Source organism: Temnothorax longispinosus, chromosome 10 (genome assembly GCF_030848805.1).
Source record: "Temnothorax longispinosus isolate EJ_2023e chromosome 10, Tlon_JGU_v1, whole genome shotgun sequence".
In the NCBI taxonomy this organism is placed as follows: domain Eukaryota; kingdom Metazoa; phylum Arthropoda; class Insecta; order Hymenoptera; family Formicidae; genus Temnothorax; species Temnothorax longispinosus.
Genome location: NC_092367.1, coordinates 5,824,170 through 5,968,348, shown reverse-complemented (window position 1 = coordinate 5,968,348; position 144,179 = coordinate 5,824,170). Strand labels below are relative to the sequence as shown.

Below are 144,179 nucleotides of genomic sequence, written 5' to 3'. Positions count from 1 at the left end.
GCGAATGATGAAATTATAGACGTGAAGTCGTATTTTGTATTAACGTTTATATTGACGCTCTTCCTCTGTGTATAATTTAGAATCTTTTAATGATTAATTTTATCGTTGATCATACGTCACAAGTTTCTTTAAGAAATTGTTTTAGAATATAAATAATCCTCTCTATTAGTGTTAAAAATTAACACTAACACAAATATAATTGAATAGAACGCTAAATGCGGATAGCCAAGCCGATGAGAACGGCACGTAAAAGCCGAACATCGTAAAAGCATCCGTCGAGGCGGTAAAAGCACGCGGGCCGATCGTTAGGAAAGCGACTGCCTGCAGACACCGGGTTCGAAAGTGAGCCCTCGATCACGTTTCGTTCGACGCCAGTTCGCACGTAGACGCGCGCGCGGTCTGAGCTTTGTTTTCGTCCTCTTTTTTCCCCTTCGATCTTAGCACGACGGACGACGCGGTCCGAATCCACGACAACGCGGCACGTGTTTCCACCGGGCGAATCCTTAGACGAAGTCGTGCCCGATACGAGGCGAATTCCCGACGTTATTGAAAGACGTCCCCTGGATTTTTCGTGTGAAAAATCTCGTCGCTCGCGCGAGATGCATTTGTCGTTTAACGTTTCATGACGGTAGTTGGTTTAGCTGGGTGCGAGCTGCAGCGGCCGGGTTGGCTTCCCGCGGGAGGAAGTTCCGTATATCGCGACGATATAAACGAGAAAATTTTCCCGGCAAACTAGAATCTCGTACAAGCGTGTTGAGTGATAGAAAATCTTTAAACTAGAAGCAAATCTTTCTCTAGAAAAGGAGAAAAAGAAAGAAAGGGAAAATGGGGATAATCTTTTGGGCGCGACATAAATCTAGCTTTAAATATCTTGTGAACATCTGTATCTTTGCCATGTAAGATTAGTCATGTCTCATTAAAATGTGTGATATTTATAAAATGGCTTTGCGCTTTTCGTTAGATAAGCAGCTTATCAAAGTAGCGACTTTTCAATAAAGAGAACGCGATTTCTTCAATATATACATATGTATATATATATATATATATATATATATATATATATATGCATATATATACATGTAAATATATTTTAAATAAAATTATCTAATTGCTGTTTACATTGCTTTCGAGGCAAAGTCGCAACGCCATGTACAAGGGATAACTAGAGCAAGACTCTAAGATACATAATTATGCCTAAGATACGTAATTATAAATGAGAGATATGATCTTATTTATACTTAATTCTACTTAATTTTCATATCGAAATAGCGACTTTGCTTTCGTACCGCTTTCTTGGTGTCTGTAACTCAATTAGGCTTATTTTCTTTCTCTTTCTCTTTTTCTGTCTCGTATGAAACTCATTGATTTCCTATGGTCCGGCCTTGCGAAACACCGCGGTTAACGTTGAGCGAATCGTTAATCGCGATCGCGACTAGGAAAAGCCAATTTGAGTCGAGGGCAAAGGAGACCATACTTTCTCCGTCGCCGCGCCGCTGATAAAACGTGTCGCAAAAAGGAAACCGCTTGAATGATCCTTCGGAAAATTGTATCACGACCGATAACGATGGGACAAGCGAATATCCCGTTCGGCGCGAGGTTCGGCGTGTCTCTCATTCGGAGAAATCAGGCGTTTCGCCACGCGTTAGAGACAGCGTTCGCCTAAGATCATTTTCTAAATTACATTGTGTTGATTAGCGACAAGCGCGAGACTGCATCGCGCGAATCGTTGCACCAGCCGATTACAGTTTACATGTGTCGCCCAGTGGGTCCACCGGTGTATTCCCACGTTCCCCGTCCTAATTCCGGCGCGCCTGAATTCCAAAGGTAAACAGACTAAACCGTTGGCTGTTGAAAGGATTTACATTTCTTTTAGAAAGGCGACACCACGGTTACAGACCCCGCGTACACTTACGTGAAACGCGCCCAGACAAATTTTCGCCGAGAGCGTCGCGCGTTTCTTGCCTTTTTCTCCCTCGGGTCTTCTCGGTTTCGACGCGCGGAGAGGTGCACGAGGAAACTTCCGCTCTTTCGTAGATATAAGTAACCGAAAATAATATCTATCGAATTGAGGTCCGTCACAGTACTGTTTCCACGTTTAATTTCCGGTGCAGAGGGTTGTGCATCAGGCAGAAGGCGCGACGAACCATTCGATTCGTTCCATGAGCAACGCGACTACGGTAGGACAGATGGAAAATAAAAAAGAAGGACGCATCGAACGAGTAGAAAATTCGCGATTGGTTAACCTACTTCGCCAGAGCAAATCCAGCTGTTCTAGAAATCTTTCTTGTGATTTTACGACAATCGCGGTTGAACTTCCGCGGCAATATTACGCGCTTCCGACTGCGCGGATTTCGAGTTTAGACAGCTTCCAACGGAGCGGTTGAGAAAGTTAAGAATTACATTTCTGCGGAATTTCAGGCAACTACGAAAAGATGAAACGTGCGCACTTAGAATCTTAAAATATGACAGCAATATATTATTAGCTGATTGCTTATAAATATAGTTGGTGTTGATTGTAACGCTCAGCGTGCTGAAATATTCCTATTTTGGAACATTCGATTTTCCAACCTGTCGAAAATTGAGATCTCGAATCGTAAACTTTTGCGAATTTTCGCTTCGCGATTGCTGTTTCCAACCAGGAGATGCGCGATCACGTATCTGCCGGTGCAAGAGGATTATGCACCTGTGGGGGTTGCGGCGGCAGGCGACCCGAGTCGTAGGACCGGCGAACGGCGCGTCTACCGCGTCGCGACGCGGCAGAGAAGGGAGCGCGCGCGAGAGAGAGAGAGAGAAAGAGGAAGAGAGAGCGCGCGTGAAAGATACGTGGGGGCGAGAGAGAAGTCGCGATTGGTTAAACCACTCTCGGAAAAGCCCGCCTGGCTGCTCGACCGGCCGGCACTTCGCTCAGTTCTCCACTGTGCTCCGTGTGAAGCGGAGCTTTCGAGATATCTCCTCGCTCTCCCTCTCGCTCGCCGCGATCCGCGCGGGATCGACCCTTCGATCGGGATCCCGTGCGAGTGCCAGTCACGTCTCCGCCAGGAAATCGTGAAAGGACAAGGCAGCGGTATCCTGATCTAGCCAGTTTTGAAAAGAGGAAAAGGGGTAGACGAAAGGGTTGAAGGAAAATACGACAATGTGCGAGAGGAAGCTGCTGCGAGTGCTCTAGGACGAGAGGACCTGAACTAACCGAGTGATACCGGACACCTTCGAGAAGGACCCCTCCGGGAAAGAGTGCGATTCAGCATAATCACGGTGAATACCTCTATTATTGCATCATTATCAAGTTTTTGAACGATTTAAAAAATTGTTGGGATCAAATTTTTCTAATTTTTTATTTCGTACGATTTTTGAGTTGTCCCTGCGGACAACTCTGGAAATAGGAAAATCAAATAACTTTAGCGTCATGTCGTTATATTGATGCATCATGATTGCCGATATTGACAATCAGATTTTTGTGTATCTTCGCACTACAAGAACATTAGCAAATATTGTAATTTTTTAGTGAGTATCTTTCTGTGAAAGTATTGCACAAAAACGATCAGAAAATGTGTTCTGACACACATTCTCCATTACTTTTATTTTACTATTTTATTTACGTGATTGAGATAATTCTTTGCGAAAATATTTCTTTTCACGAAAGACGACTTGCACAATAGGCGGCTAGATACGTTATCTGTTCTTGGAAATTCTCTTGAAAATTAGAGAACAAAGCTAAAGTAGATTGTATTACAAGTACAAAGTGGTCAAAGGAAGCAACGAAGCGCAGTCGGCGCTCGTAAACTCGCGTGATGCGCTCTGTGTGCTGTTAAGGGTTGATAGGGGAAAATTAAGGAAACCTCTGTGCACACTATTCTGTAGCTTTGTCAAGACTACGCGCCCCTAATTTAAGCGCACAGCCGTGTTTCCCTGAGCTTCAAGCTTAACGTTAAAGGCACTTGACGTTTATTCTCGGCGGATCTTTCAGTGAAATTTTAGTTGAAAATATAATCGGGGAGAGGATTACATGGTTAACCATCTATAATAATAGGATTATTCGGGTCACTCGCATCTTAGCACGACATACTTATCTCTAGACGTTGTACCAAACTAACAATTTTGTTGTGTATTTCTTGACTGTTAATTGCGAGAAGCTCCTTACGTACAATCGATAATTATTTTGTAAAAACTAAAAACTCTAATTACACTAAATTGGCCAAAAAATTTGTTGCAAAAAGGACATTCGTGTATTAAATGTAGGACACTTTATACTCTAAACAACGTTAATAGGCGCGCCTATAATCGCAAATTTAACAAAGCGATATTCATCTTAATATCACTACGCTCGACTAACTCGATTAGGTTTTTCTGTTTAAATTTAAAGATCTCTTAATCCCATTTGGCATATAGGTCACGTCATTTTCGCGAACTTTATATATTTTGCTCGGAGAAATGCGTCGTCCTCTGGGCGATGCGACGTTACTTCGTCTCCTACTCTACGGGATTGTTCGATCCATTTCTTAATCCGGATTTTACGCTATTCATAGACCGCTAGCTGGCAGATCGATTCGTATCCGTTCTCGGATAAGGAGAAACTTTGACAGTATGCTTTCCGACGGATGTTTGGTGTCGATCTTATTAAGCGGAGACGAGTATTGCCACACGCGGTCATCAAAGCTCGACAAACGAACCGTTGTATGTGTACATACGTACGGTTGTATGTGCGGCAAACCGTTGCGCTACCACCGCTCTTAATGAGCCTGAAGATCGTTCAATTCGTTGCACGCGTGACTCGATGGCTTTTCCGTGACTTCGTCGATTTCCGAGCGAAAATCCTGGACGTAGCGTCGTCTCGTCGGGAAAGCGCTCGGAAAATTGGGCTGAATCAATATTATCACGCCAGTTTTATATCCATTCTATCATTTTCTATTATTTTGCTCCGTGTATAAAAAAATATTTTACCAATGTTACAAAATTTTGTGCAGAATTTTTTCAGATGTTAAATATAAATTAATTGCCAAAGGGCAGTTAAATCGAATCTAGTTAAATTGTAATAAACAGTTTTGGCTCGCCCGCAATATTAAAAGTTGCAAGCTTGAAAATCAATATCCGCGCGTATTTCTACCGAAAGTAGTAAAGCGTGCAAAATAAAAATTCTAATATGGAGGATACGTTCTGCGCTAACATATTCGATGGTAAATGCCCGATCGATAGAGCGATTTGCCGTGTTGTATCGTTCTCGCCAGGAGTTTTATGTATGACGTTCAGCCAGTAAGACAGTAGGACTGCGGTATGAGCGCAGGAATGTAAAACGATGTAACTAGTTATGGAATTCTAGTCATCCTGCATTCAGACCCGAAACACCACCCACGTTGCATTTCTAGATTTGCGGTTCCACTCGCCCGTGCATCCTTAATCGGTTCGGTTTGCGGGTCTATTGATTCCTGGCGTTAACCGGATCCCGAATTCAGAACGCGAAATCGCCGCTTGATTGGCATTAATCATGGCTGCGAATGTATTCGCGCCGACTATAGTTCCCGTCGCTCGTTCGTACGTGGATACGGTCCACAATTATGCCCGGTGCGATTTGTTCTTGATATAGAATTCTCGTCGGTATAACACAAAACTTGACGAAAGTCTAGTCTTACTTAACGTTAATTAAAGTTTGCGGTAGAAAGTTCAAATTATTCAGAACATGAAAGATTAGATCACACAAACTGCGGAGGTAAAACGATATTAAATATGAACGTTGAGATGTTCGCTGAGCTCGATAAAAATTTACAAAGTACGAGAGATCGAAACTCTCAGCTAAATAAATTGAATCAAAGAGAGAAGGAAGAGTGAAGATTACATCAGGTATATAAAGAAGAAATGGAGATTTTTTAATTACATTTTAAGACAATTGACAGTGAGAACACATAAGCCACTCTGAGAGCAAGTGCAGGTATTGGAAAAAGTAATAATTGAAGTAACATTTTAAATTTCTAAAGTATATATAGAGTTTGGCTAAATAAGAACTATCGCGAAACACGTACGGTGTGTAGAAATTACTTGAGGAACCCTGCATTAAGAGATACTGTTCCACCGCTAGTTTACACTCAGTTTAAGACCGCCTCTGCGTATCTACGTTGCGGTAACGTTGGAAACTTTGTGCGCTCAAGTTCTTGGTCCGTAAGTGCCACCCAATCTCGGCGACGCGCCTCGGATCCACAGCGCTTGTGTGCAAAGCAGCTTTTGCGCTTGTTTCCTCTGTACGTACCTATACCTGTGCACCGCCGAGAACGACCGCGCTGCTAAACTGCTCGCACGTCGCTAAACTCAGATCGGATCATACGTGCGACACAACGGAGCGCGGTGTAGAAACCGCCTAGCGAACTAGGTCGATCACCTTTTTTTTCTATCACTGCCGCAGCTGCGACGCCGCCCTTGTATCCGCTTTAATCTGCTGGCTCCTCGTGCGCACGAAATTGCATCTGTTTCATCGGCATTCAGGAAGAGTGCCAAAGTTCGGTCTCGCTCCAATCGCCTTGCGGGAAACCGATTCTCCCGCTCCTGCCGAGGAATCCGTCCGCGCTCGCTGCTATGCGGAGGATATGCAGTCGATCACATAGAATATCAAAAGGCCCGCGAACTCTCTCCGTGGCGAGAATTTTCATAGTTTTATGACGCGGCCGGCCGACATTTATACGGATATCATCTCTAAGACACGTTAACAATCCACATTCGCGTTTTTTTAACGTTGTTCCTCGTAAAACTGCCAGGTACAGTTCACCATGAGAGAACGAAATTGAAAATGGCGAAATAAAACGATTAAAATGAATTAAATTACGCATGTAGATTTTCATGAGTTGTATAAATATAATCAGCATTATACACACAATTTTTCTGTTGTGGAAAATTGACTCGAGTTCCTCATTGGATTTAAAATTTCGTACTATCAGAACAATTCAATAGGGAGAATATATTATACATTTTGGAGATATTTCAGGAGATTTGCCAGCGCAATAATTTATGGATAGGAACGGTAGAGCCAGACATACATCCGATTTTTACCGGAATTATAATACCAGATTCGCTTAATTGTAAACGAGATTAATTAAATATCCGCGCAGTTTCGCTAGAGGCGATGAAATACAAATTACGTATGAAACTACACATATAATTTGCCCGCTTCATTAAACTTCTACCCGTTATTTAAATGGGAAAGCGGGGCAGCAACGGTACAGTCCGATAATGGCATTGTAATGTCGCTGTCGTCAAATATTCCATATAAGCATTTCCGAAAATTTCATACGAACGTGATATCGCCGCGCTTACTCGGCTGCAGAATTATTTTAACTTTCGTCACTTTCCTCAAAAAGGAGGATTGTCTCGCACGGTGCATATTGCGCGTTTTATTAGTCGACTGTCTGGCGAATTTGAAATGTATTCAACGCTTCAGTGAAGCCAGCTTGTGAATTTTAATTAAAAACCATGCGGCATGATAAGATGATATAATGTAGCTCGCGTACCACCCTACCACCGTAAAAATAAGAGAGATGCGGTATTATTATTGACAATGCCACATTCCTACAGTCACGAACTTAATTACGTTTGATAAACTACGTGCACAGTCCTCGTCTTTACGTTCGTTATTATTACACTACCGAGAAAATAGAGCTGGGAAAACATCTGGAGCGCAAGAAAATTTACTCTTCGTGTTTTTAGCTGCCATCGCCATTTATATTCGTGCATATCGCCGTGTAAACGTAATTTTTTTAGGTAACTTTATACTCGTCATATTCTATGTACGGCAGTTATTTCTATCTGTTACTCTTATTTGTGGTTATGTAATTTAAAGTCGATTTCTTGAAAAAATGGGGGCCCCCACATTACGTAATTAATATATTTTAGTATAATTATACATTATCACAGGTATCGAAGTCCCGATTATATATTATGACAATTCCAAACTGTATCTTCCTCACGTTATCGCTATCAAGAACTGTCAAAGTGTATCTGAACTCATTGCTACGTAAGTACGCGTAATGTATCCCTACCAACACACGTTCGTACACATGCGCGTTATTACGTGTACGTATGTATACGTCAAAGGCTGTTCTGGGTTTAATGTACGGTGTCCCATAAGGTGCATATATCTCCCTTTACAACCAGGAAACGGGCACGGTCCCTTTACACCCGGCGGTATTCATAAATCCAACAAGGAGACTAAGGAGAAGGAGAAATGAGGAGGTGGAGGAGGTGAATGCTTGGCCCCTCGTTGCCCTCGTGTCTCTTTACGCGCGCCGCCGCGCCGCGCCGCGCCACACCGACTCGTCATCCGCGCATTTATTATCGTTCTCCGGCCGGCGATAACTCGCGGGCGTGGTGATCCTCGATATGAATTCCCTGTCGTCACCCGCCGTGACGAGCGAGCGGTGAATCCCGCGGAGGTGATACGAGCGAGATTGCGGCGCGTAAAACGCGTCGCGCCTCGCGGCGTTATCGGAGATCTTCCGGCGCCAATATGAGCCTCGATATGAAAGTACCGGAATACGCGGGCAACCTCGCCGTCGGGGAGAAGCTCGCGAGTCGCGGGATTACGCGATATCGGATTGTCAAGGGTTTTCTCATTTCGGAACCCGCGCGAGCGAACGATTGCTGTCATCGCCCCTTTCGGACGCATCTTTCGCTGGTTTGCGTTGATTGCATCGCCGCGCACCTTCACGCTCTCGTTCCTCCGCACGCTCGCGTATCGCGTGCCATTCGCTTGTTTGCTCTGTAAATTACTACCTACTGTATTTGCATCCTTAATGGACTTAATCATTTAATGCACTTAATCAGTTATAAGCATTTTTTTAATACTTAAAAAGAGTTATAGGACGTAATTCGTTTGTTGGCAGATTTGTGATACCCACAAGATGATATTATTATTTAACAAGCTGTAAAATAATAATTTCTTTCTTCTTATTTATTTTTGTGATAATTAATTGATAAATATCGTGCTTAACATACTACGTTTCATCAGCGGATGCTCGACGATAGTTAATATTCCGCTCTTGATCTTAATTCCGCCATTAGGGTATTACCACTCAATATGGAGCTCGCTTTTGACGTTTAAGCTCCTTAGACGTGAATGTAAAGCCGATCTGTTACTCTTATCGGATAATTTTTGCATTTTGAACACGAACTTATTATTATACTCGCTATCATTTGCAACTATTTTATTTCGCAATTTTATCTTATGGAAATATAATCCTCTGCTGACAGTATTTTAATAAACGACGATTACATCCGCTCTGAATGAGTTAATAGATCGACGGTATTATATAATTTTTCCAACAATCGCCGCCGAGCTTCTTCTACAATTTATTACTCTTCAATGGATATTACTTTCGTTGTTAGCAAAATGAGCTTTCCAGACTCGTATTTGAAGATGATCAATGAATAAAGAAACGATCTTACCTTTATTATTCAGACAAGTCAGGAGATCCAGGTCCGCGGGTATTCTCGGTTTACTCAAAGACGTAACTTTGATCGATCGAGTTGGCAAACCGAAGCGGAGAAATTTATAGGGGACGGAGCCAATTATTTCGCCGTATTTACATTCGTAGGCGGACATGAATGCGAAATTCAATCGCGATTGATTGGCACCCGGTAAAATACCGCAAGTACAGTATTTTGTCATGGTCGAAATACGGTTATATATACGAATGAAATGTCTTTCGTGAATGGCGGTCAATTTATTTTCCTATTATTTTGCGGTTACTGCGGAAACTCGCGATTTTACCGCCGTTATTACTTAGAGACGATTTCGTCTTGGCGAGGAATTCCAAACGCGATGAAACTCTTCACCCGTACTAAAGCTCTTCGAGACTTTACGGATGGTGCGCGGGACTTGAGAGCGAAGCTCAATTTTTCATTTAACCGAGCGGCGCCGCACATCCTCCTTTTCCTTCGGTTTTTCTCCCCGCAAACGTGGTTGTCGGTTGCGCGAACATAATTTCGCGAGAGCTCCCGCGAATTGTTCACCCACCGAGTTTTCCGAGTTCCCTCTTTAACGAGCCTGGGCTTTTCATGGGCACGTTCGCCGCGAGCGAAGCCGCTGCCGAAAGACAATGGCGCGCCGAGAATAGTCTGCTCGTTGAAGAATATGAACGTTGTTACTTGTTCGGGCCACAAACGGAAACTACTTGATCCTGCAATTCTTTATCCTGAAAGACGCATATTTGCGCGCAAGTTCTCGTACGGTATATTTCATCGCCTTATAAGATACCGACAAATGAATGCGTTCCATATAAGAGGTATCCAGGTAATGCTTCTATATCAAACCTGAGAGAAAGCATTTTAAGATTTTTCCCCGAGGGAAATATTACGATACATAAAGTTGATGCATTTTGTGTCACGCGAGTAATCTATAATTTAGAAAGATAAACTATACTTTTCAAAGAAAATATATAATTTTAAACGAAGAATAAGATAGAGTCAATTTTGTCATTAATATTAGAGACATATCGGCCATTCGGCTCATCTCGATTACCTCAGCTTCTGTAATAACGCGAAATAGCCACTAGATGGGAAATTATAACCAAGTTAGACGGGCGCGCTAAAAATTTTATCCGCTACGGCTACGAGTTGGAGTGACCTATTTCACAGCGACACGAAATGTTGGATCGGGGTAAAAAGTGTCTTACTACGGGGAGATAACCGCAGGGCGCGCGCGGGACAAAACAAGTTTAACTCTCGGCTACTATGGTTGAATTCGAGTGACGTAAGTGCGCTACACGACGCTAGCGCAATAAAACTGCCATTATATTTTATTACCCGCGAGTCGGTACGCAACTCTACTACAACTCTCTTTTCCATTTTTTAGTGTCACAACGGATAGGGAACGGCTGGCTAGCCGGCGTTGCAAACAGCACAGCCACCGTTGCAAATTTTTCTACGTATTTTACAATCTCTAGGTACCAGGAGTACATTTGACTATGCCACGTGATGGAAGGATTAAGCAGTACGGCAAACTGCGAAGAATTTATACAGAGGGCAAATATTTTTTCGAAGAAGTAACGTAAACCGTCAGCATAGTTAATTTTCTGAATCTGTGAAACGCGCTTTGAAGAGTAGCAGTTTTGAGTGGAAATTACATAAGATATTTTAAATTATTAAAAAAGTGGACGATAAATGTTTTAAAAGTCTGTTTTTATTACAAAAATATACTGTAAAATAAAATCCTTATATAACAAACATTTCCGTACTCTAACAAATTCGGCAGAAATTCTGCGAATTGTGTTCTAACTGTTTTTAAGATATTATTAGAATCCTTCACATAATATCGATTTGGAAATTCGTGTAGTACGTCTCATTGTTGAGAGAATACGTTATCCTGGTCTCGTTCGCTATTTGCCAATCCAATTAGTGTGCCCAGCAGGCATATATAGTTCTAGTCGTTACCAGGGATGATATCGATCCCACCAAAGATCTTTCGAGAATAGCTGTATAACAGGTCAAGAGGCTATCAGGAATGCAGATCGATTTTCAGGATGAAATGAGCCGGGCGTACCGACAAAAATGAGACGGCGCGTTGTGTCTGTCTTATTATTTATGAAAGGATACTCGTAGTCCGAATAATATTCGGAACAAACTTCCGAATATCCGGAGAGAAATTTTTCGATGTTTTAGCCTGAACATATTTTATTTAATGACGTCAATTGAAACATCGATGAATGATAGATCAATGAATTTTTTATAACTATTGGTTTTGCCTTCGAATACTTGGATCCTACTTTTTCTTAAAAATTGCATTATATTGAGTAGGTATAGTTCGAACAGGATATTTACCATAACGAAATTTGATTAGGTTTCCAGACGTTGTTGATATAACGAAATTTCAATACTACAAACTCAATTTGCAGTTTCGATCGAGTTGTTGAGATTGGATTTATATTCTACACTCTTATACGTTGCGGCTCAGCTTCGGCTTTAAATGAATGAATTCTCGCATGAGAATAATAAATTACACATTTACATTCACGTACGTCGTACATTGTGCATTTCTTGCTAGTAGTTTCGTTTTCTTTATTTACAATTTACATTATTTATTCCATACTGATACCTAATTTCAATTAACTTGATAGGGCCATCGTAATTAGATAGAGGAAGTTACTTTACTGCAATTTTGATGCACAGAGGCAAAACAACTCTTAGGTGGTTAGACGGCGACGCGACGTTCGCGACAATTAAGTTTTCTCAAACCTAATATCTTAATTTTCGGTTAACGCGCTTCCTCAATTTTCACGACGGGACAGCATGGGACACCTGCGGTAACGTGGCTGCTTCATTACGGACTATCGATCCTACACTCGTTAAGGTGACATTAGATTACCGTTAAGTACTCGGGCACTTAATTATTTTGCGAACTTCCCATCAAATTACGAGCAAAAACGAGCCCTGCAATATTTGCTATTACTTATCCACAAACAACATCCTTGAGCTAAGTATAGCAAAATTGGATGTAATGTGACTTACGAATGCGATGGATACAAACAAACAAAGAAACTGAGACATTAATTAATTTTAATTAAAAAATTATATTACACGTGCCAATTTAAATCATAATTTAAATCATATTAGAAATTATTTATAATTTAAATCATATTAGAAATTTTGCTATTTATAAATCTGGAATAACAATTTGAATAACAATAAATTAATAAATTTCGTAAATCGTTGTTTGAAATTATATAATTGATTAAGTTTAATTAATCAAGAAAATGTCATAAATCTTTATAAGAAATAGAATATAACATGTTCCACGTTTCATGATATATTTTTTATTTTAATACGGTTATGGTCTTCTATTATACAGAACATTTTATTTTTAATGTCAGTTTCTTCTTCAAGCATTGGAATAATAATATATAATATGATAGGGTTTATATTATCGATCAATTTTACAAATTCACACGTTTATATGGCGTGTTTTAAGTTCAGGCATTCAGCATATACGGTGATTATCTGGTCAAAAGTAAGTAGGTAATAGATCCTAACGGTTTGGATCTCGCGGGCGGTCCGTAAAAGTATGTAGGGGCCTTGTATATTGCGGTTTAACATCAATAAGTGCGCTCGAAGAAGACGTTTGTTGTCACGATACCATATAATACGAGCTGCTGCAGCACTTTCTCCCGACAGAGTACATTCGAAATTCTTCTCGTATTTCTAGATAAAACCAAATCGTTTTCACATAGCTATGAAATGAAGCGTTAAGTATACAGTCATACTGTGTATAGTCAACTTGAATTAACGCGTCTACCGAGCAACATATTAAAAATATGGAATTACACAATTGATTGATTTATACAAAAATCATTATTTTTCCTCTTCTAATATTAATAAATTTTTAATTTTCTATATCACTTGAATGAAAAAAATTACATATTACTTAAACGTGTTGCGAACTGAGAAAAAACAATTATTTACATGATAAAACATTCTGTAGGATTTTTTTTTTTGTTAAAACTGGGTTTTTTAAACATTCTAGGAGTTGTATACAGGAAGTCGCAATATTTTTTGCAACGATTTAATTTACTTCTCTTGATTATTAAAATTATAATGATTGATTTATTAACGTCACATGATTTTATTCGTCTTGGAAACTTTGTAGAAAGTAAGAATAATAAATTAATTTATGTCAATAATTTTTTATTAATTAAAGATGATTTTTATTCTTTAAGATATATTTTATATGTATTTATGCAAAATTAATATTTGTGAAGCGCAGAAAGAAAAAGGAGTAAAATATGTAGATGTGTTACTTCATTTTCTTTTCTTTCTTTTTTTGAAATATTCTTTTGACAGAAATTGAGGTCTGCGTTTTGGTCTCTCTATGTTATTCAAAGGTTAAGAAGAGGAAGTAATATTCAGAGAATTTTTAAATATGCACTTAACATATGTAAATAAAAAGTGGGCAAGAAATACTTTATATTTATATAGCATATATTTTCGGCAACTAATTCATGTAATAAGAAGCGGTTAGTATTTCCGAATCCACAATTTTAATCATCATTTTTATGTGCTTATTTGCACGAGCGATAGGTATTTGATGTCGCGCGTAAATATTCGTAACGTTATGCAATTGGGGCATTCATATACATGCTGGCACGCAAAATGAACTGTATTAATGCTCCTGTTCACGGATGATCGCGCATATAACGATGCGATCTGCCCAGGTCGAAACAATAAGCCCGATTGTGTGCCGGAGTAGCACGCGAAATTAACGAAGACAGGTGTTACGCACATTCGAAATTTAAATTCCATATTGGGACGCGAACAAACGTTGCCGACAATAATTCACATTGACGCGCGCATCGCGATTTGTAACGCTCTCTGTCCTATTGAATTAATACATCAAAGATAGAAGTTGACAAAGAGGCTTATAGCTTATAGCGGAATAATTTTAATTTTATACGCGTATATAGATAATCGATTTGCGATACGAGACTAACAATTTCTCATTACACAAAATGAAATAATTATTAACGATGCACTCTTTTATGGTCTCAACTTTCGACTGATTGGAGCCGTTGATATCAAGACATCAAATACGATAATATTTGTTATACAGACTTTTAAACTTTCTGACGCGAGAAATACATGAAAGTTAGAAATTCCTGAACTAATACATATCAAATTTATTGCATGAGATTCTGATAATAGTGAGATATCTTTCATTCGCGCGCGCGCGCGGTTGCAAGAAGGTAGCGTGATATCACGATATAATTTTACGATATCTAATAAAAATAGAAATACATATAGATATTCTTTTAAAAGAATGGAGATTTACGCCACTTTATATATGTTACTATTACATGTTAACTTGACATTTATCGCAATTTTATGTGCCCACTATTTTCTCTCGAGCGGTGTAACGACGCGATGAAATAAATTAGGGATAAATGTCTGTAACATCTATAAATTTTATTCTCGCTAATTAGAGAGAAATATACTACGTAATATATTAATTATTATCAACGGTAATTAATAACGATTCCATACATCGCCGCTTTCGCAACATGCGAAGCAAAAGTCAATAATTAAAATGCAATTTACCATTTATATATCATTATGCAGATTACATTTTTAATTTACATTTTCATACGATTCTCGTATAACTTTCGATGTACTGCTGCACATTTTTGGAGCACCATTAATTCCACCTTTATAGAAATACCAGCGTTTTTGTTTGATAACGAAATTCCACCTGAAAAGTATGATGCGGCCTCGGATGCGGCGTATTGCAATTAGAGCTGCGCCCGCCGAGGAGAAATAACTTAATTAGTGATTCGCGGTGACGCAATCCCTTGAATTTGCCGGCGGAATAAAATGGGATCGGCGGCGGAATTGGCGCGTGGAATTTATTTCAAATGCGTCGCGTCGATGCCACTCACGAGAGCCCATATAACTTTCGTCATTCCTTCAATCAGACGTCGGACCACCTAGAAAAGAAACGGAGAAATTCTCGTCGCTGGAAGGAGCGAGAACATGTAAATCTTGACCCCTATTCGGAACATTATTCCGACAGAGACACAGGAAATCCTCGCAAACTGCATGATCCGGTATTTGGTGATGTTGAATAATCGAGATATTTTTTCTTTCATTGGCTTATTAACGGTTTGTTACGCTACGACGATAAAATATATGAATTGTAGGAGTCTTTATAACAAATAACCCACGTGATATCTTCTAATTTCTGCACATAAACGTTTTTACGTGTAGCAATTTACGTTATGGCGCGTCTTAAATACGATTAGCAGAAAGCGTTTTATTATTGGCCGGCGACGCGCGGAACAATTTCCTTCTCTCTCGTTTTCCGATTTGCCGCATCGCACACTTTCGCGATTCATTTCACAGAGTGTCGTTGAAAGGCGATGAGAACGTATCGGCTTCTTCTTTTTTTAAATCTCGTTAGGCTCTCGCCGATGAAATTGCGTTAAAATCTCATACTCATAAATAGCGCTTACACCGCCGGCCTCCCGCGTAACGTTTTTCTCTCCGCGCGTTTTCCGCATCCGTATTTTCGAGGATTATATTTGCTTCCACACGTGCCGTTCGCACGGATCCATTTAAAATCGGTCAATGCACTAGAATATTTAACAAACGATTGAGTCACGATGATGTTTCACCAATATAACAAAAATGTATCCATTTGTAGCTTCGTGTTTGTGTATCTTAAATTCCCATTTTTGGCGCTTGCAATTTTTCAAATTTTTCATTTTCTGTGTTTTGAATTTATATATGTTTGTTGTTTATATATTTTGATGATATAAAATACTTTCATTAAACATCTCTATTATCGTTACCGTGAGTACGAATTAATATTTTTAAATAATCCCTTGCACTATATTATTTTTATTATTCTATACGTGAGTTTTTTGCTACAATAATAAAGCGAAACGATAGATAATTTTACTTCGAAATGTTTGAAATCTAATAAATTTGATTGCATGTGTTGAAATATCACTACAGTTCAGCGAAAGTCTAGTTAAATCGAATTATTCGTCTACAAATTGGATAGGAGGGTATGTTTCGCTAAAACAATTATTGTGTTATATAAATTAGTATCCATTTAGAGATTCGCTGGTTTATAATTGGTTAATTTCAAACGCATGTTGTTTGAATACTATTGTACTTGCTATGCTTTATACTTTTATTTATATAATATTTTTATCTGCGAAATGCAGTTATAAAGGTACATCCACGTTTTATACTTAAAAATCTTTAATATCGGAATTTATATGCCTACCGAAAATCTGTTGATTTAAAAGAAACTATTTTATAGAATAATATAAGAAAAATATATATATATATATTCCAAGTTTTTTTATCTTGAAGAGGATGTGCGACCATTATGTATTCTTTTGATTTTGCATTGTGCTTTTCTTTTTTCACACCGTCCAATCACGATGACGTTGACTTCGGCGCCGGCGAGCCAAAGAATTGATCTCAAAACCGATCGTGAGCCTCATCTCGACGTCCCGGTGATGCGCGGTCTCAGCTCGTCGAGGACCGACAACTTTTTCTCGCTTTTGCGGACTTTTGTTGCTCGCGCCGCGTCGGCCTCTGCGTGAAAGATTCGTGGGACTGTAGATCGGTACGGTTTCGCATGAGCGCGCGTATCCCGTAAGCCGGGGCCCCGGCACGATGAAAATTTCATTGCACGCGAGGAGAGGAGAGGCGAGGTGGGCCCGGGCCCAGCGGCCTGCATACGTGATACGCCTTCGTAGTTAATATAGGCCGGTTGCAGTTCGCGACGATGCGTGGCTCTCTCGTGACGGATTTTTAAGTCCGCTCGCTGGGGGACCATTTTGACGCGTATGGAAAGAAAGGATTTGTAAAATAAGTTTAAAAACGCGGATAAATTTAGGATTAATTATAGTTAGAGATCGAAAGCAGGATAAGAGTTAAATAAATTTAATTTTTTGTCAAGTTCCGATTTCTTCTAAATTACAATAACAAGTATATATACATATGAAATTTATATATGAAATCAGTGTGAATAGAATATTTTATGAATATTTTTATGTCACATTATATTATCTAACTCGTTAAATTTTTCATGTAATTTAATCGAATAACCATATTGCGCATTCACGGCGAGGTAGATATAAATGAAGCGTAACATTAACATTTTTAATCTGATAAAATTACACGCTCTTCTGCTGCTCCTGTGGTGGTTAATACCTCTCTCTAAATCTTCCCATCATTAAAACCGAGAAACGAATGGTTTAAAATATGCTGCAAAACTATAAACGCTGGAAAATGATTCATTTGAATGATGTCAGCGGAAATTCCTCGAATGTTAATCGCGAACGAGGGAAAACTCTTTGAAAAGAAGCTTAACCAACAGATGCATGAATCCGGAGTGCGTTTTTGCATTTTATAACGCGAGAAAAATTAGTGGCGAATAAGCGGTTTTAATTGTTCCGCTCGATTAATTAACGGCGCGATCGTCCGGCGGCGTTTCATTCCGCGGGGAAACGTATCGCGAAAAATTAGCGATAAAAGGTTGGGAGGGCTGGGAGGTCCGACGTTACTTTACACGGTAAGCGGGTCACACGGTCGGGCGTTAAGCGCGGCTGGTGGAATGTGGCGAGGGAATTAAAGGCCAATCCTGTTATATCCTCCCGCAAGTAAATGGCCACTTTTCGCCCGTAAGTAGTCTCACGATTATCCGCGGAGTCATTAAATTTGCAGCGAGCCGGGAGGGCCGAGGTGGCGCGGAGTGGAGCTACTCCGCTGTGGATTCAATATTAGAGCCGCGCTACGAAATAAAAGTAAACGATGGAAGAGAGAGTGTGGACAGGGAATGAGGTAAAAAATACTGTGCTGATCGTATTAACCGCGAAGGTAGAACAATCGCGGCAAAAAAGGGGAGAATACGTTATATATGTATAGATGATCTGGATTAGGTTTGCTTTTAGTTTTGTAGCTGTTCGCCATTTGCGATAAAAGTCATTAAATATATGTCACGACGAAAATGGATTTTGACCAAGGATATTTTATGAATAATTTTCCTGTATCGAATGCATGTTACATGAAAGAAATTTGTGCAGTACACGTTTAACGAGAGAGCTTAACGATGTGCTCAACAAATAATGTATCATTGCGAGATAGCGTTAAATGCTCTCTGTCAAAAATGCACAAATATTTGCATGCGACAAAAAAATAGTAAAACAATTATGACAGATGGCCGATATTGCTATCTTCGAGTGCATGACGTTGCTTTTGTAACATATTATATGCGGTACACGGCGATATAGAAATGTTTTACCGATGCAATGATATATAAAAAGCCCTGTCAGTTTTTCGTGTGTCGGGTCGTACGAGTTTTGTGCGATTATCGGAATGTGACATAAAATATCGCTGATATTTCAGATGTCAGAGTACGATAATCTCATGAGGCGCGCAAATTGAGGTGCCCCCGCGGGTTTTATTAATATGCGAGATAATCTCAAAATTGCATCTCGCGTCGAATCCGTGCAATCGCGCGCTCTCAATCTGGTTTCCTCGAATCCCCCACGGGAGAGGCTCTCGGTATCAAATCGCTAGTCGGAATTATTCGTCAACGCCGCCGGAACAGAACAGGCCGAGACTCGATACACGGAGAAAAACCACTTTCGTTTCATTCACGACCGGAAATTCGTGGCGTGCCTCGCCAGCCGCGATCGACTCGCATTAATTCTCATCGACGTAGATTTGGCCGTCGTGTACGCAGTCGGGCCTCGGAAGCACGCGAGCGCTCGCACACAGACCCGGCGACGAGTTCCGTGTGCGTGACACGCACCTTCGTCGACGCTGTGTGGTCCACGTGAAAGAGAGAGAGATAAAGTGAAACCGTGGGGCCACGCTGTCTCGGGGCCCGCCTCGATCTCGGAGTCGTTTACACGCGAACTTATCCACCCAGTTCCAAATTTGGTCCCGGCACGTTCGCCAAGGGGAATAGGACTCATAAATTCTAACCGTAACTTGTTATCGCAATCTGCTTCAACTTCTCGATCGCAAATCACTCAGCCAATGAATCTGGAACCGCGCGCAAATTACACGAGAGATTTATTCCATTTTCTCAGCGTTTGTTCGCAAGGCTGATAAGTGAAGTAACGTGATTTCCAGCTATATCCGATTATGAAATGAAACTTAACTGCACAAAATTATTCACAGATAGAACGCAATACGATGTGAAATATGATATGAAATACCGTAAAATCTATGCCGCGCGATAACAGTGATAAAGATGAAGCCCCGTCGAAGCTCTCTCATCTCGAGCGGTGAGAGCAGATAGCATCGCTGCCGTGCGCACACATGGTTCTCATGGTTCTCATAGTTTCTACCAACTCGCCTCCTCTTCGGCACATTATTTTCCAACCCCGCGAGGGAGCTATTATGTAAAACGCCTCGCATATACGGGCACCATAAAGCCGAGTGGCCTTAATTCAGAAACGTCGTGCATAATTAAAGCTCTTCCCACTGGTTTCGCCCGGTGCATTAAGCCGACCTGTGGCGGCGCGGCTCCCCCGCGGCTTGACTTTCCTTCCCGAACCGAATCGATCGTAAATCATTCTTCCTCCGCGGGGATTTTCGTCGGAAACCATCACTTACGTCCGCGTCCGTTCGACTTTCGGAGAATCGAACGGAAACGCGCCGCGCCGGGGCCCGTCGAGAAAAACCACGGTGCACTCGCACTTCTCTCTTCTTCTCTTCTTCCCTCCTTTCTTTATCGCGAGTATTTATCGACATAATTAACGTGCGCTTATCGCGAAAATGGCCGTAAGATGCTGGTTTTCAACGAGTTTCGAGACGATGCCGAATTTCATTTACGCGAGGTGCAAAATTTACACTTATGGTACATCGAGAATTACGAGATCAGTTTAAGAGACATGAATTTTCGCGTTTAAAAATACCAATTATCGAGCTCGCCTTAGAATATGATAAATTTGTCCCATCACACACTTTCCCGCTGTTATATATATTTGATTCGTGATATTCGCCTTGAATTCATTTCCGCTACATTTTCTCTTTGTACCTTTCTGTTCTCACACCAAATTACATTCGTGCTTTCAAATCGTATCTCCTAGCTGGCAAATTCTCGTTAACAAACGCAAGAACCGGTCTTCTGGAATACCGCACTCTGGAATTGTACATGATTAATGCAATTCGCGCATTCAATAAATTTGACAATTTCTTAAACGAATTAATATATGATTTCGTGATAATGGAATGTTTATCTGAAGTAATCTTGATGAAAATGTATTGAGAGAAAGAATTGAGGGTGGTGGCAAGAATATCGAAAATAAAAGGATGTTTGTTCTCTGCTAATTCAGGCAAGACACCGTCAGACAGCAATCAAATATTTTACGAAAGTAATTAAGAAATTAATTAATATCGACTTCTTGAGTATATTATATTTCTATGTTCGTAGAATTTCCAGAAACGCTTTGAAAGACATCTTTATATTAAATTATGTCTTAGAGAAAAACTTCTTTTGTTAACTTTTCAAGAACCATTACCCGTCCAATAATTTCTTTTCCTCTCTTTTCCTCGTCTATCAAGCACGAGCACTCACTTAAGGATAATTTTTTTCCTGTAAGATGGGAGAAGCGATCGCCACTTAGTACAGTTGGTGATTTTGTCTTTTCTTTCCTCTTAGAACATCCGTAAAAAGTGCATTAGAAAGGAATGGATGGCTTCAATTGAGCACAAAGTGGAGTACGTCTCGGATGTCGAGGGTTGAGACAGATCTGTGGCTTTTCGACCAACATCTTTCTGCAGGTATCGCTGACTCAATCTCGGGAGACGTCGTATCGTTCTTCTCTTTGCGCTCCTTATGACGTACGGTCACTCGCGCTCGAAAGAAACACGTTACGTCGTGGCCCTGCGGAAACATAAAGATGTACGTCCGCATTCGTTTCGCACGCGGCGTAGCGAGGCGAGAGGTGTGCGTAACCCCTTAAGGGAATTAGTCACGGTCGCGTTCGGCCGAGTCCGGTAAGGCGAGAAACTACCTGAACAGATCTCGTGAACGGCTGGCCGTCACACTTGAGCGCGCGCGGGCTCGTTGAAGAGCCGATAATTGCTTCCTCGCACCTGAAATTAGTAGTGGTCGCCAGCGCCTTCGTTCACACACGCGCTTAACCCTTGTCCACAACGTGCTCCGAAGTCCCGAGGGGTTGGCCTTGCCCTCGGTGTACCCTCCCCGGACTTACCGAATTTCTGTTCTCTATCGCAACTTCTCGTAATGACTGCTTCTCTCGACCAGCTGGGTCCCCGCCGAATATTCGATTTCTCTCAGGAAATTCGATTCGATTAATTGCACGACAACTCACGCACGGCCTCGTGGGACAAGTAAGAGCGTCATAACGTTAATGTCGGTAAATTAATGGCGAACGGTACGTGATAACGATTGTATGAATATCTATATGTGCCGCCCAGAAATAGTTTATAGGTTCAATTAATCCTTCATTTTCTTTCATCTCTTATTTTTAGAGAGAAAGTCAGATAAAATGATTACCATTAATCAGCATCTATAGAAGCACAGTATTATAGATTAAAATATTAAAATAAAATACAAATTATTATTACTGTTATACTGTAACAAATTATTGTTCGAGAAGAGTTATTAATTAACAATGCGTGCTTTTTTTAAGAAAAAAAAACTGATAGAAAAATAATTAATTATACGATTGAGAAAAAATGTTTTGTATGGTCGCGTCCGCCGTAATACTTTTTCTAACGATGTAAACGATAATTATACATTGTACACGCGCTTCTGTGAGAAAGGAGAGTCATGTAAGGCAGAAAGAAAGAGAGAAAGAATTCTCCTTCTATGATTGCGCATCGTCTCGGAACTTTTACCTGCGTCGACGACATAATATGCGGTTTACGTGTGCTGATTCCCATAACGATCTATGTCGGAACACGCATGATTCATTGGGCATTCATTTAATAACGTGCCAAGCGGCAGTTGCAATTAGTACATCGCGGAAGATTGAACATTTAGTGAACATTAATCGGCGCGAAAGTGTTCACGATGCTTTTTTACATCTGGCAATATAATCTCTCGTATTATTCGTACACAAGTATTTTTTTTATAATTTACTATAGGATATATTTTTAGATTTTATGTAACTACAATTTACTCTTAATATTATTTAGCGCACATCTATTTTTGTAACATATTTTTTTAGTATGTAGCACTTAATACATGTCGTCAATTACCTCATTTAATCCGCGTTTTCTTTTCGAATGGATTTGTTAATTACCGGGACATTATCTTACTTTATTCACCCGTTTTTAATTCACTAGGTGGTGGTAAGCTCAGTTCTCCGACGAGAAAGTACCAGAGCGCCGTCGAGATTCTTTCAAATGGAAAATAGCGTATATAAGGTTTAACGGTATTTGCATATTGGAGCATCGTCAGTAATGCCTAATTGACGCCCTCAGCGATGCGTTAATTTCTCGAGGACGGTCCTTTTAATCGATCTCGGTGCCACAAAGTCCCCGACGCGATCCTTCGCGTCCACTTTTCCCCGCTTCTTTTCTTCTCGGCCGTTTTCTTTCCTCTTTCGGGCGTTCTATTCACGCATAAATTAACCCCGAGCGAGCCGACGACTCGTAAAGCCGCTGAGAGGAACCGTATTTGGCGGATGAAGTGAAAAATGAGATGTCCGCAGACTGAATTTTCGCCCTGGCGTTCGTAACTTCGCAGGATACGAGACATTATGGAATTTCGGAGCTGCAACTATTCCATCCGTATTTGGAATTCATTGCCGGACTTTCTATCGGAACTTAATAAGTTCAAAGCGGAATAGCGACATTTAAAAAAAAAAAAAAAAAAAACAGCGTTTCAAACGGAGCAAAGCAAAGTTGAACTGTGAGGAACGAAAACTGTTAGAGTCTACTTAATTTCGCCAATAATCACGCACAAAATAGGAAATGTCTGATTGTCGACGAATTTAGTCGAGCCGATTTAATTAAACAATTGTCAGTTCTTTTAATTTTGCGGTCGGAGAATTGTGTCAGATAAAATGTTTCCAGGTAGACAAGTAAATTAAATTCCGTTTAATAGATAGATGTATCAAAGCGCGCGCGCGATCAAAGCCGAACATCGTTTTTCGATAATTATGCTATCCGCGCCATGTTTCATGGTAGTTTTATTTTCTAGTATATCTATACGCGCGTCTTATCGCAGAGGCCGCGGAATGACTTGATCAATTAGCATTAATTGCACGGTGGAAACCTGTATCTCGCACGTCCTTTGACTTTCTCGTCTCGGACTCTCGTCTACGACGGACAGGAAAACGTGAACATCCATGCGCGTTAATTATTAATTAATGATCGTTAGAGCCCGCGAGCGTATCATCCAGATGTGCGAACGCGCTCGTGCCTCGAGTAGATGTTTATTGCATACTCACATAAATACACGCGTGTAATTAGCTATGCGTCTATTTGATTATATGAATATTTATAAAATATGTTGCAACATATTTATAACATATATGTAGGTTTACAATATAAAAAATAAACAGGATTGTAGATGTATTAGTCTTAACTTGATCAATCCACTTGATCCATCGTTTAATTTATTTATTGGGAATCATGGATGAACGAATCACTTAGCTATACAGGATAGAAAAATTTTCAAGTTTATTTGAATAAGAAATAGAATTCCGTGACTAGGCACGCGTAAGATGGTTACAGAGATTAGTATTTTCTATAATATTTTATACTATCGCAAGACATAACTAATTGCTGTATGTGTATTAGATTTGTGTTCCCTCCGACCTTTCGTAAAAATTTCTACACCGAATTGTTTCCTTCTCTAAGCATATATATATATATATATATATATATATATATATATATATATATATATCTTCCTTCGTGATCTATCTAGTGATCTCAATATGTTTAGATTGGTGAAATTATCATAAAACCGCTATTATCAAGATTCTTATCTGTCTTAAAATTCTAATTTCGCATCTAAGTCACGAAATCTCTTCACGTTTTGTCGGCATGATCGGGAAAGTCTAATATTATTGAGGCTATCGTGATCCTGATTCGATCTTCAAGGTCGGATGTCGCCGATTCTAAAGGCGGCTTCGCACAAAGCGGTCTGCTTTGCCCATTCGCCCGACTGTTTCGCCTCTCTCTTTACCTTCTTCCCTCTCTTTCTCTCTCTCTTCATCACGCTCTTTCTTTCTGGGAATCTCGTTCAAGAGAGGAGATCGGCGCCCGGAGCAGCGTCTACCGTTAGCACGTGTGTCTCGTTATGCCGCGATTCCACGTGCAAATACGACGAAAGCAACTTTCAGCGAGCTTCCGTCCTGCAAAGGAGCACGCAGCCCTTTGTCGTGGTCCAGTTTCTTGCGTCATGTGCAGTGACGTTTAGCCCTAATCAGAGCAGGACTCTCTGGAACCCTGTCGAAATTTTAATATTGCGTAGCTTTTACTTAGATCGTTATCCTTAGATTTCACGTAAATTCAGTGAATTATATGTATTCTGACATCTTTCGAAATAAATTATGCGAAGTATCTCATCGATCTTTGAAATGAAATTTATATTTAGTGGTTTCCATCGTACAAGACCCTCCCCTCCCCATATGTTCTAATTATGCAATACAATTTTTGACGTTTTTTTTTGGGAGAATCATATTAGGCAATACCACTTGAGAGAACATGTGTACAGCTTCAATGATCGGCGGAAATGATTCGTTGATGAGCCTCGAGAGCGAGTCGATTCATTCGCGCCTGACGCGGGTGAAAGTATCATTGTCGATCGCGCCGATGCGAATTCACCGATAACGTTCGCACGCTCGAGAATTTTAGCCATTCCGAGTGCATCAAACTTTGGCGGTTTAACGAGTCGATTAACGAACGTAGACACGATCGAAAACTTTTTTGCCTTTTCATTTTTTTGCCTTGATGTAACTCAAGCAAAAAATCCATTTACATTCTTTCGAACCGCTTCTTAAATAGATGTGGACAAATATTACGTGCATAAAATTCTTGACTGACTATCGAACGTATAAATTCAGTTGGATTTGCAAATTTTTTATGCGTACTAAAATACATGTTTAAAATAAATTCGGAGAATGCTTCAAATTTATTTTAAATTATTTTTTAAATTTGAGACGACGCTACGTATTATTTTAAGAGGACGACATATTTTTAAAAACATCTTATAATTATTCGATGATTTTTCTTTTTTTTGTCAGAATGATATGGACATTAACTGATTAAAATCCGGCGTCTCTCTCGCTTGGACTTCAAGTTATTATTGCTTCTGAACACGATTTTTTGAATTTCTGATTTTACAGTAGGTGAATTTATTTATTTACTGAATTATTTTTGGAATTATTATGAAGATTAGCTTCATACTAATAAACGTTACAATTAATGATACACATGGCACAGCGCTGTCTCGCGATCAGTCTCGCGAAGACTATACAGGACGCTATATTTCATAGGATATCCTACTTTCTCCAATATGAGTGCATTACTCCTTGATTATGACAGGTCTTCGATGTCTCCGAGCTATAGATAGCCGCTTATTAAATCATTAGTATGCGAACCTTCGAACGGATGTCATGTTGCTATAACGCGCGTCAGGCCACTGTCTTGTTCGTCTGAAGCTTACGTGAAGAATATCTAAACTGTCGCTTTATATATGCGAAGTTGGGTGTCGTGTTCGAGTAATACCGTGTACTTCCTTTCTATCGTGAAGCCCGAGAAATTTAGATGAACGATCTTCTATCCATCTTTCTCTTCTTCCGCCAATTGAAGTAGCAAGTCCCCTCTGTGTGTACGCGAATGTATAATTTTCGCGGTTAGTGACAGTGACCCAGCCGCCACGGCCACTCGCGTCTGGCCCCGCTCTTCAAAGACTTTCTCGACGTGGTCGTTAACAGGTACGATCGAATTCTCGTCGATCGATGAACGCTGAAGCGTCTAGCCCCTGGGAGTTGTCCTCGATCTTGCTCAAACATACGGTTGCTCGTACGAGCCATTATTTTTTAGCATGCGTAAAGATGATACGTAATTCATTCCATATTTATTCTCTACTCGATGTATAACTCTAATTTAAACAAAAAGAAAATTAAAGATTCGAGTAAAAGTCCGAACTTTGACGTTATGTAGTCCGCAGAGATTATTTCGGAAACTTTGTACATACCTATAAATATGTATATACTGCAGCTGCAGTATTATGTAAAAATCGAGACTGAATTTCCGAGACTGTCAAGTAATCGCGTCTCCTTAATCAGATTTCGTTCGGTGTAACTTTGTTATCAGTCGAAGTTCTCTCCCTCTCAGGGGACGTTCACCGATTCGGGAAACGCGGAGATTCGGCGAGGATTCTGCACCTACGCATTCGCGTTTTCGTGGTCGTGGGAATGTAATTTTGACGATTCTGCCGGTCGATTGGGGCAGGTCATGACCCGTCGGAAATTATCCCCGGCAACCTCTCGCGAGTGGCGGAACGGGAGCCTTTGGGGAGAGCAGTTAACAACGGTCTTTACGACTCACTTTACACGACATCGAGTTCGCTCCTCCACGGCGTCGTTGTAAAGGACACATTGGTCCTCGCTCCATATATTACTCGTCGCGAATGGCTCGGGCGAAGTGTGCCGGTTTGTCGGAAAATGTAGTCACGTCGTGTTGTTACTACGACACCTCTGCCTGTTTTACGTTTCGTCAAAGTACCGTAAGCTGTACCCGCCATAGTTACTCGCATATTCATGGCACTCGTACGTATCGATGGGATCATACAAATTATTTAATCCATGTAGTATGTTCACGTCTGTGTCGTTCGATGAATTTTTCTTCAGAGGCCTTCCTATGCGTTGAATAAATATTCGGTATTTTGAAACAATGTTAGATGCTGATACAGATCCGTTACGTGTCAAACGTTTTATATAATACATTTTCGTACACATAATCACTGACAGCACATTGGCAATGGGACAAGAGAAGTTATGAAAAGGATATAAGAACTTGGCAGCATTGATAGTGCTTTTTGGCACACGGCCTCAGTAGACGATTTACGGAGATGTGCAAAATGCTTGAAAGGATGTATATGCATATGACGTAAATACGTCAGATATTTATTTGAATCTTTTCTACATTCACATAAGGATTTATATCATGCAAGGATTACATTACAAATATGGTGAGTATTAATGTATCAAAGATTCTCATATATCTATATCATTATCGAGAACAATAATCAACGTACTTGGCTGACTTTAATATTAATTTCGGTCGTTACACTTTGGATGTAACATTAAACAGCAAATGAGTTACTCGCGATTACCGTAGAAACTAATATTTCATCCCCTTATTATCATGCAGCATGCTTGACCGTAGGACAATATCGCGAGTTTTATTCCGCATCGTGGAGCAGATATTATTTCGCGTGCGCGTATTTACACGGTTGTAATTAATGTCGAGCCCATCATTCTGGCCATTGATCGCGTCGACCAACTGCACTCTGGATACCCAATTAGACGAATTAATCACATTTCTGCAATCGCATAGCCATGTTGCAGCTTTTAAACAATGGGGAACATGCTACCTACCGTTCACGAACACAAACGCATGTACCGATCGTGTTTATTTCGTTCCGTGGAGATGAAGCAAAAAACTCCCCGATGAATAACGCGCGCTTTTTAATGCCAACCAAGTACGTAAGATTTATTTGTCTTTCGAAATAAAAGTGTCACGATTCTCTCCGCGGCACAAAAACGTCTCATCCCTCCATAAATCGAATTTTGCGTTCTGTTCGTCAAATCGGTAGTGTCGAAATCAATTTAACAGATGTAGTACAACAATAGACTCTGCAATACGTTTTTACACAGATAATTTGTCAGAAATAGAAAAATCGATTTAAAAAAAATACAATATAAATATCACGAAATGATAAAGATCGTAGAACTTTGATAGTATATTTTTTTTATCACGATAGTCCATATCAATATAGAACAAAACGCAAACGATAATCGATACTTGGACCTCTGTGTCTGATTCAAAGTGACCGTTGAACAGGACAGAAAGCCGCGTGATGTGATTATCCAGCGGTTAATTCAATTCGCTTCTCGTTGTTTCAGATGATGCCGAAGAGATTGACCGAGCTATCCAGGTGGCTGTTGCTGGCGGGGCTTTTGTGCTGCGCATCCTGCCAGAGCGTACCGTCCTCCTTCGAGAATAAAACTGGTAGGTTTCGACCGTGTATTTTGTTTTTCTGTTCTAAACATGCGACGTAACCAGTATGTGCCCTGCAGAATATTTTCCGTCGAACAAATGAGGGCTCGAGGAAACAGCGAGTACGGTCCGTGTTTACTATTGTAGGATCTCTCTCGTCGCACTGTCATTATTTTTGTACGGTCTTGTGAAAAGTTCATTCGTGCGGAATTCGACCCTCGCGCCTCGGTAAAAGATTCACCACTTTGTTTAAATCAAATGTTGATGTAAGAAAAAACATATGGTATTACACTACGACATAGCGTTTCTATAAAATATTGAAGCTCTAAATATACGACGATAAATATAAAATAATTTTTATTATGAAGCGTGCGTAATAAGCAGCATAGTCATCAAAGGGATGGTACCAGTTCATTATAACTTGAGATAAACTATCTTTAATCATTAAAGAAAATAAATAAGATCTACGAGGCAGCCACGATGTTAAAACAGTGACATATATTTAAAAATTTAAAAGCATGATATAATACACGATATTGCATACGAGTCTTTATTAATTCCTTATTTATAATTGCACTTGATTATCGTTGCATCTTCCTTTCCAATTCGGATTCGCTATTCTGTTGCACGACAAATCTTATCCGTTGGATCATGTTTGAACTGCAAAAAGTGCTCTGCGGATACTTCGATCGTCGTATTGCGGGCACGGAAGCTGCGGGAAAAAGGACCCGAGCTGGCACGTCGAAGAACGCGACTTCACGTCGCGACGTCGCGACGCTGCCGTCGCGTCCAACGTCCCGCTGGGAATCCGATTTCGTACTTTTTGAACTGGAAATTGGATTTTGCAATTTCCAGAGCGGTGACCAGCGAGTAGTAATTCGGCAAAACCCGTTAATTGAAGATACATGCATTATCGTGTCCGGTTCAGTTGACCACTTTACGCTCTATTTAAAAAGAATAATACAGATTTGGACAGACTTGTTAGAAAATACTTATTCGCGGAAAATCTTTTGCTAAAAGTGGCGTAAACACTTTTATTTTCGAGTTCTTTACATCTGCGCGACAGTGACCTGTTCCATCTTTATCCAGCCCTGACGCATTGCGGTAAAATGAAGAAATAAAGAAACAAAGGGAAGAAATACACAAATCGATGAGTACGAGACGGAAATGTCACAGTTTGATGGCAAAAATTTTATTTAACTCATTTATTTATAAACTTGATTAGTGAATTTATTTAATATAAACAGAGACAAAGAAAATTCTAATGATTAATGAAATAAAGCATATCAATTCGGCACATCCGTCCACTTTCGCTCGAACAAGCTGCCAAACATTACTATTAATCTCAGTATAAATCTTGATCAAAATTAGCTGCACGTCATGCGTACGCGTCATTGCACACGCGTGTGCGTCTCCACGCACGTATCAGTGGGGCGGGTCAGTGGGTCATTCTACTCGGTGCTAAAAGACACGCACGCACACACGCGCACGGCTGAATGTGTCTTCGATTAATTTGTGTAACGCGTCACATATGATTTCCGATCGACAATTGTCATCAATTTTTTGTCGACAGTTTTTGTCTGGCGTTTAATGTGATGGTAAAAGATGTTTATAGTAAAAGGAGTGAGTAATATAATTAATGATTAAATTTCCACACATGACTATTAACGCAACAAATCCATATTTTTTACGCTGAAAGTCTATATGAATAATTTACATATTTTGAAATAAAAATTATTTAAGTAAACCAATCCAAATGTCATTATATTGTAATTTAATCGACATTATTTTTATTCATTTATTTAGTTAATCCTGAAAGAGAGTCTATTCATGATTCTAAACCTTCGTAAGATTTTTCTGAAAACGTGAACTTTTAGACTTATATCCTTCTCAAAGTTACAGGTATATTAATCATTTTAGCACATTTTAATTTATGAAGTTCCTTATTTGCATAATAGTGCCGGGATAATTGAATTGCCAGGGCTCGCAGAAAACGCGACGTCCAATTGCGATCGCTGAAAGTTTTCGTGCGAGACCCCCCGCGTGAATTGTAATTTTTAATTCGCTCCACGTCGGGGTAACGCGTCGGGAAACGGCGTCCTAGGCGGATTTCTCGCCTCGGCGTCCCTCGTCGAGCGTTGTTCTACTTTCAAACAACAACGTCTGACACAAAAGTACGAGAAAATAAGCGCGACGCGCGCGCTTTTATCGCGCGCGCGCTCACAATAGCCAACTCTGCATTTAACGTCCCTCTTAACCTTTGCACTTCTCCGTCGAATGCGGCTGCGAGTAACTTGTCGACCCAACATCCTCTTTCGCACATCGCGGGACTCGCTGATCCGCGAGAAAAATCCGCGAAGAACATGATTAATTCCGTGACTGCGCTTTTTCGCAGTCCAAACATATACAGCGCCCATCACATTGTTCGTAAAATCGATATTCGCTCATTTCTCTAAGCGATATTTTGCTTGAAATACAGAAATATTTTTTGAATTGTCGAAAAATTATATAAAATATGAAAGCACGATGAACGAGCGGGATTGATAACGAAGTAGAAAATTGCGCGATATGCACGAATGTTATGTTGATTGCCAGTTCAAAAATTTAAACGATTAATAGCTGTATGCTGCTCAATGAGAAAAAACTGTACAATTTATCATGTTCAACTTTTATAAGAGGAGAGAATGATATTCGAATCCCTGCTCTCATCAATATAAATTTAGCGAAATTATCGGCTTCCAATTTTCCAGGGGATATTTCCGTCAGTTTTGCTAAAAGTTCCAATAATATCTACTACAACTGAAAGTGCATCACCTGAAGGTATTGCGACGGGGACATAAATTTGCGCGAAATAGGAGAAGTGTAATATATGCTCAAATATGCGTGCGGGGCATATTGGCGAGACGGGGAAATTAAAAGGGAGAAGATACGACTGCACATTTTATACGCTCGATTTCATTCGGCATTGTACCATTTCCCAGCGACAAAAGCGGCACGGGAATGCGGGAATATGTGTCGCATAAGCGTAATGCGTACAAACGAGCGGGAAAATAATCCCACGCGCGCGCATACAGGCAAAAATATAATAACGCTTTCGGTGGCTTTATGCATTTGCATCGCAGCTATGTTATGCTTCTCACGCTTTGTTCGGGTTACGGAGAGATTTTACCGCTCCTTTTTTTTGCATTGTACTTGAACGTTGCGAGATTACATACAGTTATGTACAAACATAGAAATTTGTTAACAATAAAATATATAAATTGTATACCTGCTCTTTGAATCTTAGTTAACTTCAAAAGTGAGATAAGTTTTTAATTATCACGCAGATATATCGCTTAACATTTTGAGCATTTTTAAATAATGCATTGTACATTACAATATAATATAAAGGTTAATAGTATTAACATGAGCGTTACACACGAGATGAGATTTCAAGTTTTGTTCTCGATTTATCGATTACATCGCCATGTACTTGGGTCGCTTTGTTATCCGCGTTACATCGCCGTTTTACATCTCACACCGGAATCTCCCGAACTGGAGTGATCATTTGCATAATAGGAAGAAACAGCAGCTTCATAACAATCGCCACATTTTATCTCGTCGGTTCGCTCGCCCGGCTCGCATTCACGTCTGTCTCAATTGAAGCTGAGAGATATAGCCCGCGCGTTTCTTCAGTTCCCGCGCACGTCACTTCATTTTCAAACAATGACGCGTGGAGCTCGGCATAAAACTGAACGAGAGAATAAACGCGTCGCTTTTAGCATCTGCATCCACATCGCTGAACTTTTCTTTTTGCGTCCGCTGCGCGCTCTCGCCACCTGCATTCTTCAGTAGTTTCATAAAAGCGAGCTTTTTGATCAAAGTTACACCGAATGCACTCGCCTGTGCCGTCTCTTTTTTGGCTAAAAATTTTAGGACACGCGACAATGTATGCTTTCGCGGTGATTAAAGGAACTTGGAAACTCCTTGATAAAAAATGTCGGCCCGAACACCACTCGATACAGAAACAGAAATGTGAGCCATGGCACTGTAGCGGGAATACGGGCGCAAGACAAATGTCCATTTCTATGATTCACAGCGTCCCCGACGATGCGTGCGTTTCCGGCGAGCAAAGGTTCGCGAACCACGACAATAAATCCAGAAAGAAAACTCGCCACGGGTCCATTACCGCGCCGCGACTCGCAAGTCTCTTAACCTTAATGAATCTTCGCTCGGTTGTCAACCGGTAGTGCATTTCTCTTAAAATAGTCCCTTACAGCGCTACGCTTGGACGCCGGTGAATCCCGAGGCGGGTGTCTTTCGCTTTTCAACAAGACGTCAGGCGCGTAAGGCTCAAAGCGGAAGATTGTTGAAGGATAGTTACACATGTGAGCGCTTTCGTATGAATTTTAAATATAAAACTGGATCCAGACCAAGCAAACAAACGCGAATAAACCACACGATTTGCCTCAATGAGTATGAACGGCGTCACGAATACCAGTGGCGCCTTTCGCATTTATTGAAGCAAGTGTTCGTTCTCGTTTGCTTGATCTGGATTCGGATTAATGAAATGCCCACACTTCATCTTCAAGGTAACTTGAGCATTTAAATATTTTACGATATTTAAATATTTTTAAATGTTGCTAATGTTACAAACGTAGATCTTATACTTAAAAATACATTGATATGAATTAATTACGCGACCGCGACGTCGAAGCAATATTCGTGAAAAATAGTCGCGGAATTCTGATACTTTAAGAAAATTATTTAATATAGAAGATTGATTTGACATTTATATATGCATTCATTCATACATATATGTACCGGTGATGGATTTCGAATGAAATTTGCGAAGGGCGAAGATTTAAATCCCGGATCCGGATGCGCCCGATTCGAACGCTCACTTCTCTGTGCAGGGACTCGAACGAAATCTCCTAGCATATAATATTCCCCGAGAAATTACTTAGGCGTCACCTGTCCCCTCGTTTGAAATATGCTCGCGCAAAACTGCAGAGGTCGCGGATCCGACCGTGCATTATGCAGACAGGTAACACGGGAGGAAGAGACGGCGCGGCGGCGAGCGCACGAGCCAGAAGAGCTCTGACCATCCCGTATCCCGTGTCGTGAGCGTATATTCGCGGAGCATGACACGTGTATTTATGCGACATGACTGGGGAATACTGGCGCCTGCCGGCTGCCGTGCAGCCGCGGGACATTCCGACACAGCGCCAGCGTCTCGCATTTTCGTCCTGACGACGTAATGCTCGTTCGTACGTCGTAATGAGGCACCGCAAGGAAAATGACGGGCAACGACGTTCCTCGAACATCCGTGCACTGCATACGACTCTAACGAATGTTATTGAGAGAAAGATCGTTACTTTTATACTTAATATCTTTTTTTCTTTAGTTTATTGCTAAATTTTGTTTAGACGACCGACATTAAGCGAAATAAAAATATATTTTTTAAATCTTTTTATTTCATCACTTTTTCCTATAAAAACTTGTGATTTCTGTATTTTGTAAATTTGTGGACAAATTGTTGTTTTATTTTAATCTAACTCTCATCTCCGTACTTGAATCGCACGGGGTATTAGCGTTATTAGCGTTAGTTCCTGAAAGACATGCTTGAAAAATTTTATTCCCGTTTGAAATGTTGTCACGGGTGAACATCCGTCTCGATTACGACGGCGAGATTTCTCTCGGCTCTCGGAGCTCTCCGGCACTCGAGATGTCAGCGGTACTTCCGTCAGCGCGGCGCGCGTATATGGCGCATTATGCATCGCCGCGCGCATAGCTGACTGCACCTGCGGCCTGCGCGAGCGGCTTTAATGCCCGACGTCTACCGCATTTACGGCGCCGACCGTAGAGATAGAAACGTCGATTGCCTCGATAATGCCGGAGAAAACGTGTACTCTCGACTAGCCATTATCGGGACGTTTTCTCGCGAGATATTGGGCGTACATGCGAGCACACGGTGAGCGCGTGTGAGCGGCGACATCCGCGCGTATGTTGTCTTCCTCGGTGTCCACGTGTACGGGGTCTCGCGTGAAACCTTACCGTCCGTCGTACGTACCTACGCGAGCAACATTCGACAGCGTTCGTGGCCAATTACGGTAACGTTACACGTCGAAGTCCTGACTGGGAATTAAATGAAAACCTTGTCATTATTCTTTTTACAACTCGGCCCACTTGCTAATGTTAACCGCTGTACGTTCGTACGTGCTATTGAGATGATCGCATGTTTCTCGAGCCGTTGGAAAACTTTATAAAATTAATCGCTGGCAGGATTCCCGGGGAACTTTCCGCGAAGGTGCCTGCCTTCCGGCCTTCCAGGGAATTATCCATCCTAATTGCCGTGCCTATTCTCATAAATCGCGAAGGGATTGTTACCGCTTGACGAACGGTCGCTGAGGATAGCAATCATCGCTCGACGATAACTGATCGTTATGGGTATACTATATACCGCGGTCGGCCGATATCTGCCTCGCTTAAACGCGAGTGTCCGTCAACACTCGGGCATGCGAAGCGAAGGCGCCCCATACGTCACCCTTCGACGTTGAAAAGATGCGCTCCTCCTCCTCTCGGCGAGACTTCGTTAAGGTACTCTCTTTCTTTACTCCGCGAAGACGGGCCTTCATCGTTTTCGCGGGGATGGGTTCGTGTGCCCGCTGGAAGACCTCAAATACGACGCGACGTGAATTGCAACTTCGTAACAGGATCCTCCGTGACGTACAGGAAAGCGGATGTATACGGGGGGATGGACTACTTAATGTTATCATCCTGGGTGGCTTACGCGTTCGTTCGCATCGCGCTCGGAAACAAAAGTGGCATTGTCTGTCAGGTGGAAGATTTTTGCCGTATCGGATGGAACGTTTACACGAGAGCACTTAATTCTCTTTCTTTGCGTGGATATATGGAAAAGAGAAATACGTAAAAGTATTTCTGCAATGTCATTTCCTCTCTCAACTATAATAATAGTCAAGTCTAACACCTGTGATTTTATCTATTTGTAATAATCGCTGAAGAGTTACTTTACTTAAAACATCTTACAATATTTTTTTGCGTGACATACATTATCATTCTAATGTTCGACAATTTAATGCCGAACGTTTCCAAGGAACAGGTAATTTGAGATAACAGATTAAAGTCGTCGTCTGTAAATTTTATTGTAGATTCCCTCGGAGTATTGCCGCGTGATGAGGGGCTATACCTGAGATATCGAATGGTCCGCGCCATGTATACGACGTCGTCTAGCTTGACGATGATGTTAAACGAAAGTGCGGGCGCGTAGAGACGACGCTCGCCGTTGTGCGCCGATATCACGTATTCGAGAAACGTATAAATTTATACGACACAACTATCCGCGCGCGCGGATATATTGTATCTCATCGAGCCGGCCGTGGTCGTCCTCTCACTCGCATGTGCACCTAGTGTCCCATAAATTTATGCAGCCTAGAGGATCGTGACGTTAGCAGTGCCGGTAGGATAAATCAATCGGGCGAGAGCGCCGTGCGAGAGAACGCGCGCGCTCGAGAGAGGGTTATAATAAAATTAAGAACAATTAATCACGACGACGGGGCTCATTACTCAAGGTATCAAATTCTCGTTTATACGCGCCGATTCAAGTATAATTGGCTACTCTCTCTTTATCGCCGGTCTCCTCTCTTATGCCTTTCGCGCGTCACAGTGAGACGAAGGTTTCCGCCATTGATCCGCGATGTGTTCCGTCGGCTTTAATCGGTCACGATGACCCTCGAAATTTCTGTTCGCAGGCGGCCAGAATGACAGCCGGCCGCGGATATTCTCCCCTAGGATGGACTATGACGAATGGACACCGTTGGGACGCGGCGACCCTCTGAAGAATAATCCGACTTTCGACTACGTGCCACCGGTTCTCGACAGGGTACAGTACTGGTTGGACTCGCAGCAGCACACAACGGAGCCGTCGTCGAAGCGCGATATCCTTGTGCTGGGTGTGACCGCGAAGAAGACCAGCCCGAAGATACCTGAGCAGTTTCTCAAATTTGTGGACGGTCCTAAATTCACGCGGACTGGTAATCAGGATTCGATCTTGTATAGGAACGACTTCACCGGCAGCAACGGCGCTGAACCGCCCAAGATCGTGCGCACCACTAGTTTCCGAAACGGCTTGATCGACTACAGAAATCAAAATAGACTACAGTCGTTGCCGGCCAATTACTATCCGAATTCGTATTACAGTCAAAAGATAAAGCCGTACACTATGATGATGCCACCACCAATGATTCAGAAAGCCGAGACGTCTACCAGTTTCAACGTCGGCGTGTCCAAGGACAAGATAATCGGTTACCCGGATACATCATCATCGTTTAGCACGCAGACGGAGGAAGGCCCCGTCCTCCAAGATACTCAGTATTACGGAACGCCCTCCAAAGATTATGGACGCTACTCCCCCGCGTCTTCGTTAAGACCGTACTCTACTTCGAAGGCGCCATTGAGTAAGATCGAGACCATCAAGAGCATCTACGTACCGTCCGCGTCGCAGAGCACAAAGTCGAGATACGAAGCGACTACCGCGCCGTCCGTCTCCTTCGAGAAGTCAAATCTAATATATCAATCGACGCAAACTCTGTCTGGTGGATGGCTCGGCAACAATGGACCTTCTTCATCCTCCACGATATATCCTCTCGATGTCAATCAAGTCACGTGGCAGACCTCGGATTACTCCAGAGATCACTACGAGGTCGATCATCACGCCGCGGCCTCGTCCAATCACGAGGTCGTCGTTGGCCAGAACGCGAACATTATTGTGGACGCCAATAAAAACAAAAATGAGGAAATTGTCGTAGGTCAGAAGGAGATCAGCACCGAAGCGACGTCTTCGACGACGGAGAGCGTCGCACAAACTTCCACCGCCTCCACCACGACTACGGATTCAACCGAGCAGGAAGAAGAAACCGTGACCGATGCGCAATCCTCGCAAAAGATGCACATCGTTGTCGCCAATTCGCCTTCCAGCATCATGGATCTGCAGACACACAAAGCAAAGAAGGGTCCGGTCGCCGTAGTAATGCCGACGAATTATATTGAGAAGAATTTCTCTGCAAGTTCTTCAGATCCACTTACGACGACGCACAACAATGCTTGGGAGAATCCCACCACGTCCGAAATGACAAAGACGACTCACCAAGCGTCGAAGTCTCAGTCGCAGCCGGTAAGAAACGCGATAACGAGCTCGCCAATTTTGTCGGAGGACCATCCGTCCGCTTCCTCTGCGCCGAACAAGATGATAGCGCCCTCACAGTTTGCCCATCAGCCTTCACATCCACCATCCGCTCCGATAATGCCCCCCAGACACATAGATAGCTCTTCGCACATGTTTGTGCCTCCACAGGCGGCCTCTCAATCCATGATGCGTCCTCAGGCCAGACCGAACACCATGATACACTTTATTGGCAGCATGCGTCCCGGTTTTCGGCCATCCTCGCCGGTATCGATGTCTCATGTGCCGCCGCCCATGGCGCACATGCACGCGCCTTCCATAAACAATATGATGATACCATTGCCAAACGTGGAACAAGCTCATCAACGACTATCTCAACCGTTCCCCGTGACGTTCGCCAGTCCACCATCGCCGTCGACTTTCAGCACGCAGATTCCCGGATCAGACGAGCAACCGATCGATCATCGGCCGTCTCGATTACCCGCGACAACCGTGACCACCTCGCCGTTATTCACATCGACGATCTCTACTATGGAGTACACGCCTACCATGGACTATCACGAGAACACAAAGCCCGATCAGTCGCCTCTGGTGAAGATTCTCAATGCGGAAACTCCAAAAATGAAGCCAATGCTTGCGCCGTCGTCGACGGTTCCACCACGAACCACGACCGTCCCGAGTCTAACCACCGATCCGATTTTTTCCCATTACAAGCAACCAGCCAAGCCACTCCGCGGCCCGATGTACCTCATCATTCAGGGTCACTCGAAGGTAAAGACTTATAAACCCACGGTGAACAAATATGGGATGCCCGTGGAGAACAACGAGATCGTGGAGAGCGCGACCGAACGGCAACTGTCCAAGTTGGAACAGCTGATTCAGAAAAATACAAAGAATGGCGCCGTTGATCTAGCCGCCGAGAAAAGAAAGCTGGAAGAGAAGGCGCGCGCCGAAAAGCACGTATCTTCGAGCCAAGAGAGTCTCATAAGCCTGATCGAGAGTGGCTTGAGCGGCTTCACAGTGTCACCATCAACGGAAGCGGAGGACGAGCATCGCGTGTCCAACTCGGTTACGAGCATCGAGATCAATTAAAGATCCGTTGTTTGCGACAGTTCTCCAGGAGGAACAAACTCGACAGGCGGATGCTGGAAGCTGGGGACATCCGCACATGGGAGTCCTCGTTGCGCGTTGGCAAAAAGGCAACCGCCATTCTCAGTAGGAATGAAATTTTCTTAGGAACGAGGTCGATTTATTCGTTGCTTACACGCGGTTCATACCGTAAGTCGTTGGGTGAAAATCGATGGCCGAATGTCGTCGGACGCGCATGAGATGGGAACTCGAGAGGTTTCATATGGCAGACCCTCGCAGCATAGGAGCTACCTGGGAGATATGTATAACTACAACACGCTGACAAATGAGATGTCGAAAATTTACGTTATTCATTTTATTTGTCGTTCCGTGATATTGAGTGCCTCTATATATTCTTTAATACCAGACAGTCTGAACGAATTTATGTATTTATAGATGTGCAGATAACGATTGAGTTATGGTACCCGGAGACGAAGTCTACGGTAAGCGGATATACGAATGTATGTTTATCATATTGATTATTTATTCAAATCATCGAAATAATTCGATGTTTGGTCACGCCCATCAGATGTAATTATTATTGTTATATATATATAATTGTTATATTTTAATGCATACGTCATGATCATGCATAATTTAATTCTCAGATTTAATTAATTTAATTAATTATTTATTTTGTTTTATATATAGGTTATTCTATTTTATTTTATTACACGCGCGTTGTGAAGGTGCACAAAATCTTGTGTTACAACTGTAATTCGGTTTGCATTGAAACTATAATCGTGCAACAATCGAAATCTGAAGCAATTAGCGACGCAATTAATGATATCTTCTTTTTCACTTTCGCATCAATGACTCATCGTGTGCGCTGTACAGGATAGCGAATACGTGAGGATGTTCCACGTGCCGAGATTTTTCGAATAATTTGCATATGATTTTTGTCTGGAGAAAAGATCATCCTCGGATCTCTCGCAAAATCACGCTACGCGGGTCGCAATTTCGTAGGCCACCTCATAGTTTCTCGTCGTTATATGGAAAAATTGATCGTCGTTCGTTTTTATTGCGTTTGCTCGAGATCGATTGTCATTCGCAGTGATAACAAACTCTCGCTGTTATCACTAGATAACAGAGGCTCAACCAGTTCTCTTCATGTCCTGCCACGCTTTCGTCCACGATAAGAAAAGCGCGCCAATTTCATATGTGCCAGTATACATAATTACATTACATATATATATATATATATATATATATATATATATGTAAAAGCGTAATTACATATATATATACATACATACACACGTGTTACACGCGTTACACGCGGAATAAGCGATCGTTCAACGATTCCGATCGCGCATTCGACCCGCTTGCGTCCTCAACGACAGTTATCGCGATCGCGAATGCAGCGAGTGTACGAATTGGAATTCGCGTTTCACTCGCTGTTTTATAGCGTCACTCGATTCGCGTGCGCGCTTTCTTCCGCAATCTAAATATTGGACGAACTCGTTTTACGATTATCACGGTGCGATATCATTGCGGAACTGTGATCTGCCTACATAGCTATCAATGAGGACGTAAGACTGCATCTCAGATCGACTCTGGACCGGTCTGCGCGATTTAATTGCGCCGCAAACGTGAAGCTTATGATCGTGTGCTATATGCGTACAATAATATTATTTACCGTACAACGTAGTTGAACAAAAGAAATACAGGATGTCTCAGAAGCAGCGGATCTCTTGGACTAGATTGACATTTCTTTCATTGTAATTTTATATTCTTTTATTGTAAATTCCCAAAATTTAATAACATTAAAATAATGGCTCAAAGTTAATTATGTAAAATCTTTCATTGATCATCAATGTCTCGATATTGGAGCAGATACTTTATCTGTCTCTCGCGAGAGAAAGCCGCAGCTTCCAAGACATCTTGTACGCGTATGACGTCGATGTAATTTATAGATTCGTGGATGTTAAGAATAGGTTTCTCTTTAGTATATCATATTTATTGCGCTAGATACAGAAATCGAAGGTGGAAAGTCGTAATCGGTCGCTCCAACATATTTAATCCGTGTCGCAAACGCATTTTATTTTAGGTCGATGCTTTAATATCAAAACTTTTCGTCCTCAATTTCGTTTATTCACTACGATCTACTTATTTATCGCACAAACGTCCGACAGAATTTACCCATTTGTCGTAGACAACTGCGGATCGCCGGCAGCAAAATTTCTCGATTCTCGTCGTTCTCACATAGATATCATCGTCCTTTCCTGCACCGTTAAAATCTCTATTCATCTCCCCCCTCCTCCCCCAGATAAATTCCCCGTCGAACAATGAATTACGCGAAGCACAAAAACAGTCGGACTCTTGGCTGTATAAACGAGAATGGCGACGACTTCTCTTCGTTTTCCCGTGTCTACGGGCTCGAAAAGGATTCCAACGGCCTTTGATTCGAGGTTTCTGCAATGCTCCGTAAAACACCCTACACCTTTAGGCGCTACGACGAAACTTACATTAACACTAGTCTTACACTCTACCAGTTACCAAACATATCGCGTATGTACTAACAGCTCACAGATTAGGTATATCACGACCCTCTTGCTCGTAGCGATCGTATAATTAGGCGTAGTCGAAGTTACGCGCACTCACACGCAATATATATATACTCACGCACATACACATGATATATAGGTATATGCATATATATACATATTACACGTATACGGTGTATTTATTTATATAAAAATAAATTATATATGTATATTTTCGCGGCGATGTGAGCGCGCCCGCGCGACATCGCGATCACCCTTACGCATTCAGCGTTACGTTCGCACGCGGGCACGGCGTGCATTAAGTTTACGTACGATAAATTGTACCTGACGGTCACGCACGCGTTCTGTTGATTCTTCTGTTTTATTAATAAAGCATCTTATTATCGATCCAAGGATTCCTTCGTATCCGCCGTATCCCACATACCGTCGCTGTTCTACTAAGCACGGAGGAAACTGGACTGCAACTTGAAGGAAAGGGAATCGATCGCGGCATTCAATTATATCCAATAGTGCGATCGTCTCAAAACTGTTGCAGTTGTCTCCTCCGGTTTAATGTATGTATGTGTGTGCGTTTGTGTATACACGCCGCCGCGTTGCACGCAGCAGTCATAAATTACATTGGGATTTCAACGTATAACGGGATACGGATCTGTCAAAAAGATTCGGCATAGACCAACACGCGACGCATCCAAAACCGACTGTGACGACGGATGAAGTTGTATCGATAACGATCTTACGGTACAACGAGGGGTCATAAATTTCGGTATGGTCAGACGAGTGCATCGAGACTGCTCATTAAAAGTGCTATTAAAATTGGTCGTTAAAATCGTAACAAATCAATTCTTTGCAATATTCTCGTGCAGATGAGACGTCAGAAAGTGCATCGCATCGCAAATTTTGTTTTGATTTATTCCGTACAAAAACGTCGAGACTAAGAGAATGCAATTGTTAATAATTATAATTTTAAAAATAATAATTTTTTTATGAGCAAAGAAGAAAGGTAGAGAGAGAGAACAAAAGATATAATACTTGTTGTGTTTAATTTAATAACTTCGTGAGTGCTCACGAAATATCACGGAAAACGTGATATTTAGATCGACATGTAAATATAATTGGCGATTGAATGGTATCAGCAATTAATGGAATGTTTTTTACGTGATAAAGCACGCGCGATGCAACCCATATAAACTCGCGTCGCTCGTTTATCTCGATTATCCTTAATTGAAGCGGTCAAACTGGTACACGAGAATGACAAATTTTCCGAGCGCGGATTGATTGCGTTTGTAGTTTCGCGTGGTATTTGTGATTCCGTAAATTTTGCTATTATTAGCTCCCACTGGGTCTGATTTATGAGATCGGCTGCTCACTCAATAGCGTCACTTAACGCAAATTTGATACGAAAGCGCGAATACTCCCTTTAATACGAAATATTTTTCTGGAGTATGGCTGGAAATTGGCTGAATAAATTTTGCAATTTATTTATTAAACATGATTTAACTTGATTGTAAACTATAACATTCTGTCACACTGAACTGCACACGTTACAGTATAGAGTAAATATTATCTTTTTATTTTATTCACCAGAGTATACCATTATAATACAATATGTACTTTAATATCATATTCAGGAGAAATTAATTGGAATCGAGAATTTTAATATAAAAATATCGAAGTCAGAATGTAATTTCCGGGCTATAAGCTATAAGCAATTAAAATTAGCTAATACATATGTATATATTGAGCGAATCATAGTTTAGAGAGATTGTATTTTCGTTGCAAAATCGCGTGCAATTATAATTAATTGTTTTTACGAGTATGCATTGCGTGTGTGCATGTAAGTGTACAACGAAGAGCTTGAAAGGAAGCGGGCTTGGAAGGCATCGAAGCAACCATAAGGTAATTTATAATTCACTTTTTATTATGTAGATACAGACATTACGTAATTCTTTTGCCAAATATTTATTATAAGTTTTTTTATGAATTCACAATTTTGAAAATGACAATTATACACGGAAAGAAAATAATGTATCAAAAGCATCAGTGTTATTAAGATAAAATTTATTAATGTAACATCAATATTAATAAGCAAAAAACATCAGATAATTGTTTTAATAATTTAAATATTTGGTCCAATAATATCCAATTGAATTAACTATTTATGCTTGTGGCAGCCCGTGACGTCGACGTTTAATTGAAGCAACTTCATTTTTTCCGTGTAATTAATGAAGATTAATGAATATTGCAATCGCGGTCAATAGATTGTTAATGCAATCCTAAAACTATTGTACATTTTATTGTTTGCTGTTGTTTAATTACGTATTCGTGAAACGAAGAGGTTACAAAGAAAATCAGAACTGTCGTTGAGGCCGATGACGAATGGGCCTTTACCTGGGTAAATGAGACCTTGGGGACGAGTAAGTCGGGGTGCATCGAAAGCACAAATTTAAAGTTAATTTATAGCGTAATTTAGTTTCAATGTCAGTAGTATAAATCTCTCGCGGAAGACAAGGGCCCTGGGCCCGAAGACCGCGCGACATGTTTGCTGAAAAAAGTCGGCGAGATAAAGCAAGGCGAGGGTCGATAAATTCACTTTTTTATTGTCAAAGTTTCGAAACGAGGAAATTCAGATTGATTGAAATCGCTCTTTTATCGATAATGAAGTTCTCATCTCTTATTGTGATTTTCTGTCGATTTTTTATCTTCTAAATTACGATTACTGCACGCAATATTGTTAGTTTATATCTATTTTTTCTTATGATCAACTATAATTATATTAATTATGATATGATTGAGATTGTTTTATATTTATCTAGAAGGAAAAATATGAACTGATTTAAATTTTATATACTGCACTTTAACGAACGAAAAAAACTGTTATATAATATCACTTCCACCGTGATTTATTGGAGAAAATCTATACATATATACGATAACAATTGATATGTTATAATCCCAAGAGAAAACGAAATATAATATAAACTATCGCGTATAAACTATCTGAAATACGAGTTCCGAGAAAAATGATACTGATATTTCATTTTTTAATAAAAATCTGTCCTTTGCATCTTATATTAAGCAGATTATACCAAATAATTATTTTGCCTGTTTGTTCTATTATTATAAACTATATCCATACTAAGCTTCTCTGCAAGCAACTATAATACCTACCTGTACTCTGCCTCTAGTATATCCCTACTTAAACTATAATATGTACGGAGTATCTCAGGAGAGAAGAAGGGTCAATAGTTCGTGACCGATGTGATAACCGATAGGAGAGATTTATCATCTCTCGAAATATCGACTCTTCCTCCATAACCTCCTCGTCTTATACAGTTTGCAATGAAAAATAGAGTATTATAGTATTAAATATTAAACCACAAAATGACTGTTTCAAGAATTCAGCAACAGGCTTACGCGTGTCGCTAATGAGTAATCGATAAAATTAATCATAGAAATAAGCGGTTTAGAATTTCCGCGGAATTGTCGTTGGAACATCTTGGTATCTTCTTTCTAAAGTAACGCCGCGCCGGGGATTCGAGCAGATATAGCTTTGCTCCGAGATTAATTGATGAAGCTTCGAAAGAGGGTGTTTCCTGTCAGACTGAAAAATTGCGTGATTAACGAGAAAAATGTTCCTGCAACAAAGTTCTCCGCCGAAAGGGACAGGGGACTGCAGCCCTGGTATCTCGCCTTCTCTGTCACCGTCCCCTCTTCCGATCTTCGCGCATTAATATTTTTAAGTTATTCTCGGACAAGCGGACGAGCGTTAATATATAGTAGCCACTTCCAAAGCTGTAGAATATCGCTCATTTTGACTGCTATCTGTCGTCTCTCGTCGATTTTCTTCAATAAAAAAATTTTATAGAAATAAGAAATTTTATATTCTTAATTATTTATTCATATTTATTACATGTAATACATATCTTCAGAGAGAATTAAACAAAACGGACGTTGCCTTTCTCCTGACTTTTGCGCATTATGGTTGTCCATCAACGTGTTAAATCTTTGCAACGCGTATCGTTCCCGTCGGAAATGACGTTTCATGACATCCGACTGAAAGTGCCGGCGAAACAGCAAAATTGTGCGGCAAAGAAAGAGAGAAGGGACGGGAGGAGGGAGATGGAAGAAAAGTCCATGGAGGACAGGACCGCTATCTCGTTTCTCTCCTGGTTTACCTCCTCCTTCTCCTCTTCTTTCTCTTCTCGCAATCTCTCACGGGCTTTTTCCGACGAGCTCACGCCTCGGGATCTGGTTCCCTTGCGCAAAAGCCCGCCATTATGGCGAATCGTCGCGGAGAAGAGCGAGAATTAAGGACTCTTTCGAGATCATCGGGCAATGCTACTTTTTTACCCTCTTCACGTTTTTCGTATTTCGCTTAAAACGCGACTTCGAGTTTAGATGTATAGTTATCGAACTTGATCCGCTCTATGTTTGAATCTCTATAAAGTATGACCGTGTAAACGGGGATGCTTTCTTGACGAACAGTATAAAGACAAAAATTCACTTTATAACAGTCTTTAATCTCTCTAATCTTCAATGTCTACTCTTCAACATTCATATGTGCAATGCAATCTCGAGAAAACACGCATTCCAGACTTGTGTTACAGCGAATGCTACTTTATAGTAATGTACATATATAAATTATATTTACAATTTTTATAGAAATGTGAAAGCGCGAGTGAGACACACTCGTAGCAATAATAATCGGCAAGGAAAGTGTATGCTGCGACGCGGTTAACCGGTAAAAGCTTGTTCCCGACGTGCAAATTATGTTGCGGAATTTTTTTTGGGGTCAAGCGTGAATACAATGTTGCAAAGGAATCCCCTTACCGTTCTCGCCGTGTCGTCGTCGATCTTCGTGTCGCGGACTGCCTACGTAAGATCGCTCGGACCATTAAAAGCGCCTCGGACCGTTAAAAGCGCCGATCTTGTTCGTTTTTGACGCAAGGATCGTTACATGGGCCGCGCTTCGAAGAGGACAATACTTCGCTATATCGCGACCCACGCGCGCGATTTTTCACACGCTCGGTGAAGAAATCCTTCGGTGCAATGAAAAATGGTAGGATTCACGCAGGACAAGGTTTTTATGCGGCGCAGTTTATACGGGGTGTTTCGATATTGAATACATTTGGGTAATGGGACGGCATCGAGGATGCGATACGAGCTCGCTTTATTTGTTCGATGCAGAAGATTTATTCTGATCGGAAAACCAGTAATCTTTTTAGAGTGACGAAGCATTTGTTTAGCACATATGTGCTTGAATAATATAAAACTAAAATAATCTTCTTCATTTTGATTCTCTATGACAATAAAAATGCCGGCAAGTTTATTGTTTAATCACACCATAAAGAGAAAAAGAGGGAGAGAGAATTTTATCAAGTCAGCGCGATGTTTGTTCCTTGTAATAATTAATAATCAAAATTTGATATCTTTTATTTCGAATCTCCCACACGGAGAGACGCATTTTGGACACCCTGTACTTGTAGTAATTTGCCACTATAATCTCGCATCGGTATCCCCCCGTCGTTGATTATTTGCAAGCGGGTTATTCGCGTTTCGTGGTTGTTCGGTACCTTAATCGGTGCCCCGAGTCGATATTAACAGATTGATTGCCATGGCTATCAGGTTCGGACAAGTTGTTTCGCCCTTTTTGCGGGTCGACGGCCTTCGCATGATGTGGGCCGCGTCACCCGTATATAAAAGTAACATTGTGTACGCTGTCCGGTGAATGCACACCGAACAATTTAATGGGAAAATTTAAGGGAGATACCCAAGATGTTCATATGTCCATCCAAGAGTCTCTAAAGATTCAAGAGAAAGAGGGAAAAGATAGGATTTTCATTGCTTCCGAGCTTTTATTATCTCACATCGTGCATTAGTCTCAAAATATTATAAACTCATATCACGTATCACGATCTACGAGCCTAGAAAACGCACTTACGTTCGTGACGATTCTTCCTTTACAGTTCTTTTATTCCGCATGTCACTTCTTTCGCACGGTTCTTTCCTAACGGTTTATTGTGTATGACTTCTCTTTCCGGCCGAAAATTTGCAGTTCGCTCGAATATCGAATATCAATTTGTCCCATTTTACCCGTGTCATCGTTAATTTCGAATTAATCGATATGATCGATCGTTGCCTCGGTTCTCCGACTCGGTCCTCTGGCTATCGGTACATAGTAATCTGTCACCACTCATACGCGAAATTCTACTCGCGCAAAAAAATATGGTTATAGGTCGCGGCGCATCCGTCTTAAAGAGGATGTTTAAAGGAGGATGTTGAGACGTGAGAAAAAATTACGGTTTTGGTGCGTACGATAGGTAGATAAGGGACCAGTGGATGGAAAGGTCACACTTGCCGACCTTAATGAAAGTTAAACCTGACGATGGTGTGTGTTCACGCCATTACCATACCGTTATCGGCCTCCGCGTAGGCTTTGGAGCTGAACGAGTCAATGACGAGCGTGAGAGAAATTCACTATTACATTATCGGTAACTTCACGTATTTATTCTCCGTATTTATTCTACCTCTTTCCGTTTAATAATAAAATTACATTATTTTACCTCGATAGACTTGTTTGCACGCGATAAAATCGTTAATCAGATATGCGGGATATGAAGAATTTCGATTGTAACAAATATATCAAGTCATTAAACGAGATTTAAATAACGATTATGAACGCGCGTCTAACAATAAGCGTTCCCTGATCATTATTACAAGTTATGGGAAATTCCAGTCGCTGCTGGCTATTCAGATAAAGAAGAGCTAAGCTTCTTTGTATGAAAAATTATATTTCAATAAATTTGGGGCTTATATATTAAACGTGAATTTTATGTCGTCGCGATATCGTCGCGGCGCGGCGTCAAATAAATTCAATGGAGAAACGAATTTTCAAGCTGCTGCTGCGAGTGCCTCGATTCATGAGAATCGATCGAGCCGATTAAATCTAGAGAGCGTTATATTTATTTCTAGGCGATTCGATGGAAAAAGTCGTCCGGCCATTTGCGGTCGTGCCAATGCGCCGGCTGCATCCTGTTGTACTTCCATCTATCCAAAGCACACCCTCTCCTCTAACTTTTTACGGACGCTCTCGTAAGTAACATCGTCCGCAATGCATCACCCGTTCCGTGGTATCATTAATCAAGTCATACGTCGTCGTTTCGATCGGAGACACGGCGTGTTCGGGAACTTAAAGTCGAGCTTATATCTCGCTCTTTTGTCTTGCTAAAATAGTGAAATTGATCACCGCGCGCGAGTCCAATCTGGAACGTGGTGGTCGTCTACGGGAAGTGCGCAGACCTCATTGCACTATTCGGGAAACTAGAAACCTCTGGCAAAAACTAACCCAATATCGGTGCCCTCGTACCATCTCACCGCGAGCCAGGTACTGGGAACCCACGCCTCCGCGGTGCACACACATGTACCGGCGTCCTTTTCATCCGGCAATCTACCCGTCTCGATTCGAGAGTGCTCCGTACTCTCCAATCTTTCCAAGTTCCGACGCGTCGGCGTCGGTGGTACAGTTAATCTTTTGGGATCGTTGCAGACCCGTTCGACGATTGCTAATAAAATGTTTTTCTTTGTCGCGTTCGATTGGCGATACATAAATTCAAATGCGAAGTTTTCCAAGAGGAAAATCGATACTCCCCCGAAAGTGTTCTCGCCCGCGAATTTCGTGGCGAATTATTTGCGTTACTTCGTGCGGAAGCTTCCGTAAAACGTCGCGTTCGCAATGTCATATTTCAGTCGCAAGAGGAAGCGCGATTCTGCGGAGTTTATTGGCAGTTGCACTCAAGAAGATTGGGACGAATCCGATCGGAGCCGCCTTTACGGTATATCTGCGGGGAAATATCTGTCTTGCGATTTGCGCCACGTATACATACACGCGCCGGTCTGAGATTTAGATACTAATGGAGCGAGGTACGAGCATTATTTAAGATGGCAAAGTTGTTCGAATATGCAATAGATTTTTGGACCAAGTTTCTACCATTGCTTTGGCGCTAACTGAATAATTGAGAAACTTTACGCGAAAAAACGGCTTGATCTTAAATCGACGATGTGCAGTTAAAGATAAACGGAATAAGTCATTTCATCTTTTCGTGTCCGCATTCACGTTTCGTCTCGACTATTTCCACTCGATTCTGAGATTCTTTATTCAGCCGACACTTTTCACTCGCGTGCACGTAACTTACGGTCATAAGTACTGTTTGCGCTACGTAATAAACGCATTATAGTGCGTCTGAAAAGATTACTTTGCGCTAGATTACAATATTATGCTAACCTAATTATTTTAGAAAATTAATTAATGATATTAGAAAATTAGAGCGGAACAAGGTAAACTAAGGTAGACTTCAGTTTGGTTTAGATTTTTTTAAATTTATTGTTTTATCTGATCAACTTTGTAAACGAACGTTACGTTATTTTGTTTCTTTTTCAGGATTATTATGAAATCCGACAAACCGAGAGAGTGCCGCTCATCTACTGCAGTCTGTTAAACCAGGCTTTATTCTCATTTTCTTTGCTAGAGAGTAATTAACACAATTAAGAATTTTTAATTGACTATATATGGGCAATGATTATAATCGTGGCAACGATTATAATCGTCGTGACAAATCGTCATCGCGTTTCGACCAAGGATTCTGGTCATTTTTTTTTTTAAATTGATGTAATTGAGGTAATATTTTTCGCAATGAATTTAATTATTTAATTACGACGCTTATATTACAAGCATATAAAATTACGTCAATTTAAAAAAAAATGACCAGAATCCTTGGTCGAAACGCGGTGACGATTTGTCACGACGATTATAATCGTTGCCAGTATATAGTCAATTAAAAATTCTTAATTGTGTTTATTCTCATTGTTCGTACAAAAGTTGGTCCACGACGTAAAATTATATTACGGGCGTTGTGCGACTCGTGAAATTAGCCTGCGTGCATGAGTCTTTTATCATCAATTAAAGCCTTGTAAAACGCATGACGACAGTAAATTGTCTTTATCGCCGCAATGAACAACAGTGATCAACGGACGGATCGTGAGGAACATTACGACATAGTAAACGAGTCGACGAACAGTCGATAAGATCAGAGAGAAATATTACGTGATGGATGTAAGCACGTCGGCACGCTGCACTGTCCTGCACACTTGCAGACAGTAGTAATTAATCGTTAAGGGACTGGAAGGGACGCAGCTCTTTGATGTTATCTCTCATTTCCTCATTAAAAATAAATGTTCCGTAGATCAAGTTAATTAGGTAAGAGACGCATATACAAAAGATAGAAGAAATAATTAAATGCGTCATTCTTGCGTCATCCAGAAATGATATGTATGTCTATATATGTACATTAAAATAATTTTAGCGTAGTCAGTTTAAGTGTCAATTTTATTCGCTTTGCAATAAAAGCTAATAATAAAATATAATTCTAGCAATCTAATAATCCAATCATACATTCTAATAGCCTGCAAAGGATTTATAACTTCATTAATGCATATATATTGTTGTTGTTTAGGGAAATAAAGGGTATATATTTCTATCCGTAAATTTATGAAGGATCGATCGTTTTGAAGCCGGTTCATGATATATTTTAGAATGCATTCCAGTACAATTAGTGAATTAGCCTATTTGTGCGACTGTTAATATATTAGTTTAATTATTGAATACTAGAATGGCGTAATTACATCCACATCAATACGAATAAATTGATTTGCGATATCGAGTACCGTTTATATAGCTGTGACAATGTCGAGGATTATAATTATATAGTCGAATCGAGATATAAAGATAACCACGCGAATAATTCGCGATCGCAAATAGCCGGACGTAAGTGATGCGGTCTCATGGGAGACATAATTAGAGCGCAATCCCAGGAGAAATTCAAAGTTTACATTCACTTTAAACTTCGTTCTAATGTATCGTGCGTGACGCGAATGAACTTCGGTCAATTAATTTCCACGGCGAGATGCTTGGCATTATTTCCATTTGATGACAAAATGCAAAAGAGAGAACGAGAGAGAGATGTATATATGTATATACAATTTTATTATTAAGATTAATTTCCCATTTTCCAACCAAATGAAATTTACGCGAGGAAGACAATGTTCCTTGTCTACAAATGCACAATTTTTATGTCAGCATCTAATAGAAACTGTCAAAAATGTTGTATCAGCTTCTAAACGTAGACTAGTATGATAAATGAGATACTCAGTGTAACTTGAAATGTTATTCTTAAAAAAGAAACATATCTTTCCTGTACTATTAAGAAAGCACGGAAACAATAAAGAAACAAGTAGACAGCGAATATTTAAAAAAGCTTAAAAATCTAGAGTTTCTAGTTTCTCGGGCACTTATCTCGGAGATCCGAATAACAACGGATTTTTCGCGAGGTAAACCAGAATTCGACGAGCGCATTTTTTAACGAGGAATGTGCGTGCACGCATGCACGCGTACGTGCGTGCGCAAGTAACGCATTACTGAATGTAGCTAACTGCCGGTCGACACAGTCGGAACGCGACTGGCCGGTCTTTCGCAGAGTGAAATTCTAGAGAGTGTCTGTGTGTATACGCCGTCGCGCGTATAATTAAGTCCAGGGAACGACCGTGAAAGCATCGAAATGCTCGTAAGAAAAGCGGACTATTACTATAGCCTGAGCAGATGACGTGCGGTAATGAATCCGATTAGGCTATCTCTAGAATCTGCCGACGACGTGCTCCTTCCTGCGATGCATTTGCCAGCGAATTACACTCGTGCGTGGGGGATTTCCTTCTTGAAAGAAAATACACGAAAGATATTCCGGAAATTGCACGCCTCTCACGAATCTTGCTGTTAAAAAGAATTAACGAAAAAATTAATTCAATTGATTAATTAATTTACTTGTTTAATATCGAAACATAAATATTTTCCAATGTATAAATAATTGAAAAGAAATGCGACAGATTAACAAACTTTAGAAATGCATATAACAATTTTATTTTCAAATTAATTCTGAATTTTATGTACAAAGATGTGATAACGAATACTATTGCTGGTAACCATACTCTTTCGCTCTAAGTAACTTAATTTTCGCAAAAAATAAAACCGTTGCATGTAACATCACGACCTCTAAGACATTAGATCTAATAATGCGAAGCAACGTAAAGTGGTATTCAGTGAAAATCTTTTAACGATGAGCACGCACATTTACACGTAGTCGTCTAAGCTCATCATGCAGACGATTAAACTAATTTCCGTCGCCAAAGTGAGCGGCAGTCGAGTAATGCGCTTAACTCTCGCGTCTGAATGCATCGCGGGATGCACCGCGAGCGAGCGAGTACGGGAACCGCTGACGTCCCTGTTCGACGCTTGCTTAGATCGGCGATCTCTCGACGACAGAAAGAAGAAACGAAGGCCGAGTCGCTGTCTGAATGGTACGTGAGTTCCAGAAACACACTGACGGCTTACCGATTCCTCGTAGCGATATCGACGGCAAGCAGGTTGATACTTGCGTCTCCTTTGCGGCACTCGCTCGTGCTTGTGCCTGGCACGTCGACTGCTTCCTGTCGCGCGATTATCGCCGGATTCCTTCTTTTGCCACGGCATCTCGCGAAAATGCCGTTGACCCTATAAACTTGGCGAGAAACTCGGCAAGCGCGAACTTCGGGGAAAGAATATATTTCCACGAATTCCAAACTCCAAGAAGAAAAAACAGACCGAGAAGAAATTTCGTTTCACGTGTGTCTTACAGTCGACTGAAAATGAAATAACGTTTTTAACATCTTCTCGTGATAAGGAATTAAGTGTGTTCATCTCGGCGTGTATTTACAGTTGTTGCAAATTTATGGTCAGTTAAGTGAGACCTAGATGCGCTCGCTTTAGGTCGGAACTGTCCGGTTAAGCCTGCCTGCAAAATCCGTTGAGATTACGTACGTTTCGTGGATCCTCTGCGCCGTCAGTCTGCTGTGTAAGGATACTTTAGACGGGTTATCCAATTATAATGCAACCCAGTTTTGCAACACTCGTCTCACTAAATTACGAAGTTATACAATCTAAACCGCGACGTGTGTCACGAGAATACCGCGCGCATTTCCGTACATCGTTGCTTTCTCGGAACTCTCTCAGTCATGTGGATCACTTTTAGATTAAAATACGGATATGTTACTAAATGCTAGCGGATTGTCGATTTATTTATTTTCCTCGAAATTATTAAATAATGCGAGGTATTATGTCCAAAATGTTATCTTGACTTAGCGAGATAATTATATCGTGGGTGGTTAAAGGATTAATTACTGAGACTCGTCGTTTTTCTTTTTGGGCATCGCTCTTCTTGTTCATATATGTATAATACATTTTCGTGATGAAGTATGTTGTAAGTATCATATAAATTTCTAAGATTTTAGCTTATATTTTTAATTTTATTACTTCTCTTTTATTTCTTGTCACAGAACATCACTCCCTTTTTGATATTGATGTATGATTTGCACACGATATTAATGCGTTTGTATTGACATTATTGTCTGAGCGATGTCCACGGCAAGAATCATTCATTGTTCACGATTGATTGCGAGATTTATTTATCCAATGGAACATATCGGCCTTAATGTGCTATACTTTATGGGAATATATCGCGGTATAAAACTGTCAATATTAAACAATAAATTTTCTGCAAAGAATAAGTAAAATATATTGAAGTATATATAAAGGGTTTTATATTCCTTATTGGATATCTGTGTTCTTTGAAATCAGTTCTATTACATTCAATTCTCAATTGTCGCTCTATAGTGAAAATTGAAATATATACTTATAGACAGAGATATAAAACAAGTCAATAATTGTAAGACTCTAGTCTTCAATTTCGAAGATATTAAGTAACTTTGCAAAACTTCTATCGTTCTGTTCTTATCTATCTTTTCACAAGGAAAGAAAGATGACAATATCACTTATCTGTCGGACAACATAATATTTAACGCCGCGAGATATGAGTTTGCAGAGATGAGTTACTATAGTCTGCGAAATCGGATAGAAAGAAAAAGGACAACCCGGCAAATATCGATAATGGAAGACCACGATACAATCTACTTGAAAAATGAATTCACGCTCTCGAAAAGAGAGAAAGAAAGAGAAGGGAAGAGAAAAACGTCGACAATAATCATAGAGCGCGGTTAGGTCTCAAATTGAAGTTTCAATTACCTCGCGCGTTTATCGGATACTCCAAAAAAAAACTACAATTTTTGGCTCTCTCTCTTTCTCTGTATCTCCGTCTCTCCATCCAATAACAATTATTAATTAGGCTAGAGTTCGCATTCGATCCATCCCTCGTCCCGACACAGCTTTCCGACAATCGTGACGCGCGACGTCAGCGGTTGATTCGTCGTCGCATTAATTGATTAAACACGTCGATCGTTCGTGTTTAATTAAAACGAATATGAAGAACAAAAGTTCGGGCACATTCGACGACGTGCCCGATATCCAGACAGCTTGAATCTTTCAGAAACCTCCCTCTCTTTCCCCCAAATTATTCATGAACAGTCCGGAGAAGTGAGATGTCGCGCTAATATTATTGATAGCAACGAAATGGTTCCGGCGTCCCATCAGTCTATATCTTTACGTCTCTTCACATCTGATACATCAATTCTCATTAATCTCGAAATGCAAGAGATGTTTCCAACCAGCGAGCGATTCGAGTCTGACATGAATATTTTAGTAGCGTTTAATATATCTTCCAGTTTAGCGTTTTGAGCGACTGACTTCGTTATATCACATGTTATATCAACGTAATTAAGATTTAGACATGATTACCGCTGCAAGAATCTGCTTCCGCCGGAGAAGCTTAATATTAGGTCTGCTAAGAGTTAGCGATGCGCATTTGGTTTGACAGGATAAGACCGCACTCTGATGATGTTGCGTCGGTCTGCTTATTTGCAGCGTTTGAAGTCGGTCTCTGAATAATCGTTGTAGGTCTCCAGAGAGATCGTACGTGTCATATATCCAGAAAATGCTTCAAAACATATGTATATCTCTCAAATGCAAATTTAATTAAGATATATGCCGGTTTTAATTATGTATTTGCACTTTATATCCATTTACTCCCTCAACTTTCAAATAAACATCAGTATTCGTAATGGTTTTTATCGATACTTTTACGTTAGCTTTTTTAAAATAAATATCAGTTTTCGGCAATAATATTATGCAATAACATAATTAGTAAAATATATGTTTTTTGCTACAAATATATATAGCTTTTTACAGTAACAAACAACAATAACATTAAAAGATATCCAGAACTCAGCATTTAAATAATATCCATTAGATATTCGAAAATATCTGCGAGATTTTTGTGTTAAAGTAAATTATTAAGTATATTACGATTTTTCACTCGCTTTTCGGTGATACGTCGGAAATGCGTTACGAGTATGAAATATAAAAATGATCGCATGCCGTCATGTTTTCTCGTCGTGTGTCGCGCACGACGACGACGACGACAACGACAACGAATTTCACAAAATGCCGCGCATTCCGCGATCGTGCGAGAAGCGGATCTTTTCTCGGCGAGGAGACCGAGAGACGCGCGGATCGTAAATTCAAGTGAGATCTACGACAGAGCTTAGCGTGCAAGTCGATCGTGATCACTGGCGCGGATCGACCCACGAGATTAATCTCGCGAACGATTTACGATGGTCCCGCCGTACTGAGATCGATCGCGGCGGTCTTTTCGACGAATTGGGAATCGAGGATTGATCTGGCGCTGCGAAAACGCGGCTTTCAAATCTGCAGCCGTTGAAAATGATGAACGTTCCGCTTCGCGTTTGCGGCAGAAACTCTGTGCCGGCATCGCGATCTCGAATCTCGATATATTTTACGTTATTCGCGATAAACTCCAAACGTTTATCAGGCACGCCTGAATCTCTGCAACGGCGGTATGAAATTTCACGCACACAGCAAACTGGACCGAAACGAGATGAAGAATTTCAATTTTTAAAGTATTAAACGGAAAACAAAGTTTCTTCTCTGTAAGCCGGCTTACACCGCGCGCTTTGGGATTTGCATAAATTGCGTGTAATGCTTCTTAGTTTTTTCCAACACTTTGAAATGAGAACAATTCAATACCGCTTTATCCTTACTTTCGCTATGCATCGCGGGACGTTGACGACAAAGCCGGTCGTCGCATACGACGTGATAAGAATGTTAATGCGGTTTCACGTCGCATGATCTGCTATCTCGTTTAGGAATGTAGGTTTTGAGCTGTGACAAGAGAATCGAACGAAACGTCAGCCGAATTGAACCAGCGCCAGCGCCAGCGACGGCGACAGTCGTGTCCGAGTCCGTTTGCAATTCCGGGTGCGACGACCGACGCGGTTTTTGCATACAATCCGCGCCTCGTCGACGAATAATTAGCCGCTTGTTCGTCAGCAATGTACGAAGTGCTAATCGATCGCACCGCACGATCGAGCCAGCTCAAACTCATCTCGCGCCAATGAACCGTGACCGGAAACTTCGATGAGGTGACGAGGTGTGGGCTTTAGAATTGCAAATTGCACATAAACGAATCGCCCACGCGATTCTCGTTTTTTTTTTCTGCGGCCGCGTAAAACAAATGTGCTATTTAGCGCGGGAAAATCGACTCACGTAATTGCGAATTTATAGTTTCTTCAATACGTGATTACGAACGACTCGATTCCTTCGGTAATCAAATCTGAGGAGAGACATTTTTAATTTTTTTTATAGACTTATTTTTGTCTCTCTTTATTTATTTAAATTTCGTGTAAAGATTAAAGATCAGCTTTGATTTATTAATTAAGGAAACATTTATTTGTTAAACAAAATAGTAAGACGATTTATATACGATTTATAGATAGCCGAAAAGATGTTAGATGACCTATTAGACGTGTATGAAAATGATTACTAGTTATATGTACTTTCGCACGAATTATGCTCGTGTCTATAAAAGCTCATCTAGCGTTGATTGAACTTATATTAAGAATTTTGCTGCATAGCGCAATTAACGTAAACATCATGTAAATGTCGACCATGCATATTCAACGATTGTGCGCTTTGACGCAAAATCATACGTATATCCTCGAAATTAGCAACGTTAACAACATTAAATATCTCATCGCTTATTTTACATTTTAAATCCAAATAGAGAATTAAGCGTTTCGAATTCTTTACTTAACAGTTCCTTTTTTTTCTATTTTAGTGAATATTGCCGTCGTGACATCGATTCATTGGTTCATGGAGAATGAGGACCAAAACATTGGCCGATCGCGCTGTTCCTTGAGAGAGAGAGAGAAAGATGAGTTTTTTACAAAATCATATATAAATTATATACGCATCGTTAATGACAGGTTTTTTTTACTTGACGATACTCTGATGGCATTTGATCCAAGTTTGTGCGTATATAATGATTATAAATACTATATACTGTATCCAAGTATATTTAAAATAATAATGCTCGTATTGTATCGATTTTTAGTTATACGAATGCATAAATATATGTATAATCGACAAGCGTACTAGTTGAAAAACTATAATTAGTCACATTCGAGAATTCCTGATTACTATATTTGAGTAAATGAAAAACTGGTCTTTTATTATCTTTAAAGTATATAATTTTCCATTTGTAGAGTTTATCAAAAGTTAACAAATGCACACGAAATATACGCGAGTTAAATTTCCAGAACAGTTAAATTTTATATATCTAGAACGAAACTAAAAAAACTGTAACAACAGGTTTTTCTTTCTACACATGAATAACTGACCGCGAATATTGTTCTGCACGTTATGTTTCGCGGTTTTTGTTTAATACATTTAGCGAAACCAAACGTTTATGTTGTCTGGGAAGTACATTTGTATCCGAATCCGTGTAGTTCCCTTAATATCTTTCAACTATTGTTACGTCTGCTGGAAACCCGAAACTTGTCATGGATACCACATCTCAATAAATGAACAGTTTATTCTCTCTTTCAACTCTCGTTAATTTAATAGATTTACCGTTTCCTACGATACTCTTAACATTTTTTAAGGGCCATCGTACTTAAAGATACTTTCTCGTACGTCTGACATGTGAGAGCAAGTGCATCGTTTCCACCCATTCTTTCGCGTACGCTTCTTCGAGATCCACCCACACGATCTCGATCGCTCCGATGTAAATCCGATGATTCCCATAAACAAGGGAGGGCGAGATACACGGGAGGCGGCACTGGGTCTCTCATTACTCGGTTCGGGACCCGGCTCGACAACCGACCGATCTCCATATCGGACGCATCTATCTGGAGCACCCAGATACATAGGCGGTCTCCTCCTATACGGTGATGAGTACAAAGTACAATCACGTCAAAACGCGGGATTCCCCGGTAGATACGTATCGCGATTTCGGCGGTGGTGCACGGTAATATATTTGCGGACCATTATATGATTTATTCGCCGCAGATCGATACGGAGAAAATATCGTTGATACATATATTCGTAATTTATCGATTCCTTGTGCAACTACAGACGTTCAAGTATCGGTTTTCATAACGAATAATGCCTGCATAAATCATGATTATTAGATGCGCATTGATATTATATCGGTTTCTCCATTTCCATTCTTCCGAAACAATAAAATTAAAAATTCAACATCATTAATAATAAGTAAAATTGGACCGATAAAAATTTTATAATTAAATAGAGAAGATGCCATCTTTGGTCGAATAAGATCTTGGTACCTAATATTTCTATGTAAATTTTTTTTCTAACTTAACAAACTGCGCGCCGATTATTTATCAGTTTTGAAACACAGTTTTTTTTTGTTGGAACAGTACACCCAGTTTGCTAAATTGGAAAAAGCATACCACATTCAGAAATCACAGAAATATTATTATTAGGCTATCAAGATCTAGCCCGATCAAAGATGGCATCTTCTATATTTAATTGAAACAATTATTAATAAGAATCCCAAGAGTGACATTAAGTTGAATAATGCAATCACAAATTTTAAAAAGAATTTGCGGAGTTTTTATTTTTGTCTGACATTAAAAAGGTAAAATACGAAACACAGTAATATCAGTTTAACAGTTTTATTTATTCAAAACATTAATTTTTTATTGATAAAGTCCAATTATAAAATGTTACATTGTTTAGTATTATAGGTGAAATATCGGATAAGTATTGTCGGGTACAAGATTCTCGTAGTGAGCAGCAACGCCATTCGATAAAGTTGGTTTCTGTATAATCTTTCGAACTTATTATTCAACGATCCGTGTCTTTATCTTACAGCAAATGTGTGATACCGAATAATGGTAATACTCACCGACGCAACTCTTTTAAAATATTCGTCGTGCACGAATATCTCTCTCGACAGATGTTATGTTAAAATAAGAAGCAACAAAATAAAATCTAATGAGTCAAGACAAACATATTTGATAGTAAATGACAAAGCAATAAACGTTGAGGAAAAGTGGAAAGATGCAACTTGATTTAAGAATAATGAGAAGAAATTAAAGAATAATAATAAGAATAAAACCTATATACCTATAGATAATGTTTGATATAGATGGAACAAGATAGCGGAAGCTAAAGTTTATTTTTCATTTATGTTACTTAGTTAGTTAAAGAAAGAAAGATTGAAAAGATAGTTGCACTTAATTACAATGATCCTCTGGCCGTATAAAAAATATTAGAGGAAATTAAGTTATTTCAAGAACATTCAATTCAAGAACATTTAATCAAAAGACATTTAATTCAAGAACATTTAATTTAAAAGATGTAGAAAAAATGTCTTTAATTAATTTGGGGACTATCAGTTAATAATAATTGCAAAAGTTACGCTTGTATGAAATTTTTTTTAAGAGGTGATAAATCGACAATAAATCCAGATAAGTATTTTGTTTCATGAAGTTACTATTTATTAGCACAATAATTATCATTACATTGGTTATTCATGAACTTATATCTCCAAGTGATTGATTAATGCGGATACATGTTACGAAACGTAACGATACAAATACATATATTTATATCACAGTCGTAGATAATGAAATTAGTATTAATTCGAAGTTACGGTATCTATTTAAATGCCTAGAATATTCGCCCAGATCTTCTCCTGAAAGAAACTTACGACTCACGTGACCAAAGTGTGCGTATAAATCCTGCGGAAAGCATTACGTACGTCTCACAATTAGATAATACAGTAAAAGATTCCTCCGGGCGAGCCTAACTTAGATAGTACTGACACGCTAATTAATCTTAATCGTTAAAAAGTTTGATTCGCAATGGATATAAAGCGAAACACGCGTGCGCGTTTCTCCGCCCAGCGAAACGGAAGTTTCGAAGCGATGTAAACGAGGATGACGCTGAAGAGACGTTCGCGTATAGATGATCCTAAGGATAAAATCAAGTTTTAATGACCACTATTACTACATAGGTACCTATTGTTAACTGTGCCTACATTCGCGGAATCGTGAATGTCTTCTTGCGAACGTCGTAATACGACATTCTCGCGCGCGACTTTCTCGGGAAGAATACTCATCTTCACATTTTCAGCTATGGACCAAGTACGTCTAAGTGAAATAATACGAAAGAAAGATTAATGAGGTTGGTTAAAAAGAGATTTCAGTATAAAATTAAAAAGACATAATCGATTCGTATTTGAGATAAAGTTAAATTATTCTTGCAAGGATAATAAATATTTTTACTACGACATAAAACGTCCCAGTTTGACCTAAAAACGTCTATTTAAAAATCAATTCTTTAATATTATTTCACTTGGATAGAATTGATGATTGTAGATCTTCATAGTTTAACATTTTATCGAGCGTACACGTTGTCGACAACAAGATCGAGAATTTCTACCGAAATCTACGGACACATTAACGACTCGAAGGGTAGGAAGTAGGATTTGTTATAGATGGACACGTCAATCCGACTAATTCTACCTAATTAATAATCTAATTAACATCGTAATGTGTTACGCGAGCGTTACGAGCCTACTGGAAACACGCTGGTCAATTTGTTGCAATAATCTTAATTACGATGTAATGGACTGGCTTTTTAAGTCTTGTGTCAAATGGAAGCGCATGATACTCGTTCCTTCAAATATCAATGAATTAAAACTCGCTCTCTTATTGGCTCAAGTACGTTTTGGCACAATATTTGTTTCCAGTATTCGCCGTCGCTCTTAATCTTGAACAGTTTATTTTGCATTTCAATTGTTCGGCAGTATTTCGTTCTTTGATTTATCGACTCCTATCGCTCATCGAAATCGCGCATCAATATTGCGTACTTATAATTATCCACAATATAGAGACGTCAATGAATTGTTTTACGTTAACATTCTACGTTATGAAGAATTGGCTCCTTTTTTTCGACGGTGTCAATTTTTTTCTTTGACATCTTGTCTAACAGTATTTGAATTACTATACTAACAATAAGCCACGTTGCTGCAACACATGAATTAGTTGAATTGGCAGGCCTTTCTTTAATCAACAGTAAAACAAATTGATTTGTCCTTCAATTGAAGATAATTGCCATTCCATTGTCAACTCTTTCTCCGTGAAGTTATTGACATTTTATGGTGAATGCAGTCGGGAAAGCATTAAACTTAATTACGTCGTAATGACGATTTCGTCGCAATTATTCACATCGTGTACTTTGAAAGCCTCTTTGATGCCGTTTTCACCGTGGCAGCGCGCGCCGTTAATTACAAGCCGTACGAGTCCTTCACTCGCCGGGGAGAAAGCTTTCTTTCCGCAGTGAATAGCAACAATGTGTATACAACCGATACGATGTCCCCGGAAATACATTTTGCATATATTTGCATGATTCTTTCTAATCGCATGCTTCGCTGTTTGGTTTTCGTGTCAAGGTTTCGCGTCTTTGACATTCCATTACGAAAGCGCTTGTTCTTCCCCTCACATTACATCGCCGCATTCGAATTGCAGGTGCGATAAGACTGTTTTTTTAAATCTCTAAAGATCCTTTAAAATACGTATACACGTGGAATATAGTCGTACACGCGAAATAAAAATATAAACAAAAATTTCTCTATTTTACACGAAATAAAAAGGCGGTAAATGTATTTTATATACCTAATTAAAACGAATCTTTACTTCTACCATTTATATCATCACCTTCAATTTTCATTTTGATTGAATTTCTTGTCCTACTTTAATCCAGAAATTAAAAGTTTAACACCAGATATTCGTGCGATGCATTAATGATAATGAAATAATCTATCAAAAGCGTTCTCCGGACGAGAACGTTTATTACGAATAGATCATTTATCGCCGTAACATTTGATAGAGACTTTCTTTGCGTCTATAATAAATTTCACGACATCGATAGTTACGACTCGAAGGACTCCTCGAAGAGGAAGAGAATGGAACGGTGTGCGACGTGAGACTCGGAGAATCTCACCAGAGAGCCTCGGGGATACTTTCTGTTTCGCCCGGGGCTTTACAGTCAGGATTCGCAGTCGCGGACATCAATCGCAGTCACTCTCGAGAGTGCTCAGAAGGATTGATGAATGTTCCGCCTTGGCCTGCGGACGATTTCGTAGTTCGCGCGCGTGACACTAACGGATTAGTCTATTTCGGGGAAAGACACCTTTCTTCAGTCGCGTCACGATTGCTCCGCGCTTCTTTGCCTCTTCGAGGCCAGGTCCTTCGAGTTCAGCTTCTCGGCTCCTCGTTTCGAGACGACGCTGATCCGGTCGATGCGCGCGAGAACCAGCGATAACGCGGAAATCGGAATTCAGCACGTCTTACTTAACCGTTAACTCTTACCAACTAGTTGGCTGATTATATCGGGTGGGACACGAGAGAAGATAAAGATGAATCCGAGTAAAACTACGGGAGCCGCGAGGGCTCTTCGAGGAAAAGTATCCCGCCTCCTCTTTTTGTCGTCGTTAAAGCTTCGTCGATATATCTCCTCCCCGTCTTGGGTCCTAGACCTTCTACAACTACTTCGGAGGAAGAGCAAGAAGATAAAAGGATTTCCGATGAAATCCGCGGTGTCGCCTTCCAGCGTTCGCCTTCCTTCGACAGCTCTCAACACATTCGCGCGATCCGAGACCCCCGTGTGCGAGTTCTCCTAGACTTGATCTGTTTCTCCCGCACGCGACATTAACCAGATCCTTCTTCCTCGGTGGGATTACTTCCGGGGAAGAAGGCGGGAGTCGGGTGCCGCGCTGCGTCGATCCTATGAGAGCTTGAAGGCGTCGGACTTGTCTCAGAAGTTCGCCTCCAGCGAGCTCTCCAGTTCGCTCAGCGCCGGTACCAATGTCTGCAGCGAGAAGTAACGCGAACGATCGGCCGCATCCACACTGGTCACGTGCTGGAACTGGCATGGCTGACTGATGTTGCTCTTAGCCGGCAGCACCACCTTCTTCTGCACTGGCTTCTTCTTCTTCTTGCCTGGCGCCGACAGGCTGATGTTCTCCGGGCAGGACACGAGACGCTCTATGTGTTGCCATAGATCGTTCGCTGCCTTTGAATTGTCGAAGCTGAGCCCGGCCAAGCGAGTGTGGTCCGACGAGAGACACATCGTGTGAAAAGCTGGCCCCGACACCTGTAAACATTTCGAGGGCTCTTACCTCATAGAATGCGAAGCTAGGTAATATAATGCAAGTCACATTTTTCTACGAAGAGCCTATCCCTTAGTTCCTTTGAAGATTTAAAAAAATACATTTGCGATTCAGAGCACTTGTGTTTTATTTCGTCTGGCAAGCACGAGCAAGAAATTCAAAACGGCATTAAATGTCCGGTGCTGAAATTTAATCCGCTTTGTAACATAGCTCGCCGTAATCTATTTAACACGAGAGATAAACAAGAAGCTCGAACGCGTAAATGAATTATTTATCATGCAGTCTGCCATCGAGTCTCGAATTTTACATTGCAGCCTGATGAGATTGAATGCTAATTATTTTCCACTGATAATTAATATCGAGTGTCATATATGTTTCACGCAATAATACATTTGTAATCATCTCCGTTTTGAAAACATATTGATAGAGACAGGCTTGTGTACAGCTTGAACAATCAACGATGGTAATTTACCTTGTACGATGAGAGGTTGTCAATAGTTTCGCGCCAGAGGGTGAAGCAAGTACCGCGTTCTGCCAGCAAGATTTGAATCCGTCTCTTGGATCTTGATCGTGTCTCCCCAAGATCCAGAACCACCACGGGAATTCCGGTGAAACGGAGCTCCCACCTCTCTGTCTGAGAGGCGCTACCGAGATACAGGTTCGCCAGTGATTCACAGACGAATACCTGCCAAGCACGAAACGTTATCCCTTAAACGACGTACCATAAACCTATTCAGACTTACAGTCCTATTCTGTAGCAATTATGTATATGTATGATTTGCCTTTTATTATAGAAATTCGTTTAATTTGTTATTTCTAATCAACGCGTTTCGTACAAAGCTTACCTGTGATTTTAATCCGCGGAAGAAAGTTTCGAGTTGTTCTCGTTCCATCTGGCTAACCGGATCGAGACGAGACTCGTCGCTGTTTTCGGAGCTGTCACTACCCTCGTAACTCGACGTTGCGGAAGTATCCGCCTCGCCCGTTGAGGATAGTCGTCTTCGCGTGGTGCCGCTATATTCGCTGTAATAGGATGAGCTGTGTAGCGACAGATTCGACTGCAACGCGGGACAAGATGACGCATAGACTGGTCCGTTCATTGTTTTCTGGAAATAAGAGAAAAAGGAAACGATATAAGTAATCGTAAGATCGACATTTTTGTAGGTGTACACTTTGTTTGTTGAAAGAGATTGATCTCGTTTTATTAATATTTATTTTTGACTGATCATTAATTGTAAGATAACATCGTCTATATAAAAAATAGTTTGTAAGAAACTCGCCAACAAAATAGAACTAAAAAGATTATGACAGCAATTTTTTTCCTTTTTACTACATTACGCGAAGCTCTTTTATAGCGAAGACAGAAACTCGTACGGAATTTATTATGCAACATAATATTTATCACGCAATATACTGAAATACATTGAGTACAGAGGGAGTTTATTATTTTGCGGGGGGAAAGGGAAACTGCTTGCCTTCTACGAGCGCGCACGAAAGCTCATCGATTTCTGGTATACCCTGGATTGTGCGAGCACCCTGGTACCATCCTATAAATATCGGTGACCCGTTTTATTAAGCTACACCAGAAATTTCGATTGACATTGGAAAATGAACTCGTCAAAATGAGAATGAAAGCTATAATCACGGCACAATTCGATCTATCTACAACCCTTAATTGTCACTTTAAGTTCAGAGTTTACGCTAATATATAATATTGCAATTAACAATTATCCGAGAGCATAACGTGCACAAGATCTGTGAAAAACAATCTTAACAGAAACATCCATGATAGGAACACAATAAAATATCGTAGAAAATTAAACAAAATTTAAAATATGTTAATTATTTTAAAAATTAAGTTTTATATAACGCCTCATTAGTGAATAATATAAAAGATATTTCGCAAATTGTTTGTACATATTTATCGTTACATATTTGCACAAAATGAATATCTAATATTTACGAGGTAAAATCCGGTGGGTAAAATTTTAACGTGAAACATGAACACGATGTAAGCGAACGAGAGCGTTTCGCAGGGGTGGAAGACCCCTTTACGCTCCTCCAATGCCTGACCTCAGAGGTGAGAAAAACTAGGTCGTCGACTTCGATACTATACGATGACGCAAGAGAGAAAGAGAGAGAGAGAGAGACGCTGGGAGCTGGGAGCCAGCTCCGTGAGAGAGCTAATCAGCCACCAGCATCCAGGGTCGACCTACTTAATGCACGCGAGGAAAGCCCGGCCTTAATTCGATTGGTGTGGTATTAATGAATCAGTCGGATGACTAATCGCTATCTATATGTCGTCGGTATAGTTCTAGGAAGAAATTCTACTACAGGTTAGCGATGACGACGACGACCTCGTCTCTCTTCTCGTTCATTGATGGCGATGCTCCGACGCGCGATCGTGTCAACGATTCCCTGGCACTTGACGAGCGCATTCCTCCGTTACTCACGATCGTTGCTGACGCATCACTGCTAATCCAGTCTTATTGACCCTTAAACGAACGAATAGAGAAATGCTAATAAAAATTTATTTTCCTAATAAAACGTATGGCAATGCATCCGTTTATGCGCCTCATAGAGAATAAAATTCTTCTCTCTCTCTCTCTCTCTCTCTCTCTCTCTCTCTCTCTCTCTCTCTCATTCTCGTTTTTATTTAGATTTTATATATTTCTGATTGTGAGACATACATATTTCAACCACATGTCATATTCGTTCTACTAAATAATGGAGAATACAAAGTTTTCAATTTTGGTCGACAAGTTAGAAAAATGTCACAGTTTGTTACTGAAAACAATGGAAGTGCTTTTTTAATTAAAAAATAACCGTAGGATATGTAAATCAATACAATTGAATTTTTTTCTTAATAATTAAATTAAATGGAAGCAAATAGGTATGGGAAAGTTCAAGAACTGCTTTCTTTTTCTGAATAATATGTGATTGGAATAACATATTTGAATAATACATTAAATTATAGGCATTTTCTCAAATTTGCTTTTAATAGGCCGGAAATAAATTGGCACTTTCTTTAAGTTAATTAATACAGTATGTGTCACGACAAACCCGCGTGCTTTTAACGAGTTATTAATTGTATCTGCCAGTACAACGTATAATTCAACAAAACATTATCTTAATTATGTAAAAATAAAACGAGAAAGTTGAAATAACTTATCTCTGACATCGCATTAGACAAAATTCCGTATTGTAAATAGCGGTCTAATACATTAATATTGATTTATGCAAATTTAACACGCTCGGGTTCGTGGAAGGAAAATACAAATATCGGGGGTACCGGTAGGAGAGTGACTCTCCCTTTCACAATCGACCCGCATCTATCGGTCTGCTACCGGACATCGGTATCGTATGTGTATGTATGTATGTACATACGTGATGAGATATCACGGTGGCGCAACGTAACGATACAAATTGAAACGCGAGCCGGTCCATGTCCCCGCGTGCGTGAAACGCACACCGGAAGTGCATTGTCCACGTTGCGGCGAGGGATGTGCCATTGTTCCGCGATAAGAGCCCGGCTTCGTTTCGCTCTTAGATAAACTGCAGATAATTACGATCGCACGCCGCCGCTCCGTATTCTCACGAAGCCGACGCGGGCGCGCACGCTCCGCTTGGGAGGCAGAAAATAATTATCAGGCGGATTAATTGGATCGCAACGTGGCGGTAGACGTGCTTGTGAGACTTCCTTTCTTCTAATAGTAAAAGCATTCCAGGATTCCATAATTTCTCTGCCACTTTTAATGGAATTTTTCTGCGTTAAATTCTTAATTGGCATCAATAAGAAATTGTGAATAATAAAGTTGCATAAGTATTATATAAAGAATTAATTTATTGAATAATTTTATAGTTCACGTGACATAATCATTATATTAATTTAATCAAAGTGCTTAAATGATAATTTCTTTAAAATACTACATTCAAAATTGTATTCTCTGCGACTAAGCGCCAAAATGTGCTTAAATTAATTATAGCTATTCTTAATTTTATATTTAGTAAAAATTACAAATTCATAAATTTTATGTAAAAAGAAGTTTTCTCCCTGAAATAACGATCAAATTTGAATATATAAATGGAATATATAAATATAAAATCGCATTTGTTTTTACTTATGCAACTATATTTCGAAACATATAAATGTACCATTCTTGCTCTGATTTTTCAGTCTGCTGACACAGAAAAATTTTGCTTGTTAGCTGAAATTTAGCAAACGTGTTCAGGCTTCTTGTCCCAGATGGGAGATTACGTAAGCGTCCACGGTGCGATTGCGAAAAGCATTAGAAAGTGGGACGACGATAGCGTATCTTATCGCATTGTGTCAATTAAGGGACGATAAACAACGCGAAATGCACTTAAGGGAAATTCGAGGACGCAACGCGACGGTGTCGGGTTAATTGTGGGTAAAATTTCGCGCAGAGGATGCAATCGGACGAGGAATCGTCATGGGCAATCTGGTGGAAGTCGACAACGCTGTCGTAATTACCCATCATTAGAGGCACGAATTCACTCGTGAGTGAAAACCTATTTAAGCTAAATGAACCTTAAGAGAAGGTGCGGTTTTAACGTGTTCACTACCACAATCGAATTGGAAAAACCTTCGCCACAGACCACGTTACATTTTTAATAGTTTTATTCAACGTAGTGGATGTGCACATAGAATGTATTAAAGAGGTCAACTAGTGTTCCAAATAATGATTCTATATATTCCAAATTCTATATTTTTCTATAGATTTTTTCTATAGATTTTTCTATATCTTATATTCTAAAGAATTCTAAATCACATATATCTAACATCAGTCTTTCGAGAAATCGATGTGTCACACATGTGTAACGCTTGATAGCGAACATGTTAAGATGGTGTCCAGAGAGATGATATCGCAGTAATTGAAATAATATTATTGATATCAAATGTTGTATTCCGTCTAACAATAAGTGGTTCTTAAAGAAACCTGTGATCTCGAGACAGTATCGGAATGATATCGCAATATCGAGTAACGATTCTAAGTAGGCTTCGAGCGATCGTTTCACCGAAGAGATATACGAAATCGCGCGGCGATCGCTTAGACATACTCGCGAGACGATAGACAGACGCGTCGCCCAGCTGTAGATGAAAGATTAATTACTGCCGGACTAATTAGTTTTGTGGTTGCAGCGGGGATACACGCTCGGGTTGGAAATTTATAGCTCGTCCGGTGCGGCGCGCGCTCCGTCGAGCGTAAAACGTGCTCGCAATTAAAAGTAGGTAACCCGGAGGCCTTGTCGGCTCTATTGTCGGCCTGACCGGTATAGAGCGCCGCTCTTCCGCAGGTCATTCGTTTTGATTAGCTGTACGATTAATTGCTTTCTTTCGTAAGCCGCGCGGAAATTCGGCGAACCTTTGTTTCGCGGAACACCATAAATATCGGTTAACACTAACCGCGATTTAACTGATTCGAGAAACAGAATAGCAAACATGACGTAGGATTATCCAAGTCCTGGGTTAGTTTAAGTAAATATGAAAACTATAACGCACGTTCATAAATGCGAAAGTGTATTGCAAGTAATCCTGACTTTTTTTATTTATGAAATTTATTCGTTACATTATCAAGATTTAGATCGGCAACAATTAAATGAATAAATGCTTCTCGATAATTTTCTCGCTCCTTATACTTGAAGTTGTGCAGCTCCGATGCTCCAACATTTTCAGAATGCTATTTTAGGTGCGGCGATGCGTCTCGCTCTCGCAATACCATCCCTACAATGACGAGATGTTCAGACGCGTCTGCTCGTGACACTCTTCTCGGATATTTCTCATGCCTGTTGCGTGAAACTCTCCTTCGTTCTCTTGGCAGCAGGCCTCTCTTTCGCGCCGTCTCTCATAGCAGAGAGTCGTCACAGCACAATAAATGCAAGTACAAACGACAACGGGATCCATCGATACGACTTTAGCAGGACGTCTTTCGTCCATTTCTCGCTCTTCTCGTATTCCAGCTTATCATCCATCTCGGTTGCTCCCTCCTTCCCTTCCTCTCTATCTCCGTCTGTCACTTTCTGTCATTCCGCGCTATCTACCGCATTGTCTTTTCCACCTCGATGCTTCATTGCATTCCCCGCATTATATCCCTCTGTTAGGCATACCCTCGTAACGTACCCTTAGCTACCGGTGCATGTGCACGCGGGATGCATTCGCGCCGCGGAAATGCGGTTGAGCGGTGCAACGACCGGCGAGAATTCCGGCGGGTGACGCACCGGGAAACTTCGGAGTTCCCAATAATGGTTAACGTGTCTATGGACTCGTGAAAGTCCTCCACGTTACAGGGAAGCGTATAATGAGGACAAAAGAGAAGAGAAAAAGAGAGAGACAGCGAGACAGGGCGAGTCAAGTTCGTTAATGGAACATCGCGAGGTGGAGTTGCGCATTTATTCAATGTACGAAACGTATCGCCGAGATAATGTCACATTGTGATAGTCGGATCGCAGGCAATTTACTCAAGTGATTAGATAACATTGCATTAAATACTCGTCGTATCGTTCAATTTTTTCGTACCTAAATTACCACTACTGCATCGTTTTAAAAATATTTAGTAAAAAATTAAAATGCATTTTATATATATTTATTAAGCTAGAAGGAAATTGCGATATATTTCGCGAATGACATCAATCTTTTTATACATCCTTCGCATTCGCGCATGTTTCCTACCTCTATCTCCGCGTTCTACTTTTCTGGGACTTTAATTTAAAAGTACGCTGGAAATATGTCCAAGAGGAGCAGCGCTCTGTCTCACATTCCTTGTTATACGTAGCGTCGCGAGATATTTGAGATATTTCGCGTCTTAATATTTTACGTGACAAGAAGGGAATGTCGGGGAGACGTGCGAATTAAGGCTAACGTCGCTCGAGTGCGACAGTGACGTCGTGCATCGGTTTGAATAGCGTCACTGCTACGGCAATTGCTACGCGGGTGACGCGACGCGATGCGTGCCGAGATTAATGCAACTTTGCGGCAACGCGCGCCCCCGTTTCCGCTAATTACATACCACTTGATATACATTATTAAACAGCACGCGAATACCTAATCCCAGTCTTCATTTACATTTGTTTTCAGTTCCACGTACAAATTGTTAATCCGCGTTGTCGTAATTTTTTTTGCATTATTCTGCAGTAGTCAATAATTACGGATTGAAGGAAAATTTAATTATTATATTTATTGATTTTATTATGGTCATGGAGTTTTGTCATTTGAGATTTTCGTGTCGTAAATAGTTCACACAAATGTCTTCTGGCTTGTCGTAAGAGGCGAAGGCTTAACGGATCATCGTGGGATCTTCGAATGAATTAATTGATAAATTGCCTTAATTATGTCAGGGAGAGAGCCAATGGAAGAGACATGCTCGTTCTGACATGTCCGAAACTCGCTGCGCGGTTGTACAGCGGTAATTATCTCTCCAATTAGGCATACGTCGTCGTCCACGAAAACAAGTGTCGGCCGGCTGCATGCGGGATACGACAGAAATGCCAGACGCGTGACTACTCGCATAGTAGCGTAATTATTACGAGGGACATGAATGGCTGCAATGAGAGATGGCGTCATTTCCATCAGCAACGGCCGGCACTTGCGGAGAAATCGAGGGGACGGACTACCAGAGACGGATTCACTCACTTTCTCGCAGTCGTCTCTGTTTCGCGGATATTCAATCATTCATGAATCACAGCGCATGATTAATGGCGAATGAACATGAACAGATCGGATTTGACCCAACGTAATCTGTGAGCTTGCTAGTCTGATTCCACGGCACGAATTGAATATTGTATTATTAAATTCAAGAGGAAATTTTAAATAAATTAAGGAAAAAAAATAATTTTGCTTTGCGACGATTTAATTTGATTTCCTCTAGGTTATTAAAATTACATAATTTTATTTCTTTCAGAATGCAAAATTGTGCCACTTTGACATGAAATAATAATAATTAATTTACATAATACAATTTTTTTCGTTTTAAATAATGTAAAATTTGTCATATAAATGTTAAATTTAACACGCGATGATAGCTCATTAAAAATTCGAAATGTACAAAATATTCAGCGTGAATATATTGTATAAAGCAATTAAATATTAAAACGTCAACAAGGTGAATGGTGTTCGACGTGAGTTACTTTTTGTAGATGATGAATTGTACGCTGTTGCGTACACAAGGTCGCGCTATCATTCGCACGGTGACGCTCGACTGAATAGGTATAGCAATGTGAACGTGAACCGCTTCGTGTTATCTCGCACTATCCCTTGAGACGCAATCGCACCAAGTATGAGATATTGAACGCGATTATTCGCTACGATTAATTAGCAATTACCAACGCGCACTGTTAACTATCTTGTGATTAATTGTCTGTGACTTGTCAGTATATCGAGAAGACGGCTGTTCGTCTCGAAGTGAGTATATCACACGATTTGTACAGTTAAAGGAATTAGAACGACAAGTGATGAGAATTATATAAATTGCTATTTTATTATGACATTTACGAAAAATAATTGTTTCTTGGATGACACTTGATTTCGTATATACCTTGTAAGAAAGATAAAACATGTCACGTAACATATCGCATCTACTTCAAGCATCTTATTTAATGGAAAATAGTTATTAACCATTAATATCTATTTATTTTTACAATTAATTACTGATACATATTTTTATAAAACGCCAATTTTTCTTTAATCTTTTGTATCCATATTAATCAACGTTGATATACATATATTGACTGATAAATTGGTTACATAATAGATAAAGCAAAATAATTTTCTGATTTCTGATTTCCTCTTGAGTACAAATGATGTCAAAGAACGCATCCATTAAATATGTTTAACAGAGAGCATTAATTATCAGATAATGTACATCTCACTTTATCATTCTTGATTATTGAGAAACATCTCACTCGATTGATCGTTAATTAATATCGCGCATATTCGGGTCAATCGGTACCGATAAATTTCCATTACTGCGTTGCAGGATTAAATTGGGATTAGCGGTAGGCATGAATCGTGGGAATTATTTGTGATGTAAATTACAGCCGATTTTCATGGTGATCTTCTGCACTCAAGTGGACATTCGTAACCAATTGTCGGATAGCGAGCATCCTCACTTTCTCGCGACCGAAGTCCTCGAATATTCACGATCACGCTATCGTTCGTGGAGAATTATTCGTGAATTAATCTTGCTTACTGGCGTTCGACTTGGATATCGCCTGAATCGCCAACGAGCCTGTAAATCTCGGTATTCACGAATTATATACGAGCTGTCTTGTAAGAGCTTGCGGAATTTCCGAATTTTCTACTAACAAATCAACGATTAATGACCAGGCATTAGCCAGGAATTCGCGAGTCAAATCGTTGAACATTTATTATAGATTAACCAGAAATTTCAAGAAGAAACACGTGAAACGCTATAAACAGATTAATAGTAAAAAGAAAAGAGAAATAATGTATTTAATTAACTATTTAATGTTCAAATCACTATTTGTATCCAAGTTTGAATTATCGCCTGATTTCGAGACGAAATTCCAATATCGAGAACAATCGTATGGAATATATGGATACTCCGTACCATTTAAATGGGATTGACTATTCGTAGGCGAATGCAGAGGCAGATGGTAATATCTGAAATAAAGAATGCACTTTCTTGCAGTTGACGTTCTTTGGTTACACGCGCAGACGTTTATAATCATAGAGTAGGATATCGTAGGGTAGGATTATAAGCTAATAAATTTCTCGCGCTCGAATACGCGTTGGGGAAGTAATAAAGTTGTAAATCTTGGTTTATCGACTCGTTAACTTCCTACGTAGTTAGTTTCCCGGAGGGAGAGGTATGTTTCATCACACTTGGACAAACAGGCTTATCTCAATGTAATCGATACTAATGTTTGAACGGTCATCACGTGAATTTCATGGTCTTCGATCATCGTAATAAATCGGTGGTTGATGACAGAAATTATATTTCGTACACGATATAAACTTGTTATAAAATATTGATGCATGCATCTTTGAAATACGTTGCGGCGAAAATTAATTGCAAAATATGGTGTTTTCCTTATGTTCAGTGAATTGCTACAAAATGTTAATATGTTATATGTTAAATGAATTTTAATTAAATCTTGTTTAAATTTTCCGTAGAAATAAATTGAAATGAAAATGTATTTATGCTTTTGATAGTAATTATTAATATTTTATATTAATAATTAATATTTTGCAAAATGTACAGCTGTATGGTATGAGAGAAATCTATATATAAAGCTATTAGTAATTTTGAATAATTTGAATATTGAAATAAATTTAATATTTCGAAATAATATTTCGACATAACGAATATAACTGGAATAATTGCGTGAATCCGTCATTAGCTAATAATATTCATCTCTCAGAGATCGTGATCAGCGAACAAATTCTGATCCTTGATCTTTGACTATCTTGATCACGTTTGTTTCTTGCGTGATTGATTTATGCAATATTCCAGCTCATAAGTCTTCTGAACATTCGTGACGCTGTCGTACATTTCTTACAAGGATATAATAAATTGCGTGACTGCTTCCTATCAAGGATAATAAGGAACGTTAAGTAACTTCTGTCTTATTGGAACCTTGATCTTCTTTATATTTAAATAAAAAAATACAGATTATTAAGGTCTTTTATATCATTTGTTTGTCTAAAAATAAAGATATACTCGAAAACGGGGAGAAAGTAAGACATAACGAGAAAATTAATAATTATTAAAAGTATCACTAAAAAATGATAAATAATGTTATCATTAAATACTTATTGTGCTATTGGATTTGCCTAAAGACTTTCAGTGTTATATCATTTCTAAAATTTTCTATACCTATTCTGTGAAGGATTATCAGTCCATTATTCCGACCCCAATGTTCATTAACTCACGGATTATGCAACAATAAAGTGGAGCACAACCAATGTGTATGTGCCAAGTTATAATTGCAGAGAGATAGTATGACCATCAAATGAGCCCGCGCGAGAAAGTAGCCAATACTGCTTCGTGCTTCCACTGATTATCGCGACGATCATCGGGATTAGTTTGAAACAGTTGGAGATTTCTCAAGCGGTGCATTCTGTTGCTCTAATCACGATCATATACGCGTCATACAGCGTTTGGACGGACTGCTCCATTTCGAAACGAAACGACGTCGTTAAGAAGTCACGCGCAACCTAGATTTTGAAGAGGATCTCTCCTTCGCTCAAATGTTATTTTACCTATCCACTCAGATATCGAGTTATTCTTTGAAAACTCGTTTCACTCCGATAAACACACATATCGCGTATTCCCTCTGAAAAACTCGTTTCGCTCCGATAAATATCGATGTAAAATGGATTGCAAAATGTGAATGGAGATTCGCGGATGATCCCTTCGAAAATTCTCTCCGGAAGGAAGAGCTAGTTAAGTAGAAAAATTATTTTGCCGAGTTTCTCGCATTCGTCAATAAAAATGAAGTGCGGGGTGAAAAAAGAAATCGCCAGTAGTTTAGTCTCGAGTTTAGTAGAATTAAATAAAATAAACTTCCTCTGTATATATCATAGGGAAGTTAAATATGAAAAAATTCGAAAAGTGTTTTAGGCATTTACGTTGTTTTGGTCTTCCAATTTACATTTAATGAAATAATGCGATTGTCGTGTTGTAGTTTTCTCTTAATGCATTCCTGCACGCATATGATACGTAAATTAGAGAGAATAGTGCAAGCTTAATAAATGAAAAAATGAAATTCTTCTTACATTCTATTAATATAACGTTTATACATCTTTAGTATTACTTATATAAAATTTCAATTCACTAGGACGAGCTTTGAATAAGCTCTAAAAGCTCGAAGATATAACGCCCGTGAATACGATTTACGAATACGATATACGCTGCACACGCCGCGGCTATGCAAATATTTCATGATTATTACGGATTCAGGTATCCTTCTTGTGTGCACCATCCATGCTCGTATCGCAAACAGCACTCGTCGCAAATACGGCCGTGTCGATAAACCCCCGGCACTTTTACGCCCTCGTTCTCTCTCAGGTATCCTGTGATACTTTGATACTTTCATTCGCACGCGAATAAAACGAATAAGGGCTCTCCGCTGAGAGCGTTACGCGAGTTCTCGATACGCGGCGTCGACACGCAAACGCGTCCCGTGCAATCTTGATAAGAGCCGCCTTCGAGGCGCCAGGATTCCCGCGGACAGGAATTATCCTTGGCTGTGCCCTGGGAGCTGCGCCCTTCCCGAGTAGTTTTCCGAGTCAGGCGGATACACGCAATTGAGACGACACGACCGCGACGGAGAACCGACTCGGTCGTCACACGCTGGTGGGGAAATCGAGAGTAATTTGAAGTCGCTTTCTTTCGAGTCGCTCGCGTGGGACAACGATCCCGGCGACAGATTAGCGTACACATCCTCCGACGTCGTCGGTCGTCGCGTTCCCATTCTGCCACTCGCATGCGATTCTGCAGACAGGCAGACAGACAGGTTCGGCGAGATTGCCGCCTCTAGAATGAGCCTTCTCTATTGCGAGCCTCTTCTAGAACGAGCGGACTAAACGTCCGGAATGAATGGCGAGGGGAGATTCATTTGCCTTTCGCGCGGCTCGTCGCAGACAATGGCCGTAACCAATTGTCTGCGGAGATCCTCTCGCTCGATTCAGCCGCCGCGCCGCCTTCGTCGCTAAATCGCCGGGTCGATAGAGACGAGCTTTTCCCTGACTGGTGAACAATACTAATCTTGGATCCCTGCAAATTCGGCACAGTAGTGAAAACCTTGTAATAGAATTTCATTCGATCGTTTTGTCTTAATCAACTTCGGAACTGCGTAACTTGCTGCGTAATCAACGTTTCATGCGCGACATGAAACTTTTTATCTTACACGTAAAGCTTATCTTTCAAAGTGACATACGCGCCGTATCAAGAACCAGATAATAATATTTCTATTTTCGTCGTTATTATCTACGAACCGGTGATTTACCTCGGTTGTTGATTAATCTCACAGTCTTGAAAACGCTTTTTATAATTCGACGCACGAATTCATTGAGACTTTCAACGGTGACCCGGAATATCCTAGAGAATCAGATGAAATGAAAGAAAAAGTGTACGGTACTTAATCTACCCGCTTTCTCCGCACGTGTCGGAAATCGTGGCGGGATCGCTTCGCCGTGTAGAAATGTCAGATCGGAGCACGTGCTACGTGCCGTGCCCAGTGAACGAGAGATTTCAGGACACCGCGCCGCGCGAACATCTTGGCGTATACGTCTCATTCATGTTGAAAGGCGATCGCGTAATCGACCGCAATTTCGCTGCCGTTTACATCTTCACATTTATTTCCGACAGAAGAAAGCAATGCGGAAATGTTACGCTTAGCTTCAATCAATAGATGTAGCATCGGCTGTTGTGCAACATCCATGGTTTGTGGCGTTTATATGCATAGCAATATTGTACGAGATTTTACGTCACACCGAGCGCCTCTTCACGCGTCTTTGTCAAGCGATTTCAGTCTCTATCTTGAGAAAGATCCTCTCACGCGGTAGCAATATAGGTATGGTTGAAAATTGAAAAACGCCACCGTTACGTTACGCTTTTTACTCGTTCGGTAGACACGGTTCGCTAATACGTTGCCATTACGGTTAACAAAAATCTCGTGAAAATAGCGCGAGACGGATTAGCGGGCAAATCGTTTATCCCGATTCATAAAACACGAGATTGTCCGGTGTATATCGCTGCAGTTCCGAGACTTCGGCATGTAACTGTAAATTAAGGCAAATGCATGTAAAATATACGAAACTTGTTTCGCCGCTTAAAGGCGCCTCATGCGAGGTATGTACATAAATCCAGAAGACGCTGCTACACGAAGGCGCGCGCGCCGGTCGTGATATGTCACGGATCCAATCGGTCGCGGCTGGACTCTCTTCTCTTATTCGCGCGTAAAAGGCGAACGATAAATAAGAGGATTTATGACGGAGGGAGGATCTCTCTGAGCCGTGAAATTCCGCATGATGAAACTGTAATATCGCTCGACGATTTTCGAGCCACCGTCTCTCGCCGTATTTACTCTCCGTCTACCTTGTAGGATGGAATGCGTGGCTCGATTTGACGTCGCCGGTATTTTAAACGTAATCGACCGCGTTATCTGGATTAGACCGGACGTCAATCTATGACTCGACAATTTGAAACTGAGAGGATGAGGCGATATATAAAATTTGTGAGAGACATATTTACGTATTTTTTTTGTATTTTGTTAAATTTGATAAAAAAAATTAATTAGATCTTTTCAAACTACACTTAGTTTAAATCGTTCATTAATGTCCAAAATAAGATACAATATTAATGCACATTATTCCAATATCTATCATTAAAGTAAACATAACGTTACTACCGAGTAACAGGATAACTGCTAATTAAGAGATTCCACATGACGCGAGATTTCATTCCGAACGTTACACTCCGATCGCATAAAAACTGATATCACGCGGATAAATATCGATGGGATATTTACGTCCTTCGTAAGCCGTGAGCGCGGCGTGGAATGCAGGTCGAGTCGAGTAATTCCGCGTTTACGATCGGCGTAATCGGGTCGTCGAGTTTCCCGACGTCGCCGGATGCTGAGCGCGGAGACGTTGTCCCCGCTCCTCTCCGCGTACGTATACGCGAGCGTGATCTGCATATTCAGGCCCTCGTGCAGGCCCCGTTGCAGTTACCCTTTACGGTACGCGTATGCCGACGGTGGAGCGAGGCGTATTGTGCAGGCGTGTAATAATTCACGTGGAGTTACGTATTATACGCGTAGAGTTGCTCGCGTCACGGTGACAGACATCGAAATGATCGCGCTCGCTCGGCGGCCAGCCCGGCCAGCACGAGCGAAAGCCCTATTTCTCGCCTCGCCGATACCGTGCACACGTGTGCACGCGTGCATGTCGCCGCACGGCAAGAGTTAATGATTATTTACAGGACATGTGCACGATATCGACATGCGTCGAAAGCCCGGCGATCGCGCCGTCCCACGAGACATTAACAATGCATGCGCGCGAAAGGAAAAATCGATGAAAAATCAGGTTAGCGTTTATAGAGCGCGTTTCCCTGGGGAGGAAGGCAGCGTGGCATTACATTTGAATAATATCGCGTTGCGAAATCAATACCCTTATTGGATTTTAGGAAATATGGCGGAGTATCAATCCGCGTGAATGATTTAATTAATCACTGCGTTTAACGGATATTAATCATTCACATATAAATTAATCATTATAAATAATAATTAATGACCTGGCGTATTACAAATGTAGCTGTATCGATTTTGACCGAACTCCACACTTTCACGCATGTCGAACGCGCCGCACGTGTTTATCTCTCGCGTTTACCTCCGTTTATGAGCTCCATTGTAACCGATCGCGATTTCCAATAAACGCTCACGAAGTTGGTAGTCGAGCGCCTGAATTTATTTGTAACAGGGCAACGTGAAATTTTTTACATAAAACAGCCATTAAATGGCGCCGATGTCTTCGGCCAATAGAGCTTGTCACAATTAATGCACCAATGAATTATTAAACGCATCATTTTCGTCGTGTCGGCACAACGAAATTATAGCTTAGAGGATAATCAAATATATACAAAGTGGAATAACGTTTATATCTCACTATATAAACACATTTATATCTTTGACGTAGAAAAAGAAAAATAAATAATGATCGTATCACAGGATCGAATATGACAGGATACTTTCGAAAAATTGAAATTTGGCAGTGTGTATTATTTCTTTGAATCCTCAATATTTTTAACAATCGTTAAGGCTTCAATCTACGATTCTGCAATAATCACGTCTCACAATATCAGATTATGCCAATGGAGAACGTCTCGTGGGCGCGCTTATATGCACGTGCGTGCATATGCATCACCAGACGCATGCATGCATTAGCCACGGATGCACCGCACGTCTACATTTCGTCAGTTCAGTTACACGAATGAAACAAAAAGCAGCAGCCAGGATTAATACCGGATTACATTACCATCCAGAATAAAATTCGCGGGGGATTAAATCCAGAGAGAATAACGGCGGCTGTGCACGTTTCGAGAGTTATCCGCGGTACGGGAAAGAAGTTGCGGATGATGTAGCGGATTTTCATTAGTCGCGGGATAGCCGGCGCGGCGTCTAAAAGTAAAGCAGCTCGGCCACCCCATCCTTTTTCCATAATAGGGTGCGCGCGTATAATAAAAGTTTCTTCCCCAAATGATTGTGTATGAGTCGCGGATAGGGGCAACTAATTCACCTCGGGAAATGCACGCCGCGGTTCCCGGTAATGCAAAAGCCAATTGCGTAATTCATAATAGCGCGCGATTCATGTGACAGCATAATGGAACGGCGCAACGAACCGGCAACGTAACGAGATTAATTCCTCGCCGCTTGGTTTCGGCCCGGCGAATTGATTTCTGGAGAGTTGGAGCCTTAACGCCGTGTTGTGTTAGTCGAATAAAGAAATTCGACGCGATTCATTATAAAATAGTTACGCTCTCATTGTAATCAGCTTTGTAATCCGCGTCATGCACGGTGCATCGAGATATTTTACAAGAATTTGAAGGGGATTGGCGAGGAAATCCTTGCACAACCTCGGTGGGCGGCAAGAGAAAATATTTCTGTATTAAATTCTGTCTCTCTCTCTCTCTCTTTCTTCGTAGGTGTCGGAGTTTCTGTGCGGGCGGTATTAATATCGCGGATATTCGTCCATATACATAGCTTGGCAACCGAGAGATAGGGAACAAAGAGATGCCTTCTCACGCATTCCAGATTTTGATATATGAATACGTGCCCTTTATGTACTTCAAGTACGGCTTTATCCTGCCTTCACTCAATCTTAAAGTCTTCCATTGCGCGGATGATTCGAGGAATGATTGCACGAATAAATTACCTATATCTTCATGTCAACCGTAACATATCGTTAGCACATTTAATGCTGAAATTTGAAGATTCCTGACTTTGCAGAAAATTTTTATTGGGAAAAGATTGCAGACGTCGACGAAAACATCCTGTATAAATGTATAATGATCTCATTAATGTCCTTTAAAACTTTTTATAATTAATATCTTCACTTCTGCAACTTTTAACGACGCTAATTAGCGTTTGTGTTTTGTCAGACGCACTAAATGTAACTGAACTTACTTATAAATTATCTGAAGGGTTTGAATTGGAGTACCATTTTTGCCATACTAATAAATTACTATGAAGCGATCTCGTAGATACTTTCGCGATTCTAATTGAACACGTTCGTACTGAGAGCAGGCAGCGAACGACGATAGACATCGATAATTCGTCGTTAATTATAAGTGGCGGCTAATTTTGTAGCAAAGAAGCTTGAATACGCGCGACTTGATTGCTGATTGTCGTGTGCGAAACGATCGACCTACTCGACTCGATTTATTTTCGACAATACCGACCGACGGCGGCGATTTGATTCGCGGCACAAAGAGACGGGAGGAACTCGTTAAACAGCGTTTGTTAGACGAGAGCGTTCAACTTGGCGGATGAGAGAACTCGAAGAACCGTCTATATAAGCGCGATAGAACTTTCCGCGTGAAAACTTCGTCGAGAGAAGACGAAAGAGACGCAAATCCAACGAGTCTTATGAAGCATTCAAACTGTCGTAACTTATGTGAACCTCTTCTATTGAGAAATTTTTCATTCAACGCTACTTGCCCTATATATTAACTCTTTTTGTAATTAGCAACTATTTTTATTTTAGCTTTCTCCTTCACACACAAATTAAATGTAACTGTAACGTTACTTAATTAGACATTAGACGGTTGGGAAATACCGATTTTTTTTTCTAGAATAGAATAAAGGCCAATTCGAGTAGCGCGAAGTCTGCAATCTAGATAAGGGATTCCCAGAGATTGACGATTGGAAATCGCTCTCATCGCGTAACTCTAGAGATATCGCGAGTGCTGCAGTTTGCATACGAACGAGATAAGGTATATGTAGGTAGATAGATAGGTGGTCTCTATCTCGGGGAATGTGCGCGCTATCAATTCAGGGCTGATGATTCGCTTCCGCCCACGCAGCCTCTTAGTCATTCAGATGCAGCTGCCGAATAACAAACAGATGCCACTCCACAAAAATTCACTTCCGCCATCTTGTCGCATGCATACGCCGATGTGTTGCATATTGAGAGCCGTTTCGTGCTTCACGCATGGTCGCGTGATATTCCTCCACGTTGTTTTGCGATCAAAAAACAAAACCTTCACACATTTCACAAACGAAGTTTCTATCCGCGACATGAAAACCGCAGAGATTTTATGATTCTATCATACTTTTCTATTCAAATTTTAAAGCAGTCCAAACGTAGATGTATATATATTATTGGAACATAAATGCATTGTATATGTTAGAATCAAAACTCGATTTAACTAGTTGAAATTAATTCTAACAAAGTCCTTTCGTCAACATTAATTTCAACAAGTTAACTGTGTGTTAAATTCTAGATTTAACCAATTAAAACTAGTACTAATGAAAGAGGGCTTTGTTAGAAGTAATTTTAACTAGTTAAATTGAGTTTTGACAGATTTTCGATTTTGTAACAAGTATTTTAAAAAATTCATTTAATGGAATTGATATGTCTAAGGTAATTTACTACTGTCGCCGCCAGTATATAAATAAGACAAATTCGTCATTCTTAACGAACGCGGCGGCATGCGGCAGGTCGTTAAATTCCACCCACGTGTCCTCAACTCGCTCACATCGTTAGTCATCCTTATTGGTGCACGTCAGTTACGAGCCACTAGCAGACATTAATCGTTAGGAGTATTTCAAAACGCGCTCGGATAAATGCATAACTATCTGTAACATGTGTCGCAATTTCAAGATCACTCGGCGATACGCGGGCATTCTGAATTCCGATACGAATACGAATACGTTGAGAAATTGCTAATGCAAACAGCATGTTTTACTTATAATGATGGTAAATCCGCGATTAAACCAAGTTCGCGCAGAGTGAATATCGATGCGATTCGAAAATAAGTATACATACTCACATTGTTGATATACAAGCGATTTTTCCTTTATTTGCGAAATACTTTGCTTCCTCACGAGCTCGTTCGTGTGATTTTATATTGCACGACGCGACTTGCTTGAAGGAAATTTACCTGTGTCCGAATGAACGATGAATACGCGAATGAACGATAATTATCGTAAAGCGAGACAGGCTGCACTGAATGATTAATTATCGATTGACGTCAGCTGGTTAGATAACCGGGAGCGTCGTAATATCTGCTGTCGCTGCTTTAGCAATAAACTCGCATACATTTTGAAATGTGTATGAGTTATGCCTTTGGAGTAGTGTTGAAGTTATTATATCGGTATTCTTTTCAGAATGAAAAAGATTGTGAACAATTTTCCTGAAGACTAGGTTTTAAATTTTAGAAGATTTTAGGTATATAATTTTTATATATATTTAAAAAATAGAAAATAAACAACCGCGATATTTACTGGCGAGTCACTTTTGCATGTTAAAAATAGGACGATAATGTACGGAAAGATAATATCGCGATGTGCTGCGTAAATGGCAGCTAGGTCGCACGAAGTTTTTTTCACGGTCTCTAGGAATTACGTCGATTAGAGAAGACGTTTTTAGTTTCCTCGTGTCAGAAGTCATGCGAAGCGCTTTGTGTCGCGGGACTCGGGGAAGAGATCTTTTGAGTAACCTTCCGAGTGTAGTAAGTGGCAGCGAGGTCCTTAGCGATATTTGCAAGTCTCGTCCGGGCACTTTACGGCGACAATTACGGAAAGATTCTCGCGCCACTACAGCGAAGTACCTTCCGTGCGAAAAAAAACCGCCTTAAAAGACGTAGCTCTCTTAACAAAGATCTGGGAACAGCGCTTACTTGTAGACCGAAAGTGACGCGTGCTGCAATCATGCAACAGTGAGTTGCGATTATTGTCGCCTGAAATTGAAATAATGATATTCATTTGGACTCGTAGTTACACTGAATTTATAGTTTCAATTTTTGTAGATCTATATAAATAAAAATTAAAGTCATAAATATGTAATATTTATAACTTGATGAAGTTATAGATAACTTTAACTTGTATATTATAACTTGATAAGTTATAAATAGTTTTAACTTACACATTATAACTTGATAAGTTATAATGTATGATAAATGATAAACTGATAAGTTATAACTTGATAAATTTTAAATAATTTTCTAAAGTTCTGCCAGCACACAAGCGAGCGCCCGTAAAACGTGCTAGAACCAACTTTGCCTCGTTGATGAAGAAAGAATATTCGACGACGTAGATTGGCCCTAGAGGCTAGCTCTCCGAGACGTGCCTGTCCATATTTTTACGACGCACCTCGTCGATCTCCGGCGAGCCGTGCGAACGGGAAACAAGGAGTCGTTTGTTCCCAGAAAGTCTGATGTCACGTCTCACCTTCCGCCGGTTCCGAGCTGAGGTCGATTCTAAGCTGCGCAGGAATACCTGCACGGATGATGACATAATGACGCCGCGTCAGCCAGCGCAATTTATTTCTCGCTGGAATACGCAGACTCGATCGTCACAGGCGCGCGATGGCGACTCGATGAAAACAATCGAGGAGGAGGAATTTAATTGACGTAACGCGGACGATAGCATCGCTGCATCAGCGAATTTTTCGTGCGTTGCATGCCGCGTTACGTATTGTATACATTCCAATTAACCAGGCACGCAAAGCGTCACTAATTTTTACGTGCGATAGATAACCAGTCATGAGAGTCGTGAAGAGTTGCAAGAGTTGATGATGCATTTATTGAATGTTTTTTTCCATTTTACATTGCGCAGAACATTGACATTGACGCTGTGACTGTCTAAACTTATCAGATTAGCTCGCTTTCTTATCGGAAATGAAATTTTTCATTAATTGAGCTTATCTTCTTTATCTATATTATATTTGGAATTTAATCCGAAGGGAGATAACGAATGTTTCATCGTCGTTGGCGTAACATATTTTCGAGTGATATAATTACAAACAATAACTATCTATCTTTATTATATTAGTCTTCAGTTGATTTATTTGAAGAAATAGAACTCGGGATTAGTGGGCGAGATCGGCGAGAGCGGTAGTGCTTCCAGGGAACAGTTCCGATGTAAAAACTCGCGTTCGTGACCGGGCACATGGGAGACCTTTAAAGCGAGACAGTGTCGGACGACCCCGAGAACTTGCCGATTAGTTCCAGCGTTAAAACAGGTTATCGTTGGCGAAGAGAGACCGAGGATGTCGGACCTCGCTTGCCGGAGGTTGCTGCCGCATGACGTCATCGTCTCGTATACGACTTGGGAGATTCTTGCTCACGGTCGCGTCCATGAGGCCTTGCCTAACGTTAATAACCCCGAAGATAACTGGGAATACGAAAAATAAGCTGTCGAATCGTTATTCCAATATTAAGTTTAATAATATACGGAATATGCCAAAGTCGTACATCTTTTTTTTTTTTTACACGTTCAACTTGCGGTCTAATCCCTGCTCGTCGAATTGATGGCCGACTTCGCTTATAAATTACTCGTGATTATTCATTAATATATCATTAGCGAATTTAAAAAGATTCGCGCGATTAACGGGCTTCTGCAAACTATCCCGTAACGATTAGCTATGTTGTTATGAAGATACTTGTGAGTTCTCGTTGACGACATTTCTGATTTCTTATCCGTCTAAGGTCGCGGATTTATGCGCTGATTCAAATCTCGATGACTAATCGGTAAGGAAAAAGACGCTCACATAAAGCAATAATCAATTCGTTTCTTACGGCCTAGCGAGGATGAATAATCGCAACCAGACGCTGCTGTAGCAAATGCATCGTGCACACGCGTTCGTCCGAAATGCAAGTCCGGCGCAGTTTAATCACCCTGGAAACACGAGCCGTTCGGACAAGACGATCACGTTCAACGAACGTGGCTTATCACCCTCTGAGAAAGGATAAATAACACGTGCGTGCGTGTCGAAGTTTGTGATACGCAGCTGGCTGGCTGCTTCTCGTGGTGTATAGAAACCGGAGTTGTGTAATGGAAATTTCGAATCCCGTGGGTGATATTAGCGTTAAAATTAGTTCGCTAATTCTAAAAACTATTTCCATTAAAATTTCAATATCAACTAATAAGTTAGTTTAAATCGTGGCAAAATAGCTTTAACCGATGAAAACGGTATCTCGCAATCGTATGCTCTTTTTATTACTTCAGCAATTTGTTCATTAATATAACGGCCGTAAACCTCCTTATTGTTCTCTTTCTCTCGACTTTTAATCAAGTTTTCAAAAATAATAAATATTCCGACGTACACTTTGAGAAGCACGCGGCGGCTTAGATTTAATCTACGAGGAGATTGAATATTCGCTAGTCAATCATATTTAATGGCGATTCAGAATCGTGCGAAAGTCGAGGTTACAGGCCGAATAACCCGACTTAGACTTCCATTTAGTCCTTGACGGAGATGAATATTAGAATCACGCGCGGCGCCCGTCGTTTAATGCGAGCCGGGAGTTGACGTGACGGCCGCGCGAACTTTATCTATCTGTGCACGTTCGGAGCGAATCATCTTTACGATCTACTCGGCATTATATTTACGCAGTTATTATTTCCACCAGGTCTCGGTTTGTTTCCAGAGCGATTTCGTCGACTCGCGCGAGAGCTCTCGAGAGACGGTCGCGTAATTGGAGTAGGACTGCGCAAATTCCCACGTCGACCGTTTTTCAGCGTATGTATCCATCGCGCGCGCGGGTATAATCCTTGAGAAAAAGTGCGGGTAACGCCGCGAGAGAAAGACGGGAATGCATCAGCAATAAATCGCGCGAAGATGAACTCGATTACGTGGAACTTTACGGTCGCGTTATATTCCGGTCGTTTCCAGTAACGAGATTCGACAGAAGGAGAAATTCGTCATAGGGTGCTCCGCGCAGCACGGGACCGTTCTCGAAAGATAAGAATCGCGCGTATCTGCCGGAGCTTGGTAATGATACGCGATAAAAAAAAAATATGGGAACAGTTATCATAAACTTTACGAGCGATCTTAAGTGAGCGAGATAGCCTCATTAATCGTCGACGAACAAAACAGACTTACAACTGCTTGGCGCTTGCGTAATTGTATGGAGTCTTGCAGATTTTTGTCAGGTACGAGCATCTTTCGTAGGAGCTTCAGTAAAAACTCGACTGGGCTCCGTTTAACGAACGGGATTTGCGTAATTATTTCATTCATTACTCTCCCAGCTTTCAGCTGATAAAGCAGCATGAGTTAGGTTACACGCTCTAATTTAAATTAGAATAGTTATTATTTTTGAGAAAAAATTTGATTAAAAATTGAAGAAAAATTAAAAAATGAGATTTGTGATTATTACATCATATTGTTATTCACAGTATTTATGCAATGATAAATTAAGTAATATAAATTTATATTTGAGATGAATGTAAAACTATATACGGGTATTCTCTGTAATTACAAGTCTACATTAATATCTAGTAAATTGTAAGCCATGTAATAAAAAGGAAATGTAGCGTAAAAAAGCAGTTGCAACGTTAATAAAAAGGTTGCAAAAAAAAATTTTTTAAATGCAAAAGCGCCGCAGCCAGTTGGCGCACACGAGCCCGATACAGTCGTGTCTGTGACGCAAGTGCATCCAGCATCATCTGCTCCCATGCGGTTAACCCAACCGGATATGGCACAGACCCCCAGAGGTTAAGAGACATTAATGGGCTAATAGGGACGCTAATGATTCATTAGGCGGTACGTTAATGTCGACTAACTTTCCGCGACAGTCGTCCACGTCAACTGCAGTGTCAACATCCGATACGACCGAGAGGTCGAAGACCCCTGTCTTCTATTTTCGGGCGCGCTATCAAATGAAGAATCATCGATCGTGGAAAGCAGCCAGTCGGATGAAATTTTGATTTCTCCTCATAAATAGCGCGCGATTTTCCACGAATTGTCGAGACGATTTCGGCTCGATAATTCAATGATTCATTTGTAATGTCCCTGTGTTTCTTTATCGCGCGATTTTTCATCCGCGACACTCGTGCAATGCGTGCCGCGGAAAAGGCTTTTAATGCCCACGTCGTGCCTGCGCACATTAACGACATCATATTTATCAAGAAACGCGTTTCTTGCGAACTTGCGCGCTTGCAACCGGTCGAGCCACAAATTGCAGATCCAACCTTCTTCGAGCCTTCCCACTCGATCTTCCTGTTTCGCGAAGGAGGTTTCAGGGTCTTGACACCTGACACGTTACCTAAAAGGAACGGGGACCTTCGTCGCGGCAGGAGACAGGGAAATCGCTGCGCGCCGTTGAGTTTCTTCCGTGACCGCGCATAGAATTTTTATCAATACATAAATGCTTTGACAAATACATTCTTGTACGCGACTCTACCGTACGTGCAATTGTAAAAGTCTCGTAAAACCTTACGAACGTCTCTGGCGTGTATACTCATTTCCTGGATGCGTCACGTTCAACCTTCGTACGCTTTTATTTCGATTGTAACAGATGTTGCTGGGCAGAGAAACGCGATGTCGCGATCGAGAAAGATCACTCGTTAACATTAAGTTAATCCTTGGCATTTGCCAAGAATCATATCCGCCGCCGTTGAACGTTTTAGCCAGGATTTGCCTCGCCGGCAAATGCAATTATTCTTAAACACGATCCTGCGACTCATAATTATCCGATACCAGTAATTGAATAAAAATGAACAGCTTTAAATTGCATCATCTAAACAAGAATCGGAACGCATTTAAAGCATAATGACCAAGATATAAGCGCTCATTTTTCCAGAAAGTGTTGTAATAATACAGAATTAAAAAATACTGACATTTTTGGTCATCGAATGGAATCTTACACTTGATATTAATTTTTGTGATAAAACAAAAAAATTATTGTTAGGCGTAAGATCCCGCTTGATCGAAAAAGTTAATATTTATTTTGTAACAGAATTACACACATAAATTGTTATTAGATATACGTACGTCATATACGATATCCTGATCACTATTTACTTTTTAAAACATTACTATAATGTCTGATAGAACTCAATTGAAGGTTCGCTTGTCGACTCGTCACCTGCGAGCTATATCGCTCCTTGGCTCGTCGACACACTTCGAATTTCGACACTCTATTGACATGCTTCGAATTCTCGTCGCGCCATTATCTTTTGTTCGCCGTATACGGCCGCATACCTCGCGCGCCGTACGTACGAACGTTTGATACATCGAGCACCGTGAATGTATAACTTTTGCGACGTCTGATCGAAAAATGGCCGTGCTGTTATTCGCAAAAACCGTCGGCGATGAGCGAGATACGCGGCGAACACGCGGAGAGACGCGTGATCCGCTCGTAAAAAATTCCATTACGGCACATATAGTAGGCTCCCAGGCATGTCCCGCCAATTTGTTTGTAAAATGGGGAAAGAAAATATCTCTTATTTTCATGCACATCCATCGGCATGGCGGCACGATTTATTTTACAGTTTCTCTAACAGCCTAAAATTACGTGCGCAACAAAAATCAACGAAACATGGCGAAACATGGTATATTGAGTCTCTTATCTAAATAAAATTCAATTTACATTGCAAAAAATAATCCATAAAATTTTAGTAAACCCATGCAAAACTTTATATGTACATATATAAAAGTAATTTATTTTTAAATTATATCAAGTGATTATACATGTAAAATTATATTTTACATTTCCATGCTGAGCCAAAAAGCTGCGATGAAATCGATACTTGCCGATTCGGTCGGCTCGTTAATACTCGGCCCTTGAATTCTCGTTTCCATCTGGTCGAAAGTCCGCCGTGTAAACCGAACTTCGTTACGAGAGCACGCTTATCCGATTCAAATGACAGCGACCTAATTATTCTGGCACTACGCGGTAATTTATTTTCTTCTTTTCTCGCTCGCGCACTGTCGACATGCTCCGACCACCCACGTGACTTTCAACAAGAATGAGAACGGAGTGCCGTCGTCTCTTTCTCGTGTCTGAGAAAAAGTCGTTTCTTTGAAGTTCCACGGAAAGTGGAACTCGGTAGATCTTCTGTCGCGGAAGGGAAGAACGACATGCTTTCTCGGCTGTCGAGGACAGTGCGGCTGACTACCTGCCATTGTACGAAATGAGACGCGAAACAAGTTGGAAGCTTTTAGCGTGTCCGACTGCCGAGAGCAGTCCGAGAGGTAGGACTGCAGGAAATTTAGTAAACTCACGTTAGCCGCCCAATTTCTCTTCGGCTATGATAAAGAATGGTGAGCGAAAACGGGAACACACGGATCGCATTAGATATCCGATTACAATTTCTGATATTTTACCTCGTAAACATTTACATTTACCCAATTAGCCTGAAATATTTGCTACTCGCACAAATGCGGATCGAGAGAGCGCCGCGCCGCGACGACCGGAACTCGCGCGCTACATTCGCTACAAATTAACAGCATCATTTGCAACTTGCGTGCACATAATTGTCACTGTCACGGATCACGCATGCCGGAACATTATTCCGTCAAGTGAGCTGATGCCGCGACAGATCGGGGTATCCCGAATTTCACCTGCCGAGATAAGAATGTGGAGCAGCGCGCCGATGAGTGGGAGTAAACCTGTTTTCGTGCGTCTGACCGTGTCGGGGAGGAATGTCTCTCCACGGTAACGTAAAATGCAAGGGGAAGAAAAAGAAGGGAGCCGTGAACCGTGGATTCACCCTGTCATGGTTGAAAAATGCGGAGAACGTCGGGAATTATCCGGTATCCCGCGGCGGTTGACGTTGATCGCCTAAACTGGGACGCAGAAAACTTGGGCGCTTCCATTCGTCTAATCCTTCGTGGTTGATAACTGTGTACCTCGGAAGGCGGTAACCATCGGACTTTTCAATTTTGCCGTACCGTTAGGCAGTCGTCCCGATTTAGCGATACATCGACACGTACCGCACGCGCGATCGAGGCGGAAAATTAGCGATCTGACGCGCGTATCCCATTTCGCTAAATTTATTTCGAGACATTAGAGAAAGAGAGAGAATTAGCGCTATAAAATCACCGAATTTCTCTTAACGCACAATGTTCACGTTTGTTTATATCGTATCGTGCAATTTTTCCGTGACTAGCTTGCACTAAAAATACGGAATTATCTAACTTCATCAGAGATTCGCTCTACTCCTTTTGTATACCTTACTTGCAGTATAAACGGGCAGAACAAACTTAGTTAACTTGGATTCGGGCTTACCCATCTTTGAGTAACAGGCTTTGGTATAGCTGCACCTGCTTACCTGTAAACATGGATTAACGCAGCACTTCTACTAAGGATCCCGAATAAATAGAACACGTATATATACGCAGGATATAGAAGTTCGTTCACTGAACGTTTTTCCTTTCTATAATCACTTTGCATCACGATTCTTCCACGTTGTTCGCGTGTATTCTCTCACCGTCGTGCGAGAGAAGCGGTCGTTCTCGTTCGAGCCGAAATCGATGTTCATTAATTTCGTTTATCGGACTGCGCGAATCTACCGCGAGGTATCGCCTCGAAAACCGGTTCAATTTCGCACCGGTTAATCACGCGCGGTGCGTATAGCGCGTCTCGGCTTCGCTCGTACGATTATTCTTCTGTGGTCTCGCGTTCGTGAGTACCGTCTGGGAGAAGATGAGAAAGACGAAGCGTGTGGTAGGCTTGAAGAGGAGGAAGTTTGAGAGAAATTCCAGGCGAGAAATGCATTCACACGCCGAGCGTTTCTATGTATACGTATCGACCTCTTTCGTGTCCTTCTAAAAAGCGATGATAAAAATGAGCGCGCGTAATAGACGCCGCGCCGCCGGGCTCGCAGACGTGAGAATTCTGCTGGCAGCGCACAATTTTTAACGTGCACTTGGGTGCAAAGTGCGCGATGTGTAATATGTAAATGAAATTTTTTAATGCACTAAGATTGAGGAATAAAATTCGAAGGAGTAATTCTCGAATGTATTAATCTGAATTAAATTTATGAAATTTAATTTTAAAATATTAAATTTCACGCATTTCATATTTATTATCATAATTATCAGGCTGCTAAACTTGATTAATTATTGCAATATTTATTAATAAACGTTAATCGCTTTACTTTTTAATAATGGAGTGATACTTTTGAACCATACGAAGCGTTTTGATTAATGAAAAGCGGTAACGCAACGCTGTAAGGGATAATTGAATTCGATTCGCCATTAAAAAATGAAAAAGTAGGTGTAGGTATGGGTATATTGAGAAGGAATCAAAAGCGGCGGTTCACTGTTGAAATTGAAACGTCAGTTGAAATGCGAACGTATTTTTCGGTCTTGTGCTATTGCATGCGACGCTATTTCCAATAATTGCAATTAATTGCAAATAATGGTGGCGCCCAAAGGAACATTCAATAATTGTGCGTACCTCGATCGAGTCGTGGAATATGAGGACAACGTTTTATTGCATAAGGATTCGAAAAATAACGAATTTGCTTTATTACAAATCGAGTTAAAATGATTACTGTCCGAGTGTAGATAAATTCGAGCGGATAATCGGACTCTTTGAATAAGTAGGACGAGTACATACAGATTATATTTTTGTAAAAAATAATTTAATAATAATTATTAAAATAATTAAGCAAATTAATATTTTTAATGATCCTCATATAGTCACTGTAAGATAATAATTTTACCATCAGAAAATCGTTCTTCACTCAAAGGTCTCAATTACTCCTTTCACCGCGTAACGCTTTTGGCCATAATGTTCATAAACGACGAAAGTTGTAATAGCGTCGGTTTGATTGATACGCATCGAAGTAGCGCTTTCAATTGGTACGGTTGATAACTTTCACACTTAATTACGAATCCCCGCACTTACTTAATTACGATCGAAGACGCCAGCAGCTCGTTGACCCGTCCCGGGACTTGTGCGCACACCGCTGCCACATCTATCGATTTCTCGAGGGAACCAGCAGACCGGAAGTGGACTCTCCCGTGCGCACTGAAGGAGATGCACACGGTAATTAATAGAATCGCTTTTGGTGGCGATTTATTTTCGTTTCGCGGATTCGCTCCTTGCACTTTCTGGCCTTTTGCTTTTACAAGTATTAACGAGACAGCGAAATGTTTTCTGGTTTTTCCGGGTCGCCTCGTACCTGTACTCGAAGTCGGCGATACGACAACCAGACGGTTCTAAGGGCTCATTTCACAAGTCGTTGGAGCATAAATTGTCTCGTCGTCGATCGGTTCTTCTCCGAGGGTACGACATTCCCCGTAAAGAGAATCTCCTTGATTCAACGAGGCGCAATTCAATAGGTCGCTTCCTGATAAAAAAAAAAAGACTAAGCCAAGCGGCTTCGGGAGAAAGGCGAATCTCTCCGCCTGTCGCACATAAATCTTCATTTCGGCGATCAGAGAAGTCGAACTCGGACACCCGTAACCCTGCGTCCGCCGCGGGTCGACCGGTCGCGATTTTCGTGATCTCGACGTCGATCGCGGCACATGTCCGATACGAAGGCGCGATCCTTCTTCGTTCCCTTCCGATCCCGTTCTCTCTCTCTCTCTCTCTCTCTCTCTCTCTCTCTCGTGTGCTGGCAGGCAAAAGGACCGCGACGCGAGAAACGGGCGAGAGAGAAAGAAAGAACCGCGGTGCGAAGGGAGAGTAGGGCGGAGAGAGGAGAAAAGATCGGTCAACGAACCAACTGACCATACACCGGGCCCTGGTGTACCTCACCTCGCACGCCCCTCCCCCCCGCTTTCCTCGTATTACTTCTCGGTGAATTTTTGCATACCGGTCACGGCACCTGAATTTAAAGCGTCGGCCGCGGCCGGTTCGTCTCTTTCGCTTCTCTCGCGCCTCTCTCGCTCCTCTCTCCGGACACAGGAGAAGAAAGTAGCCGATACATACAATCAGGTGCGCGCGCGTGACCGTTCCCCGTATTCCACAGCCATAGGAGACTAATATTGTAACCGTGCACGTACGCGCTACTAGGAAACTCGACATCAATCATTTACGCGTTCTTGGGGAAGAATTCAAGTTCGCACCTCTCAGCTCTCCTATTTACGAGGATACCTCCGTCGGTCAGTGATGACTACGCTTGTTTCTGCAGTCGTATAATCATCGCAGCGGAACGGAACGAGCGAGGGAGGTTGTAATTTCACTCGCGTTTAATGTCGTACTTCGATAATTAATTGATTAATCGACGCGCCACTCACCGCGAGAAAGTCGGCGTCTTAGCAGGCTCGGCAGCCTTTATCGCGAGAATTTATCGTCACGGCTAAACTGGATTGATAGTAGTTTAGTATGCAGTTAATGGCGTTAAATACGTACAAATTCACGGTTAACTTATCTCATTCACTGCTGCGTAAAACCTTCCTGTTCTTAATTTCTTGTCTATTTCCTCTTTGATGTTGTTTCCAGTGTTTTCACCCGCAACATTCCTTTCCTGCTTCGTTTTTTTCTCATTTTTTAAATACATATGTAAAATACGTGAGTAGTTTCTCTTCTTCTAATCACAGTCGCGTCATAGATGTAACCTATATTATATTTTTACATAGATAAGTGAAATTAATGAATAATTAACGAATATCGATTTCAGACCAACACGTGGCAATCAAACGGGCGATTTTTAAAGTTGACAAAGTGAATGATCGTTTCTCTAGTACATAATGACGATGAGGAAATATACGAATAGCCTAGGAAAGAGTTACAATGCGGAACGATTACTGAAAGAAAGAACGCTTACAAGGCTTAATTCTCAACTTAACGTTGTGTACGCAATTATGTGCTATATTTATATAACGCTATTTTTATCTACTTTTTTCTAATAATAACGTCACAGCTTATGACCGCCTATACGAATAAACGTTATAAAGAACACGAATTGATAGCGCTCTAAATTTTATTATTCTTTATCGAATTCACCCGAAAGGGTTCGCGAGATTCACTCGGGGAAAGCTGTTGGGAAAGTTCGGTTGAAATCGGGAAGTTGAATTGTTCAAATCAGTTACGCGCCGCATAGATTGCGGACCAGCCGATCCTGTGAAATGGTATCGTGGAATGAAATCAAATCGAGCGCCGCGATTCCATCGGTTAACTTCTCAGAGCTATTTCGAATACGTGTCTCGCGAGTTTCGGCCGCAGCTCGAGAGGAAACCCAGATTACGGAGCGAGCGGTCGTTCCGTTCCCGGCCATCGAAGTTCTAGATCCTCGATATATTCGATTGCAAGGACCATGGGCTGCTGTGCAGACACTGGTGCCTGGTGCACGCACGATCGCGCGCAAGAGATAATCGCAGTTTACGCGGCGATTCGAAGGTGCGGTGCCACGAACCGTCGCCCCTTGACACAGTTCTCCGTGGCGTGATTTCTTTTTTTATTTTTTGTTCCTCGACTTAATCACACGGCGAGATCTCGAGCTCCCGCAGCTACCAATTTCCTGCGGCGCGGGACTTTATCCGTGCGCGAGGCGGCGAGAGGCAGAAAAAAATCGCGATTAGCGATTTCTACGTGCATCTTCGACTTTCTACATGATTCCGACCATCGAATCATGCCTAGTCACGTTAGCGACTCCGCTTAATTGGCCCCTAACGAGACGATCCTACCGATATTTTCCCCCCACGACCGCGCGCGTACGGTGAACTCGGATAAGAGCAGAATGGGAAGATGGTAATGATGCGTGCAGCTGAAGTACGCACATAAGTCGTGGCGAATTGCAACTCGCTGCGATGCCGGTTCAAAAGATCGTCGAATTGAACGTTATAATGGAACTCTCCTCTCGCAATCTAACGCAATCTTCCGCGACTGCTCACCGGCGAATTTCTTCCTCTTCTTCGCTTCTTTCGTGCCGATCGTGCCGCATTTAATCGCCGACTAATCTCTCGCGCGAGTCGAGGGCATTTTTCCCGCAACTCGGTATAATGGCCTCTATGGTCGCGCACATGCGTTACCACGTGTGAACGCACGCACGTACCCGTCGATGGAACTAATTCCGTCGGTGCACAATGACCGATCACCTGGCCATTATCCTGGGAACTCGATTATCCCGCCGTTAGAACCGAGCAATGTATTCATCGATTTTTAATCAGGCGAATCCTGTCGACACGGACACGGAGATCGATCGACGACGGCGGGATCGTTTAACCTTTAAGCACGTGCGCGCAACCGAGATTTCTATTTCCTAGTTAAATGTTATCTGATTACCAGTCACCTGTACGCGGCTTTGCATCTAACAATGTGAATGCGCTGTTCGCCATGGAAGAAGCGCGAGCGTGCGCGCCGAGTTGTATAACGAGTCATCAAGTCGGTTTCATTCTCATGCTGATTCACCATATGTCAACACTATCGGGTTTTAGCGATTAGGGCCAACAGTAATTGGGAATCAAACGCTTTGATCCTTTACGTAAGTTTTATTATAGGTTTAGAGTCAACGTATAGCCTGTAATGTACGGAAAGGAATCAAACTAGAGGCGAGAAACGCGTCGAAAGCTATTTTGGAGAGAGAGAGAGAGAGAGAGAGAGAGAGAGAGAGAGAGAGAAAGAGAGAGAGTGAGAGAGAGAGAGAACTCGATCAACAAAGTCCAATCGATAGTGTCGATACCGAATGATAGAAGGGAAACGTTTACTTTATGTCAGCTCGAATGTTAGCCCGTTATCTCGTAGTTCTCTGTGATATTCGAGGCTCTAGGGCGGTATCGCTTTCCGTCAATGAAATATACGTCGGACATCGACACATCGGTTACCAGCGCGGGCTTACCTCTCTCATCGATACCTCGAATTTACGATAAAGAACGACGTGTCGCAGCGCGGAGAAGAAAATACATTTCTACCGATAAAACTCAGCGAACTGAGCCACACTCATTCGCGCTCCGTTCAGATTTCTTTCTCCTTTACTTCTTATTAATTTTTTCTCTCTTTTCTTCGACGTTCTTTTATGCCTGTGACGTTTGAGGAAGAATCGAATGAGTGACTTGCTTCATCCCGGTAGTAAAAAAAAAAATCATTATGCACGAAACGCAAAACTCAGTACAAACAAATTATTATTTCCGCCAGTGTTTTGCAGTAATCGAAATTGCAAATGACCGTAATGGTGCCTCGCTGTAATTACGGTCGGAGTTACGAGACAATATTTTTTGCTAGATACGAAAGAGAGAAGGACAGAGAAGGTCTTCTTGCGTCGCACGTCAAGTGGCAATTGCCTTCAGGGATGACTGGATCCGCACGGTTATTTAGACTTGACGAACCCACGGAACTCACTATACTGCGGAAATTTTTTCGGTATAATATTTTTACGTGATATATACCCATATACATTTTTTATACATATACGTACAAGCAATAGTGCAACCAAAAAAATTAAAACGAAATGTAATCTAGTTTGAGAAAATAAAACATAAAAATAAAAATAAAAACAAGACTCATATGTATTTTATATAGATGGAGCAGAATAGCGCAGGTTGAAGCTCATTTTTATGTTTTATCTTCCTAAAAAAATTGGCAATCACGCGATGAGCGTTATCGAACCAAAGAGATCCTCGAAACGCGAGAAGAACACTTCAAAAATAACGTGCACTGCGTTACATTTGCATGTAATTGCTTACACACGCTGATTTTGCTCAAATTTCTGAAATTATCTTTGCGGCTTCTTGTTATTTTGTATAGAATCAGGAAAGAGAATAACATAAAAGAAGCTTCTTTTTCTACCTTCGACTCGCGCCTCCGAGTTCTTCTAGACAGCCGCTAATTTTAGATTACACAAAATGCAAATGTGCCATCGGCGTGTATTGCGTCAAGACGTTTTAGCAGTCTTAATGTACCTGACAGGAGTGAGAAAAAGTTACGGCAACCGAAACGCTGAGCTGTAATTGGTCACGACAACGTCTCTCCCTCTATGATATTCTCCGTCTTCTCTATCTCGCGGGAAGTAATCCTCTAGTTTCGTGACGCATTCCCGGGCCTCAAATTGCCACATCCGCGTTATCTTATCGACGTTGGGCTGAATTGTAGCAACCATCGCTCAGCACGCGACGTTAAATGTCACAGGTGTAATAAACTACGCCAATGTTAGCTCAGGACGATACGTATTAATGTTCCCCCATCCCTTTTCCCCTCCGTTTGTTCATCGCATCAAAGGTATGACATCACGGTTTCTTAATATCTCGATAAACGTATATGCGACCGCGCCCATGTTTGCTATCCTGCGCTGCACCGTATCCTGACTGCGCACAATGTGTGCATTAGCAACATTAAACGGAAATTTCTGCGGTGCACGCTCAGGAAACAAATGCAATTTTCCGTGGTCGCGCACGACGCGAAATCAAACCAAAGCCGTGAAATTATTCCGTTTCGATGCCGCGGCTCGAAAGGCATCGATTATTCCATAAAGTTATTCATTTCGTTTCACAATACCGATATTTCATTCGATCCTGCGTATAAAGCAGATTAATTACGTAAAGAAAAAAAATCGAGCTTGCGGTACGATCGTGCAGTTACCTTCCATCTCTTCACAGGGCAGCAAGCCTGTTATGATTAATGAACAAAGTTACCGTTAATTAATATTACTACGTTAACGTATTAATGAACAAAGTTACCGCTATGCATAGTGATGGAAGCCGGTGCACAATTCCGCTTTCCGCATACGCGCGTCATGGGAAAAAGCATAGCGCTCTAAGGAGACATCAAAGGTACCCATCATAATGATAGCTCAATCATCCTGCGATTACTTCTCGACTCGTCTAGTCATCGCGACATGGAACTGTTACGTTACAGAAAGTTTGTTCGATGTCATCCATATTTCATAGAGCAATCCAAACGTAATCGTTCGCAGAGACAACAAAGGTGACAATAATACGTCGATAGACAAACAGTAATCTCGTCTGGAAAGATATTAATTTTCGAAATCGGAAACTTGATCACACAGACATTCTTCTTCTTTAAAGATATGATATCGATAGCTATTATATTGAGGAAAAAGTATTAAAATGATTACTTTTTAGCATTTTTGTTATTTTCTACTTGTTTCATGTCAACTTTCGTCTCGACTTTCCTCTCTGCTTGGCAATTCGCGCCTCGATAGCGATCATAGAATAGCGTCTCGGGAAGCGATTTCCGATTCGGCGAGACGGAATTGCTGATCCCGGCCGCGTACGTGTGCGTGACACGATGATCTAATTTCCATGTATGCTGGAGGCAAGCACACCGGCGGCTTATCCGCTATACGATACGATTTCGCGCTTCCGCGCGCATCGCTTTCTCGCCTCGCTCGCTCCTCCACCTGTCTTTTGCTTCCTTTTCGCAATCGCGGTTTTTCACGCCTCTGCACGCGTATCGGGAGCCTCGATCGATCCACGCTCGGCCGCGACCGGTCGTCATGACTTATGCTCCAGCTCTCTCGCAGGATTGTGAACGCAAATATGCGAAAGCCGCACGGAGACCGGCGACTCGGTTACGTTCGATCGAGTGCCGCAATAAATTCGACTCGGGATAAACGTCGACTCCCGATTGTTATCGGTGCCGATAACGGACGCGACCGTGCCGAAGCCGAGGAGAAATCCTAGCAAAAAGCGGTAAATCCCGAGTGTCCCGTGAGTTTTTGTTTGCAAATGAAATGTATGGTGCTGAACTCTCGCGCACCGATTTTGGCGCTTTCCTATTATTTTCAGCGACGTAGGTCCTGTCAATGTCCGGCGCTCTTGTTAACGCGACGCGACTAGAAAATAAACGGGACGGCATGAACAACAAAAACGGATACGAACGCGTAAAAATCACGCGCGGACTTTATTCTTTCTCGTATATTCCGAAAGAGAGAGAGAGAAAATCTAGATGCGTTTCGAAAAACATTTCTCAAGCTCGTCATATCCGACGCGAGGGATCTAGAAGCGTATATATCTCGGATGCGTTTCGCAAAATCGGGCGCATCGACACGAAACCGCGAGTTAGCAACGTGCGATTTCGTCCCCGATTTTACCGTGGGAACCGCGAGCGAAATAATTAAATCGCGACGAATCGCACGGACACGTTCCGATTACGCGAGCGTGTTAATGCCGATTGGCTCTGATAAGGATACTCCGAGATACACGGGCGCGGGCGCGTACACACGGGATCGAGGAAGGCTGGGAATAATTATTGCCACACTGCGCTCCTTTTTTTCGCCCCTGCCGCCCGCTACCATCCGGCGATTTCTCGCGTGCGCGTTACGGCCAGCCAGCAGCGGGAAACGCGGACCCGCGGTTTCTCCCATACCGTCGTAATTGCGTTGAATTGGCCTAACAATTCAGGGTATGCTGCGATCTCTTTCTCTCTCTTTCTCTATCCTACCGGCTTCCCGTTCTTTTCCCTTGATATTTTTCTATCCGCCCGGTGCGACCATTCGTCGGTATCTATTCGCGGATAGTGTTTTTCTTCGGTACGATTTAATTGTAGCGCGAGTTGCGAAATTCGTGCTCGCTCGCTCGTTCGTTCATGCGGCGAAATAGCCGCGGTTAAGATTTACGAGCGAAAAACGAGCGACGGCTGTGCAAAGAGCGCGCCCGCTCGATTTCAGCCTCTCGCGGCGCGCGGAATTGAAACAGAGAGGTGCAATTAATGGACTTCTGCGGCGGCACGCGATCGCTGTGTTTGTTACGCTCGCTCGGGGGAACATACGCGTTATTTTTAATCGAATTAAGCGTGGAATATTTGTCAAGCGCTATAAAAACCGTGTCGTAGCGAATTTTTATAGGCAAATGCTATTCAAGCGTTCTCATCGTTCGCCTAAGATGAAATTAAGGGCAACAGGTAGAGAAACTAGAAGTGTAATCAAGTTTCCCAGTCATCAAACCAAGTCATTTTTTTCGTCGAATCTGTGAAGATAATACATATGTGTACACTCCCACATAGTAATTTATTGTAATAATTTATGCCGCGAAATTGCAATTTTGCCACGTTCCACGCATCTTATACGTATATCTGTAAAAATGAGGAAACGTATTGCGTCACGTAGTCTTTTGTCGAGTCCGCAGAAAAGAAGGAAGGAAGGAAGGAAACAAATCCGATCTGCATCGCGATCGCGCGGAAATACTTTTCACGGAAAACTTTTCTCTCGCGCGCGTTCGCGCTCGCGATATTTCACACGCGTCTCTGGACCGTCCGTATAGGATATCCGTTTTCTCACACGCGCCGGGATGCGGTCGACGGTGAAGAAACAACGGAAGAAAGAAAGCACGACGAGCCGATCGCGAAAGGCTAGCGATACCAAATCCGGTTCCGTCTTTTCCGTACGTGGACCGCGTTGCTCGCATGTAGACACGTCCGCATTTGTACTCCGGCCGTGTACTAACGCGAAAGAATTGCTTCCTAGTCAGCGAGGTATAACGATATTGGCTGAACGAGAGTTCAACGTTCCATGTGAAACCGCTCGCTCTTATGCGCGCGCCCTTTGATATGCACATTTGCGTTAATATGTAATTACGACTCGGGTAATTTAATCGCGCTTTAAAGTTAGTGGGAACTTTCAATTCGTGTTTGAAGTTAAGAAACTACGTCATTCGCGAGATGAAATATAGAAATGGATGAGACCTCTGCGGGAAATGCACCATTTAGATTTTTAACGTAAAATTTATTCGCTTGGCCTCGCGTTTTATGACTTACAACTCAGTCTCTATTATCTCGAAACGTTGGTGATAAAAGTTACATTTGGAGTTTCCAAGATAAGGACGATATCGAGAAGCGCAGTCATTTCGTGAAGTAATTACCCTCGTCTTAGCGGAGACTGATCCTCGATCTCGCGCGAAGTTTCCTCGACGTAACGATGGTTTCGGCGCGGCGCGGGGGGATGAAAGAAACACGTATCTTCGCCGGTGCACCTGTGTGCAATCATCTTCACGGGCGCCAGCGCGCGATGGCGGTCGTTAGTTCCCCGTTAACGCACGCTTCGTTATCCTCGTTAGCGCAAAGTAACGCGCGTGCGAATGCAGATTTCGCGTCTCTAACGAGCTCGACGGATCGAATACCTTCGATTCCGTGATGCTCCGGTCTTTTCGCTCACGAGTGGGTGAAACTAATTCGGAAGAGGGCACGGCGCCAGATGCTCGCAAGCACTGAAATCATCGCGTGATAAGACATCGATGACCGCGCTCGTGAATTCGGAGAAAAAAAATAAAGAAAATATTCGTCGCTTTCTGAGAAGAAGTCTCGACTGTGCTCAAATAATCACGCTACCTTTGAAAGAATATTGTCCAAAATTTTAATTCGGAAGGACGATGAGAAACGTGTGAAATATCCATATCTTTGAAGATTCGACGGAATTCTATTTACACGCGAAATCACAAGAATCTGAGATACGGAGGGAACCTGTTAACTTATGCAAACGCGGGAGAGACACAGTGGCCAAAAGATTCGAATGTTATACATGACGTCACAGCTGGAACGTCTTTGTGCGAATTGCTGTTGCATCTATTCCACGAACAGAGAGATAATCGGTCGATGTCATCGGATTTCCTTCCCTACCGCCAACGGATGTTCTACGTAATCCGTACACAGATACATGCAGTTTTTCCATTTTAAGATCTAAGACACTCGGAATTTAACGACCGAGTGTCTCGCGGAAACGATTGCGCGCTCTCATTTTCGAAACTCGTTTCTTCCGTTCGCGGCGACACGCAACGTGTCATTTCCTTCGTGGTTTCAACCTGGCTCGACGCAGACAATTAACAGATAACGTTAGTGATTAAACGAACTCATGAATTTGCACGTAAAATTTGATTTATTCTTCGAATGTTTTATGTAATGAAATATGTACAAAATTTTGACGCGCGTCATTAAATTATTTCCCATTATCAGAGAGGTAGATCAATAATTGTTAATAAGTATTAATTTATCAATAAGTATTAATTTAGCAATATGCTCATTACACTTTTGCTGTGTGATGCGTAATGTGGCTTTCCGTACGTGATATTGCATTGTTTATACTTTATAGTATATATATTTATTAATATACGAATTGGATGACGATTTGAAGCATTCGTTAATTGTCACTATAAATTATAATATTTATTATATTCGACCACATGTGTTTATATTCATAATCGAACCGTTCTAATTAGTCTAATTATTACATGCAATAATTCCTCGATAAATTTATTTTAAATCACTTCATATCACATATTAATGAACCATGTTAATGAGATAACGTCAAAATAATGGTAAATCAAAAATAATATCTCTATCGGAAACGTAAATATCTGATTAAAACTGCAGCTTTTAATAAATAAACCAAGACATTGCTCCAAAAATATAATTACTCAATATGTTAATAATGTATGTGTGCATAATAATTAGCTTATAACGTTTTCTAATAGCTTTTTCGCTGAATCCAAAATCTCATAACAATTGCCATTTCCATCGCTCCACATTTTCGTGTTACAGTAGCAATAGCAGCACAGTTTTAAAATATGTAACAGCGCACGTATTGCACGATGCAATATGAAAATCTTTTATTTTCCCATTTTATTTTCGAAAATTGTTATTTGTTTATAAGAACGCTATATTTATGTTGTCGGGAAAATTCAATCGCAAATAGAATTGGTACCAGGGCGTATCGGAACTAAAGCATATGTTCAACATAAAGAACGCTGTCAGTTTCCGCTTGCTACAATCAAAACGTGACGGAAAATAAAAACAGTGTTATTATTTAACACGTAATACTCACGGTTGGAAGCGACTAATCGGGATGCTGGTCAAATTCTTCCTCTGGAATTCAGCGTTTCTTTCTCAGCGACGTGGGAAGACTCCTCAAACTTGATAGTGACTCATGATAACTCGCACTCTTATGAGGACAGAGGGAAAGAGAAAAAGGGAGAGGGAGATCCAAATGCACCTACGCACGCACCCCCACGGTCCACCCTCCGCGATTCGCACGCACCGCGAGTACCGTGACACGCGCACCTCTAGATCTTGCTCAGTGGGTCGTATCTCGGAGCTGAGAAGCTCGCGCGTGAGGCAGAGGATAAACACTCCGGCACAGGCAGGTGGATTCCCCTTCTTCTCTCCGGCGAGATGGAGAACGGCGACGAGAACCGTCGGTCGCGAAGGGTGGCGGTCGACTGAGGCGCCTCGTCCTCGTCGTGCGTCGAGCATTCGCTCGGTGCACCTCCCGCGCTCGTGGCTGCCTGCGGCCGATCGCCGTCCGCGGTCCGCAGATACACGCGTGCCTGCGTGGCCCCCGCGTGACCCCCGCGTGCGTGTATGCGTATGTACGGCGAGGGAGTACCAAGCCACTCGGAGAGAACGGAGGACGCTCTTGCACAATTGTGTTATATCGCCGTAGCGCCCAACATTCGCGAATCTCTCAGTATTTCGGAGAAATGCACCTCTTGCATTTCGGAACGAGTGTCGAGAAACTTTCTCTCGGTTCCTCTGTACGATTCCCGCGGTTCACTCGCGATTAAACGCATGTCACTGCAATTGCAACTCTCCGTTCCCTCCGGCGACAAGTCGAATTTAGAACGGATTCGCTTGCGCGGATGCAACTATTTTGTCTGAGCGAGCTTTGTTACTCCAAAGGGAATTTGTCTTCCATTGTTCGTCTGTCATACGTGACGTAATGCGATAGAGGGATATTTTTAGACTACTTTGGGTTTCTTACGGTCGTCTGTAAGTCGAATTTATATATCTTGTGTAGTCGACAATATTCTGCATTTTGAAATTGGGGTCAATGTGTCCGCGCCATGACTGCATAAAATGCAAAGCGCAGGCGAAATACACGTTGCAATTTATAGAAAGCATGACGTATCGCGAGGTACTCGTTTTACAAATCAGTTATTTTTATCGCTGATTTTTATATATTTTTCCGCGAATAAGAGTGTCTTCTAAAGAACTTTATACAAAGAAACATTTTCAGCACGATTTGGCTGCTTAGAGTTCCGTCGCACGCGAGCTCTGAAAACATCTTTTGTCTTCCTTCTCTTATAACCTACAGTGAAACTCACGGTAAAAGATCATGAATAGAGCTAATGAAAGCCGTTTCCGCGGCGATTCTTGTTATTAAACGAAATAATTATTATAACAAAAAGAGAGAACGGAAGACATTCTGTAGAGCGACAGAAAAATATACTATGGCTTTTCAGCCTCAACATATGATCCGGAAATCACCTGCTTTTTATGAACAAATTCTTGTAGTCTATAGTCAGACAAATAGAAGTTGTTTTCCACAATTCTTTTTTTAATTTTAATCATAATTAAACTTTAGAGAATAGATAAGACTTTTAATTAATTTTATTTTATATTTAAATAACGAATTTTTAATATTATATTATATAACATATAAAATTAATATATAAAATTTGGACACGTTTTCAATACACAATTTATCTTGTAATGTAGAATTAGAGGTTTTGCAGAGATTTCGAATTTCTGTCTCCGCAATATGGGTTTTTTCCTTTAAACTGTTGCTGGTTTTTGCCGATTATTGGTATCGAAATTCTCGACTGCAAGACGTCACTTTCGGTGATACGTGTCGTTATCTTTTCAAAAGCGGGACTATCCATCATGAAATTGAACAATTCGTCGTTACTGCTCTTTATTGGAAAGCGTTTGTATGTACGTAGATTTGACGGTTCGTTATTTTTATTCAATTTCGCGTGTGAGGCATGTGCGTTATATGCTTATAATTGTGAGTAGGAGAAAAACACGACGACAGAAAAATTAAAATAATTAAAATTCGACTGCATTGAGTGCATTGTATATGAGATTCACACTTTGATTAGTAAAATGCAAGTGGACTGCGCGTAATGTAGGTGGCAAATTCTCCGTCCCTTCTAAAAGCTTTCGTTTTCGATCGTAAATCCATCCGAAAATTTACGAGACCGTGCACATCCGTCGAATTGCATCCGTTTGATTCTCCCCTCGCCGATAAATCACAGTTATCCGTGTGTGTTGCGGATTCGATGCGCTGTTAAGCGGTCCCGTATTTTAGGCATTAAGCGATTCAAGATTTGTGAAATACGAAGCGAAGGGATTTGCAGGGATTCAGCCTCACGATGGAAAACGAGACAAATTGTAATTACAAATGTACAGTTACGTACGCTATCATCTTGTATTGTATTAAACTACCGTGAATTGAAATACATACGTTATATGAGATTTTATAACGTTAAATTTTTATTTTATTTTATTATAATTTTTAACTTATAGTCTTCATTATCGATTTTGTACGGCGCATAATATCAGAAATTCAAGTATGCAACAAAGATAATGTTTTTAGTTAGGTCATATACACAAATACAATTGTTAAACAATATTTTTTAATTAACCAATCGTTCATTGGTCGCGATATCACTTGTCAATTATGACGTATGATGAAAGTATAATCGCGAGGGTCATTTGTCAACGTCACGGCGATCATAAAACGCGAGTGCTGTTTGTACGTCGCGAATGGCGAATAATTCACGAATATCCGTGTTTCCGTTCCTTCAACTCTTTCGTCGCGGCCGTAAGTTTTTGTATTTCTGACTGGTGCGCGAGCCGGATGCTCGGCAACAATAACGCCTTTAATTATGGCAAGCAATTAAAATCGTTTCCGCGCGCGGACCCGTGTTTGCACGCTGTCCAGCGCCGAATGTCGCGCGTTGAACAATGAAAAAGGCCTAATTGGAACCGCCTAATTGTATACTGATGGATCCAAGATTTATTTTCATATACGAAAGAAAGATATTCTATATATCTCTAGGAACAAAAGTCGCATCTTTTGAATTTACTTCAATTTGCAAAAAAACATAGTGATTTGAGTATGTTGAAATTTTCTGAATTATTATTTAAATTCTGCTCTCATATACTACCACGTTAACTGTTCTCTTATGCATGGAAAAATGTACGCATACGGCATTTTGCAACGGATGCGAAATGACAGAATTTGCAAGTATAATGAATGAAATTTTCTAATTGGAGGTAGAAAGGGCGCGAGGAAGAAATTGTGGCGAAAAGGTAATAAAAGCTTGGCAAGAAAGATATAAATGCGACCAACGTGCAACACGGCAGCAAAGATACACGAAGAAAATGTAATATCTCTTCAGAATTCGTTTTGCTCAGAGGTGTTAGATTTCCAATTTCAGCATATCTGAATCTTCGTGACATCAATGCTTTGTATTCAACGCAGCAGAGTAACATGTTATCTTAACATATTTATATAACGCAAAAAAATACAATTTAGTCTAATACACGTAGCATTATTAATAATTTGAAGAAAGAATTTCCGTGTGTCAAAAGCTTACGAAACAATATGTAAAACATATAGAATGAAGTGTCGATTGTCACGAAGCATATTTTTAAAAAATCATGAATTTTTACAAAGAAAAGAATGTTACCTCTTCTTATCATAAAATATCTGTATTCGGGAGATACAAGTAAGAAACCTATAACATATTTTCTTAGCTGATCCTGCGGCCACTTTGCGAGCAGTAGAGATGATCGCTCGTTGTTTCTGTACCACGGATGCGTGCGGAGGAAAATTCGCTCCTTCGCGAGACGCGGACGCTTCCCTTTGACGTACATACGCGTCGTAATTTCTGATACTTCGCGGTTAATCTGGCGTGGCCGTAATATACGCACGGCGGACGCATAACTGAGAGATGAGATACATTCTACCGTACACGTCGGGGATGGCCGTAATAACGCCGTAAACGACGTGAGAGCATCGCGTAGCAACTCAATATGTTTCCATGAAGTCCATCGTCCGCGCCTCTTCGTTGCTCTCGTGCTTTTGAAACCATCGTGGTGCGCTTGCAATCAAGAGCTTAGATCTGTTCGAGTCTTTTATCGGTTTTTGCAGACTGGCCAACAAGGTTGCGTCGCCGTTGCATGTACAATATACTTCGATGTAACCAGTCGAACGATTCGTCGCGGACAAAGTTACGTTCGCCTACCGATAAGTGATGGTTTGCAGCCGCGTTAGTTAATTGCGTTTAGGGTTTGCGTATAGTTTGAGCAATTCGGTAGGTAAATCCCCCGGGGTTTTGCTGATTGGAGTCAAGCCATGCGTGGGCATTAGCGGCAGCGTTTCTCGACTGATACATGAAGGAAATCAATCGAGCGACATGCATCTAAATTGAACTGCAACCTTGTCATAATTAATATATCGCATAATTCTATGGATTAAGGATACGCAAAATGAGAGTTTCAATTACAAGAAGCCACGCTAAATCTCTCGCTGTTCGATTTTTATCGACATCTTTTACGTGGATTATTTTTCTATCTATATTGGCATAATTTTCGGATAACGCCAAAAATAATGAGATAATACGATAATAAACGTTAGAAGGGAACGTTATCTTGAGAGCTCCAGAAACGAGATATCGCTAATCAGAAATGACTTTGTTTCGCCGTAATAATCCCGTTGGGATGACTGATCCACACTGTCATTTGGGTTTAGCGAACCCACGGATCCAAGCGCAATATATTGCTCACGTACACGTTATATACACCCACATACGTATGCTTCTGTGAGCGATAGTGTAATAAACATTTGAGGAAAAGCAATATACAACCTAATATTAGAATAACGGAGAAGTATAAAAATAAAAATAAGAACAAGACCCATATGCGTGCTTGATGAAGTAAGACAGCGAGAGCTAAAGCCGCTTTTTTTGCATCCCTTAATTGGAAAAAAATTGACGTAATAAAAGTCGACCCGCGTTCATTTCAACGCCGCGGTGACGGCGCTTTTATGAAGATTAAAGATATCAGGGGTGAGCGACATAAAAAACTTTCTCGTGACGTTTTCTTTCATCGATGACGAGAGACTAAAGGAAATAAGGAAACTCGGAAAGGAGTGGGTGAGTGATCGAGGAAGTAAACGAGGAAATCTGCCTCCCAACGGGCACTGCGAGCACTGCTTTCTCAGCCGTAATATTGGAAGTTTACGAGGTTTGCCGTAATCGAATCTCGTTGTACGGCCACAGAAGGCCTTTGGCAATTTGCTAGACTGCTAGAGGGTCGACGCTACGCGACGTCGACCACGTGTCACGGAAATGCGAACCTTACCTAAAATGATGCGTGATATACTGTAGTTTGACGGCGTTTTAAACAGACGAGGTTTGCGACAAACGTTCAGCGGGTAAATATCGTCGATTCGAGTTAAAAAATAATTTATCTGCCATGTTACACTCACAACCTCTATTACTAAAATTGAAGAACAAGAGAAAATATTTTGTCGGTTTTTAATTATATCATGATTAAATTCACTGCCGATATAGCAAGAAATAGTGAATAGCAAGAAGCCCAAAAATTTTAAAGAATTTTTTCATTATATGAGTATATTATGATGATTATATCATGCCTGATATGACCACACAGTTAAATTGAAACTGATACCTAAGTCGCAACCTAACCGAATGTTTGTACCTGTAGTTAAGTTTCGAAGTACAAAATAATGAGCGGAACGCACGATGGTTGCATTACTCTCACCTTGTGCCGGCTAATTACTTTATACGCGCATAAAGGAACTAATTAACCGTTTCGAATAGACTTTCGTTTACGATCAATTTCCGTTACGAAGTGCAATGACCGGCTGAAATATAATACTGGCAATATCATATTATTAGAGGTATAGCTACGGGAAAGTCGTATTAATTTATTTAAAATTGAATATATTGATAATTTTCAACACTCAAAACAGTGGTAATCTTGAATTTTACCAAATTTTTAATGCTCACTGAGGCAATTACGCTATTAGTTATATATCTCTTCAATGTATTTAATCTTTCGAACTTTTGCCTCACATATATCTCCTCTCTTTTTCCCTTTTCTTTCTCTTATCTCTCTTATCTGGCATATCTCTCTTATACAAAGAAAATAAATAAAATGAGAAAAATATATAAAATTAATAAAAATGTAAAATAAAAATAAATATTTATCTACGATATACCAGGGATAAAAGCCATTTAAACGTAAATCTTATCTTATTCTATGAAAAATCGAAATTAACGTGCAATGTGATAGCAATCGAAATTACTATGAAACAATATTCTGCAAATAGATACGTGTTAAAATAAACTTATTATGATACGTCATAAATATTTCTACGAATAAAAAAGTCAGTCTCGCAAGAATGAACAAATTTAAAAGCGCGGGCGACGAAATTATTGGGCACATCAGAGATTTAATTCAATTAGACTCGCCGTGATCGCCGAAAGTTTCGTTGAAAATTATTGTTGAAAAAGGACTTTACTCCTCCGCGCCGTTTCTTCCACGCGATATTAATGGAAAATTGCATGCGCGCCACGCGTGAGGAACTTTATGCTAACGTATTGTGCATTATGTGCGGAAGTCAAGGGATAAAAGTTATAGCGATGTGTTATGTATATGAATTTATAAACAATATACACAGGAATTGCATAAAAAATGCTCATCACAATAATTGAACGGCGAGATAAACTACGTTACGCGTGATGAATTAATAATAAATTATTTCGTGCGTTTTACATTTTGGCAAAAGGTGTAATACGAAGACAGGGGCATGTACAAAACACATAGTTTTTAAATCATTTTATTATGATCAGTGGCTTTCAAAATAAAATTTCAATTTTACAGTAATAACTGTTTTACAACTTTTTGTTGATACTGTAGTATGATGATGCTGTAATTGTAGTACCTGGTAATGTAGTTGATTCTGCAGTTGTAGTAGATGGGCTAGCTATAGTACTTGTTAGTATCCAGCTTTTACACTGTTCTGTGTCGCATTCTTTACAATTTTGGATCACGTTAGGATTTGTATATTTACAGAAGTCGCGATAACCGCAGCTACGTATGATAACTTTTTTGCCAAGACAGACTGGAAAAAGAAAATTCACTATTATATTACAATAAATTTTTTACTACATATATATATCATACATACATACAATGTTAAAGATTCTATTTTTTTATGAAATAATATTAAATAAATTGCTTAGAATTAAAATTATATATGCAAGTTTTTGCAAGTTACTGGAAGAAAATTAGAAAAAACTTGAATATTGGAAAAAATTCAAATAAGTTTTTTTATTATTATGATAGCTCATATAAAAAATAGAACAAACTAAAGCCTCTACAACCTGCAACATTACCCATGTACATTATTTTGGATATAGGATCCAGTGTGTTAAAAGTCATAAGATTATTTATTTTAGATACTTACCGATATTATATGATACACATACGTTATTATGCAGACATGACACTACTTCCCCCGATGTTGGATCTATTTCACAGGTTGGACTGATCGCCGAATTGCAATTATAACACTTCAATGCCTCACCTTAAAAAAGACATAAATAAAACAATAAACTAATAAAAAGATCTTTAGAAATGACTTCATTAAAATAAAATTAGAAAAGCGATTGTTTACATTCAAATTACATTAACTGTAACTATACGGTGAAACAAATTTTTTGATTATGTAATTATTAGATATTAGAATTATTTAATGCCTCAATTTTTAATATTAACATTGCGTAATCTATAGCAACTGTTAATTGTTATCCACATTTTCTAGACTAATTTCATTATACAAAAAAATTACTAAGGACCTAAAATTTTAAATTGTATTAACATATAATATCAAAAATGTACAGTAGCAAAAATTCTTATAAATTAACTTTTTACAAAATATTTTACTATTGTTATCTATAAAATTGTTAACAAATAAATTGCCGAAAATTTATATTACGTACCTGAATGAAAAATAGAAAGCACAACTACCAAAAATATAGTGAACACAAAGAACCGATCTTGCCCTGGCATTTTCGTTGCACCTTGATTAATCTTATATGTCCAATCGAGAACTGTCACAGTATACTCGTTGGCAAGGTTATTATATAAATCGTTCCACGATGTTTGCTATAGAATCATAGATAACTTTTTTTACCACTATGATAAATTATCGATGATTGTATCTAAAGATATAAAATCAAGGATAAAGCTCTCAATAACAATAAATCAAAGTTTTTAAAACAATCAAAACAAACAAAGTTTTTAATCAACTTTAATCTCTATTTACCGAATTAAGGCAACAGTCACATTGACGATACGAGATCCATACTCTCACAAAATATCTTGGAGAGCGAACATGCTGACTGCATTTTTTATTACATCTTGACCACTTATTTACATAATATAGTAATCTCATATCAAATAATATTTTTTAAATAACGTATAAAGTTTTCTGAAACGCGAAGCTCGAGCTGGCCGCAAAATTCGTCGATGCTAACTCCACGGTATTATCCACGTGAGCGTAACACAATTCCGTTTACTGCATCCGGTAACGTCGTTGATAAACATATTATGGGCGTCTTGAAGCGCAAATATAGAGATGTTGGGAGGATTTAGCAGTAGAACACAAGACCATCTAAATGTTCTTTAGTTACCTAATTAAACGCGTCCAGATTGAACGAATACTAATCCGATGACAATGCTAATCCGGAAAAGCAGAATGATTATCGATACACGATTAAATGGTACGAGAGCATGTTCGAATCGTGCGAAGCATTGTAATCTTCAAATAGAAAAATATTCACTACTATACTAGAGGAAATTTTAAAAAATGTGAACATGTTCTTCGTACGTTAAGAAAAATAAAATTCTTTGATATAATTATATGTCTACGATATATCAGATAAAAACCATTGAAATGTATATCTTATCTTATTTTATGAGAAATCGAATGTGATTGCAATCAAAATTACTGTGAAACAAATAATCTTGCAAATAGATACGTGTTAAAATAAACTTATTGTTTCACGAATAAAAAAGGCAGTCTTGCAAGAATGAACAAATTAAAAAGCGGCGGCGAAATTATTGGTATACCGGAGATTTAATTCAATTAGGGTCGCCGCGATCGCCGAAAGTTTCGTCGGAAATTATCATTGAAAAAGAACCTTATTCTACCGTTTTTACACGCGATATTAATGGAAAATTACATGCGCGCCATGTACGAGGAACCAGCTGCTAACATATTATGCATTATGTGGGAGTCAAGGGATAAAAGTTATAGCGATGTGTCATGTATATATGAATTTATAAACAATATACACAGGAATTGCATAAAATATGCTCATCACAATAATTGCACGGCAAGAAAAAAGCGTTACACATGATGAATAAATTGAATTAATAATAAATTATTTCGTGCGTCTTACATTTTGGGAAAAGGTGTAATACGAAGACAGGCATGAACAAAACGCATAGTTTTTACATATTTTTATTATAATCGGTGGCTTTCAAAATAAAATTTCAATTTTACAGTAATAGCTGTTTTACAACTTTTCGTTGATACCGCGTTAGTATCAACCTTTACATAGGTCATTGGTGCATTCTTTACAATTTTTGATTACGTCAGGATTTGTATATTTACAGAAGTCGCGATAACCGCAGGTACGTATGGTGAGTTTTCTGCCATTATTTTCTGGAAAAAAAAGATTCACTATTATATTACAATAAGTTTCTTACTACATATGTACCTACATTATACATACATACAATGTTAAAGATTCCATTTTTTTTATAAAATTGCTTAGAATTAAAATTATATATGCGAGTTTTTGCAAGTTACTGGAAGAAAATTAGAAAAAACTCGAATATTGGAAAAAATTCAAATAAGTTTTTTTAATCATTATGATAGCATATATAAAAAATAGAACAAACTAAAGCCTCTACAACCTGCAACATTACCCATGTACGTTATTCTGGATATAGGATCCAATGTGTTAAAAGTCATAAGATTATTCATTTTAGATACATACCGATATTATATGATACACATATGTTATTATCCAGACTACATGTCACTACTTCCCCCGAGGTTGGATTATGTTCACAGGTTGCACTGATCAACGAATTGCAATTATAACACTTCAATCCCTCACCTTAAAAAAGACATAAATAAAACAATAAACTAATAAAAAGATGTTTAGAAATAATCTTATTAAAATAAAATTAGAAAAGCAATTGTTTACAATCAAATAAAATTAACTGTAACTATACGGTGAAACAAATTTACCTTTACACTGGTCATGGGTGCATTCTCTACAATTTTTGATTACGTCAGGATTTGTAGATTTACAGAAGTCGCGATAACCGCAGGTACGTATGATGAGTTTTCTGCCATTATATTCTGGAAAAAAAAGATTCACTATTATATTATTGTACAATAAGTTTCTTACTATATATATATACATCATACATACATACAATGTTAAAGATTCTATTTTTTTATAAAATTGCTAAGAATTAAAATTATACCTATATGCAAGTTTTTGCAAGTTACTGGAAGAAAATTAGAAAAAACTTGAATATTGGAAAAAATTTAAATAAGTTTTTTTATTGTTATGATAGCATATATAAAAAATAGAACAAACTAAAGCCTCTACAACCTGCAACATTACCTATGTACGTTATTCTGGATATAGGATCCAATGTGTTAAAAGTCATAAGATTATTTATTTTAGATACTTACCGATATTATATGATACACATACGTTATTATCCTGACTACATGACACTACTTCCCCCGAGGTTGGATTATGTTCACAGGTTGCACTGACCGCCGAATTGCAATTATAACACTTCAACCAGTCCGCCTCACCTTAAAAAAGACATAAATAAAACAATAAACTAATAAAAAGATCTTTAAAAATGACTTCATTAAAATAAAAGTAGAAAAGCAATTGTTTACATTCAAATAAAATTAACTGTAACTATACGGTGAAACAAATTTTTTGATTATGTAATTATTAGAAATTAGAATGATTTAATCCTTCAGTTTTTAATATTAACATTACGTAATCTATAGCAACTGTTAATTATTATCCACATTCTCTAGACTAATTTTATTATATAAAAAAAATACTAAGGACCTAAAATTTTAAATTGTATTAACATATAATATCAAAAATATACAGTAGCAAAAATTCTTATAAATTAACTTTTTAGAAAATATTTTGCTATTATTTATAAAATTGTTAACAAATAAATTGCCGAAAATTTATATTACGTACCTGAGTGAAAAATAGAAAGCACAACTACCAAAAATATAGTGAACACAAAGAACCGATTTTGCCCTGGCATTTTCGTTGCACCTTGATTTACCTATGTCCAATCGAGAACTGTCACAGTATACTCGTTATTATATAAAGTTTATTATATAAAGTTCCACGATGTTTGCTACAGAAACATAGATAACTTTTTTTATCACTATGATAACTTATTGATGATTGTATCAAGTTATCGGAAATATTACTAATGCTGCGATTTCTATTACTAATGCTTTTATATACGTTAAAAATAGTAAATGCATTAAGTTTAATTATTACACTTTTAACATTTTATAGAAAATGTTTTAAGAATCCTTAAAAAAAAATATGGATGAATATGTTTAAGTAAAATTAACAACCACAACAAGTCTTTCTCAAAGACAGCTTAATTCAGAAGCATAGAACATATACATTTATTTAAACACATGAATTGCGTAAAAAATTCTGATCACAGTAATTGCACGGCGAGATAAACAGCGTTACGCATGATGAATTAATAATGAATTATTTCGTGCGTCTTACATTTTGGGAAAAGGTGTAATACGAAGACAGGCATGAACAAAACACATAGTTTTTACATATTTTTATTATAATTAGTGGCTTTCAAAATAAAATTTCAATTTTACAGTAATAGCTGTTTTACGACTTTTCGTTGATACCGCATTAGTGTCAAGCTTTACACAGGTCTGTGTTGCATTCTTTACAATTTTGGTTTATGGTAGGATTTGTATATTTACAGAAGTCGCGATAACCGCAGCTACGTACGTTGACTTTTTTGCTAAGATAGTCTGGAAAGAGAAGATTCTCTATCATATTACAATAAGTTTTTTACTACATAATAATATATACATCATACATACATACAATGTTAAAGATTCCATTTTTTTATAAAATTGCTTAGAATTAAAATTGCATATGCGAGTTTTTGCAAGTTATTGGAAGAAAATTAGAAAAAAACTTGAATGTTGGAAAAAATTCAAATTAGTTTTTTTTATCATTATGATAGCATATATAAAAAATAGAACAAACTAAAGCCTCTACAACCTGCAACATTACCCATATACATTATTCTGGATATAGGATCCAGTGTGTTAAAAGTTATAAGATTATTTATTTTAGATACTTACCGATATAATATGATACACATACGTTATTAGGCAGACATGACAGTACTTCACTCGATATTGGCCATTTTCCACAGGTTGCACTGATCAACGAATTGCAATTATAACACTTCAATGCCTCACCTTAAAAAAGACATAAATAAAACAATAAACTAATAAAAAGATCTTTAGAAATGATCTCATTAAAATAAAATTAGAAAGGCGATTGTTTACATTCAAATTAAATTAACTGTAACTATACGGTGAAACAAATTTTTTGATTATGTAATTATTAGAAATTAGAATTATTTAATCCTTCAGGTTTTAATATTAACATTGCGTAATCTATAACGACTCTGTTAATTATTATCCACATTCTCTAGACTAATTTCATATTTAAAAAATTACTAAGGACCTAAAATTTGAAATTGTATTAACATATAATATCAAAAATGTACAGTAGCAAAATATCTTATAAATTAACTTTTTAGAAATTATTTTGCTATTGTTATTTATAAAATTGTTAACAAATAAATTGCCGAAAATTTATATTACGTACATGAGTGAAAAATAGAAAGCGCGACTACTAAAAATATAGTGTACACAAAGAACCGATCTTGCCCTGGCATTTTCGTTGCACTTTGATTTACTTATGTCCAGTCGAGAACTGTCACAGTATACTTGTTGGCAATGATATTATATAAAGTTTTCTCGATATTTGCTATAGAAACATAGATATCTTTTTTTACCACTATGATAAATTATCGATGATTGTATCAAGTTATCGGAAATACAATTTTTATTACTAATGCTTTTATATACGTTAAAAATAAGAAATGCATTAACTTTAATTATTACACTTTTAACATTTTATAGAAAATGTTTTAAGAATTAAAAAAAAAAAAAAATATGGATGAATATTTTTAAGTAAAATTAACAACCACAGCAAGTCTTTCTCAAAGACAGCTTATTTCATAAGTATACAACATATACATTTATTTAAACACAGGAATTGCGTAAGATATTCTGATCACAGTAATTGCACGGCGAGATAAACAGCGTTACGCATGATGAATTAATAACAATTTATTTCGTGCGTCTTACATTTTGGGAAAAGGTGTAATACGAAGACAGGCATGAACAAAAAACACATAGTTTTTACATATTTTTATTATAATCAGTGGCTTTCAAAATAAAATTTCAATTCTACAGTAATAGCTGTTTTACTTTTCGTTGATACCACATTAGTATCAACCTTTACACAGATCATGGGTGCATTCTCTACAATTTTTTATTACGCCGGGATTTGTATATTTACAGAAGTCGCGATGACCGCAGGTACGCATGGTGAGTTTTCTGCCATTATTTTCTGGAAAAAAAAGATTCACTATTATATATTACAATAAATTTCTTACTACATATGTACATCATACATACATACAATTAGAATTAAAATTATGTATGCAAGTTTTTGCAAGTTACTGGAAGAAAATTAGAAAAAACCCGAATATTGGAAAAAATTCAAACAAGTTTTTTTATTATTATGATAGCATATATAAAAAATAGAACAAACTAAAGCCTCTACAACCTGCAACATTACCCATGTACGTTATTCTGGATATATAGGATCCAATGTGTTAAAAGTCATAAGATTATTTATTTTAGATACTTACCGATATTATATGATACACATACGTTATTATCCTGACTACATGACACTACTTCCCCCGAGGATGGATTATGTTCACAGGTTGCACTAACCGCCGAATTGCAATTATAACACTTCAACCAGTCCGCCTCACCTTAAAAAAGACATAAATAAAACAATAACTAATAAAAAGATCTTTAGAAATGACTTCATTAAAATAAAATTAGAAAAGCATTTGTTTACATTCAAATAAAATTAACTGTAACTATACGGTAAAACAAATTTTTTGATTATGTAATTATTAGAAATTAGAATTATTTAATCCTTCAGTTTTTAATATTAACATTGCGTAATCTATCTATAGCAACTGTTAATTATTATCCACATTCTCTAGACTAATTTTATTATATAAAAAAAATACTAAGAACCTAAAATTTTAAATTGTATTAACATATAATATCAAAAATGTACAGTAGCAAAAATTCTTGTAAATTAACTTTTTAGAAAATATTTTGCTATTATTTATAAAATTGTTAACAAATAAATTGCCGAAAATTTATATTACGTACCTGAGTGAAAAATAGAAAGCACAACTACCAAAAATATAGTGAACAAAAAGAACCGATCTTGCCCTGGCATTTTCGTTGCACCTTGATTTACCAGATTTACCTATGTCCAATCGAGAACTGTCACAGTATACTCGTTGGCAAGATTATTATATAAATCGTTCCACGATATTTGCTATGGAAACATAAATCACTTTTTTTATCACCATGATAAATTATCGATGATTGTATCTAAAGATATAAAATCAAAGATAAAGCTCTCAATAACAATAACAAACAAAGTTTTCAACTAACTTTAATCTCTATTTACCGAATTAAGGCAACAGTCACATTGACGATACGAGATCCATACTCTCACAGAATATCTTAGAAAGCGAACATGTTGACTGCATTTTTTACTACATCTTGGCCACTGCATCGAAGCACCTGACCATTGTTTTGTATGTACTGAGGAGGGTCCAAACTAAGGACCGAAACGTTTACCTTATTATATTAATTTATTTATTATTGTAATTTGAGTTTTATTACTTTCGCACGACCACCGTTTGCGAGTTAGCTCTTATTTGCCTTTGTTTGTTTATTTAAAGATATAAAGTTTTATATGCATGTATGTGTTTAGTTCTTTCAACAATATAAGGGATAAAATATCACAGCTACGGCTGCCTATTTATTATCCAAAATCTCTTTATTTCAACTTTGCAAGCTTTTATAATAACTTTATGATTAGAAGGCAAATCTTTTTAACATATTTTATAATAGTTGAATTTTAACAATAAATCTTAATACATTTTTACAATTATATATATATATATATATATATATATATATATATATATACACATACATTATTTACATAATATAGTCATCTCATATCAAATAATATTTTTTTAAATGACGTATAAAGTTTTCTGAAACGCGAAGCTCGAGCTGGCCGCGAAATTTGTCGATGCTAACTCCACGGTATTATCCACGTGAGCGTAACACAATTCCGTTTACTGCATCCGGTAACGTCGTTGATAAACATATTATGGGCGTCTTGAAGCGCAAATATAGAGATGTTGAGAGGATTTAGCAGTAGAACACAGGACCATCTAAATGTTCTTTAGTTAATTAAACGCGTCCAAATTGAACGAATACTAATCCGATGACAATGCTAATCTGTAAAAGCAGAATGATTATCGAGATACGATTAAATGGTACGAGAGCTTTTGAATCGTGCGAAGCATTGTAATCTTCAAATAGAAAAATATTCACTACTATACTAGAGGAAATTTTAAAAAATGTGAACATGTTTTTCGTACGTTAAGAAAAATAAATTTGATATAATTATATGTCTACGATATATCAGATAAAAACCATTGAAATGTATATCTTATCTTATTTTATGAGAAATCGAATGTGATTGCAATCGAAATTACTGTGAAACAATAATCTTGCAAATAGATACGTGTTAAAATAAACTTATTGTGATACGTCATAAATATTTCCACGAATAAAAAAGGCAGTCTTGCAAGAATGAACAAATTAAAAAGCGGCGGCGAAATTATTGATATACCGGAGATTTCATTCAATTAGGGTCGCCGCGATCGCCGTAAGTTTCGTCGGAAATTATCGTTGAAAAAGAACCTTATTCTACCGTTTTTACACGCGATATTAATGGAAAATTACATGCACGCCATGTACGAGGAACCAGCTGCTAACATATTATGCATTATGTGGGAGTCAAGGGATAAAAGTTATAGCGATGTGTCATGTATATGAATTTATAAACAATATACACAGGAATCGCGCAAGAAATGCTCATCACAGTCATTGTACGGCGAGATAAACGGCGTTACGCGCGATGAATTAATAATAAATTATTTCGCGGGTCTTATACATTTTGACAAGAGGTGTGCGAAGACAGGCATGAACAAAACACATAATTTTTAATATTTTTATTATGGTCAGTTTTCAAAATAAAATTTCAATTTTACAGTAATAGCTGTTTTGTAACTTTGCAATTTTAAATTTAATAGGTAATATAAATAATACCATATACATGTATATACAGTTAATAATTATACATAAGTTTTATATATTAATATTATTTGTATATTAGTTTTAAAATTCTTTACATTCAGATGATAATTGAGCATTGAATCAAGCTTTTAATATATTATTCGGAACGGAATAATTTTCTATTATGCAACATCGTGATATAGCTATAAAAGATATGGTTGCGTTAAATGGTTATTTATTTAAAACAACAGAATTCTAATTTTACATATCTTTATAATATTATTTAATTTTTTACAGTTTTTATACAAAACATATATTTTTCTTCGTCCGCTGGTGTAACAAAAGTATAGTCAAGACAAGATCGCGACAGCATCGCAGAAAAAGCATTTTATTATTAAAATAGACTGTCTTTATGCAATTTCATTGCGTAGCCAGCGGTCTAAGACTTTACAGTTAGATCTACACTTTATCATGATGCGTAAGAGAAGTGCGGCGAATGCTGAGAGGGACATGGAACCTTGAGAATTTCCTCACTCATTGTGATTCGCGAAAGAAATAAGGTCTCGTATGCGCTCTTCCTGGCGTATCAGAACGGAATTTCCCACACTGCCGCGGCCCAGTTTTGCATAACGCAGAAATACATAGCTTCCGAAGAAAAGTTCTTAGATGTCTTACGTTGAATCGCGATAGCGCGAAAATATCACTCAGTTCTTTAGAAAGTTTGATGCTCTTTTGACATCGTTACATGATTGCTTTATCTAATTTGAATTTTGAATTTGAATTTTTCTATGTAATTATAATAGGTATATGTTTCTATGTGATAATTGTATTATATAAATTTCAATCTAAATATGGGTTTTTTTCATGTTTTATAAAAATTTAATGCTCATTTATGTAAGAAAGCAAAGACCGAGTTGTATTAAGTAACACATTTAATAAAATTGTTTTAATATTTATCTTTCGCATAACATCCAATGTAATGATTAATTTGGATTAAAATGATATAGAGCTAAAAAACTTGCTGGCTATAAAAACAAAAATACATATTTTAACAACAATGTAAAACATTTTTTTTAAAGATTATGATATAACAAGCCACAAGATTAAATAATTATAAAAATAATCTATAAAATTCATTGAATAGTCCATAACAGCGTAATCAATCCTGAGGTTATCATTATGATAGTTGATACTGCATTGGTAGCAGAAGCATTACACAGATCTGTGTTGCATTCTTTACAATCTAGGATCTCGAGAGGATCTGCATGTTTACAGAAGTCGCGAAAACCGCAGGTACGTGTGAAGACTTTTATGCCAAGATAGTCTGGAAAAAAAAGTTTCACTATTATATTACAATACATTTTTTACTACATAATATATATACATACGTATAATGTTAAAGATTCTATTGTTTTATAAAATTGCTCAGAATTAAAATTATACATATATGAGTATTTGCAAGTATAATTGGAAGAAAATTAGAAAAACTCGAATAGTGGAAAAAAGTTAAATAAGTTTTTTTAATCATTATGATAGCATATAAAAAATAGAACAAACTAAAGCCTCTACAGCCTGCAATATTTAAGAAAAACATTACCCGATATACATTATTTTGTTATTTTAGATACTTACTGATACTATATGTTACACATGCGCCATCCAGACATGGTATTACTTCCTCCGATGTCGGCTCTTTTTCACAAGTTGCACTGATCAACGTACTGCAATGGTGACACTTCAATGCTTCACCTTAAAAAAGACATAAATAAAACAACAAACTAATAAAATTATTTTTAGAAATCACTACATTAAAATAAAATTAGAAAAGCGATTGTTTACATTCAAATGACATTAACTGTAACTATACGGTGAAACAAATTTTTTGATTATGTAATTATTAGAAACTTTGGCTTTTAGTTTTTAATATTGCGTAATATATAGCAACTATTAATTATTATCCATATTCTATAGATTAATTTCATTATATAAAAAAATTACTAAGGACCTAAAGTTTTAAATTGTATTAACATATCAAAAATGTACAGTTGCAAAAATTCTTATTGATTAACTTTTTTAGAATTTTTTTGCTATTGTTATTTATAAAATTGTTAACAAATAAATTACCGGAAATTTGCATTACGTACCTGAATGAAAAATAGAAAGTACAAGTACCAAAAATATAGTGAACACAAAGAACCGATCTTGCCTTTGCATTTTCGTTGCACTTTGATTCACTTATGTCTAATCGAGGACTGTCACACGTACTCGTTGTAAGGTTTTTATATAAGGTTCATAAATTATTCATTATATAGGTTTCACGTTATTCGCTACAGACTCGTATTGGTTGTAGATAATTTTTGTTATCACTGCGATAAGTTATCGATGACTGTATGAATTTACACAGATCTACAAAGGATTGGTGTTTTAGAATTAGGAGTGGTTTCTTATGTAATTTTTCGCGCTGAACCCGAATTTGGCCGTAGAATTTGCCTATTAAGTCAGGTCTCTGAGATAATCGCACTTAAATGTGTCAAGATAGGCCATTTTGGCCTCTTTTATGGAAGTATTGCAGAATGAGAAATTTTTCCCGCACATTTCTGTCGGGGTCATCTTAAGCTGCGTTTAGACTTGTACCGTATCACCGTATCGTATTATGATATTTTCTTATCAAAATACGGAAATGTTGGTTATAATGATACGCCAAGGCCTTATTTTCAATCCGTATTCGTATCCCGTATTTTACAGATTGAAAACAAAGCCTTGGCATATCATTATAACCAACATATCCGTATTTTGATAAGAAAATATCATGATACGGTGATACGATACAAATTTCGACCTGGCTTTAAAGTACTGTTTTTCCCCTTCCAAATTCATTTTCGAACGCTCACAGACGATTTGTTATTGCCGAGATATTCCAGTTTGAAGTTAGGAGAATCCAAAGCATGGGAGGTAGGGTATATATATAAAGCAGAACTAAGCTCTTAAGGTAATGATTTTTAAGAATTGGTATTATAAATCTCATATGCATACCTATTTTTATATATTATATGTATATATTTTGAGCCTTGGTAGAACATTTTGTGACAAAAACTGTTCCGGGAAGAAAGGATGTTCCGGTTGACAAGAATGACTCATATATGTATATATGTGTCATTGGATATACGATTTTCTGTGTTATTGGAAATTTCTATTATTAATGCCTTTATATACGTTAAAAATAAGAAATGCATAAATTTAATTATTACATTCTTAACATTTTATAGAAATATTTCAAAATTCTTTTAAAAAAATTATCTTCAGAGTATGAAACTAATAATCTGCAGACAGCATAATGCGATTCTGGATATAGGATCCAGTGTGTTAAAAGTCATAAGATTATTTATTTTAGATACCGATATAATATGATACACATACGTTATTAGGCAGACATGACAGTACTTCCTTCGATATTGGCCTTTTTTTACAGGTTGCACTGGTCAACGAATTGCAATTATAATACTTCAATGCCTCACCTTAAAAAAGACATAAATAAAACAATAAACTAATAAAAGATCTTTCGAAATAATCCCATTAAAATAAAATTAGAAAAGCGATTGTTTACATTTAAATTAAATTAACTGTAACTATACGGTGAAACAAATTTTTTGATTATGTAATTATTAGAAATTAGAATTATTTAATCCTTCAGTTTTTAATATTAACATTGCGTAATCTATAGCAACTGTTAATTATTATCCACATTCTCTAGACTAATTTCATATAAAAAATTACTAAGGACCTAAAATTTTAAATTGTATTAACATATAATATCAAAAATGTACAGTAGCAAAAATTCTTATAATTAACTTTTTAGAAAATATTTTGCTATTGTTATTATAAAATTGTTAACAAATAAATTGCCGAAAATTTATATTACGTACCTGAGTGAAAAATAGAAAGCGCAATTACCAAAAATATAGTGTACACAAAGAACCGATCTTGCCCTGGCATTTTCGTTGCACTTTGATTTACTTATGTCCAGTCGAGAACTGTCACAGTATACTCGTTGGCAAGGATATTATATAAAGTTTCACGATATTTGAGACATAGAAACATAGATAACTTTTTTTACCACTACAATAAATTATCGATGATTGTATCAAGTTATCAGAAATACGATTTTTATTACTAATGCTTTTATATACGTTAAAAATAAGAAAAGCATTAAGTTTAATTATTACACTTTTACATTTTATAGAAAATGTTTTAAGAATTCTTTAAAAAAAAATATGGATGAATATTTTTAAGTAAAATTACAACCACAGCAAGTCTTTCTCAAAGAAGAACACAGGAATTACGTAAGAAATTCTCATCACAGGGAAAGTTAAATAAATACCACTTTATTATTCAAAAAATGTTAAACAATAACCATGAACATATCCAAAAACGATTAAGAAACTTGTTTTTATGATAAAAAAAAAAACAATGTCCTTAAAAGACGCTTTGCATTATTCATGAAATCTTAACTTATAGTTATTTAGAATTAAACATTTATTACGAGCGCGTGTGGTCGATTCAGCGCAAATTGCGAGTAAAAAGTAAATGTGTGCCGATAAGCTTCGGAAAGAAATAAACGATTAGTGCCGCGAGGGATCGTTGCTCGACGAAACCTTTATAAATTATTAAATCGCGTCATTGTCCGATTATGCTCGTTTGATTTTACGTAACGAAAATCGAGGGTGGTGGTAGGATTCGGCGATTAACTTTAACGACTGCCTCCGATATCGTGATGGTCGCGGTAGGCCAATTGCCTTTTTTCATTTTCTGTAATGCGATGGTATACTTTTCTCCGAATTGCAGGGTGTGGCGGTCAGCCATCCACCACAAGCGCGCGTCAAGTAACACGGACTACGACGGAAAGCGCGCGGCGCGAGCGGCAGCATGGGCTCGCGCGGCGAGAGAGTTCGGCGCGCGCCCGCTACGCGGTGCATCGCCGGTTCCTTTGCTCGTAAGAAATATTCGACATCGACTGCTATATAAAGGGCAGTCCAGGGGGGTTCTGCAGCGAAAGCTCACTAGTCAGGGTGTTCTCGTAGGGCTCTTGACATAACAATATTAATATCGGTAATAATTTCGTCTGCTAGTGAATAAAATCACAACACTTATATCTCTAGCCTCATCAGGGTTCAATATGGAGAAATTAAATTTGAAATTGGTCCGATTGGTCGTCAAGCTTGGGGAGCTTGGGAGTTTTTTTTTTTTGTTTGAGGTTTAAATGCCACCCGGGGTCTAGCGGACCCCATAATTAAATATCAAAAACAATGAGTAATGAGACATTTTTCATGCTGGGGTCTTTTAGACCCCATGTGTCATTTACGAGATTCTTGAGAGTGTGGCATTTAAGGGTTAAATATTTGGCCGCCCAATTAATTTCTTCTGGCTCCACTGACTCTTCTGCCGGCAATATAGTGTCTGCAATTATAATAGATTTTACAATAAATGTTATCATAGCTCCTAATAAGCCATAAATATATAAAGATAATACTTATTAGCTATTCGATTTATTCAAAGTTTGTACGAGAACACACATACAACATTCAGAAATTATCTTGCTCGAGAACATAACCGGAATGATAAACTAAGGTCAGGTCCCTATTTGCAAAGCAAAGTGAAAGGATCGTTGAACAATAAACAAGCAGAAAAAAATTTTATTACATAAAATATGATTTATTATCATTTAATCAAAGTTCGTAGAACGATTCAAACTGCACAGAGCCTTCCTCAATAAATACATAATAATATAAAAAGAGATTAAGTCATGCTAAAACATCATGTTTAATTTTTTATATTTTATTTCTCTTTTATATGGTGAGGACTAGCTCAGTTTCACCGTTATCTATTTTTATTTATTTTAATATTTATAACCTAATTTCTTTTTATATTATTATGTAGTGACTGAGAAAGATTCTGTGCAGATTAGATGATAATAAATCATATTTTATTATGATAATATCCTTTTCTGTTTATTGTCCCACGATCTTTCCACATAACCGAAATGGTTTAATCCACATTTACCTGAAATTGTTCTTGAAGAGCGTTGAACAGTGTTCTGTCTAGCTAGCGCAATCTGCTCCTCTAATTGATGATTGTATATACGCATCACGCAGGCTGGACAATTCACCATTTTCCAACGCTTCCCATTCTGTCTAACAATACTACAGTACTACAACAATACAAATAGGAAATCACACAACGGTATGTTAGTAACAAGTAAATTCGCATTTCAATATAAGTTACTAAATAGCACAAGCAACTATTTCATTACTACACAGTAATGAAAAACGTATCAATTACAATAAACGTACGAGAGCATAGACACAGACAATTACAGACCACAGGAGATCATGGAGATCAAAATTGCACTGACAATATAATGAGAAATGTACTACGATGATAATTGACACATACCGATCACACCATACTAGTTTTCATATATAAACAGTACATAAGCAGAATTTTTCCTCACCTGGTTCACAGTAACAATTAACCCTCAGTTACCTCACCTGGGTCTGAGAGACCCTGCACATTGTTAAAACGTGCAGGGTCTTTAAAACGTTCATAAAACCCTTGTATCTTTTTTAGTCAGTAGTCAGTACTACGTCAACTTGAAAAAAAAAGCAATCTTTTTCGCTTTTTCAGAAAAACATCTTCCTTTTTTTTTAAATAACATTTACATTTTTTAACTTGGAATAATCTAACTTGCACAGTCTTGTAGATCTTTAAAAGACGCATCGATTAAAAAAAAAGACTTCAAATTGATGCATTTGTCTTAAAGATACAAGCTAGAGAAAACGACAGGGGTCTCTCAGACCCTGGTGAGGTAATATCGGGGTGTAAAAAACGTAAGGTAACTAAATGTTAATGCATGGTGAAGTTTCACCTTTATGTCTCGAATTTGACATTTGTATGATTCTTTTATTTTATTCACTTTATCGTTCATTTCTTGCCTCAACTTTTGAATGTTGCTCTTATATTGTGCTTGGTTTTCAACTTCTATGTCGCTTTTGCGACGCTCGAATCATCAGACACTTGTGATAGAGATACAGAATCGTCAGGATCGAGTTCCTCGTTATTTCGCGACGGCACAGTATTGTCATACATCCAGTGTGTGCCTTCCAAATTACCAATTTTCCATCCCCATTCGTTTGATATCAAATTATTACCTAACCATAATTGCGTTTGAAAGATAAACTTTTTTTAAGTGTTCTAGAGCTGCATCTGCTGTGCACGGTAAATTGAATAATTGTCACCGAATATTTTTTCGTTGGCTGTGGTAAGGCATTGATATCTATATTGGTTCAAATCGAGATCGGATGATGGAGCGCCGTATAAAGCAAGAATGCTTTTCACTCCAGCCTTAAAAATGTCCTCAACATGTTGATTTTCTTGTCTGAATACTTCAGCAGCATCTTGCAAATCTCTTCGAGTTTCAAACTTAGATGCAAACTTATTTTTACCTTTGTTGTAGAATGCCGATGTTGTATCGCAGCCTGTAAAGGCATGTAGAAAAAGCACATGTTGTTTACACATTGGCATTTTATCGAGAACTGGCAGATGAATAAACTTTTTGTGGTATTTTGTCCTCTTGGTGGTTTTAGAAAATATATTCTTTTTTGTTTGGTGTTAAAGCTGTTAAAAGCACTAGAACATCAATGTCCTCAGCCACTACAACAACATTGCAAAATGATGAATCGACAGCTGTAGTTACGATTTAATCGGTCGGCATCGCCGTCTGCTTGTTTGATAAAATGCCATTTTGCGTTAATTTTTGCCTTAATTTATCTATAAATCTGGCTTTGTTGTTTTTTATTCGAAAGAAATTTCTCTTGTGCGACTTTGAGTTGCATATCTTCTTCGAAAGCATAGTCAACCGATGATTATTTAAAGAACGGTGGCTTCGTTCTGCTGCTTTAAATGGTCTCTTTTCATACCCGTCAAATACCAATTGTTACGTTATTGCCGTAATATCTATTAATATATCTTACATAACTGTTTAATAGTGAACTCAAACTTTTCGTTAATTTGCCATAACGCGATGCAAAAGCATCCCACCACAATTATGTGAACAAAGTTGTTGGCATTGATATTTTTGGAAGCAGAATGAAACCGCCGTTCTTTAAATAATTTATCGTTGACTATGTTTAAAAATATTTAAAATATAAAGATTTAAACATTTAATTTAAACATTATGTAAAAAACAATATAAACTATTTACCTACTTTTATATTTGTATCACATTTATTATTTTTGTAATGTTATGTTTATTCTGTAAAATATTACATTTCGAATTTTTATAAATTGTAATCAATAAAACATATTAACTATTTGAAGAACCTCTTTTTTATAATTATTTTAAGTTTATAAGCAAAAGTGCAAGCTAGTACGTTTAACAAATGTTTTGTCTTAAAATTTCAAATTTTTCGGAATTTTCTTGAATTTCCTATTTAAAGCGTCAATTTTAACCCATAAACGATTGTAGTGTTTTTACTTACCTACATAAAAAAAAACGTTCAAATTCGAGTAGTTTTAACCGGTTCCGAGATAAAAACCTATTTTTTGCCTCCACTAATATTTATCTAGAGTCGGGGCAAGTTTTCCGCGGGCGAGAGACGTACATATATCCGTGGATTTATCTAGCTATTTCATTTACCATCGTTTCAAAAAAGACATTTTAACGCCAATATTCTATTAAGATAGCAACATTTACATACGTTTAGTTTTATCTGGATAGCGAGGTACCGGTTTATCGTTGTAAAACGTAAGGTGCCTGTATAATTGACAAGAGGTTTATTACAGCAAAACGTAAACCACATGAGAAACGTCTCGAGAGCAAGCGAAATGTATTTCGTTTGCCTCTAATCGCCACGAAGATGACATATTACGCGCACGTTTTCTTCATTCTCAGACACAATATCTCGTGTTTCGTTTTCGGCCCCCGCTGAGAAACATATCTTGAGAATTTGGCCCGGAATTATCGCGGCGAGCAAAAGTAATCTTCCCGTTTTCCACACGTGTTTTCGACGCGTGACACTGATCGACTAATGGAGCAGAAATGATCGAGCATTCGATCTATATGCCCGTCGTGCTCGAACTTCGCTTTTTCGAACACCATGATCTTCTTAATACGCGAGTCACGCAATGCGAAATCTCTCGAAGTCTCGTCGATTTATTTTGCCGAGAGTAATTCATATTTTTGCAACATCCTTCTCTACTTCCGTGAAATCGAAATAGTGATGCTTGCTCACCGCACGACGCAAATCGATCTTTAACCCTTTCCACGGTCAATCTTCGTATATAACTCTTCTGTCTTGTACGTATAAATTATATCGTCTAGGTGAAACTTGATGCAGGGAAAGATTACGACAGTGGCATATTTTTCTATTTTTTGTTTTTTATTTTTCAATAAAATGGTCTACTTAAATTAATAAGAGAAAAACAAAAAAAGAAAGAGAGTTGTAAAAGATACATCTTCTATCTTGCAATATATAAAAAGTTAAAAAATCAGTCACTACTCTAAATTAGAAAAACATTAAATATTAACTGAAGTTGTATAAAGTTATTAAAAATCAACTACATTAAGATATAAGATAAAAAAGATAAGACAGTGCACTCTTCTCTCATTTAATATTTAACAAATTATGATGTTTCTTATCTGGCGTGCAATTTAAATAAACGGTCTAAATTAAATTAAATTGTTAATCAAATTTAATTAAATTTAAATTTAACATTCTTATAATATTTATAGCCACGTTTATAAATGTCAGCTGGACATTCTTGAATATCTTCAGAATTAGCATCGTTAAAGCAGATACAAGTTTCGCGGAGAATATTCATTCGGACGCACAAAGAATGATTATCGATTTGCGCCGGACATTGTGCTGAAGTCAAAGAATAAAAGTTATAACGATGTGTTATGTATATAAATTTATAAACAATAACATATCACAGGAATCGCATAAAAAATGCTCATCACAATAATTGCACGGCGAGATAAACAGCATTACGCATGATGAATTAATAATAAATTATTTCGTGCGTCTTATATACATTTTGGCAAAAGGTGTATAACAAAGACAGGCATGAACAAAACACGTAGTTTTTACATATTCTTATTATAATCCGTGGCTTTCAAAATAAAATTTCCAATTTTACAGTAATAGCTGTTTTTTAACGACTTTTCGTTGATACCGCATTAGTGTCAAGCTTTACACAGGTCTGTGTTGCATTCTTTACAATTTTGGATTTCGTTAGGATTTGTAATTTACAAAAGTCGCGATAACCGCAGCTACGTGTGATGAGTTTTTCTGCCATCATATTCTGGAAAAAGAAGATTTACTATTATATTACAATAAGGTTCTTACTACATATATATACCATCATACATACATACAATGTTAAAGATTTATTTTTTATAAAATTGCTTAGAATTAAAATTATATATGCGAGTTTTGCAAGTTACTGGAAGAAAATTAGAAAAAACTCGAATATTCGAAAAAATTCCAAATAAGTTTTTTTATTATTATATAGCATATATAAAAATAGAACAAACTAAAGCCTCTACAACCTGCAACATTACCCCTGTAGGTACGTGGGGGGGGCGTTTCTGGATATAGGATCCAATGTGTTAAAAGTCATAAGATTATTTATTTTAGATACTTACCGATATTATATGATACACATATGTTATTATCCAGACATGACAGTACTTCCCCGATATTGGCCTTTTTTTACAGGTTGCACTGGTCAACGAATTGCAATTATAATACTTCAATGCCTCACCTTAAAAAAGACATAAATAAAACATAAACTAATAAAAGATCTTTCGAAATAATCCCATTAAAATAAAATTAGAAAAGCGATTGTTTACATTTAAATTAAATTAGCTGTAACTATACGGTGAAACAAATTTTTTGATTATGTAATTATTAGAAATTAGAATTATTTAATCCTTCAGTTTTTAATATTAACATTGCGTAATCTATAGCAACTGTTAATTATTATCCACATTCTCTAGACTAATTTTATATAAAAAAATTACTAGGACCTAAAATTTTAAATTGTATTAACATAATAATATCAAAAATGTACAGTAGCAAAATTCTTATAAATTAACTTTTTAGAAAATATATTTTGCTATTGTTATTTATAAAATTGTTAACAAATAAATTGCCGAAAATTTATATTACGTACCTGAGTGAAAATAGAAAGCGCAATTACCAAAAATATAGTGTACACAAAGAACCGATCTTCCCTGGCATTTTCGTTGCACTTTGATTTACTTATGTCCAGTCGAGAACTGTCACAGTATACTCGTTGGCAAGGATATTATATAAAGTTTCACGATATTTGAGACATAGAAACATAGATAACTTTGTTTTTTTACCACTACAATAATTATCGATGATTGTATCAAGTTATCAGAAATACGATTTTTATTACTAAATTTTATATACGTTAAAAATAAGAAAAGCATTAAGTTTAATTATTACACTTTTAATATTTTATAGAAAATGTTTTAAGAATTCTTTAAAAAACAATATGGATGAATATTTTTAAGTAAAATTAACAACCACAGCAAGTCTTTCTCAAAGAAGAACACAGGAATTACGTAAGAAATTCTCATCACAGGGAAATTTAAATAAATACCACTTTTATTATTCAAAAAATGTTTAAACAATAACCATGAACATATCCAAAAACGATTAAGAAACTTGTTTTTATGATAAAAAAAAAAACAATGTCCTTAAAAGACGCTTTGCATTATTCATGAAATCTTAACTTATAATTATTTAGAATTAAACATTTATTACGAGCGCGTGTGGTCGATTCAGCGCAAATTGCGAGTAAAAAGTAAATGTGGTGCCGATAAGCTTCGGAAAGAAATAAACGATTAGTGCCGCGAGGGATCGTTGCTCGACGAAAACCTTTATAAATTATTAAATCGCGTCATTGTCCGATTATGCTCGTTTGATTTTACGTACGAAAATCGAGGGTGGTGGTAGGATTCGGCGATTAACTTTAACGACTGCCTCCGATATCGTGATGGTCGCGGTAGGCCAATTGCCTTTTTTCATTTTCTGTAATGCGATGGTATACTTTTCTCCGAATTGCAGGGTGTGGCGGTCAGCCATCCACCACAAGCGCGCGTCAAGTAACACGGACTACGACGGAAAGCGCGCGGCGCGAGCGGCAGCATGGGCTCGCGCGGCGAGAGAGTTCGGCGCGCGCCCGCTACGCGTGCATCGCCGGTTCCTTTGCTCGTAAGAAATATTCGACATCGACTGCTATATAAAGGGCAGTCCAGGGGGTTTCTGCAGCGAAAGCTCACTAGTCAGGGTATTCTCGTAGGGCTCTTGACATAACAAATTAATATCGGTAATAATTTCGTCTGCTAGTGAATAAAATCACAACACTTATATCTCTAGCCTCATCAGGTTCAATATGGAGAAATTAAATTTGAAATTGGTCCGATTGGTCGTCAAGCTTGGGGAGCTTGGGAGTTTTTTTGTTTGAGGTTTAAATGCCACCCGGGGTCTAGCGGACCCCATAATTAAATATCAAAAACAATGAGTAATGAGACATTTTTCATGCTGGGGTCTTTTAGACCCCATGTGTCATTTACGAGATTCTTGAGAGTGTGGCATTTAAGGGTTAAATATTTGGCCGCCCAATTAATTTCTTCTGGCTCCACTGACTCTTCTGCCGGCAATATAGTGTCTGCAATTATAATAGATTTTACAATAATGTTATCATAGCTCCTAATAAGCCATAAATATATAAGATAATACTTATTAGCTATTCGATTATTCAAAGTTTGTACGAGAACACACATACAACATTCAGAAATTATCTTGCTCGAGAACATAACCGGAATGATAAACTAAGGTCAGATCCCTATTTGCAAAGCAAAGTGAAAGGATCGTGGAACAATAAACAAGCAGAAAAAAATTTTATTACATAAAATATGATTTATTATCATTTAAGCAAAGTTCGTAGAACAATTCAAACTGCACAGAGCCTTCCTCAACCAATACATAATAATATAAAAAGAGATTAGGTCATGCTAAAACATCATGTTTAATTTTTTATATTTTATTTCTCTTTTATATGGTGAGGACTAGCTCAGTTTCACCGTTATCTATTTTTATTTATTTTAATATTTATAACCTAATTTTTTTTTATATTATTATGTATTGACTGAGGAAGATTCTGTGCAGATTAGATGATAATAAATCATATTTTGTACATAATAATATCCTTTTCTGTTTATTGTCCCACGATCTTTCACATAACCGAAATGGTTTAATCCACATCTACCTGAAATTGTTCTTTGAAGAGCGTTGACAATGTCCTGTCTAATTAGCGCAATCTGCTCCTCTAATTGATGATTGTATATACGCATCACGCAGGCTGGACAATTCACCATTTTCCAACGCTTCCCATTCTGTCTAACAATACTACAGTACTACAACATACAAATAGAAAATCACACAACGGTATGTTAGTAACAAGTAATTCGCATTTCAATATAAGTTACTGAAATAGCACAAGCAATCTATTTCATTACTACACAGTAATGAAAAACGTATCAATTACAATAAACGTACGAGAGCATAGACACAGACAATTACAGACCACAGGAGATCATGGAGATCAAAATTGCACTGACAATATAATGAGAAATGTACTACGATGATAATTGACACATACCGATCACACCATACTAGTTTCATAATATAAACCAGTACATAAGCAGAATTTTTCCTCACCTGGTTCACAGTAACAATTAACCCTCAGTTACCTCACCTGGGTCTGAAAGACCCTGCACATTGTTAAAACGTGCAGGGTCTTTAAAACGTTCATAAACCCTTGTATCTTTTTTAGTCAGTAGTCAGTACTACGTCAACTTGAAAAAAAAGCATCTTTTTCGCTTTTTCAGAAAAACATCTTCCTTTTTTTTTAAATAACATTACATTTTTTAACTTGGAATAATCTAACTTGCACAGTCTTGTAGATCTTTGAAAGACGCATCGATTAAAAAAAAAGACTTCAAATTGATGCATTTGTCTTAAAGATACAAGCTAGAGAAAACGACAGGGGTCTCTCAGACCCTGGTGAGTAATATCGGGGTGTATGAAAACGTAAAGGTAACTGAGTGTTAATGCATGGTGAAGTTTCACCTTTATGTCTCAAATTTGACATTTGTATGATTCTTTTATTTTATTCACTTTATCGTTCATTTCTTGCCTCAACTTTTGAATGTTGCTCTTATATTGTGCTTGGTTTTCAACTTCTATGTCGCTTTTTTGCGACGCTCGAATCATCAGACACTTGTGATAGAGATACAGAATCGTCAGGATCGAGTTCCTCGTTATTTCGCGACGGCACAGTATTGTCATACATCCAGTGTGTGCCTTCCAGTGGATCTTCCTTCGAAGTTTTAGTATTATTTGTAACGGTCTTGAGTTACAGTTTACAGAGACCTTATTATTTTTTTGCTCTCCAAAAAAGTGCGTTATCTCGAAACCGGTTAAAACTACTCGGATTTGAACGTTTTTTTTTTAATGTAGGTAATTAAAAACACTACAATGTTTATGGATTAAAAATTGACGCTTTAAATAGGAAATTCAAGAAAATTCCGAAAAATGGAAATTCTAAGACAAAACATTTTTTAAACGTACTAGGTTGCATTTTTTGCTTATAAACTTAAAATAATTATAAAAAAGAGGTTTTTCAGACAGTTAGTTATGTTTTTATTGATTACAATTTATAAAATTCGAAATGTAATATTTTACAGAATAAAAAATAACATTACAAAAGTGAATAAAAGTGATACAAAATATGAAAGTATTATAGGTAAATAGTTTATATTGTTTTTTTACATAATGTTTAAATTTAAATGTTTAAATCTTTATATTTTAAACATTTTTTTAAACTTCTTTTTCGAGTTTATTTTCTACCAAAATCGTAGGGGAACAATTGGAGCAGTTGTCGCCGTTGCATCCTGAGCAAGCTGGTGAACAGAATAATCCCGTTTTCCTGCATCCGCAATTTCCTCCACATCCTGATTTGCATTTGCAAAAGATAATTTTTATCAATTTTTCAGGGGCAGGTTGCTGATTCATGAGATTTGGCATTAAAAAATTACCAATTTTCCATTCCCATTCGTTTGGTATCAAATTATTACCTAACCATAATTACGTTTGAAGATAAACTTTTTTTAAGTGTTCTAGAGCTGCATCTGCTGTGCACGGTAAATTGAATAATTGTACCCGAATATTTTTTGTTATGGCTGTGGTAAGGCATTGATATCTATATTGGTTCAAATCGAGATCGGATGATGGAGCGCCGTATAAAGCAAGAATGCTTTTCACTCCAGCCTTAAAAATGTCCTCAACATGTTGATTTTCTTGTCTGAATACTTCAGCAGCATCTTGCAAATCTCTTCGAGTTTCAAACTTAGATGCAAACTTATTTTTACCTTTGTTGTAGAATACCGATGTTGTATCGCAGCCTGTAAAGGCATGTAGAAAAAGCACATGTTGTTTACACATTGGCATTTTATCGAAACTGGCAGATGAATAAACTTTTTGTGGTATTTTTCCTCTTGGTGGTTTTAGAAAATATATTTCTTTTTCGTTTGGTGTTAAAGCTGTTAAAAGCACTAGAACATCAATGTCCTCAGCCACTACAACAACATTGCAAAATAATGAATCGACAGCTGTAGTTACGATTTAATCGGTCGGCATCGCCGTCTGCTTGTTTGGATAAAATGCCATTTTGCGTTAATTTTTGCCTTAATTTATCTATAAATCTGGCATTGTTGTTCTTATTTGAAAGAAATTTCTCTTGTGCGACTTTGAGTTGCATATCTTCTTCGAAAGCATAGTCAACCGATGAATTATTTAAAGAACGGCGGTTTCGTTCTGCTGCTTTAATGGTCTCTTTTTCATACTCGTCAAATACAATTGTTACGTTATTGCCGTAATATCTATTAATATATCTTACATAACTGTCTAATATTGACTCAAACTTTTCGTTAATTTGCCATAACGCGATGCAAAAGCATCCCACCATCAATTATGTGAACAAAGTTGTTGGCATTGATATTTTTGGAAGCAGAATGAAACCGCGGTTCTTTAAATAATTTATCGGTTGATTATGCTTAAAAAATATTTAAAATATAAAAATTTAAACATTTTAATTTAAACATTATGTAAAGAAACAATATAAACTATTTACCTACTTTTATATTTTGTATCACATTTATTCATTTTTGTAATGTTATGTTTTATTCTGTAAAATATTACATTTCAAATTTTATAAATTGTAATCAATAAAAACATAATTAATTATCTGAAGAACCTCTTTTTTATAATTATTTTAAGTTTATAAGCAAAAAGTGCAAGCTAGTACGTTTAACAAATGTTTTGTCTTAGAATTTCAATTTTTCGGAATTTTCTTGAATTTCCTATTTAAAGCGTCAATTTTTAACCCATAAACATTGTAGTGTTTTTAGTTACCTACAAAAGAAAAAAACGTTCAAATTCGAGTAGTTTTAACCGGTTCCGAGATAAAAACCTAAAATTTGCCTCCACTAATATTTATCTAGAGCCGGGGCAAGTTTCCCGCGGGCGAGAGACGTACATATATCCATGGATTTATCTAGCTATTTAATTTACCATCGTTTCAAAAAAGACATTTTAACGCCGATATTCTATTAAGATAGGAACATTTTACATACGTTTATCCGGATAGCGAGGTACCGGTTTATCGTTGTAAAACGTGAGGTGCATGTATAATTGACAAGAAGTTTATTACAGCAAAACGTAAACCACGTGAGAAACGTCTCGAGAGCAAGCGAAATGTATTTCGTTTGCCTCTAATCGCCACGAAGATGAAATATTACGCGCACGTTTTCTTCATTCCCAGACACAATATCTCGTGTTTCGTTTTCGGCCCCCACTGAGAAACATATCTTGAGAATTTGGCCCGGAATTATCGCGGCGAGCAAAAGTAATCTTCCCGTTTTCCCACGTGTTTTCGACGCGTGACACTGATCGACTAATGGAGCAGAAATGATCGAGCATTCGATCTATATTCCGTCGTGCTCGAACTTCGCTTTCGAACACCATGATCTTCCTTAATATGCGAGTCACGCAATGCGAAATCTCTCGAAGTCTCGTCGATTTATTTTGTCGAGAGTAATTCGTATTTTTTGCAACATCCTTTTCTACTTTCGTGAAATCGAAATAGTGATGCTGCTCACCGCACGACGCAAATCGATCTTTAACCCTTTCCACGGTCAATCTTCGTATATAACTCTTCTGTCTTTACGTATAAATTATATCGTCTAGGTGAAACTTGATGCAGGGAAAGATTACGACAGTGGCATATTTTTCTATTTTTTGTTTTTTATTTTCAATAAAATGGTCTACTTAAATTAATAAGAGAAAAAACAAAAAAAGAAAGAGAGTTGTAAAAGATACATCTTCTATCTTGCAATATATAAAAAGTTAAAAAAATCAGTCACTACTCTAAATTAGAAAAACATTAAATATTAACTGAAGTTGTATAAAGTTATTAAAAAATCAACTACATTAAGATATAAGATAAAAAAGATAAGACAGTGCACTCTTCTCTAATTTAATATTTAAAAAATTATGATGTTTCTTATCTGGCGTGCAATTTAAATAAACGGTCTAAATTAAATTAAATTGTTAAACAAGATTTAATTAAATTTAAATTTAACATTCTTATAATATTTTATAGCCACGTTTATAAATGTCAGCTGGACATTCTTGAATATCTTCAGAATTAGCATCGTTAAAGCAGATACAAGTTTCGCGGAGAATATTCATTCGGCGCACAAAGAATGATTATCGATTTGCGCCGGACATTGTGCTGAAGTCAAGGAATAAAAGTTATAACGATGTGTTATGTATATGAATTTATAAACAATATACACAGGAATCGCATAAAAAATGCTCATCACAATAATTGCACGGCGAGATAAACAGCATTACGCATGATGAATTAATAATAAATTATTTCGTGCGTCTTACATACATTTTGGCAAAAGGTGTAATACAAAGACAGGCATGAACAAAACACGTAGTTTTTACATATTCTTATTATAATCAGTGGCTTTCAAAATAAAATTTCAATTTTACAGTAATAGCTGTTTTACGACTTTTCGTTGATACCGCATTAGTGTCAAGCTTTACACAGGTCTGTGTTGCATTCTTTACAATTTTGGATTTCGTTAGGATTAGTATATTTACAAAAGTCGCGATAACCGCAGCTACGTGTGATGAGTTTTCTGCCATCATATTCTGGAAAAAGAAGATTTACTATTATATTACAATAAGTTTCTTACTACATATATATACATCATACATACATACAATGTTAAAGATTCTATTTTTTTATAAAATTGCTTAGAATTAAAATTATATATGCGAGTTTTTGCAAGTTACTGGAAGAAAATTAGAAAAAACTCGAATATTAGAAAAAATTCAAATAAGTTTTTTTATTATTATGATAGCATATATAAAGAATAGAACAAACTAAAGCCTCTACAACCTGCAACATTACCCATGTACGTTATTCTGGATATAGGATCCAATGTGTTAAAAGTCATAAGATTATTTATTTTAGATACTTACCGATATTATATGATACACATATGTTATTATCCAGACTACATGACACTACTTCCCCCGAGGTTGGCTCGTTTTCACAGGTTGCACTGATCGCCGAATTGCAATTATAACACTCCAAAAACGCCTCACCTTATAAAAGACATAAATAAAACAATAAACTAATAAAAAGATCTTTAAAAATGACTTCATTAAAATAAAATTAGAAAAGCAATTGTTTACATTCAAATTACATTAACTGTAACTATACGGTGAAACAAATTTTTTTATTATGTAATTATTAGAAATTAAAATTATTTAATCCTTCAGTTTTTAATATTAACATTACGTAATCTATAGCAATTGTTAATTATTACCCACATTTTCTAGACTAATTTCATTATATAAAAAAAATACTAAAAAGACCTAAAATTTTAAATTGTATTAACATATAATATCAAAAATATACAGTAGCAAAAATTCTTGTAAATTAACTTTTTAGAAAATATTTTGCTATTATTTATAAAACTGTTAACAAATAAATTGCCGAAAATTTATATTACGTACCTGAGTGAAAAATAGAAAACACAACTACCAAAAATATAGTGAACACAAAGAACCGATCTTGCCCTGGCATTTTCGTTGCACCTTGATTTACCTATATCTAATCGAGAACTGTCACAGTATACTCGTTGGCAAGGTTATTATATAAATTGTTCCACGATATTTGCTTATCAGGATGAAATTTGCAACTTTAAAAGTCTGTTCATGCGCTAAATATAACTGTTCTTTTAAAACCGTATTAGTTACACTGTTACATGATTGTTGTACACGGACGGGCAACGATTCATTCCCTGAGAACAGGGGGAAACATAGAGGAACCATGGGTATAACTTCTATGTTCCCTCTTCCCTCAGGAAACGAATCGTTGTCCGCTAGTGTACCATAAAAAGTTTATAGTACGCTCGCAGTGGTACCCAGTTCCTTCGACGCGTCTTTTTCAGATAAATTAAGAAAGTAGCGACAGGATGATGATTTTTAAGAGTGTCTGGTAGATAATTTTTTAATAGTACTGTAATAGATAATATGTATAATACAATACAAAAATGTCGCAAGATTCTCATTAATATATACCTATAATATAATTTTGATATAATATAATAAATTATTAATTCATGTTTTTTATTGGTAGAACGTTTTGTTTAGTTTTTGTAAATGGCACTTAAGTTTTGCAAACTGCGAAAGTTTATACCACACAGCCGTTTCAATATTGTTGATTTTGCAGCCACAATTTAAACAAGAGATTTATCTGTTTTATTTACAAAAATTTATTTAACATAACATGAAGATTTTGCCAGATAGTCTAGCTGGAAGAGTCTCGATTTAAAAAAAATACATTTTACGACAAAATGGCATCACAACGCTTCAATTAAGCTTAAAAATTAATAAGAACTCGTAAGAATAAACACAGTCGTCCATGATAATATAAACCACGTCGAAGTTACCATATTAATTGATAACGCATTAGCATTATTACACTCATTTGAATTGCATTTTTTGATTTCACATTTGTGATTGGGACTTTCAGTACATGTGTAGTCGGAAAGAACACAAGTACGTTCGGTGGCCTCAGTATTGTTACCGTAATCTAGAAAAAAAATTATTTATTACTAACAATCTTTTTCATTTTTACTATTAGGCAAAAAGAATACGTAACATATAAAATACATAACATATAAAATATTATTAAAAAGATACTATAATATATATATGTTATACAAGAAGGCTAACTAATTTCATACATTTTTTAACATCAGAGTGACTAGAAATTTTTTTAAGTTTACATTGAATAATTGACTCAATAATTTTTCTCATATTTATAATAATAAATGGCTAAAGAGAGAAGTTAGACCTTTTACATAACATTTTAATATTTTGATGATTTGTAAAAATATTTTTGGGAAAATTCAAGATTCAACATATTTTAAATTACATTTATTTATTTAAATACTTACAATGTTTAATTATAGCACAATTCCATTCTATTACTTTATGTGTATTTTGTTGAGAAAAAAGGCTTCTTCGTGGTCTATTACGACTCAGCGCAACTAAAAAAAAATAAATTTAATAAATATTGTGTACAATGCATATTTTGCATAAAATTTGTATTAATGATAAAGGAATTTGAAGCAAAACACAACAAAATAATTATTACTGTAAAAATTTTAATTTAAAAAAATTATAAAAATTAACAAAATTTTTAAATTAAAATTAAATTAACAAAATTTTTAAATTAAAATTAAAAGACGATGAGATTGTCGTCGATGTACCGGACGTCTCCGATTTGCCCGTCGACGTTGTTGTTGGCAAGGTCGTCTGCGGGGTGCTTGTTGACAAGGTCGTCTGCGGGGTGCTTGTTGGCAAGGTCGTCTGCGGGGTGCTTGTTGGCAAGGTCGTCTGCGGGGTGCCCGTCGTAGTGGTCGGCTTTGGAGTAGTCGTCTGCGGGGTGTCCGTCGACGTTGTGTTGGCAAGGTCGTCTGCGGGGTGCTTGTTGGCAAGGTCGTCTGCGGGGTGCTTGTTGGCAAGGTCGTCTGCGGGTGCCCGTGGTAGTGGTCGGCTTGGAGTAGTCGTTTGCGGGGTGCCGTCGACGTCAAGGTCGTTTGCGGGGTGCTTGTTGAACAAGGTCGTCTGCGGGGTGCTTGTTGACAAGGTCGTCTGCGGGGTGCTTGTTGGCAAGGTCGTTTGCGGGGTGCTTGTTGACAAGGTCGTCTGCGGAGTGCTTGTTGACAAGGTCGCCTGCGGGGTGCTTGTTGGCAAGGTCGTTTTGCGGGGTGCTTGTTGACAAGGTCGTCTGCGGGGTGCTTGTTGGCAAGGTCGTTTGCGGGGTGCTTGTTGACAAGGTCGTCTGCGGGGTGCTTGTTGACAAGGTCGTCTGCGGGGTGCTTGTTGACAAGGTCGTCTGCGGGGTGCTTGTTGACAAGGTCGTCTGCGGGGTGCTTGTTGACAAGGTCGTCTGCGGGGTGCTTGTTGACAAGGTCGTCTGCGGGGTGCTTGTTGACAAGGTCGTTGCGGGGGTTGCTTGTTGACAAGGTCGTCTGCGGGGTGCTTGTTGACAAGGTCGTCTGCGGGGTGCTTGTTGGCAAGGTCGTCTGCGGGGTGCTTGTTGGCAAGGTCGTTTGCGGGGTGCTTGTTGACAAGGTCGTCTGCGGGGTGCTTGTTGCAAGGTCGTTTGCGGGTGCTTGTTGACAAGGTCGTCTGCGGGTGCTTGTTGACAAGGTCGTCTGCGGGGTGCTTGTTGACAAGGTCGTCTGCGGGGTGCTTGTTGACAAGGTCGTCTGCGGGGTGCTTGTTGACAAGGTCGTCTGCGGGGTGCTTGTTGACAAGGTCGTCTGCGGGGTGCTTGTTGACAAGGTCGTCTGCGGGGTGCTTGTTGACAAGGTCGTTTGCGGGTTCTTGTTGACAAGGTCGTCTGCGGGGTGCTTGTTGACAAGGTCGTCTGCGGGTGCTTGTTGACAAGGTCGTCTGCGGGTGCTTGTTGACAAGGTCGTCTGCGGGGTGCTTGTTGACAAGGTCGTCTGCGGGGTGCTTGTTGGCAAGGTCGTCTGCGGGGTGCTTGTTGACAAGGTCGTCTGCGGGGTGCTTGTTGACAAGGTCGTCGGGGTGCGGGGTGCTTTGTTGACAAGGTCGTCTGCGGGGTGCTTGTTGACAAGGTCGTCTGCGGGGTGCTTGTTGACAAGGTCGTTTGCGGGGTGCTTGTTGACAAGGTCGTCTGCGGGGTGCTTGTTGACAAGGTCGTCTGCGGGGTGCTTGTTGACAAGGTCGTCTGCGGGTGCTTGTTGGCAAGGTCGTCTGCGGGGTGCTTGTTGACAAGGTCGTCTGCGGGGTGCTTGTTGACAAGGTCGTCTGCGGGTGCTTGTTGACAAGGTCGTCTGCGGGGTGCTTGTTGACAAGGTCGTCTGCGGGGTGCTTGTTGACAAGGTCGTTCTGCGGGGGCTTGTTGGCAAGGTCGTCTGCGGGGTGCTTGTGACAAGGTCGTCTGCGGGGTGCTTGTTGACAAGGTCGTCTGCGGGGTGCTTGTTGCAAGGTCGTTTGCGGGGTGCTTGTTGACAAGGTCGTCTGCGGGGTGCTTGTTGACAAGGTCGTCTGCGGGGTGCTTGTTGACAAGGTCGTCTGCGGGGTGCTTGTTGACAAGGTCGTCTGCGGGTGCTTGTTGGCAAGGTCGTTTGCGGGGTGCTTGTTGACAAGGTCGTCTGCGGGGGTGCTTGTTGACAAGGTCGTCTGCGGGGTGCTTGTTGACAGGTCGTCTGCGGGGTGCTTGTTGGCAAGGTCGTTTGCGGGGTGCTTGTTGACAAGGTCGTCTGCGGGGTGCTTGTTGACAAGGTCGTCTGCGGGGTGCTTGTTGGCAAGGTCGTTTGCGGGTTGCTTGTTGACAAGGTCGTCTGCGGGGTGCTTGTGGACAAGGTCGTCTGCGGGGTGCTTGTTGGCAAGGTCGTCTGCGGGTGCTTGTTGGCAAGGTCGTTTGCGGGTGCTTGTTGACAGGTCGTCTGCGGGGTGCTTGTTGGCAAGGTCGTTGCGGGGTGCTTGTTGGCAAGGTCGTCTGCGGGGTGCCCGTTGTAGTGGTCGGCTTTGGAGTAGTCGTAGTCGTGGTGGTCGTAGTCGTAGTGGTCGGCTTTGGAGTAATCGTCGTCGTGGTGGTCGTAGTCGTAGTGGGCGGTGGCTTACATTCCATAATCATTGAGTCTGACAATGGTCCGTCTGCACAGGCCTTGTCTTCAAGTGAGTTGCACTGATAACATCTCAATGCATTTCCTTTGAAAAGATCGGATTTTTGATAATTTGAATAACGAATTATCGAAAATACTTTTATATTACTTATGTTGAAATTAAATAATATTATTTTAATTAATTATATATATGGGGCATTCCACGCCAATTCGCAAGGGGTCAAACTTCGACCTTTTTATTTTTGATGGCCGCTCGTTTTTTAACAGGTCTTTACAAGTATTAGACCCCTGTTAAATCGTTTCTATAATAAATGTAGCGTTTCCGAAATAGAGCCTGCGCAAAATAAGGACTGCAAAATTTTCAATGAATTTTTTCGCTTATTAGACAACGTCTA

At 39.0% G+C, this 144,179-nt stretch overlaps 4 protein-coding genes and 3 long non-coding RNA genes across 12 annotated transcripts; 1 reads left to right on the top strand and 6 right to left on the bottom strand.

Annotated features, from left to right (window-relative positions):
* The first annotated feature begins 2,776 nt into the window (after nt 1-2,776).
* Nucleotides 2,777-41,907, top strand: LOC139820048 (uncharacterized). The gene is made up of 3 exons (XM_071789970.1): nt 2,777-3,252; nt 28,611-28,716; nt 36,456-41,907. The coding sequence occupies exons 2-3, from the start codon at nt 28,611-28,613 to the stop codon at nt 38,975-38,977; spliced, it is 2,628 nt and encodes an 875-aa protein (XP_071646071.1). The 5' UTR covers nt 2,777-3,252; the 3' UTR covers nt 38,978-41,907.
* An 18,448-nt stretch (nt 41,908-60,355) lies between these two features.
* Nucleotides 60,356-104,129, bottom strand: Mesr3 (misexpression suppressor of ras 3). 4 transcript variants are annotated; one of them, XM_071789905.1, is made up of 5 exons: nt 83,090-83,203; nt 66,390-66,550; nt 64,901-65,161; nt 64,528-64,740; nt 60,356-64,039 (listed from the first exon to the last, which is right to left on the bottom strand). In XM_071789905.1, the coding sequence occupies exons 3-5, from the start codon at nt 65,153-65,155 to the stop codon at nt 63,701-63,703; spliced, it is 807 nt and encodes a 268-aa protein (XP_071646006.1). In that variant the 5' UTR covers nt 65,156-65,161; nt 66,390-66,550; nt 83,090-83,203; the 3' UTR covers nt 60,356-63,700. The 4 variants fall into 4 exon arrangements, with proteins under 4 accessions (XP_071646006.1, XP_071646003.1, XP_071646005.1 ...); XM_071789902.1 differs by lacking the exons at nt 66,390-66,550; nt 83,090-83,203 and adding an exon at nt 103,707-104,129; XM_071789904.1 differs by lacking the exons at nt 66,390-66,550; nt 83,090-83,203 and adding an exon at nt 92,900-93,013.
* Nucleotides 104,130-110,521: 6,392 nt separating this feature from the next.
* Nucleotides 110,522-115,169, bottom strand: LOC139820242 (uncharacterized). Of its 2 annotated transcripts, XM_071790385.1 has the most exons (7): nt 115,024-115,169; nt 114,483-114,611; nt 114,027-114,140; nt 113,770-113,892; nt 111,703-113,432; nt 111,168-111,287; nt 110,522-110,822 (listed from the first exon to the last, which is right to left on the bottom strand). In XM_071790385.1, exons 1-5 carry the CDS (start codon nt 115,091-115,093, stop codon nt 113,314-113,316), a joined length of 555 nt encoding a protein of 184 aa, XP_071646486.1. In that variant the 5' UTR covers nt 115,094-115,169; the 3' UTR covers nt 110,522-110,822; nt 111,168-111,287; nt 111,703-113,313. The 2 variants fall into 2 exon arrangements, 1 of the variants encoding a protein (XP_071646486.1); XR_011733925.1 differs by lacking the exons at nt 113,770-113,892; nt 114,027-114,140.
* Nucleotides 115,170-115,825: 656 nt separating this feature from the next.
* On the bottom strand, nt 115,826-116,847 carry LOC139820247 (uncharacterized). Its single transcript, XR_011733930.1, has 3 exons — nt 116,722-116,847; nt 116,187-116,306; nt 115,826-115,847 (listed from the first exon to the last, which is right to left on the bottom strand). It is a non-coding gene; the product is annotated as an uncharacterized lncRNA (long non-coding RNA).
* A 467-nt stretch (nt 116,848-117,314) lies between these two features.
* LOC139820245 (uncharacterized) lies at nt 117,315-118,518 on the bottom strand. Its single transcript, XR_011733928.1, has 3 exons — nt 118,380-118,518; nt 117,836-117,964; nt 117,315-117,531 (listed from the first exon to the last, which is right to left on the bottom strand). It is a non-coding gene; the product is annotated as an uncharacterized lncRNA (long non-coding RNA).
* Nucleotides 118,519-120,643: 2,125 nt separating this feature from the next.
* On the bottom strand, nt 120,644-124,423 carry LOC139820243 (uncharacterized). Of its 2 annotated transcripts, XR_011733926.1 has the most exons (4): nt 124,301-124,423; nt 123,795-123,892; nt 122,010-122,126; nt 121,677-121,701 (listed from the first exon to the last, which is right to left on the bottom strand). XR_011733926.1 is itself a non-coding variant. In XM_071790386.1 (3 exons), exons 1-3 carry the CDS (start codon nt 122,589-122,591, stop codon nt 121,511-121,513), a joined length of 378 nt encoding a protein of 125 aa, XP_071646487.1. In that variant the 5' UTR covers nt 122,592-122,633; the 3' UTR covers nt 120,644-121,510. The 2 variants fall into 2 exon arrangements, 1 of the variants encoding a protein (XP_071646487.1); XM_071790386.1 differs by lacking the exons at nt 123,795-123,892; nt 124,301-124,423 and adding an exon at nt 122,522-122,633 and having other exon boundaries at nt 120,644-121,701.
* Nucleotides 124,424-138,354: 13,931 nt separating this feature from the next.
* LOC139820246 (uncharacterized) lies at nt 138,355-140,016 on the bottom strand. The gene is made up of 3 exons (XR_011733929.1): nt 139,628-140,016; nt 139,088-139,213; nt 138,355-138,754 (listed from the first exon to the last, which is right to left on the bottom strand). It is a non-coding gene; the product is annotated as an uncharacterized lncRNA (long non-coding RNA).
* Nucleotides 140,017-144,179: the final 4,163 nt, after the last annotated feature.

Coding starts and splice junctions, on each gene's coding strand:
- LOC139820242 (XM_071790385.1), bottom strand. CDS start 115,093: ATGCCAGGGCAAAATCGGTTCTTTGTGTTCACTATATTTTTGGTAGTT. Junction 114,141..114,482: donor ATGTGTATCATATAATATCG/GTAAGTATCTAA, acceptor TTTTTTTTCCAG/AATATAATGGCAGAAAACTC. Junction 113,433..113,769: donor ATGTGTATCATATAATATCG/GTATGTATCTAA, acceptor TTTTTTTTCCAG/AAAATAATGGCAGAAAACTC.
- Mesr3 (XM_071789902.1), bottom strand. CDS start 65,155: ATGAACGGACCAGTCTATGCGTCATCTTGTCCCGCGTTGCAGTCGAAT. Junction 64,741..64,900: donor TCCGCGGATTAAAATCACAG/GTAAGCTTTGTA, acceptor CGTGCTTGGCAG/GTATTCGTCTGTGAATCACT. Junction 64,040..64,527: donor ACAACCTCTCATCGTACAAG/GTAAATTACCAT, acceptor AAATGTTTACAG/GTGTCGGGGCCAGCTTTTCA.
- LOC139820243 (XM_071790386.1), bottom strand. CDS start 122,591: ATGCAAAGGCAAGATCGGTTCTTTGTGTTCACTATATTTTTGGTACTT. Junction 122,127..122,521: donor ACTTTCTATTTTTCATTCAG/GTACGTAATGCA, acceptor GTCTTTTTTAAG/GTGAAGCATTGAAGTGTCAC. Junction 121,702..122,009: donor ATGTGTAACATATAGTATCA/GTAAGTATCTAA, acceptor TTTTTTTTCCAG/ACTATCTTGGCATAAAAGTC.
- LOC139820048 (XM_071789970.1), top strand. CDS start 28,611: ATGATGCCGAAGAGATTGACCGAGCTATCCAGGTGGCTGTTGCTGGCG. Junction 28,717..36,455: donor CTCCTTCGAGAATAAAACTG/GTAGGTTTCGAC, acceptor TTCTGTTCGCAG/GCGGCCAGAATGACAGCCGG.